At 39.2% G+C, this 144,179-nt stretch overlaps 2 protein-coding genes across 5 annotated transcripts; both read right to left on the reverse strand.

Moving 5' to 3' along the window:
- Positions 1–11,535: 11,535 nt before the first annotated feature.
- LOC130085133 (NACHT, LRR and PYD domains-containing protein 3-like) lies at positions 11,536–58,986 on the reverse strand. Of its 4 annotated transcripts, XM_056250738.1 has the most exons (9): positions 58,796–58,986; positions 50,250–50,366; positions 45,381–45,495; positions 39,584–41,436; positions 36,828–37,001; positions 35,531–35,704; positions 13,935–14,066; positions 12,183–12,226; positions 11,536–12,099 (listed from the first exon to the last, which is right to left on the reverse strand). In XM_056250738.1, exons 1-9 carry the CDS (start codon positions 58,945–58,947, stop codon positions 11,573–11,575), a joined length of 3,288 nt encoding a protein of 1,095 aa, XP_056106713.1. In that variant the 5' UTR covers positions 58,948–58,986; the 3' UTR covers positions 11,536–11,572. The 4 variants fall into 4 exon arrangements, with proteins under 4 accessions (XP_056106713.1, XP_056106687.1, XP_056106695.1 ...); XM_056250712.1 differs by lacking the exons at positions 35,531–35,704; positions 45,381–45,495; positions 50,250–50,366; positions 58,796–58,986 and adding an exon at positions 36,151–36,324 and having other exon boundaries at positions 39,584–41,393; XM_056250720.1 differs by lacking the exons at positions 36,828–37,001; positions 45,381–45,495; positions 50,250–50,366; positions 58,796–58,986 and having other exon boundaries at positions 39,584–41,400.
- A 47,857-nt stretch (positions 58,987–106,843) lies between these two features.
- LOC130087342 (piggyBac transposable element-derived protein 4-like) lies at positions 106,844–115,758 on the reverse strand. The gene is made up of 4 exons (XM_056253623.1): positions 115,686–115,758; positions 115,304–115,448; positions 107,363–108,827; positions 106,844–106,858 (listed from the first exon to the last, which is right to left on the reverse strand). Exons 1-4 carry the CDS (start codon positions 115,756–115,758, stop codon positions 106,844–106,846), a joined length of 1,698 nt encoding a protein of 565 aa, XP_056109598.1.
- Between the last annotated feature and the right edge of the window lie 28,421 nt (positions 115,759–144,179).

The following is a 144,179-nucleotide window of genomic DNA, read 5'->3' on the forward strand; positions in this document are numbered from 1 at the left end:
TATTGGTACAAAACCAGGGTTAAAGTGCTCTGTCTCTGCAGTAGGTGTGCTTACATTTATTTGTGTGACACTCATATGTCTTTGTACTTCGGTATGTAACTCAATGTCAGGTGACTGTGATGAATAGGAGGAATGACTTGATAAAGGGGGTCGGATGATGTGAGTTTTCTGGAGGTGATCTCGTCAGTAGGTCATCACTGCAGTAGAGGTCATCACTGCAGTAGTCAATAAATGTAATGAATTATTATAATTATTTATTATTATTTATGTCAGTGGTGTGGCAGGCTTTACACTTTGCACCTCTTCATCCCCTTCTTCCCTCAGGAATGATGTAATATGTTTCATCAGCTCCTGACGCCGATGCTGTCGTTTTTCATACTGCTTGAGTTTACTCTGAAGCGCAGCCATATCAGCAGCCTCATCTCTTTCCTTCTCGGAGATAGACTTCATTAATTCCCTCAGTGAACTCATACTTAAGTCTGTGGAGCTTGTGGCTGGATGCTGGTCATGATTGACTAATTATGCCCACTGCGGCTGCTGCTCCTCTCTGCTCTGCTGGCACCTCTGCTGTAGGTGGGGAGGAAAGAGCATGTCGGTGATGGCTGTAGTCAAGGAGATACTCCTCCAGATGCTTGGGTGTGTGACGATGCCGTGAGGGTCTGTCTGACGTCTCAGCATGAGGGAGAGGTTGATCGCTCTTCCGATGACATCACTGCAGTAGTCAATAGATCCGGCTGGAAGGACCATTTGTTGGGGATTGCCCCGCTGAAAACTGGTGGATTATATTATTGAACGCTGCAGAACTCTGGTCAGGGAGTCGGAGTCATCAGGTATAGTTTAGTCGTTTATTGAACAAGAGTGACCATATACACATACTAGTGTATTTGAGGTAGTTTCTCAAATAAATATTATAACAGAAATAAATACTCACTGTCTAAGCATATTCAACAACTTAAGAGATTGCAAACCCAAATATAAACATATCTGTAAAGTGTACTGATACATGAAATATAAATGTAAAAATATATTAGTAGTCTGCAATAACAAACTGCATAGTGCAATGAAACAGTCTTATTAAAGCTGCAGTAGGGAGTTTTGAGAAAACGTTGACTTAGCCTGAAAATTTGAACAAGCACAACTTACAGGTCCCGCCCCCTTGCTCTCTGCTGCGCTACAGCCCTCCCTCCACAGCTCGTCCTCCACAGCGGAGCCTGTCGTGAACGCGCAGGCTAGTAAACAGGGCCACCGATAACAGCGGATAAAAAGTTATATGGCACAATCACTAATAGGGACTTAACGTCAACAATATGCTTTACATTGACTATGGCCTGCCCATACTTTGACTACAAACTTGGTCCTCAAATCATTATGTATTTTCCAATAGCCTACATGTAACTTTATAACGTTGCACTCTTTCTAGTAGTTATAAATAGCTAGTAAGATAACGTTAATATAACGGTAACTAACGTTACAGCATGTAAGTAATTATTCTAGCGATATATAATGCTAGATAAGGTGTGCTAGTACATTATTTCAGCAACATGACAAGCCAGTGAATTAGCAGGTTTCAATTGTTGCTTAGCAGAGTGCGTGACATTTTATCTACATGTTATGCGGCTAGAGTTTTGACACCGAGTCAATGGGCTCTGTGTAATTCTTTCTTTTTCGCATGTTTATCGTCATCAGTCTTTTTCCTTTTACCTCTTTGTTTTATGAGCAGGTGTCACTCGAGAATTGGCAGTTTAGGTTGTTTCTCCGTCATAAGCACAGCTGCAGCACGCCGGCAATCTTGAGTTTGAACGACGGCTCACGCTCCGGCGCTCGCGCTGTGCAAGAGAGGGGTGTGATCAGCGCGTACACGAGCGTGATTGACAGTGCTAAGACACTCCTCTCGGCTCTGAATGGTTGTTTCTGACCGGGAGCGTGTATTTCTTGCAAATGGCAATAGGACCACTGGGAGGAGCCAGAGGAGCCTGATTTTTGCACAGATTATCTGTCTCATATTCTACTGTCAGGACATAATGACAGTTTTAGCAAATACATGTTTTCAAAAGTTACCTACAGGAGCTTTAATACAGGCAGTAATAATTTACAACCAGTGAAGGATATTATACCACGGAGAAATGCACTTAAAGGTAATAACTAAACATGAACAATAGGAGCCGCGATGCTAGCGGGCTAATCCGCTCGTTAAGCAGGATCAAAAATTACACTTAGAAAGATCGCTAAACATCAACTACATCACAAACATGGTCTAACTTAGCGCAGTTGGGATGCAGTGTAACAATCTGCGTTATTAACAATATACTTAGAAGGAAACCTTACTTTGTCACAAACTTTATCTTGCACATAAACACTGAACATGTGAATGTGTTCACGCGATATGATCGCTCAACTTAAGTAGCTTAGTGAATAGGCAATTACACTGAGTCCGTACGTACTGAGAACGCTGCGCTACGTTATTTGCGTGCAACGCAACTTAAAACGTCACACACAGTTAACTTAACACTTAAAGGGAGAGAATTCACAACATCTTTAAAACAAAATAATAATGACAAAATAAAATAAAAATGAAACAATTTCCCAGAAAAAGGGATAAAAAATACATTAAAGATAATTATAAAATGTGACTGGGTCACTAGAAAAATGTCCACTTTTGGCAAGATGTCTTAAAATGTATTTCTTTTTTAAACATTTCAACTTAGACCACATTATTAGATTACCCTTTGACTCTATGTATACACATAAATGACAGCTTAATGATTTTGAAAAATCTTATTTTGTGCATTTATTTAAAGACCGCATGCACCATTTCTTCTCACTGGTGTTACTTACTTATTTGGCAATATAAAGGTTTTCATAAAATATTATTTCTCAATTTATTCCGCACATGTAGTCAGAGTTACAGAAAAATAATGATAATGCAACAAATAACCCTACAAACGGAGCGTCCCCTTAGGTCCGTTTTGTAATGTTCGCTGACGGACGTTCTGAGGACGTTTGTCCATTTTGCAAACGTCCCTATTTTGCCTCTCATCTGCCATTTCCATAACAACACTTACACAATCCAGTTGACCATGGGTTGCCTTTTATCATCAGACATGACACCTTGCAACTCAGACAAATGAAAATTTAAATAAAATATAAAATATAAACGCATATTGGATTTAAAAGGGAATATTTTTATCTCTTAAAATCCCTTCAATTAAGTGTGATAATGGATTTTATGCAGAAACCGTATTTTTTTGTTTTACAGATTGACATAGTTTTAGTGCAAATAAACTATAGTCAAAATATTCTTTGAATGAATTGTAAAATTAAGTTAATGTTTTAATTGTTAATGTTAAAAGATAATAACTTTCATGTTACTTATAACTACTATCACTAACTAAAGATCTAATCAAATCACGAGTCTGTTTTTAGCAGTTATAATTAAACATCAAAAACATGATAATTGAATACAATTTATGATGTATCCCACATGCATGAAGAAAATAAGGTTGAATCTCAGGAGCTCTAAAAGAATGCATCGACTTCAACTAATGAATGCAGCCAAGGAAAATGTGAAGAATGGAAAAGCATCTTCACTCAAAAAAATGATATGTTGGCTTTACTTAACTTTTTTATGTAAACAGGTTCCACCGGTTCCACATAACTATGTTTCGTTAAACAAACATAATATGTTCATGTAACTTCAACATCATGGAATTTGGTCATTTTAAGCGACCCAATTAAATTCTGAGCTAATGAGTTAATTAAGTGAATAACTGAGTGATGATTGAGCATTATTGAAGACACCTGATGTTAACAAGCAGAATCACTGAATGAGAAAACCGGAATGTTTAAGTCACCATTATGGAGATAAGTGTGTGTTTTAGTTGGGCTCTTGACCATTAACTTATTAACTTTAGATTTTGTTTGGTTGCTGTACATGAGTTATAACAGCCGGATGAACAATAAACAAAGGTCATCTGATGGTGTTGGTTGTGATTTAACATAATCATTATTTCACAATCATTTGACCTGAGTCACTGAATTTATATTAAACCGAATTTCTGAGTTAAGTTAACCTTTCGAATAATAGCAGCATTGTCATTTTAGAGCATACTATTTTTAGACTTTTCAATGAAATTCAAATGATCAAATCAATAAATAAATAAAAAACTTCCTTAAAAAATGTTTTGAGTAGGCACACACAGACATCAAGAATCAGCCTGTGAATCTCAACAGTGGTGACGATTATAAAGCATGTTGCAGTGCATTCTGGGTGCCACCAATCAAAACTCATTCATGGCTCCCATCATGCATTGCTGCATGAATAAATAATGAGCTTATGATCTGTTTGTCACCATTGCTAAGATTCATATGCTGATTCTTGATGTCTGTGTATGCCTACTCAACATATTTTTTAAGGAGTTTTTTTTTAATATCTTGATTTGATCATTTGAATTTCATTGAAAAGGCTAAAAATAGTATGCTCTACAATGACAGTAAGGTAAACTTAACTCAGAAATTGGGTTCAATATAAGTTCAGTGATTGAGGTCAAATGATTCTGAAATAATGATTATGTTAAAACACAACCAACACCATCAGATCTCCTTAGTTCATTGTTCATCCGGCTGTTATAACTCATGTACAGCAACCAAACAAAATCTAAAGTTAATAAGTTAATGGTCAAGAGCCCAACTAAAACACAGACTTATCTCCATAATGGTGACTTAAACATTCCGGTTTTCTCCTTCAGAGATTCTGCTTGTTAACATCAGGTGTCTTCAATAATGCTCAATCATCACTCAATTATTCACTTAATTAACTCATTAGCTCAGAGTTTAATTGGGTCGCTTAAAATGACCAAATTCCATGATGTTGAAGTTACATGAACATATTATGTTTGTTTAACGAAACATAGTTATGTGGAACCGGTGGAACCTGTTTACATAAAAAAGTTAAGTAAAGCCAACATATCATTTTTTTGAGTGTTGCCAGTAGAACCGACGTCTCGTTAGAGAGTTCTGTGTTGCCCCTGGTGTCCAGCTTCATCATGCACTCCTTGAGCATTACATCTCAGAGAGCAGCAGGAACAATAAACTGAAAAGTATTCTTCCTTGTGATGACATCTTTGGAGACTTGCTATTCACTACCTGATACTCCTCCAAGAGAGCACCGGGCACTCTGTTAAGTCGGTGGAACACACTTGGTCGCACAAACGGTTCACGGTTGAGGGGGTCTGCGACTACATTCTCAATCAGGCCCAAGAATGTATTTGATGTTGAAATTATACGGAGCGAGCTTTGCGACCCAACTTTGCTCACAAGCATCCAACTTGGGTTTAGTAAGAATGTAGGTCAGTGGGTTGTTGTCTGTCCATACAGAGAACTGCTGACACTTGAGCCAGTGACTAAATTTGTCAAAGACTGCCCATTTGAGAGCAAATAACTCTAGCCTGTGTGTGGATATTTTAGTGTGGCATAATTAAGTAACCTGCTAGCAAAGGCTATGGGGCGAGCAACCTTTCCATCCGCCACTACCTGAGAGAGGACTGCAGCAAGCCCATTACTGGAAGCATCGACAGACAGCAAGAAAGGTTTACTCAAATCTGGGTTTGTCAAAGTGACTCTTCCGAATATGTTTCAGCGCACTAAAGGAATCTCGGCATTCCTGGGTCCAGTCAGAAGAGGTACGTTTTCTGCCTGCCATCACACGTTTCTGTCCTTTGGTGTGCCTCGGTTTCCTCATGCCTGATGTTAATGCAAAGAGGGGTCTACCAATGCGAGAACAACCTTCATATACTGCTGGTGGAAAACCACTATCCCCAAAAATGAGCTTATTTTTGTTTGTGATGGAATGTCAGTGCCATCTTCCATAAGATCCTGTTCTGTGATGTCAACAATAGCTCTGACCTTTTCAGGATCTGTAGCCACGGCTTCACTACTCACAATGTGGCCAAGAAACTTAACAAAAGGCCTGAATCTGAATCTCCTGTTTGGATATGTGCGTTTCCTGTTTGGATTATTGTCGTCATCTTCCCTGTTTGGATTTTCTTTGTGTTTATTTAATAAATTATTGCTGTGAAAAGATCATCTCCTCACTCATGGTAACCGTAACAAATAGCAGCAAAAGTGTTTTGAAATCAGAAATCTCTCAGATTTCATTAAAAATATCTTAATTTGTGTTTCAAAGTTGAACAAATGAAAGTCTTACGGGTTTGGAATGGCAAGAGGGTAAATAAATAATGACATTTTTGGGTGAACTAACCCTTTATTATTTGGGTTACTGGGTGTGAAAATGTTTGTAGTCATTAAAATACAATATATTTGTATTGGTGTATGACTGTATGTGGATGTGAAGGCAGTTCTTCCTCTTATAATGTGGATTTACACATAAATCATTGAATTTTCAGGGAGTGTGGGGTCTGTGTTAAGACTTGTGTTCATGATTTTATTCAAGAACAAATTATACAACTTTTATAAAGTACAATTTATTAAGTTTAAAACTGATAAAAACACAATATCCGATAACATCAATATCATTTAGGCCTAGCTGACAGATAACAAAAATTAAGAATCAAAACAAATGTAATCAAACAAATACATTTAAGTCAGGGTGGTTTTAACTAAAAAGCTATGCATCTGAAAGTCTATTTGCATAAATATCTAATGACCCCATTAAATTATAAACCTTTTTGTGAATTATATATAACTAAAATGAGATTATCTTCTGAAAAACACCCGGAGAAACATCTGGATTCCACATGTATAATGTATCAGTGTTCAGTGGCGGGGATGAAACTGAGCAGAGCCCGATCAGTGAAGACAACCGTACCAAAGATCATTTTCATTAGTTCTATTAAAAAAAGAAGTGTTCAAACACATTTACGCACATGAGTTTGTCTTTATTTCTCCAAGTGTGTCCAGGATGTTGGAAGAATCAGCTGTCAACACATGCTAGATAAAGAAACTCAAGGATTTTCCTCACAGTAGTATATGTAGTGAGAGGAGACAACAAATTCCCCTCTTTATCGAGACACAAGAAACATCTGGAGAAACATCCTCATGTTGCTCTGAAACAGAGAAATGTCTGATATTACAGATGTTGGTGAAAGGGTTTCTTCCCCTCACATTAGTTATCATGTTCTTTTCTCAGTCACATGGTTCCTAATTTTCCCGCTCTTGTAGTGTATATGTAACCCCTCCAGTCCAACTCGTCAAGCTCCGAGAGGGATTCGAACCGGCGTCTCTAGCATGGGAGTTGGGCGCACTAACAAGGAACGCTAAAAACCAAAGTCTCTAGCGTCAGTCGGTAGTGCACCTCTTGAGATCAGGGGAGTAAGGTTTACCTGCACAGCTCTCACTAACTGGACTCCGTTACATGAACTGTGATTTTTGGTATATTGGTGCAACTGTGTTACGGTATTTTTATTGCGCATATGCGCTGTGTGTTGTATCAGAGTCAGGCTGAGGAAGTAAAAAAAAAAAAAAAACAGGAAACATGGCGTACATTATAACTCTGTGTCGCTCTTTCTTTTCTTCCATAAAAACACTACAGTGGCGTCAAGAACTTGAATTCCACAGCGAAGGAAAGTGCAAGTGAGTTTGCAATACAGAAATAGTTTGCCAGTTATTGAAGCAACTAAAAATGTAAAGCTGATCTTGAGTAATGGAGGAGAGTAGTCGGTCTGAAACTCTGACATCTAGTGGTCATAGTTAGTACTTCATGGAGAAATCACAAGTACAGGAAAACAGGGAGAAAATAAACTGGAGTAAAAAACATAATTCAGATTTATATGGAGATGATAAATGGAAATGAAAGTGACCGCAAAACGGCAATGATTGGCAGAGTTTCTGAATTAAATTTTTATTTTATTTTTAAACTTAGAACGATTTGAAAGATGACTGGCAGCAATTGCAGCAGAAAAGAAAGCTGATATGTTCCTGAGTGTCTTGTGTCCCACAGAGTACGGGCTACTGAAGAATTTGAACCAACGCTTCAGATTTCACAGAAGACATCAGGAAGAAGGTAAAACATTAACAGACTATATTGTTGACTTGAAAAGACTTGCTAGCACATGCGAGTTTGGACAATTCCTCAATGATGCACTGAGGGATCAGTTTGTCTGTGGTATGTCAGGTGAAGCTTACCACAAGTGTCTCTTATCAAAGAAGAATTTGAATTTCAAACAAGCCTGTGCAATTGCTCTTGGCCTTGAACAGGCATACATGGATACAAAGGAGTTGACAGAACGTGTAGACCATTCCAGTGGTTTTCACAAGGTTGCCCAATTTTCACAGGAAAGACAGAAGGCAAACCACAGAAAGGGTCTTCTCATTCAGGTTTTCCTGCATTGAGTTATGGAAAGATTAAAGATTTCCAGGCTAGAATCCGAGTTCATCAAGACAGTAAACCATTATTCCATAAGCCCAAGTGCCCAAGATCTGAGCGCTGTCCATGCACTGATTGGTGCGTGTCCTGAGGATTACAATATAAAGCTGCAGAGAGAGCGCTGAGGAAGGGGAGAGACAAGCGCGGTGTTTGAGGTCGTTTTGCCCTCTAGTCCCAAACGAGTTAGTGCTCGTCATGCTCTTTGTTGTTGGGTTAACGTAGGGTGGAGGATACCTGTATCGTTTCTCCTTTTTAATGCATAGTCAGGGAGTGAGGGAAGGTGTGTTGTTTTCTTTTCTTTCTTTTATGTATAGGTAAGTTAAAGGTGCTCTAAGCGATGTCACACGTTTTTTAGGCCAAAACATTTTTTGTCACATACAGCAAACATCTCGTCACTAACCGCTGGCTGCCTGTCCCCTGAACACACTGTAAAGAAACGCGATCTCTGTAGACACCCCAGGCTCCACAGACAGCAACAAAAACAAACTGGGCTAACCCGCTCCACGAAACATGACAAACCGTTCCAGCCAATCACCGACAAGAAGGACTTGGGGGCGGGGTTTGGGGGGTTAGTGCGCGGATGAGGAGGAGGGAGGGTCTAGCTATAGCCTCCGTTTTGTTTGACAATACTTTAAACGTAAACAAGAAGTGACGTCACCCGACATAGAACCTTTAATGTTAATTTCCCCTTTAGTTAGAGGTATTTTTGTTTTCTTTTATTTGGGTTCACCTCATGAGGTAATGTTTTTGTTTGTATTTTGGTATATTTGTAATGTTTTATTTAATATCCCTGTTTAGTTTTGAAACTCTGCTTAATTGTGAAAATAAAAGGCAGGTACGGCAATTTTTGAAACCCTAATCTGTTTGCATCATATGCTGGCTTCTAATGGTGCAGCTGAAAGGGCTGTCCAAACCCTTAAGGCGGCATGGATTTGACCGCAGTCTCAGTCAATGTCTCCCAATCAGCAGCTAGCTTATTTCCTGTTCAAATACAGGAATACACCACACACTGTCACAGAACGCACACCAGCAGAGTTGTTCCTGAAATGGCAACCATGCACTCGTCTTTCATTGATTAAGCCTGATGTGTCGGATGTTGTATCCAAGCACCGGATTCAACAGCAGAAAGTGGATAAGAAATCAAAGTCACTCCAGACATTCAGTTTAGGGGAGAGGGTGTTGAAAGGAGACTTGAGACAGGCACTGTCTGAGTACTAGGCACTATTATGCAGTGTGCAGGACCTCTGACTTACTATGTGCAAGTAGGCCATCGACAAAGTGGATATCGATCACATGCTACCATCAAGGTTTTCATAAGAGCAGGCAGAAGGAATCAGTTATGACATCTTTGATTGCTTGCCAGTTGGTGGAATGCAGAGAGCTGGAACGTCTGACTCAGAAGGTCTGATCAAATTCAGGAAGTAAACAGAACGTTGCAATTTGTTGGTCACTTTAAAATAATGCATGTGTTTTAGGCTAGACCATATTAAGTTTGGTGTGGTATATTGGTGCAACTGTGTTTACATGTATTACAGTATTTTCATTGTGTGCATGCGCCAAGTTGTATCAGCGTCAACCCCATTTGTCTTAACTAGTGCTGGGCAACGATTAAAAAATTTAATCGTGATTAATCGCATGATTTTCTTGCGATTAATCGCATTGTTACGCGCAAAATTGAATAATGAATTCTAGTAGTGTATTGCGCACTTTTGATTTAAATGTACTGCTACAAAAGTGCAATAACATGTGGTTTGCAAAAACTTTAAACAAATAAGGTGCTTTTATACCAGCAGTATTCCCTTTACACAGTATCAATAAAATATTTCTTGTAAATCTCAACTTAAACATTAATGTAATCAAATCAAATATTTAAACAAAGCTATTTGCCACTGCCAGGGCATTACCTTTTATCTAGCTTGTTAAAACGAGTCCAGTTTTCTTTTCTTTTTTTTTTTCTGAACAGGTATCTTGTATCAGGGAGCAGCAGAAACAGTCTATGTAGTCAAAGGGTCATGATCACTACTACAGATATAAGTCGACCAACGTTACTTCTCTGATAGCAGCTTAGGTTTGGTCATGGCATGCCATGGTTTCCCACGTAAGATTACATTAAACAGAGGTAAAAGCCCAATTTATACTTCTGCATCGAACTCACGCCGTAGCTGTGTAGCGCGCGTACCCTGACGTGCATCTCTCCAAAAATGTAACGTCAATTCTACGCGTACCGCAAGCGCTGTGATTGCTAGAACCGCTCCCCGGGTTTCACACTCTCCCTCATGTGTAATTGCGCGTCAACGCGGACAACGACGCAGATATATAAATGAAAACCAACGCGTTGTCTATAGCGTAGAGGCTCCGGCGTAGGTCCGACACAGAATTATAAATCAGCCGAAAAGAGTGAGGTGAAGTGGTCGAGCACAGGTGCAGCGACAAGCGGGCGCGTTCCTGTGAAACTGTTGCAGTCATGCTCGCCTCACGCACGCGCCCGCGCGTTGCCGAAGTTGAATTGTCTAACTTTTTTGTACACGACGCGCAGCACAAATCATTGGAAGAGAGATCTGATCCTCGGCTCGCTGTTTGTGAGTTTCCAGAATCTAAATAGTTATCAGGACATCAACAGGAGGGAATTCACATGGCAGAGCATCCCCGCTAAACTAAACGCAGGCCTATCAGGTAAAGTTATGTATAATTTTAATTTAAGTTAAAAAGGCTACAGCTGCGTAGCGCACAGAAGCCGGTGCCATGGTTACTATCCATAGAGCGCCTGTCATTCACTCACGGAGCGCTGTCTCCCTTTCTGTTCACCTGAGAGAACCTGCCAAAGCCTCTCCACTGCTTGTTTGGGTGGGTTATTTGCTGGCTGACCAACATCCCACCCCTCCTGTGATCATGGTTTGACTGTAGGCCTATGTGTATTCAGAGCCAGTGAGCAACGGACTTTCAAAATAATAATAAAAAAAACCTCTGCGTTAACGCGCGATAAAAAAATTGTCAGCATTAATTAATAAATGCGTTAACGCGATAATAACGCGTTAACTTGCCCAGCACTAGTCTTAACCCATGATTTTGTGTGTGTGTCTGTGTGTGTGTGTGAGGGACAGTGTTGTTTAATGTGTCACAGAGACACTGAAGAGTTTGAAAAAGCTCCAAATCCAGCACAGAGGTATTCAGTGAATGCGTCTAAGTGTGGGTTTAATGTGACAGAAACACTGAAGAGTTGGAAAAAAGTCTAAATCCAGCATAGAGGGGTTCAGTGAATGTAGTGTGTAATGTGTGTAAGTGTATGAGTGTGTGTGTGTCAGAGACGCTGTAGAAGGACAAAGTGCCGGCCAACACGTCCAGATACACTCCTACTCTCTTACAGGATCCTGAACCAGCAGAAACAGCAGTGGAGTTACTATTGTGAAGGACAGAGAATCTGTCATCAGAGCATCTCAGACTCCAGGACATCTCATTCAGTCCAAACTGACAGTCAGCACTCCATCCTTTCCTCCTGATTCCTTTATATGACACGGATATATACATATTTCTACTCCATTCAGCCTCCCAGTAACAGCGTCCAGTCAGACTCTCTCCACACAGAACCTGATGATGATCAAATCTCTCTGGATGATCAGGATACGACTGCTGCTTATTCACAAACGTCACCTTTCTGTTCTCCTCAGACAGAACGAGATGAGTGTTTGCTGTGTTTGGATCCAGTGTGAGATCAACGGCGTCTGAACACAAGAACACACATTAGAAGAGAAACATTTACAACAACAAAACAACAAATACTAAAACTGTGTCTTTGAGGACTTACATTTGGGTAATCTTGAAATCATGATCTCTGCTCTGTGATTTCCACTAGAAAAAACAACACACACACACAGAGAGAGAGAGAGAGAGAGAGAGAGAGAGAGAGAGAGAGAGAGAGAGAGAGAGAGAGAGAGAGAGAGAGTCTGTTATGTATCCAGTTTCTCATATTGTGAACATTAACTTTATCTCTTTCTTTCTTTCTTACTTTTATTTATAGTTCTTTTGTATAGGGTTAATTTTGTATTACTGTGTCACTGACTTTGTCAGATAAAGGGTACTCAACAAAAGTCTTTTGTTCATCTTCGGAACACAAATTAAGATCTTTTAAATAAAGTCTGAGAGCTTTCTGTCCCTCCATTGACAGTCTATGCAACTACCACTTTCAATCCCCATAAAGGTAGTAAAGACATCATTAAAGTAATCCATGTAATTCCAGTTGTTTTACCCTCAATTTTATGAAGGGATGCGAGTGCTTTGCACAAAAAAAAAATGTTTAGAAAATATAAACGTGCGTTCACGCAACGTCTGCTCTCACGTCAACACAACACGCATGAGTCAGGGTGCTCTCGTGAACACTTTGGAGATTCATATTTTGTAAATAAAGTGGTAAATTATGTTTTGCGCAAATATGCACTTGCTTCGCTTGGGTTTATGTCACATGGATTACTTTCATGATGTTTTTACTAGCTTTCTCGGGCTTGAAAGTGATAAATTCAGCTTTGATCACACAAATAAATAACATTTTACAATATATTACAATAGAAAATGTTTATTTTAAAATATAATACAAATATAATTTGTAATATACTGTATATATTTACAATATGACTGTTTTTCTTGTATTTTTGATCAAATAAAGTCATCAGCCTCGGTTAGCAAAAGAGACTTTTAGAAAAAAACATTAAAAAAAAAAGTTTTTTAAACTTTTAGTCAGAAGTAGGACAAGTGATTTAAATAATGGATGGATGTTCTGCCATCTCTCTCTCAGTGAAATCATTCTAAAACACATCAGAAAATAAACTGTAACTACTTACCACACAAAGATGACTGATTTCTCTTTAGAAAGCTTGAACTGTTTTCTTTTAAATTAAATTATTAATATCAAAAACAAATATTCTCGGTTTATGTAATCCGTATGAAACCAACTAAAGGTACAGTTTCTCACGTCTCTGCTTACTATCCATAATGTGACCACACCCACGCGCTGCTCAGCATTCACAGGCTAATCGTTCACGTGTAAACGATAACCTGTTAACGAGTTGTACTGCTTGTCCATTTCATACATAAGTAGATAGACACTGTCTTGTTTATGTCACATCATATTCTCTTCTTGTACACTTGTAAATTTTAGCTCAGCTGTGATATGAAAACACTGTAAGTCATGTACATTACTTTACAATAAATTTCTGTTTGTTGTAAATTCCTGTTAATCTGAAAGCTCATCCAATCATCATAGAGAAGGTGAGCTCCCATACGGGACACAAAATATATAATTTAAAGCTCAATATCGAAAGAACATTCAGATTCAGGCCGTTGTTGTTATTTCTTTTTTTCAATGTAAATAACATTCATAATCCTCTCATAGACCCACAGTGAAGCACAACATTTTACTTTCATATAAAAAAAAAAAATTAAGTTGTCTCTAATAAATCTTTTTTTTCTGAGAACTAAAGAAGCATCTTTTGACAACCACAACTCCAATGACAAATTCTCTCTCACACACAGGAGACAGAATGATAGGTCCTGCTCAACATACTTGAGTTTGTCCAGAGTCCCGGGTCCTGAGTGATTGTAGATCAGGTCCAGCTCTCTCAGGTGTGAAGGGCTTGAACTCAGAGCTGATGCCAGAGCAGCACAACCTTCCTCTGTCACCATACAGCCAGATAACCTACAACAACAAGTGTTCATGTTATTATGCTTCCTTTTTAGAGATATAAAATATACAATACACCAAGGGTGCAAACCATACGGCCCATAGAATGCAAATGGCCCGCCTGATCATTCCAGTCATCTCAAAGTCCAAGTAACTGAAAACTAATAGAGTTGCAGAATTGCCATGTCAAGCCATGTAACCTTTTCAGATACACACCGGCTATGACTCATGATTAATCATGCCACTCATGTTAATGTTAATGTACATACTAACTTAAACCACTGTTGCAAGATACATATAGACATTTTCTCAGCAACAAGTTTGCTATTTTGTTTATTTGACAGCTTGAAAATGTATTCGCCACATATAAGGAAATAAGGTAATAGACATCACTCTGTTTCTATATCACAATAGTTTTTGATTTGTCATTATTTTCACATTGTGCATCTGCTATTGTCTTTAAAATACAAATTTCCTTAAAACAGAGAATGAAGTAGCCTACACTGTAAACATTTTTTATTGAAAAATATTGGGATGGTGATGGCGCAGTGGATAAGACACATGCCTTTGGTGTGAGACACCCGGGTTCGAATCCACTGTGAGACACCAATGTGTCCCTGAGCAAGACACTTAACCCCTAATTGCTCCAGAGGCGTGCGACCTCTGAAATATAGCAATTGTAAGTCGCTTTGGATAAAAGCGTCAGCTAAATGAATAAATGTAAATGTAATATCCCCCGATGCAAAAATATGCATTGTACTAATCATAGCTTAAGGTCTTCACTTTCACTTCACTTATTATACTGTTGGCTGAACAAGTCCTACTTCCAAAAAAAAAAAATGCGCCTGAGGAAAACAGTTGGTATGTGGACCACAGTGCCGTTATATTGCAGTTGGCGTCGGCCTCTTGCGGGGCTTATTTCCTTTTAATATCAAACATGTCAAGCTCGTGATTTTCTTATTAATCCATTCATTCTTTTTTAGCGCTTGTGTCAGTAACTTTAAGCAGTCCTGAAAGCTGTATAAATGTACATACCATGGAGACTTCCGGCATGCAATACTCATTTTTCTCTCATGTCCACCACAATTACTCTTGTATTGATTACTTTTTCTTAGACAATAAATTATTGTCTAAAGTGAGGGCCTGCCCTGTTCATATGGCAGCATTCTTATGATCCATTTTAACCCGTATGATCACGTCGACCTCTAATTCCTGACATCGTTGAAAGTGGCACATGCTCTGGCCACATTCAAGGTGTAGTCTGGAAAGATGGCTATTGGCTCACCTTTATATTGAAGTGAACCTTGTTCTCGGCCTCGGCTGAGAACTTCAGCGCAGTCCTGGTAATAGTGGAGTAAAAAAAACAATCACCCGGGGCTTTCCGTTATGCTTTTTAGGTATTAGGCCTGTGTGTGAACGGTCGATAAGGATGTCTTTCTCTAGGTTAAAAACTTCTAGCTTCTAACAGCAGCTTAGAGACAGCAACAGTTGAGCTCAAACCAGTCTCCTCTGGAATCCCCGCAATGCGTACTTTACATCTCCGCATCCTTCCTTCCAAATCGTCATTTTTTTACCTTCATGTTAGCCAGCTCTGTTTTAAGTTCTGCAACTGTCGACTGCAATGAAGTGATCACGTCCGACCATGTTGATAATCCTTCCTCCACATCACTGATAGCGGCCATCATGTTATCCATTTCAGAACGGATAGTCGCAATTTAGCAATTTCCGATTTGACTTATTTTATGTCTTCAGAAAGAACATTTTGAAGTTCCGCCCTGATAACGACTGAGATATCCTCTCTCAGAGAAGCTAGAATATCTGCTTTCAAATCCTCCGTGTCCGTCGCCTTAGCTGCGAAATGGGAGGCAAGTCGCCAGATGCAGTAGAGGCTTGCGTAGATGTGTTCGCAGGGCCGCTGTATTTATATTTACCCAGCTTAGACCCCATTTAATTGACCAACACCTCATTTCATTGTATGCTCACTAGTGTCCCAAGTATGTTTTTCTAACACAACTGCAAATTAGAACTGAATGGGTGAATGCACACAAACTCACAGGCTCGAAATGCCTGAGCCTGGAAAACACCCAGTTGCCTAACACAGATGTCAATCAATCAAGCATTATACAAAAAAAGAGAGATTTGATTTATTTTAGGATTTGAGATGTTAATGTTTGTAATTATATTAAAATCAATTAAACAAAATACTTTAATAAATATATTTGTAACTGGGGGGCCTATTCATCATAGTAGGCGGGCCTATGCCCGTCAGGCCCGTCCGTTGGCTGCGCCCATTTGTTACATATTAGAGGTCGACCGATAGTGGATTTTACTGATACCAATAACTAGGTTTGACCATACTGGCTGATAAACGATTAATCAACCAATATTTTTTAAAATGGATACTGGATAAAAAACAAACATAACATTGCAAGTAAAACAGTGCGCAACTGAAATGTGCTAAATTAATAAATATCTAAATATGAATATAATATAATAAAATGAGAAGTTATACAGAACTTTATTTAAACTTTAAAACATTATAGGTCAAATGTGTGCTTCTTTAGCTATAAACTACAAACATACGCAAATTTCGGTAGATGGTAACAATTGCAACATTAAACATTTGGGTAAGGTTTGCTTGTTTTTGTCACATTGTTTTAACCATTTGAGGTACTACTAATGTTAGTCCTCTCCACCACAATGGCAAACATACTGCTGTTCTTACTCTTCTAATGCAGCATCTAATCAACAAATTACTTTATAATGATATGGCAATATGTACTTCAGTGTTCTGTATTCATACCGTTTCGATGTCGGTGTTTTAAATGTGCGTAGTGTCAGCGCTCTCCGTGCAGCACGCAGTCTCACGTGTTAAAATAAACAATTCGAGTCGCCAGTGATAGTTTTTATTTTACCTTTAGAGGCCGCTCTCGCTCTGTATAATGACATCAGTCCCTTCTCAGAGCTCTCGTACTGTGCAATGATAGCGCACACTTCTCAGCCGCTCCAGCAACGGATGCAACCCGTGAAAACTATGGGTACCGCATTGTGGGGAATTGCAAATAATGCTTTTATGCTGATGAACTGAGTAGGGGTGTGATGAGACACTTATCTCATGAGAAAAACGATACATGAAATTGGGTTCACGAGAACGAGACGAGATTATTGAACAATATTTTATAGAAATCCTCAATGACACAATTCATGATTGGAAAAATAGTCTGCAGGTGCATTTTGAAATGTTTTAACTAATAATCTTGTAATGAATGTCATTTCAGTTCTAATATATGAGTATGAATTATCAAATGCATTGAAAGACAACAGTATACAAGCACTGTAAAAGGTTTTGCCACATACTCAACTGACTGGTTCCCTTTCAAGGGAACTCGAGCTGCGTTGAGACGCGGTGGTTGCATCGTGAAGCACGTGTAAAATCAGTCCAATGGAAAGACGGGACGTCATAGGTGACGTCATAGACCAGGAAACTATAAAGCACCCCTGAAATCAGACCGCGACAGCTTCTGTGCCATCAGGAAGCGCTCTCTGTATATCTGTCCTTGTCATATTTATTGTTGTCTGTCAAGCTCAATATATATATATATCCCGGGGAGTGGAGACTTCACTCCGAGGTGGTGGAGCTCCTTTGGGAGAAGTTTGGTCAAGCTCAAGTCGACCTTTTCGCATCATCAGATTCAACCCATTGTCCCATGTGGTTCTCCCTTACGCACCCAGCTCCTCTCGGACTGGATGCAATGGTGCAGGTGTGGCCGAGGCCGCACCTGTACGCTTTCTCCCCGATATCCATGCTTCCGGGGGTTCTGGAGAGGGTTCGCCCGGGAAGGGGCCCGTCTGCTACTAGTAGCCCCTTAATGGCCGACCCGAGTTTGGTTCTAGGACTTAGTGTCCCTTCTAGACGGCTCTCCCCTGGAGATTCCGGTCAGGAGGGACCTACTGTCCCAAGCAGGGGGCACGATATTTCACCCTCATCTGGAGTTGTGGAAACTGTGGGCCTGGCCTCTGAGGGGGCCCGGCTCATAGAATCCGGTCTCTCGACTGAGGTCATTGAGACTATTCTCCAATACAGAGCACCTTCCACAAGAAAACTATATGCATTGAAATGGAAATTATTCTCCACCTGGTGTGGTGAACGTCACCTAGATCCTGTTATCTGCCCTGTTGGTACAGTTCTTGATTTCTTGCAAGACCGTTTCTCTGCTGGATTATCCCCTTCTACCTTAAAGGTATAAGTGGCGGCTATATCGGCCTACCACACCCCTCTGAGGGGCACTTCTCTTGGGAGAGATTCTCTGATTATGCGTTTTCTCAGTGGTACATTGAGGTTGAGACCTGCAATGCACTCTAGAGCACCGGCTTGTGATTTGGCCATTGTACTTGAGGGTCTGGCTTTGGCTCCCTTCGAACCCATCGAAGAGGTTTCAGAAAAGTTCCCCACTTTAACCCTCTGGGGTCGGCAATCACGCCGGCGTGATCTGTTCGCTTTTTTTCTTATCAGTGCAAAAGAGACTCAAAATACTGTTGATTTTGATCGTACATATAAGTGTTATACATCAATCGATCCTATTAAGTGTCTATTTTTTTTGTGGATACTCACAATAAAAACAAAGTGTTGTGCTTTTCGCCATATAAAGAAAAACAAACATGATGCGAGTTCTGCATTCTCTCTGTCAGTGAAGTCCATTCTGAAACGCGTACGAAAAATGAACTGTAACTAAGTCAATACTTGTCACAGAGATACGAGACATGTGTCTTTTAAAAGCTTGTATTCTCTTCTTTTAAATGAAGTAATTTATTAAAAAAAGAAATATTTCCAGTTTATGTAATTCGTTTGAAACCAAGGAGAGGTACAGTTTTTTTCGCCCCCAGAGCTTTTCACATGGTAAATAGGTGATCTAACGTTATGCATCGCACATGCCCAGCGATCAATGGCATAAAAACACGAAGTTTCTCCATCAGATTCACTGATAGTTCATTGCGTTTTAAGGATGGCAATCTACTCCTTCAGATGATTCTGGACAGCGATGAAGAATTCACCTTTTCCTCAGAGGAAGATTGTGTTGTGTGACTGTTCAAGCCTCTGTCTTTAGATCAGTGTGTTTACTAATGTGCTTTTTGTCCTTTGTTGTGTGTCTTTGGATTATGTTGTGTTGTAAATAAATCCAAACAATCTAAAAGACATTCTTTCTTAAATCTCCTCATTCTTTGTGCAAGGCTCCTCATAATGATATGGCCTGATAGCACACCTAATAGGGCCATTAGGGGAGGTTCTTTGTCTTTCTCAGGTGTGAAATGCCATACATATTAATGAGAGATCATGCCTCCTCGCATAAAGCTTTCTCAAAAAAAAAACACGTCATACAAATTCTAATAGACTTTATTGACTTATCTGAATGAGTAGTCAGGATGATTCTCACATAGTTTTGGAGCAAATATTCTAGGCTATGTGATACAATTTTTAAAAGTCTTGTGAAGAAATAATCAATATGTGTTTTGTGGCCTTATTTGAGAAACTTTAATTTTTTTGTTTTTTTCAAAAACCATGCATACACAATATTCTCTCAAAAATACAAATATGTACATACATGTTGCTCACATATTATGGTAGCCCTGTGTGTGCTAAATAGAGTGTAATTACACATGTGCCATTAATATGTTTATAAGCAACTGAAAAAAGCACAAATGTCAGGGCATGTCTAAACATATCAAGGACCCCAAAAACACCTTAGACCCCAGAGGGTTAAAAACTTTATTTCTTCTCGCTATTTCGTCTATTAAGAGAATTGGAGATTTGCAAGCGCTGTCGGTTGCTCCTTCATGCCTGGAATTTGCACCTGGTATGGTGAAGGCATTTCTTTACCCGCACCTGGTATGGTGAAGGCATTTCTTTACCCTAGACGAGGTTACATTCCTAAGGTCCCAGCTAATGTTGCGGGCCCAATAGCATTGCAGGCCTTTTATCCTCCACTTTTTAATACCCCAGATCAGGAAGAACTTAATCTGTTATGTCCAGTTCGGGCATTGGATGCTTACGTTCATAGAGCTGCCCTGTGGCCGGCGTAAATCTGAGCAGTTATTTGTCTGCTTTGGGTCACTCAAGAAGGGTTGCCCTGCATCTAAACAGGTAATGAGCAAGTGGATAGTTGAGGCTCTCTCATTGGCTTATGAAGCGGCCGGACAGCCTTCACCTATGGCTGTGCGGTCCCATTCTACGAGGAGTATGGCTGCCTCTATGGCTTTAATTTCGGGTGTTTCCCTTCATGATGTTTGAAATGCGGCAGGCTGGTCCTCACCGCATGCATTTGTCAGGTTTTATGACCTAGACCTCTCCACTCCTGGGGCTAGGTATGGTCCTCACTGCAGAACACGAAATCGAGTTTTACATATACCTAAACCTACCCATCTCCGCCCCCTGATCCCTAACCCCACCCATAATCGTACCCAACTCCACCACCTGATCCCTAACCCCACCCCTAATCCTACCCATCTCCACCCCTTAGATCTGGATCCAACTCCGCCCCCTGGATCTCGTGTACTGCAATGAGGTGCTACTGAGGTTGCTTGCTTCTTAGTGTGCGCAAGGACTTCACACAGACGGGCATTTGTAACTATGGCGTAGTGGGTATGGGGTTCCCACCGCGTCTCAACGCAGCTTGAGTTCCCTTGAAAGGGAACGTCTCAGGTTACGTATGTAACCCTGGTTCCCTGAGAGGGAACGAGACGCTGCGTTCTCCTGCCATACTTCCTGCATGCCCTGATCGACTTGCTTCAGGCCTTTCAGAAGCTGTCGCGGTCTGATTTCAGGGGTGCTTTATAGTTTCCATTGGACTGATTTTACATGTGCTTCACGATGCAATCACGCAATCTCAACGCAGCGTCTCGTTCCCTCTCAGGGAACCAGGGTTACATATGTAACCTGAGACGATTTCTTTCCTGTATGATTTTACAGGTTTGATTTTTATAAGTTTGTTGGGTAAGTTAACTTGGATACCCCCAATATTATATATGTTAAATGAATGAAATGGACACTAAATTACGGAAGCCCTGAACCGCAACGTAAAAAAAAAAAAAAAAAATCTGTAAAAAAAAAAAACCCAAAAAAACCCTAGCATTTCGAGATTAAAGTCGAAATATTTAGAGATTAACCCTCTGGGGTCGGCGGTCTCGCCGGCGATACCAGCTCACTTTTTTCCTTATCAGTGCAAAAGAGACTCAAATTACTCTGTTGATTTTGATCTTACATATAAGTGTTACACATCATTCGATCCTGTTAAGTTTGTATTTTTTTTTGTGGAACCTTATAATAAAAACAAAGTGTTGTGCTTTTTGCCTAATAAAGAAAAATAAACATGATGCGCGTACTGCGTTCTCTCTGTCAGTGAAGTCCATTCTGAAACGCGTCCGAAAAATGAACTGTAACTGCAAATACTCAGTCAAACAGGTATACAGGCACACAGGCATGAAGCCTGAATTATCTTCTTTTAAATGAAGTAATTTATATAAAAACAAATTTTCTCATTTTATGTAATCTGTACGAAAAGAGAGAGATGATAGTCGTTCTCGTCTCAGCTCATTAAAGTTAATTTGACCACGCCCACGGAGCGCGCGCTCTATTCAAACACAAATGCTCTGAGGCGATCCACGCCCACATCAGCTGGATAACCCACCGCAAGAGACTCATATTTACGACGCTGGGAGGAATAATACTATCTTAATAATAATCCTGGGAAAAAATTACCTCAGAAGTGCAGGTAGTTTCATTTGGAGGAGCAACGGATCCAGCTGAGGAATAGGTACATTCTTTATTTTCAAGTGCTTTGTTCTAATCGCGATATTAAATAGTGTCTGTAAACAAAAAGACTATTTGAATATGAATCGCATTTTTGTGTGTGAATGAATGAACAGCTTTTACCAAACTATATTCCAATACTGAGATGAGTAAAAATCGACTGAAATATGTTGAAATAAAATATTTTTGTATAAGCAACGTATTAAACTGCAAATTAACATTTATATGTCCTAATCATAAAAACGATGTTACATATGAAAGACAAGATGTCGTTTTTACTGTAAAATACTGCCACATCAAATAAGCTTGTTTGCTAAAATGTTATTATAGTGTTTGTTCGATTGTAGGCTATATTCAAACTAATTAATCCACAACTGTGAAATATGTATGATAAAATGTATACTTTAGTATATACAAAGAAAGATTACATTTGAAATATAGTTACAATTTTAATTGTTGTTGTAATTGTAACCTTTTTATTAAAATAGCAAACATATATGTAGGCTACATATAAATAAATCTTAGGTAAATCTTAAAAGCTCAATATAAGCCTCCTCTTTAAATTATTTGTATTGTGTTTTATTAGTGACACATTTGGGATATATTCCCAAACTTTCTGTAAAAACAGTATGAGAATTAACTGCACAATTACTAGAAATGTTTACATTTGATATTATACAATTTGCAAGCACAATTTGAAAAATAAATAAATAATTGGAACTGTGAACCAATTTGTATTATATATGCCTATATATATATATATATATATATATTGTCATTGCATTCTTGTGGCTCAGTGACACCTGAATGAAAGGCTCATTAGTATGCAGCCCCATTATGCGCTCATTTTGCGGGCCCATTGTCTTCTCAGGTGTGAATCACAGCAGGTCACACCCCTGCGCATATTGCCTTTCCAAACAAACAGTGTCATTTTTAAATTTAAACCAATCTATTGTGTTATGTGAATGATAAGGCAGGATAATTTTCAGATTATTTTGAAGAAAAAACTCTAGGGACAACATCCATTAGTCAAAAGTCTTGTGGACACATATTTAGTATGTGTTTTGTGGCCTTATTTCAGAAACTTTAAGTTTTAGTTTTGTTCAATAACCACGCATAAACAATATTCTCTCAAAAATACAAACATGTACATACATGTTGATAACATATTATGGTAGCCCTGTTTGTGCTAAATAGAGTGTAATTACACCTTTGCCAGTAATTTGTTTATAAGCAACTGGAAAAAGCACAAATGTCAGAGTATGTCAAAACATCTCAAGGACCCCAAAAACACCTTGGACCCCAGAGGGTTAAAGTCGAAACCGCAACGAAAAAAAAAAAAAAAAAAAAAACTGTAAAAAACGGTGGTGGAGGAGAGATTCTCTGATATGATTGTAAAGCGCTTTGAGTGTAGGCCTAGTAGACATATGAAAGCGCTATATAAATGCCTCATTCATTCATAAAGCTGGATATCTCCATCCAGTCTTAAAAGTGTTTTCCGAGTTGGTTTTCCTACAGGCTAAAGTCTATTCCGGCGCAGTATATTTTATAACGTCCTATAATGGTAGCCTAATGCTGGTAGATTGCACCTGTTGAATTTCCTTTTGTTGAAACAAAACACACACACACACACACACACAGCGTGAAACACTCGCTATGCACCATTATGAATTATAAATGGCAATGTGAAACAATGGCAAGCACACACGCAACTTCTACGGAAGACTGTATTCTCGTAGGCTCCACTCGAAATGTTTCGACTTTAATCTCGAAATGTTTCGACTTTAATCTCGAAATGCTTTTTTTTTTTTTTTACACTGCGGTTTCGACTTTAATCTCGAAATGCTAGTTTTTTTTTTTTCAGATTTGTTTTTTTTACAGATTAAAAAATAAATAAAAAAATTTACGTTGCGGTTCAGGGCTTCCGTACTAAATAGACAAATGATTATTATAAAACATTGTACACTAAGCTACACTATTTTAATGTTGCTGTGACTCTGGAAGGGCAGGCTCGGCGGGGCGAGACTTTTGAAGGGCAGTCTCGGCGGGATGAGACACTGGAAGGGTGGTCTCGGCGGGACGAGACTCTGAACGGACTCTGAACTGAACAGACTCTGGTTCAGCAGGCATGACATGAACAGGCTCAGGCTGGTCAGGCATGACGATTCACATCGTTTCCTGATCGAGCCACGACGCTCTCCAGACACCGGATGACGGTCTCCCTCCAGTCCGGTGGTGTCTGGGAGGTCGATAGGCTGGTTAAATGTGACCCCGATCCGGAACAAGGTGCTCAGGCTCACATCATCGAGGGCGCTGGTGATGGCAAGGCTGCAAAAGTAAAAAAGTTTTGGCTCTCCTAAGCCAGGACAATCATTCTGACCCTATCGTCCAATTTTGGGCGGTCCGTTTTTCTGTCACGGTGGGGTGCAGGCAGAAGAAGTTCCGATGCAAAGCGTTTACTTACGACAATATAACTAAAAGGGGTACAGATGGGCAGAAGGTTCACACACACACGATACAAAGTCAAATGGACAAAGACTGACTGGACAGAAGGGAACTAAATACAAACACAGATGAACACTGATTAACAGAACACAGATGATGATGATGTGAATTAACTAAACCCAGGTGATACAGATGAACTGATAATGATGATGACATGTGACATGAAGACAGGCAGACAAGTCCAATGAAAACAAACTAAACAGAACACAACTGTGACACATGTAGGCCTATATACGGTGAAATTTGTGCAAAAGAGAATTAAACAGATATTTTAAATTATCTCATTCATAAACAACAGCAATAAATGTTAAAATTATCATTATCTTTTTGTTGTTAACCTGTTAAGCTTCAAGCCCACTTTTGAAAAATCCCCAGAAATGACATACCCAAACTGAAACAGATACAGTTCATGAATCCTTTGCACTAAAAGCACAAGTATGATCTCATTTGAAAGCTGACACCTGGTTGTTTATTGTAAATGTAGAATTAATTATTGTCATAATGAAAAAAACTATTTTAAATAGCTTCAAAGTTTTGTAAAGTTATTAGAAATGTATTTTTATGATACATCTTCATGAAAATAAAATTGAAGTTGGCCCTGGAGCAATCTAGAAATGCACTGCAGCTAAAGCCACATGTCTGACCATTTTATATTTAAAATCTGAAAATGATAAGTATAAAACTCTGTATTTAGTTAAATGTTTTTCAAGATCATGTCAAATTACTTTATTTTGATTAGACTCTATTAGCAAACAGATGTTTAGTCATCTTCTGAGTCATCTATTCAGTCTATTGTCTCTATTGTTTTGTGGTGCCCCATTCAGTGTCAGTCTCCCCTGCACACATTTACACCTCTCCAGACTGGTTATTATGGCTCTAAATATGCATTTCTTTTGTCTGCATTATAGCTACTAACGACTGGCTATTCACAGGCTATTCATAGGGTTTCAAACCCTAATTTCTTTTATCAAAGTTCTCACTAAATATTTGAAACTGGTATCAAATGCACTGAAACATTTTAGTAAGCATTCCTATTTAGAAAAAAATCATAAAACAATAACTGCTCGTGGCAGGTGCGCCGAGTAGCCCCAGAGTGCAATCTGGACGATGGGGCGGGGCGACACTTTTAGGTGGGGCGACACGTGTCGCTCCGCCCACACCCGATTTTATTGGTTTATAATACAGCAATCTTATTGGCATAGACGCTTGAGGCACGAGCATGCGCATTCCTTAATGTACGAGTTTATGAATTATCTATGACGCTGTTTGGGCGTAGGCTACTATATTAAGTGATAACCATTGCGATTTCAGTAACGATCAATTGGATAATGTTTTGATGAACTTACGAATCAAGTTAGATGAAGTTACTGTCAAAATGTATTCACAATTCACATCGTTTCAAAGCAGCTTTACAAAAAGTCATATTGTAAGCTTTAATATTGAGCAGTTTTATGGCTTGGCGATATCACAAAATATGTTGCTGATAAATAATACACTGTTTGAGATTTAGCCTAGCTATACTATATTAATTTACCCTGCAGATAAGTCAGTGCCACTTTTGGTGGGCAATGAGCATGACTGCATGAAATTACTGGCAGATCAAAGGAGAGATCATTTCTATGTGGGCTGATTTAGACAATATTTTTCCGCATGGCATGCAGAGCTCCTTAATTTTACATCATTCGTTTATGCTTCTTCGTTTTTCCATTAGGATCAGTGAATAAACACAAACTCGGGATTTTACACAAATTATAATAATTCCCTGTATTTCAGTAAAACAAAGGATAAATCCGAAAGTGTGTTTTATTTTATTTTAAAGCAAAACCACGGTGACAAATAAGACAGGCTACCAAATAGCAAGCCCTGGCCATTGGGTTATGTGCGTACAATGGGAATAAAATCCGCGCAGCGCTGCAATGTAAAAAAAAAAAAAAAAAAGAAGTTTTTTTTGTGTGTGTTTTTTTTTCTAAAACAGATGTTATGTTGATCTATAGCAAATATTATAATGTAGGCTATGTGCTCAAGAGCGTATTTAAGCAATTGGCCTACATGTTCATATCACTTCTCTGCTGGGTGTTTTATTTATTTTATTACAATCTATTATAATTGCACAGATTTATAGCAGTGTTTTTTTTATGGTTATGCAGCAAGCCTATATGTGAGTGTTAATATTTGTAACCATTTCTATCCAGTAGCCTATGAACATGAACACGCAATGCGATGGTGGATGAATAAACAATTGGATTTTTAATATACCTGATGTCACAGTCACAGATAGACAGTCGTAGCCTACATAACCGGTTGACACTTATTAGAAAACATGAATCTTTAAAAAATATAACATAGGGCTTTACAGAACCAATAGGCCCTCATATTGTATGAACAGGTAATCAACCAAGAAACGTGTTTGCCATTAAACATTTTATTTGCACTTTGTATCAAATAATGCAAGCATTGGACAATCTCGTTAAAAAATGACAACAAAAAACGGTCATGCTTTAGAATTTAAAATCAGCTGCTTACATTCTTACAGTCAATTATCATCATTTGCGAAAAATCCCGAGTTTGTGCTGATCCACCGATCCTGATAGAAATATGAAGAAGCGAATGACGCACTAATCTAATGTAAAACATCTCCCTGAAGTACAAGTAATAGGGCTGTGCTCAGAATATCGATACAACGATATATCGTCATGAACTCCTGGCGATACGCGTATCGATACAGCAGCTGCCGTATCGATACTTTTGTGCTTTTGAATGTAGCCAATTCAGGGCTCCAATTTCGGCGCGGGATTGCGCATAATTGGAATAATTCCCGCAGTTTATAATGTGGGAAATTCCCGGAAACATTGATTCACTTTAGCATGTAGGTTGTAGTATTAGTAAATTAATCCACACAGATTATAAAATCAAATCAGTCATTTTAAAACTTTCTGTGAGACGCAATTTCACAAACAGCGTGAGTTCAATGCAGTGCTGCGTCTCTCTCTCTCTCGTCTCGGGCAAGCGTCCAGCGCTGCAGCCGGTGAAACTACACGCTCACGGTTAGGAGTCGGGACATGACGGAATATTTACTTGCATAATCGGGCCATCGTGACTAAAGTTTACCATTTACATGTCTTTAAGTCTTACCAGTTTAAACATTCAAACGATTTTAAACTATTCAGTACTTGAGCGCTCTCTGAGAGTTGGTTTTCTCTGCGTGCATACATAGAGTAAAGCCGCCTCACATACAGCTCGCGAGATTATATCGCTTTAACAAACTAAAACACGCAAAATGATGTGAAAAACTTCGTTCTTGGTAAGTATCCTCTAAACACAGTTGGTTATGTCTTAAATAAGCATAAAGGTTTTTAACAGAAACGGCAATTCCCCGGTTGTATGATGAAGTTAAGCGAGATATTCTGCTGTCACTCTCTTTACCCTGAGCATGTCAATAAATTGTTGTTTCTGCATAAAAATTTGAAAATGTAATCATTTAAAATGATTTCAACGTAGAAGAAATGACTTTGTTTGGTGCACATTCCAACACTTAAGACCTGTTAAATACTAGGTGTTTAAAAGAGTTTGAGAAAACTAAGTTAAATTTAAGTTGTTACCGTTTTTGCTTTTATGGAATGTTTTAAGTTTTGTTTAGTCATTGAGCAGTGTAGACATGCTTCAGTGTCACTATAATTGTCATTTCAGTTATTGAGGCAGACTTTAAAAGCAGAAGGAAGAGCCATTCTAAGCTTTTTTATTCATTTAACTCATTGTTTTTCAGTTATCACAACTGTTATAACACTGGTTATTCAATAAGCAGATATTACTGTTACTAAACTCAGCTCAAAAGAAATTTAAATTCCAAATTGATCCATATCGTGATACATATCGTATCGTGGCTTTAGTATCGTGATACGTATCGTATCGTGACATTGTTGGTGATACACAGCCCTAACAAGTAACGTCACCAAGCGTTTGTTTTTAAACAATAACTTAATCTATACTGTGTCTTAACTAAGTATAATAAAGTATTAGCCAATAGATATTAACAAAAATGGGCGGAGCGACACGTGTCGCCCCGCCTAAAAGTGTCGCCCCGCCCCATCGTCCAGACTGCACTCTGGGGTACTACGGTGCGCCTGGGCTCGCTAGCATGTTAGCTTAGCACACCATCAATACACGACCATTTATGAGATTAAAACCATGTTTGTGCTCCAAACTTACTATATAACGCAAGTCTAGTGTTTTAAATATTCTTCTGTGATCTAACTTGGCTTCAGATAAAAAAAAAAATCCGACAGAAAATGTATTATTTAGTGTTCTGAACGATGATGAAATCTATATCGATTAGCATTACATTATAAATATAATCTATTATTATGAAATACCTGGCATGGCTTGAAGAACACAGGTAACTCAAATATCATTGCAATCATGTTTATGGTCTTCAAAACATCTTTATCTGCATGTTACAGCGATCTCTGTCAGCTACTTTCTGTATCTCTCAGTGACGTCCTGGAATGTCACATGACTATGGGTCTTCTTCATGATCCATATATGGACTTTTATTGGACATATAGCGCCCCCATGCTATTGGTATGAATGGAAAACACAGCACATCTCAGTAAGAAGCGATCATAATGATTACATCAACGCATTTGGGTATAAATTCAATAAATATTATTCCTGTCTATAGAAATATGATGTGAATCTATGAGAATATATCAATATTTCTCCACATCTGCACATTGTTGAGCTAAAAGCCCTCAGGGACGTTGTTTTGTGAATCGCTGTCATGACGACAGCACGTCATTTATGAATGGACCAGCTGACGCTCATAATTCATATTAAAGGTATCGACTCATTTTTTCCATTTCATAACTCCTGACACAAATTAAGACATAACTGTCACTATAAGTTTCTCAGAATACAATAGTGGTCAAATACTGAATCTTGAGTCTTATATCTTTTTAATGATGTATAGTTTGTCAAGGTATAACATTAAATCTGATAGTATATTTGAACTAAATAAAAATAAAAAACGCTTCAGTGCGCCGACGCTCTGGAGAAGGTTAAGAGGTTAAAGTTTAATACAAGTTTTATAAGTTTGTTTAGAGTGTGAGGTCATGTTTTATCTTTTATCTCAAGACCTTTCGAATTTATAGCTGGAACAAAACAAAATAAAATTGAACCCCTTTTTGAACCTATTTTAACCCTCTGGGGTCGGCAATCACACCGGCGTGATCTGCTTGTTTTTTTTTCTTATCAGTGCAAAACAAACTCAAAATACTTTGATTTTGAAGTGTTACACATCATTCAAAACTGTCAAATGTCTTCTTTTATTTGTGTACACTCATAATAAAAACAAAATGTTGTGTTTTTTGTAAAATAAAGAAAATAAACATGATGCGCTTTTTCCCGTCTCTCTCAATGTGAAGTTCATTCTGAAACGCGACAGAAAATGACCTGTAACTCAGCGAATGGTTGTCACTGTGACATGAAACATATGTCTTTACAAAGCTTGAAGTCTCCATTTTAAAATGGTGTAAATCATATCAAAAACAAATATTCTCTGTTTAAGTAATTCGTATGAAAGCAACGACATGTACAGTTTCTCCAGCCCGAGCTGATTTGCGCTAATGTGACCACGCCTACACGCGGGCAAGAGCTGTTCACATGCAAATGATCCACACGGAGGAACACAGAGCTGTTACCGCCCTTATCACCGCAAAACAAAGAATCAGCAACTTCAGTACTGCTCTGCTTTTCATCGAGTTGTTTGTGCTGTGCACCTTGGATTTACCTCAGAAGAATTAGAAGAACACGATTTGATTATGAGAACGATTTTTAAGGTAAGACACTAATAGTAGCATGTTATTGTTGCATAAACTTTACATTTTAGCTAATAGTTAAACTGGTGCCAGACTAAAATGTACGTTATAAAATGTGATTGGAGTAAAAACATGAAGCCTAATGCTAAATGTATATAGGCCGACATGTACGACACAAGAATGTTTTTATGTTCGATAATCAAAGCTGCAGTCCGTAGCTTTTTTTGGGTTAAAAATTATCCAAAATACATATTTGAGAAAATACATAACCAGCCAGTGTTCAAAACTATCTGCAAAACTATCTATTCTGCCTTAGCTCGATTCAAAGCGGTAAGCTTGTAATAATGTTTTTAATTTCAGTGGTACTGGTGGATTTCCGCGGGAGATTCGAGCATGTCTTTGCGTCATTACGTCACATCTGTACACATAAAGGAGTCTCGGCTAGTAGGCTATATTGCGTGTGAGGATGCTGGAGGTGGAGATTTATAGCCTTCTCTCACAGCACTTGATATAATTAAACTTATCAATTTGATGGCGGATCCAGAAAGGTTCAAACGACAATCACCAGTGACAACAGATTCACCCACTGTAAAATGCAAAAGACTTCGTTCGGACTTAGGAGTGGCTACAGAAAAAAAGAGACTGCAACCGGACCCATGCGAAAAAAAGGATACATACTGTATCGGAAGGACATTACATGTAGTCACGCAATGCTTGCTTACGTTGTTAACATTAACAATTTGAGAACAAAGTATAATTTGCAAGGTTTTGCGTGATATGATAACTTATAAGCGATTGTTAGATTTAATCAGCGCGATTTACTGCAAAGTCAGAACCAGAACAAAAGTGGATGTTTCTTACTTGTTCAGATGACATTTTCCGGTGAAAATTCTTATGTTGGTCATACTTCCAAAAAGAATAATCTGTGATTCTGAATGCCATTATCCACACTGGCGCGGTGACTGACAGCTGCACACTCTCCTCAAACATTGTGTTCATCCGCGCTGTGCCGTGTCGAGGGTGTTGAAGTACAACTCACGTAAAGTTGATAATTCCGCGAATGAGTGCAATTGCAGATTTCTAACAGAGATGGCGACAGAGGAAAAACGCCGGACTTCAGCTTTAAAGACAGCACGATATAACAGTAGGCTCGTATGAGTGTTTATTCATGGTGAATATTATAATGTTTAGACCTGTGTTTACTGTTTAATACTCTTTTTTGTGGATATCTGCTCACACGTAGATATGTATAATATGGTAAGAATAATGTTTCATAGTTTGGAGCGGCTCGATCGCTTCAGTAAATGTCCTCTGCACGTGCTGTGAGTTTGAGTCACTCGAGCTGTGGGTTTGAAAAGCAAAACGCACCAAACATTAGGCTTCATGTTTTTACTCCAATCTCATTTCATAACGTCGTAACGTATGGAAACGTTTAAAGTAACATATGATAATCCATATATTTCTCTCTAGTGTAGTGTTACTGAAGTGTTCCTTTTTAACGATTTATAGGCCACCTGCTATTGTCAGTCATCGTCTGCACCATTCCGTCTTCGTCATCTTCACTACACTTCCCAGCATCCTCTTGTCTCCACACCTGAATTCACTCCCTCAATCATCCACCTGTTCATCCTCATTATCATCTGTGTCACCTGTCCTCACCTTGTTAGTGGTCGTTTGTATCTGTATTTAGTTCTCTCTGTTCAGTCTGTCTTGGTCGGTTCTTGTTAATGTTACTTTGGGTTTAACGTGTGTGGGAACCTTCTGCCCGTCTGTATCCGTGCGAGTATTTGTTATATTGAAAGTAAAGTTTATTGAAATTGGATCTTTGACTTCAGCCTCTTCATCTGCCCACAACACACCCGTGACAGAAGAACCGACCACAAAAATGGACGACCAGATGGAGGCTTTCCTCTTTGACCAAAATGGGGCCTCGCTGGAGGAATTCACAGTGGTATATCTTCACCTACACCAGGACGTATACTGGGAGGAAGATTTCCTAAAACAGCGGTTCTGGAGAGGTTTGGATGATCCCTTAGCCCAGATACTGCTGCTCGATGACCTACATCTGCCGTTCTCGGAGTTTCTGGATAGGGCGCTTTGGGTCTGTGGTTCATCCCTCACGGTAACATCAGTCCAGCCAGAGACCGTCCAGCCAGAGACCGTCCAGCCAGAGACTGTCCGTTCTGAGCTGCCTTCACCGCTGGTGCACGCCTACCCGCCAGAGACTAAGCACACCGCACGTGAGTCCACTCAAGAGGACACTGCATTGATGGTGATGTCTGCAGAGATTCTGTGTGTGTGGGCTACACACGCATCAGTTCTGGCCCATGCATCCAGGCCAGAGCTTCCTTCGCCACTGGTCCCGTCCAGCCCAGAGCTTCCTTCGCCGCTGGTCCCGTCCAGCCCAGAGCTTCCTTCGCCGCTGGTCCCGTCCAGCCCAGAGCTTCCTTCGCCGCTGGTCCCGTCCAGCCCAGAGCTTCCTTCGCCGCTGGTCCCGTCCAGCCCAGAGCTTCCTTCGCCGCTGGTCCCGTCCAGCCCAGAGCTTCCTTCGCCGCTGGTCCCGTCCAGCCCAGAGCTTCCTTCGCCGCTGGTTCCGCCCAGCTCAAAGCCCTCTTCACCGCTGGTTCCGCCCAGCTCAAAGCCCTCTTCACCGCTGGTTCCGCCCAGCTCAAAGCCCTCTTCGCCACTGGTCCCGTCCAGCAAAGAGCCCTCACCGCTTGCCCAGCCAGAGACTGTTCACGTCCCGTCTGCCCAGCCTGGGTCTGCTCACGTCCCGTCTGCCCAGCCTGTCCCTCATCCAGTCACTCTCCCCAATATTTTTTTTGGGGGAGGGCCATAGGTCTCCATCGCCATGGCCGCCCGAAGGGTCTCCATCGCCATGGCCGCCCGAAGGGTCCTCACCACCATGGCCACCCGAAGGGTCCTCACCACCATGGCCACCCGAAGGGTCCTCACCACCATGGCCACCTGAAGGGTCCTCACCACCATGGCCACCTGAAGGGTCCTCACCACCATGGCCACCTGAAGGGTCCTCACCACCATGGCCACCTGAAGGGTCCTCACCACCCTGGACGCCCGAGGGTTCGTCTGCTCCGCCCTGGCCACGCCCACGTCCTGCTCCGCCATGGCCGCCTGGTCCATCCTGGAGTCTATCCTCCTGCACCCGGTCCGCCTTCCCGTTACGGACTCCAGGATGCCCACCCTCCCACCCCTGTTCTAAGGCGTGAGGTCACGCCTACCGGGAGGGGGGAGTAATGTCACAGTCATCATCTGCACCATTCTGTCATCGTCATCTTCACTACACTTCCCAGCATCCTCTTGTCTCCACACCTGAATTCACTCCCTCAATCATCCACCTGTTCATCGTCATTATCATCTGTGTCACCTGTCCTCACTTCGTTAGTGGTCGTTTGTATCTGTATTTAGTTCTCTCTGTTCAGTCTGTCTTGGTCGGTTCTTGTTTATGTTACTTTGTGTTTAACGTGTGTTGGAACCTTCTGCCCGTCTGTATCCGTGCGAGTATTTGTTATATTGAAAGTAAAGTTTATTGAAATTGGATCTTTGACTTCAGCCTCTTCATCTGCCCACAACACACCCGTGACAGCTATAGGCTATTGTTATTATTTTATGCAGCACTGCACGTAGCCTATATGCCTACAAGGCACAACAAACCTGGTGTTCATTATTTATATTTATTTATATATATATATATATATATATATAAATGTGTGTGTGTGCATTTTGTAAATTTTAAAAAGCAATTTTAACCAGAAAAATCTAAAATGTATTCCCAAAATCGTGCAGCCCTATAGTTTTTTCTTGATATCAGCATGTTCACAGGTGTTTTTTTTTCTAAAAAATATTTTTAAAGGGACAAGATGCCACTGATGTCCTGCTGATGTCCTGCTGACTTAAACATTCACATGAGTCTCTGTACATGAACATGGTAAAGTGAAAAATCAAACACCTTGGAGATGACAGGTATGTAGCCTACTATGTTTTAGGAATGGCACAAAGGTGTGTGACTGACCAAGTCTCTGTCTTTAGATCAGTGTGTTTACTAATGTGCTTTTTTGTCATTTGTTGTGTATCTTTGGATTATGTTGTGTTGTAAATAAATCCAAACAATCTAAAAGCCATTCTTTTTTAAGTCTCTCCTCATTCTTTGTGCAAGGCTCCTCATAATGATAGCACCTTATAGCGCCATTAGGGGAGGGTCTTTGTCTTTCTCAGGTGTGAAACTTTCAATATTAATGGGTGGTTAACGCCTTCCCGCATAAAGCTTACACAAAACATGTCTTACAAATTTTAAATCATTGTCTTATCTGAAAGAGTAGTCAGGATGATTTTCACATAGTTTTGAAGCAAATATTCTATGTGATACAATTTTCAAAAGTCTTGTGAAGAAACAATTAGTATGGGTTTCATGACCTTATTTCAGTGACAATGTTTTTTTTTTAGTTTTTCACAAACCACGCATAAACGTCATTATCTTAAAACTACAAACTTTTACATACATGCTGCCGACATATTACTGTAGCAGAGTTTGTGCTGAATACAATGTAATCAGACTTATAGCATGAAAATGTCACAAGTATCAGAAAAAAGCACAAATGTCAGAGCATGTCAGAACACCTCAGACCCCAGAGGGTTAATGTACAGTGGAGTTCATGTGTTTACCGTGCAAAATTGGTGAAACAAAGATTTAGATCTGCCCTAAATAGGCTATTTATAAACAGATATTTGCCTGTATTCCACAAGACAAAATAATATCTTGATTTTACTGATCCTGTTCAAAAGTGCATACTCATAGGTCTTTACATAGTTGTTTTTTCTCTCCCTGAGCATCAGTGACTGTTTGCTGCCTTTTGTGAGCTGTCCATGAGTCTGTGGCTATGTTTAGTGTTTATTGACATTGATATGTGATCATCGTGATCTGATTTAGAAGATCAGATCATCAACCAATCAGAACCTGTTTACATTTGTCAACATCAAGAAGCTTCTGTATCTAGATAACTCTTCGGATCTCTTTTCTCTGTGCAATAATAAAATTGAGCCTGGGAACATTTTTGCAGATTCAAACCAAACCTTCATGTGAAATGGTAGGGATTCTTTAAAAAAAAAACATCTTCAATCCCGGGGCTTAGTGTTTCAGGTATTTTTCTGGTAACAAGCAGGTCAGAACTCATTGCAATCACAAATGTGTTTAGACGTTTCTATTCAGTGTTCTGATATACAATTCATCTCTATGAAACAGACATTTCTTAAAATTATTATTTAACATGTAAGTATTACATGCAACATTTATATTGTCCATGTATATTTTATACAGAACAGTAAAATACCCCTCTAAATACCTCAGTATGTTGAGTTGACAGTTTGGAGTCTGGAGCGCATCAAACAGCAGTTTCAATCCTGAATCCTGCAGTTTATTGTTACTCAGATCCAGATCTCTGAGGAGGGAGTTTGATGATTGCAGAGCTGAAGCCACAATTTCACAGCACTGATCAGTGAGATTACAGCCAGCCAATCTAAATACAGTGAAAATAAATAATTAATTACATACACTCTATATAGATAAAAACTGATATTTGATAGCACTGTGTGTTATGTCTCATGTTTCTGATAAGGTGTCTGCATAGACCATGAATGTAAATATTTACATCACAAGTTATCTGAAAGTAACGATGACAACATAAGAGTAACTGAAGATAAATAATTCCTCAATGGCCACATTATCATCAAGGTTTTTTTTTCATACTATTTTCTTGCAATAGCTCTTGGCTATAAAATATTTATGAATCCGAGTAAGCAATTACAGATGGAAGAAAACTTGGACTATTCACTGTACATACAAAAACACATGAAAGAATCTTCTAGCTGTATTTATAACACTGGAATATATATGGTACATTTATTTATAGAGAATATCACACATTATTATTTATTTATTTTTAAATCAATGTGTAAGTCAAACCTCAGTATGTTGAGTTGATGGTTTGGACTCTTCAGTCCAACACAGAGCAGCTTCAGTCCTAAATCACATAGGTCATTGTTACTCAAGTCCAGCTCTCTCAGCGGGCAGTTTGATGATTGTAGAGCTGAAGCCGCAATTTCACAGTGCTTATAGGTGAGATTACAGCGAGCCAATCTAATACGGGAAAAATAAATAATTACAGACTTTATAGACAGACATTGATGTTAGAGAGCACGGTGTGCATTGTCTCATGTTTCTGATAAGGTGTCTGCATAGAACATGAATCTAAATATTTACATCAACAATTATTTGAAAGTAATGCTGATAACATCTTATATAGAGAAACTGAAGATAAATAATTCATCAAGGGCCACGTTATCATCATGTATTTTTCATACTTTTTTCTTGCAATAGCTCTTGACTATAAAATATTTATTAATCCGATACAGCAATTACAGGTGGAAGACAACTTGCACTGTATGTACTGTACATACAAAAACACATGAACAAATCTTCTATATTCTCTGGAATATATTAATTAGAGTACATTACTCTAATTGATACATTAAGTACATTACTCTAATTGATAAATAATAGAGTACATTAATTAAAAGAGTACATCACACATTGTTGTTGTTTAAAAAAAAAAAAAAATTCAACCAACTTGTATGTCAAACCTCAGTATGTTGAGTTGACAGTTTGGACTCTTTAGTCCAACAAAGAGCAGCTTCAGTCCTGAATCATGTAGGTCATTATTACTCAAGTCCAGCTCTCTCAGAGGGGAGTTGGATGATTGTAAAGCTGAAGCCACAATTTCACAGTGCTGATCAGTGAGTATGCAGTCTGCCAATCTGAAAACAGAGAGGAATTTGGTTAAAAGGCATGTTAGTTAAAGATTGCAAGACTAAAGACTTCCTGTCTAGCCGACCTTTTATAAAACAAAATTATGTTGAAATGGCTGTGTCCTTGTAAGCACAGTTTAAATTAATTTAAAAAAAAAATATATTTAATGAACGTAAAGAGTTGGGAGAACATTGGATGTGTGTCAGATCTGCATCATGTAGATCAGGGGCCTCATTTATAAACGTTGCGTACGCACAAAAGAAGGCGTACGCTGCTCTCTACGCAATAATTGGTTTTTATAAAAAGCAAACTTGACGGTAAAATGTGCGGTCCTTCACGCAAGCTCTGACCCAGGCGTACGCACAAAAACGTGTGAAATGAGAAATGGCGACACCGTCGGCAGATGGAAGAAACACGTGAAAGTGTGTGAAACTGTAGACCGTTGTGTAAAATAAATGGCAATACTGCCTCTCATAAATAACACGAAGACTTCACAAAGCAAGTCTTACAATTAACAGCCTACACGAACACCCGTTTGATCGATCTGCAACAGAAATGCAAATTAACACATATTTGCAAAAAGAAAAGTAAAATATGTTCTGCAATAATATTGGCATGTTATACAATTCATTCTCATAAATAAGATGGTAAACAGAACGAAATAATGTACAAAACTGATATTCTCGCCAATGTGTCCGTCAGGCGGAGCAGATATACAGTAGATGCAATTAGATAGTCAGATAGATAGATAATTAGGGAGATAGATAATTAGGGAGATAGATAATTAGGGAGATAGATAGATAGATAGATAGATAGATAGATAGATAGATAGATAGATAGATAGATAGATAGATAGATAGATAGATAGATAGATAGATAGATAGATAGATAGATAGATGTATTATTTGTCCACTGGGGAAAGCTGTTTTCATAGTAAAAATGTCTTCATCAGCTACGGAATCATGGTATTCATGCATATGCCTTTAGTTTGTTTTATTTTTGATAAAATGACGTATGACGTAGACCTATGTCTCAATCATTCAGAAAGCTGCAAGAAATTACATTTGCGCTGAACTATTTCCCATTTCCAAGTAGATTACAACCGACATCTGTAGCTTGTCATTTCTTTTTTATTTCGGCCACAGTCCAAGGTTGTGAGGCTACAGCTTTTACGGCGTCTGCAACCTTTTGCCACTCAAGTGCCTTTTTGGCATTAGTAATGCCCACACTGTGCCCGCCAAACAACATTTTTCTCCTCTTTTCCACCTCGCCAACGGTAACTTCTTCACATTGAGTGAAGTTAAGTTTTTTTGATTTCCTCTCTATGTTTGCCATGATTTCGCAATCGATGAATATTAACTTGTGGGCGTTTCACGGACTATTTATGGGCAACTATGGGTGTGACATGAAGCCGCAAAAGCTGCGCTACATTTAGAGTTGATTGTGATTTATTAAGGGAAAAATGCGTAGGATGTGCGTGCGCACGGTTTTATAAATCTGAATATTTCTGTGCGTACGCACGTCCTATGTTTCATCCGTACGCCACTTCTGACGCAAATCCTACGCAAAGTTTTATAAATGAGGCCCCAGGTCTTTAAATGACAACAGTCTAATATACCTGCTGCAGTCTGTGCCCTTAATGTTAATTAAAGAACAAAATAAAAATTACTCACTGCTCTTGACGGAATACTATTTTTTTTAGCTTTAATAATAAGGAGTACTCATTATTTAATTTATACAGTGAATTACAGTGTTATTTTACATTTGATCATTCAATATGTAGGGCAGGACTTGTTTTTTTTCATCAGAAATTGACTGGATTAGACCGTTATCCTTTACTTATTGCTGTGATTCTTTCACAAAAGTGACTTTCACAGTTGCTGGAGGGGAAAGACTGAAACTCATCTGGCAATTTGACAAACTCATTGTCTCACTGCTGCACTGGTGTTCAGGCCATCAGAGAAGAGAAGTCACTTCGAAGGGGAAGGGGTGTTAATATTTTTGATTAAAGATTACAAAGGCACATAAATAAAAAATAAATAAAATGATGGGCTACTTGCATGGCTACTTTAAACCATAAAAACAAAATCAATAAACAATGTTAAAGAAAAAATGGCAATAGACAATAATGTAGGCATTCTGAACAAAAATCAGCATCTCTGCTTCATCGAATCGATTCCTTGTTTCATTTTATCGGCAAGGCATATCAGCAAAAATTTTAATGTTGGGCCTTTATCAGCATAAATGATGTGCTGACACGATTGTGCATCCCTAGTTTTTAACAAATTGTTGTTGTTTTTTTAAAAACATTTTTTAAAAATGCATTACATTATTGACATTAACAACTGTCCTAGAATTGGGCTAGTTTTACTGGTAGCTTCACTGGTTAGGTTTACAAAGCCTACAAATATTTTATATAACTAATAGTATTCATTTGGTAGAGAAGAAATACAATACTTAACGGCAATAATGTATACTAATTTGGTAGAGAATGAATACAATACCTAACTTCAATAATTTATATTTCATGCGTGTGAACACAAACGTGACATGTCAAATGTAACTACTGTATGTTCATATTTTCACTTACAGAGCTTTTCTGCAGTTCCTCACAGCAGGTAACAGTCTACATCGACCCTCTTTTGATTTGAATTTGTACTTTTTAAGGTCAAGCTCATCCAGCACCTCCTCTGACATCAGCATCATGTTTGCCAAAGTAGAACATTGTGCAAGAGAAAGATTTTTGCTTTTCGTTGTAGACTTTAAAAACCTCTGCATTTCTTTAACAACAGAATGATCCTTCATCTCAATCAAGCAGTGTGACAGATTCATCAATCTTTCAGGACTGATATTGTTTTTTTGACCTTGTTTGAGGCTGTTGATTATCTTCTCTCTGCTCTCTAGGTTGTTCACTGTGTATATCAGCACATCCTGTAAGAGCCTCTGATTGGACTCCAGTGAGATGCCATGAAGAAATCGAAGGAAAAGATCCAGGTCTCCATTTTTACTGTTCAAGGCTTTTTTCATTGCTCCCTTCAGAAACACATCCAGAGGAACATTCCCACACTGATTTCTGAACTTTCCTGTGAGGAACTCTTTCATAACTTCACTCTTCTTGTGTAAATAGCATAAAAACGCATACAGTGCTGCAAAAAACTCCTGAAAGCTCAAATGTACAAAGCTGTAAACCTTCCTGTGACAAATCACAGATTCCTCTCTGAAGATCTCAGTGCAAATCCCAGAATACACTGAGGCATCAGTGACGTCTATGCCACTCTCAATCAGGTCCTCCTCATAGAACATCACATTGCCCTTCATCAACTGATTGAAAGCCAGTTCAGCAAGTTTCACAATCACTTCTCTGTTGGACTGCAGGAGTTTCTCTGGATCTCTCTCTTCATACTTCTGGTTCCTCATATGAGTTTGGATGAGGAGGAAGTGTATGTACATTTCAGTCAGAGTTTGAGGGATTTCTACTCCAAGATTTTGTTTCATTATGTTTTGAAGCACTGCGGCTGAGATCCAGCAGAAAACTGGTATGTGGCACATGATGTGGAGGCTTTTTGCTTTTCTGATGTGTGAGATGATTCTGCTGGCTTTACGCTTGTCACGGATTCTCTTCCTGAAATATTCCTCCTTCTGAGGGTCATTGAATCCCTGAATTTCTGTCACACGGTTGATGTATTTGGAGGGGATCTGATTGGCTGCTGCTGGTCTGGTGGTGATCCAGATGAGAGCTGAGGGAAGCAGATTTCCTTTGATGAGGTTTGACATCAACACACCCACTGATGAAGACTCGGTCACATCAGAAACTTTCTCGCTGTCTGAAAACATCAGTGTAATTCTGCTTTCATCCAGACCATCAAAGATGAACAAAACTGTACATTCATCATAAACCTTTGTGTCCAGATCTTGAAGTTCAGGATGAAATTCCAGCAGAAGTCTGTGAAGACTGTACTGATGATCTTTAATCAAGTTCAGCTCTCTAAATCGAAGCACAAACATGAAATCTACATCCTGATTGGCTTTTCCCTCGGCCCAGTCCAGAATGAACTTCTGCACAGAAACGGTTTTTCCAATTCCAGCGATGCCATTAGTAAGAACTGTTTTTATTTTGTCTTTCTTCTCTCTTCTCTTCTCCTCATAGCCTGGTTCAGGTGAAGGACCAAAGATGTCACTGCAGTTGATTGGAGTGTCTTGGAGTGTCTTGAAACCTTTCTCCATCTGTAGCACCTCATGTTCTTCATTCACCCCTTCACTCTCTCCCTCTATGATGTACAGCTGTGTGTAAATCCTGTTCAGGAGGGTCTGATTCTCTTGTAGTTTGATTCCTTCAAATACGCTCTCATGTCTGTTCTTCATGCTGGTTTTGTGCTGGTCTTTGACTCTCTGAAGATCATCATGCATCTGAAGATCATCATGCATTGGTTGGTGGGAATCGAGCTGCAGGGCTGTGTCATGATGACTGATGTATTTCTGACAGGAGGAGGATGTGCTGGTTTGACAGGACACATATCTGATCTTGTCAGATCTCTCACCACTGAAAAGACATTAAGATGACCAGAGAGATAGATTAGAAAATAGGATAGATTTTTATAAAATTAGAGAAAATATTTTAAATGCCTTATTGTAAAACATCTTATTTCGTTCTTATTTGAAAACATACAACATGTAGAAAGAGGTGTTAATTTAAGAGGATAACTTTTTTGCCTAATGTATGGTAACACTTTTTTCTTGATGGTACCCTTTAGACATTCTGTTGACTGTAAGTAACAAGTGTCTTCTGATACTTGCAAGAGGTTTTTACAATTATTTGCGGATAAGGTATTAATTATTAGACCACACTTTAGACCTCCTTCTGCAGACCCTTCTGTCCTGGTTACTTGCTCGGCTGTTTTTATGCACGTTTTTATGCCATCTCTCTCAGTGTGAAGTCCATTCTGAAATGCGACAGAAAATTAACTAACTCAGCGAATACTTGCCAGACAGACATAACCTTAGAAAGCTTAAAGTGTTTATTTTTAAATGATGTAGTTCACATCAAAAACAAATATTCTGTTTAAGTAATCCCAATGAAACCAACAAGGGGTACGTACAGTTTCTCAAGTGTCTGCTCATCTCTAATGTGACCCCACCCACACACGCACAAGCGATTCACATGCTAATTGTCCACTTGAAGGAATGCAAACCTGTAAACACCCCCATCGCCTCAAAACAAAGCATCAAACTTCATCAGTCCTCTGCTTTTCAAAGAGTTTGGGAGACACGCTGTGAGTTTACTTTGGATTTACCTCAGAAGTAGAAGAACACATTAGTTAGCATGTTATTGTTGCATAAACTGCAATCATTGCCCTTTGCTTTGTTTAATAATAACTTATACAGCTATGTTTGGATTATTAGACAATGTTGACAATTAATAATAATTGAACATGAATAACTCTCACGCAGAAACTCCAAAAATGCCCCTCCGCAGAAGTAGATAACGCAAATCATTCCAGGAAATCCCTATCGGGCATCATCGCTGTAGCTGAATAAATACAAGATTGAAACGGTTTGATTAAACATGACTAATAAACGCACAACTGCCTTATTCTGTGTAAGAAGCCACATCATCTCACAGAAGGATTCTCAACTGTAATTATGAAGTGAGTTTTTGGAGTAAAAGCATGTTATTAAATGTTGTCTTTTGTTGGACAAGAGGTTCATAAATGCTTCTCATGTTTGGAAAGATGTTTGACGCGTGTTGCTTTTTCAAACGTTCGTTATAAGTGACTCGCAGTGCTTTCAGATGGAGCAGCGTTTACAGAGCCGAATATTAATGACAAGCTGAGTGTAATGACTGAGACAAATCAGACACAAATATTTGGTATATGTACCAAACAATCTTTAAAACTCAATCTGAGATCTGTGGTCTCATCCCCCACTGAGGGCAAGAAGGTCTTAGTTACCATGACCACGATCAGATAAGTTGGTTTTATTGCTGTTAAAAATGTGGTCACATGTTCAAAACAAAGACGATAGGGAAGACAGAAACAGCCTTATAATACAGACTTTGCTGCATTAATTATACAACGAACTGATCTATAAATTAACATGAAGAACATTTTGCGATTGATTTACTGACTTTTGTAATGTCTTTTAATACTATTATTTTGTTTTACAATAGAATCAATGGTCACCTATACCATGTTTGGTCTCTATAAATTGTTACTTTGCAGATCGAAATGATTGTGTACATGATATGTATTACAAGAATCTTTCTTCATCAGAAACAAATCCAGCTGCACATGCAAATGAGTATGCTTAAAACAAAGATTCATAAATCAACCACAAAGGAATTGTCCCACTTGAAATCTTCACCGTTCTCATTGGTCAAGCAAACCTGGAGAGGTCGGGCTTTATTAGAGACCAATTCACAGTGACTCTCTCTCGTTTCCTGCTTCTCGACTGCTGGTTAATGTCTCTAGCTTTCACTCTCCCAACAGAGTCAGACTGTAGTTTCTTCAATCTAACTCAGAGGAAAACTGTAACTTTACCATTACTGAATGGGCAACCATCAACTCTTCCGACTTCCTTACTCCATGGTTACCTTTGTGGCCTCTCCGGCCCAGGGCCAGCAGGCCTTGACTCACAACCAGCCATGTGCTCATGGAGAGAGAAAACCTTCATCCAGAACAGAGTCGAGCTATCCATGCAAGTTCATCTTCATCCAATGAAGAAGAAAATGATTGCAACTTCAATGTCTGACACTCAAAGGAAACATCAACATTTTTCCAAGATCTTCAAGAAATGTGTCTGCTGCAAATGCCATGCAAGTATACATTTAATGAGGTACTCTGAAAATGATAAGCTGGTGGGTCTTTTCATAGTTAAATTAATCTTTTCCATAGTTCCATTTCCTGCTTCCGGTTCCATTCTATCAATAACCATTTTACCTATGCATGCATGTATGCATGTTTGTTTAGTTTAGCTATGTTTGTGATTTAGTTAATAAAACTTGTGCACAATATACACTCACCTAAAGGATTATTAGGCACACCTGTTCAATTTCTCATTAATGCAATTATCTAAACAACCAATCACATGGCAGTTGCTTCAATGCAATTGGGGGTGTGGTCCTGGTCAAGACAATCTCCTTAACTCCAAACTGAATGTCAGAATGGGAAAGAAAGGTGATTTAAGCAATTTTGAGCGTGGCATGTTTGTTGGTGCCAGACGGGCCGGTCTGAGTATTTCACAATCTGCTCAGATACTGGGATTTTCACGCACAACCATTTCTAGGGTTTACAAAGAATGTTGTGAAAAGGAAAAAACATCCAGTATGCGGCAGTCCTGTGGGCGAAAATGCCTTGTTGATGCTAGAGGTCAGAGGAGAATGGGCCGAATGATTCAAGCTGATAGAAGAGCAACTTTGACTGAAATAACCACTCGTTACAACCGAGGTATGCAGCAAAGCATTTGTGAAGCCACAACACTCACAACCTTGAGGCGGATGGGCTACAACAGCAGAAGACCCCACCGGGTACCACTCATCTCCACTACAAATAGGAAAAAGAGGCTACAATTTGCAAGAGCTCACCAAAATTGGACAGTTGAAGACTGGAAAAATGTTGCCTGGTCTGATGAGTCATGATTTCTGTTGAGACATCCAGATGGTAGAGTCAGAATTTGGCATAAACAGAATGAGAACATGGATCCATCATGCCTTGTTACCACTGTGCAGGCTGGTGGTGGTGGTGTAATGGTGTGGGGGATGTTTTCTTGGCACACTTTAGGCCCCTTAGTGCCAATTGGGCATCGTTTAAATGCCACAGCCTACCTGAGCATTGTTTCTGACCATGTCCATCCCTTTATGGCCACCATGTACCCATCCTCTGATGGCTACTTCCAGCAGGATAACGCACCATGTCACAAAGCTCGAATCATTTCAAATTGGTTTCTTGAAAATGACAATGAGTTCACTGTACTAAAATGGCCCCCACAGTCACCAGATCTCAACCCAATAGAGCATCTTTGGGATGTGGTGGAACGGGAGTGCATCCAGTGCCCTGGATGTGCATCCCACAAATCTCCATCAACTGCAAGATACTATCCTATCAATATGGGCCAACATTTCTAAAGAATGCTTTCAGCACCTAGTTGAATCAATGCCACGTAGAATTAAGGCAGTTCTGAAGGCGAAAGGGGGTCAAACACAGTATTGAATTAATTTAAAGACAGACACCATATGATCAGTAAACCACTGTTTTTTGTAATATTTCTGTACATTCTTGTTTTTTGTGTTAAATGTCCCACCCTACATGATTACACTCAGAGAGGGTCAAAGGGCACTTCTCAATTTCTGAATTCAGGGGTCTGAAATACAGGGTTGCACATGATACTCACACAGGGTCAGAGGTCACAGCAGGTCCATCACTAAGATCAGGCGGCAGACCAATGGAGTTGTTACTCTTCATAGACACACAGCTAGATATCGAAGATGCTGCTCTCTTTCTCTTCTTGCTGATGATACGGAGAAAAAGAAAATTATATATTTCATATTGCTTCTTTAAAGTTTATCTGTCTTCTACATTAAATTAACACCTGTAAACAACAACAACTACAGAGCCCCTAAACAAAGGTGCGTGGTGGTGGAAAAAATTTGGGATGGGAGAAAAATATTTTTCACATTTTTTGCGTTCCCTCGAGACACTTTTGCGTTGACAGCCACTGTGTATAAATGATTATATTTCAACAACAAATTGGGAGTAAAAACTATTTTATAGGGGTGTAACGCAGAACAATCAACACTCCCGTTTTTCCCGGTATTCTCCCGTATTTTACCTTGCTATCCCCGCTATCATCCTGTTTAAATATTTTCCTGTATTTTTAATCTTTCTATAAAAAAATTAAATAAAAATATCCCACTGGGCGAAAACCGGTTAAGAAGAAATCCCGCCCTGCAGCTAATTTCATTGGTTACGGTTACAAAGACGGGTAGGTTTAGGGATCAGTGTTTGGTGTAGGCAATCAGTACTCTGATTCACATGAGCAATACAATCTTTAGAATCAGCTGCAGGGCGGGATTTCCGCTGAAGTAGTTTGGAGGGAAAAAAATCACGAGAAGAAGAACAGCAGCATCCCGAGGAATGGACGAACATGAGAGAGATGGCATTGTAGTACCTGCAAAAAAGCCCAAAACGTTGTGAAAGTATCTTAACAAATGGGAGAGGAGGGAGGCTTACCTGTACTTCACAAAGAGCAACATCGGGAAACGTCATGCTTTTTGTAAAATTTGCTGCTCGGATTTTAGTGTATCACATGGAGAGAAAAGTGATGTGAGCCAACATGAAAAATCTGCAAAGTACATGTGCGCCCAAGAGGCGCAAAATCATGCCCAGCCAATGACTGCAACTGAAACTACAAACATTTCTGAGGCTGATCAAGTGACCAAAGCTGAGGTGAAAATGTCAATGCTTTGCGCTAAAAATAATGTGGCCTTAAGTTTTTGCAATGATTTAAACCGTAGTGTAGCAGACATGTTCCCTGACTCTGCCATCGCTCGGAAGTACTCGGTGGGGAAAACGAAAGCCACTCAACTCATCAGAGGTAAGATATAGACTTCAAAAATATGTTGCTTCAAAATGAATAGGACAATCTAATCGAATCCTTGATAATGATGGATTTCATGGACTGAAGGCCTAAAGTAACTGGACACTTTTGCTTAACACGTGCCATGGCAGTGGAACTTGATGAGGACGTAGCAAGGTTATGTAAATCTCAGCCTTTTTCATTGTTGTGCGATAAATCAAACAACAGAAAAACCGACAAAAAAATTGGCATCCTTGCAAGAATTATGATGAGTCCAATCTGGAGGTGACAACAAAGTTCCTTGAAATGCCCATTTGCAATATGGGTAATGCAGAAAACCTATATGTAAAGCTGTCCGAACTGCAATGTGTTTACCTAGTTTGCATTTAATTAAAACAACTAGAATATTTTTTTTATTTCAGTTTCATGTGATCACAGTTTACTAGGGCTGTAACGATACGCGATATAAAATCGAAATCGCGATACTCAGGTCCACGATCCTGTATCGCGATGTGAGAATGCAGAATCGCGATCACACCCCTTCCAACTCCCAGAGTTATCCTTCCTGCCCAGAACCAGGGCTTGAATTTCGGCGCGGGATTGCGGGTATTGCGCATAATTCTAATCATTCCCGCAGGTCTCCCATTTATAATGCGGGAAATTCCCGCAATTGTAATCCACACAGATAATAAAATCAAATCATTCTTTTAACAACTATCTTCCAGACGCAATTTCACAAACAGCGTGAGTGTTCAAGCGGTGCCGCGCGTCTTCTATCTCTTCTCATAATGTTTTGTGCAAGGCAGGCATCAAGCGCTGCGGCGATAATACTAGTGCTGCCGCGATTAGTCGACTTAATCGACCATGCAAATTAGTCGACGCCAATTTTTTTAGTCGACGTGTCGTTTTACTATTGACCGCATAGCCTATTTATTTTTGGTCTCCCATCTCAAACGGCTCACTGTAATTCACCTCCACACACCAGTCTGTGCGATGTGCGCGCCCTTCTGGTTAATCTGCCATCCTCTTCCTTCCCCCTCCCCCGCCTTCACTGCTTTGATAAGAAAAATTGCGGAGGCAGGTGACGGTGCTTTCACACTGGGCTCGTTTGCTGCGGTCCGAGCCCGCGCGCGATTGTTCCCGGCGCCCCCGCAGCATTGGTCTGGTTTCACACTCAACTTAATTCTACCGAACCCTGGTATGTTTGCGTGCATCTTACGCAATCTCAAACGTACACGGTGCATGATAGAAAACAGAACGCGGGTCAATATATATATATTTTAATTAATTCTGTGCTATTATGCGCAGCTGAGTGAACAACACAGGTGCGTGTGTCGTATAAGGTGGCCTTCTGCTGCTTGCAAATGGGCTTTTTTGAGGAGACACTTTTCCAAATGTGTTGCCCTGATTCCACGAGCTAAGCGCGAATACACTGCAGACTCGCTCTCGCTCGTATCCAAGGTAAATCATCAACACTATCATCCCTTACAAGTGTTTTATTTAACTAAATACATAATCAGCTAAAACGCGCACCCGAGTCCGTGTTGCTTTCACATTCACGCGAACCGCGGCACGGGCCCGGCATGCACGCAAGTGTAAACGAGAGCTGCATATCTGCGTGCCTGCCTGCTTTCAGCGCGATTTATTATAAGGCAGAGCTAAGCGTAGTAGGCTAGTCCAGACTCTTTCAATTCAATTCCAATTTATTTGTATAGCGCTTTTCACAATACATATTGTTTCAAAGCAGCTTTACCTAAAATGCATGAGTGCATCTACTTTAGCCTACAATTCACAGTGATGTTTTCAGTTATGCATTTCAGAAATGTACATATGTACAGTAAGCTAATGTATTAATTTAAGGCAGAACAAAGAGCTAATTTAAGTAATGAATACATGCATGTTTGTTAATAGAGGATTAGATTAGGACTCTGACTGGTATGGAAATGCAGATACTTATGCTTAGATTGTTAATACATAATGTTTTTCAACAGGTGACATTTTATATTTTGGCCCTTCAGTTCAAAATAAAATGGACACAACGAAATGACAAACAATGTTTTTTTTTTTAATTAGTCGTTTAGATTAGTCGACTAATCGAAAAATTAGTCGAAAGATTAGTCGTTAGAAAATTAGTCGTTAGTGGCAGCACTAGATAATACACACTCGCGTTTTGGAGTCGGGACCAGACTGTAAGGTCGGGACATGACGGAATATTCACTTGCACAATCGGGCCAGCAGTGCATCGTGACTGAAGTCTTTTTAAGTCTTACCAGTTTAAACATTCAAGCGATTTTAAACTAATCAGTGCTCGCGCGCTCTCTGAGATTATTTTCTATGCGCACATTCATAGAAAATCCGCCTCAAAAACAGCTGGCTGGCTAGTAACTATTTTTCGCGGATTATATTGCTTTAACACGCAAAATTGTCAATTTCGGTCTTTGTGAGTAGGCTATACTCTAAATATAGTCGGTTTTGTCTTTAATAAGCATAAAACGCATGCCAGTATAATGAACACAGGATCTGTGCACTAGCTCTTAAAGTGACGGCAGTCATATGTGTCTGTCATTAATTTTGTTGTCAAAACAACAAAAGATGGCTTTAAGTTAAAGGAATCAGGATTAACAGCCTATGTATTTAATTTATTCAGGACTAAAATACTACCCAGTGTTATTTTCCATTTGATTACTTTATTCAGTATCTGTATATGAATACTATAGTGTTAGACCTATTCAAAAACTTTTCTCTTTAATTGTCTTTATTTGTATCTTTATTCTATTGTATTTATTTGTGCTACTTTTTTCAATTTAATTAAACAATTTAAATCAAGCTTCCTTGTGATGTGTAAATTCTTAACCACAATAGGCTATTACCCCATTGTAAAAATGCAATGAGCGCAAACATTTAGGCAAGACAAATGTAATAATTTTGTTTGGAAAAAATGCCCCCCTTTCTCCCCCTCAAACCCCCCCCCCCCCCCCCCCCTCGTTCTCGATTCGTGAATCAAATCGATTCGCTGTCTATCCAAAGATGTACAGCCCTATAATTTTATAATTAGATTTAGAAATTAATGCAAAAACACATTGGGGGAAACATTTAAATAATCCTATGAATGTATTTAAATAATGCTGAATCGAATTTAATTAATCAAAGCGCATCAAATTTTTATGTGAATCGTCTCGAATCGAATCATTCTTGAATCAAAAACCTATGAATCATGAATCAAATCGATTCACTGTCTATTCACAGCTCTATCATTTTATAACTAGATTTAGAAGTTACTGTAAAAACTGCCTTATAAAATCTGCAGTTTACATACAATGTGTTATTTAAGTGTTGTTTTTTATATCTAAAAATAAATAGCAACTGAATTTAGGCTAATAGTTTGGGCTCTGTTGTTAACCTTTGATATTATAGTAATGTGCAAGTAAGGGATCCCTATATAGTTTACAGCATTAGCAGATATGTTTATTTTATCCTTAAGAAACTTTTAGTTGTAGTTGAATTAATTTAAAGACAGACACCATTTGATCAGTAAACCACTGGGTGTTTTTGTAGTTTTTCTGTGCATTCTTGTTTTTTTGTGTTAAATGTCCCACCCTACATGATTACACTCAGACAGGGTCAAAGGGAACTTCTCAATTTCTGAATTCAGGGGACTGAAATACAGAGTTGCACATGATACTCACACAGGGTCAGAGGTCACAGCAGGTCCATCACTGAGATCAGGCGGCAGGCCAATGGAGTTGTTACTCTTCATAGACACACAGCTAGATATCGAAGATGCTGCTCTCTTTCTCTTCTTGCTGATGATACGGAGAAAAAGAAAATAATATTTCATATTGCTTCTTTAAAGTTTATCTGTCTTCTACATTAAATTAACACCTGTAAACAACAGCAACTACAGAGCCCCTAAACAATGGTGCATGGTGGTGGAACAAATTTGGGATGGGAGAAAAAAAATTTTCAAATCTTTTGCGTTCCCTCGAGAACCTTTTGCGTTGACAGCCACTGTGTATAAATGATTAAATTTCAACAACGAATTAGGAGAAAAATATTTTAAAGGGGTGTAACGCAGAACTGTCCACCCTCGCGTTTTTCCCGGGATTGTCCCGTATTTTACCTTGCTATCTGGCTATCATCCCGTTTTAATATTTTCCCGTATTTTTAATCTTTCTATAAAAAAATCACACGAAGAAGAACAGCAGCATCCAAAGGGTGGACGAACAAGAGAGAGATGGCATTGGAGTACCTGCAAAAAAGCTGAAAACAAATGGGAGAGGAGGGAGGCTGGGGTCTAAGGTGTTTTTGGGGTCCTTGAGATGTTTTGACATGCCCTGACATTGTGCCTTTTTTCAGTTGCTTATAAACATATTAATGGCACATTAATTACACTCTATTTAGCACAAACAGGGCTACCATTATATGTAAGCAACATGTAGGCTATGTACATGTTTGTATTTTTGAGAGAATATTGTTTATGCATGGTTATTGAAAAAAACTATAAAACTAAAAATGAAAGTTTCTGAAATAAGGCCACAAAACACATACTAAATATGAGTCCAAAATACTTTTGACTAATGGATGTTGTCGCCTAGAGTTTTTGCTTCAAAATGATCTGAAAATCATCCTGCCTAATCATTCACATAAAACAATAGATTGTTTTAAATTGTGAAAAACATTGGGGCCGAAAAACAGAACGGCCCAACCCTTGTCATGAATAATTAGGTGGTTCACACCTGAGAAGACAAAGACCCGCATAATGAGCCTTTCACTCAGGTGAGAAATGCAAGGACAATATATATATATATATATACACACATATATATATATATATATATATATATATATATATATATATATATACACACACACATACATAGCAACATTATATATATATATATATATATATAAGTATTATTTTTTAAAGTAGGCCAATACATTTTAGCATACATATTTCAAAGTTAAGGATTCATTATTTTTATATAGCTTTGCATTGGAACAAACACTATTGGAACAGTTTATTAGTTTATTTTTGACATAACATACAATATATTTAACATATGAGCAGAAACTGTATAACAGTTTAGTCTAACAAAAGCTTATTTGATGTCTATTTTAGAGTAAAAACTGTATAATCTATCCAAAACTAGTCAACAAAATGTTGTCATTACAGACACTATTCTATATCGCGATTAGAACAAAAATTTTAGTAGGCTATACTGCCCTACAAAGCCAAAAGGCAGTAACTGACCAGAGTGTCAAACTGAGAAAAATGACTTTAAAGTTTTTTGTTTTGTCCACACAAATGTATTATAGGTAGAGCAATGAAAATCTGGTGACTTGTTGCCCAGATGAAGAAATGTGTGTATATAAAAAATCTTGTGCTCAAAGTTGACCTTTGACCCTTATTTGTCAGATACTGTACTCTGCCTTTGTATTATTTACTAAAAAATAAGGAGTCGTGCAAAGGCAAAAGGCAGTAACTGACATATAATCAATATTTGCTTACCACCATTTAGAAGATAATTAACTGATCACCTTCATTAAAGTCTAATGATCATGGCATTTGTTTTAGATGACACACAAATACTTAGACATGTCGTTGTTGCTATCCAGTGCTGGGAGTGCATTCAGTTGGAGTCAATGCATAAACTAAAAAACTTCAATTTTGTGTGCAGCAAAACCAACAGATAGGTGACACAAGAGTGTACAGTGTGAATAAATACAACAACTATCTCTGATAATTAAAAACAATCATTTATTTGAAAGAGAACGCAAATATATAAATTTATTAATGGATGGTTTGAAATTCATGTATAGAGATAAAAACAACGGTGGGCAACAACCTGCAAACAACGGTGGGCAACAACCTGCATAACTACCTCCTCCATAAACATCACTCCTCCACAAGAAGTGAGAGCCAGAAAGACCTTCTGTTGGGGGGCATAAGAGGACAAAGTTTTTTTAAAATGTCTTCTTTCTTTGTCTCCTCAATGCCCCGGTCATGTGGCCTCAGGGGAGAGGGCATCTTGAGATCAAACTTGGCCAGGAGGAAGTCCAGTTCAGTGAAGTCACAGTCTCTGTGGCTGTGCTTAAAGAAGAGGCTCCTGGACCCATGCCGTAGCTGAATTTCAGCCATCTGGCTCAACTTCGGTGTCTTCTTCAACACCTTAAATTACATTACATCTTTTAATCATATGAAATTAAACAAACATTTTTGGTTAAACAACATGCTGCACAATGAGCTTTACTGTTAAAATTAAAACATTGAATAAAAATTAAGTTTTAATCTTAATTTATTTGTATTAGTGTTATTATTATTACATTGAGACGTTTCTAAATTCTACTGTACAACAGTAATATATTTCTGTCAAGTTAAACCGAACTTTTATTTTGACGGGTTGCCGTGAAGACCTTTGAGTTTCTGTTTATGACATGACGAAAGTTTTTCTCAAATGAAGCGGTTAAATGCTCACAACACTTGATAAAACAACCACTCAACACATTTGACAGCTCGTTTTTTATGTGTGTAGAAGTGTAGAAGTAAGTGATTTAGTGACAATTATGGACAGTAACTGAAACGCGGCAAATTTTTATGGACAGTAAAACAAAGGCAGATCATCGTAACTGCAAGGTGGCACCGTAACATCTCTTTTATGAATGGCTTAACAAAGGCAGAGTACGTAACTGGACTTTTGCGTCGAAGATCAAAGCCAAAGAATGGTAACTGCAGTTACCGCTTTCTGCCATGGTTGCTTGTATGGTTTTGGGAGTTACTGTGAACACAACCCTCTATTTTTTCGAAAAAACAGTCAAATTGAGTATAGATATTTATCCACATGATAAAGGAGGTCTTTAATATCCCAAAAATGACATTAACTCATTTTTGACCAAAAATGCAGTTACTGCCTTTTGGCTTTGTAGGGCAGTATAGCAATATAGTTTGGATGTGTTCATGTAAAAATAATGTTTACTAATGTAGGAGCGAGAGTGAATGAACGCACAGATGCAATGTACATCTGTAGTAAACAACATCGCGCGCGTGTCTGTGCCATTCAGTCTGTGCGCGTCTGACTCTGTACATGTTTTTAAAGTACAACTTAAGACATATCTGTTTGCCATGCCTTTTTCGTCTTAAATGTTTTTATTTTTTTTATTACTATTGTAGTATGTTTCTCTTTCTATTTTTCTGTGAGAATGTAAAGCACATTGGTCAACTTGTGTTGTTTGAATAGTGCTATATAAATAAAGGTGACATTGACATTCATTCATTCACACACAGACACGCAATTCATATTTAAACAGTCTTTCTGCAGTTTACAGACACTATTCAATAACGCGATTAGAACAAAGCATTTAACCCTCTGGGGACCAAGAACGCACCCGTGCGCTTTGCTCGTTTTTTTCCACATGGCAGAAAAATAGACTTAAAGTACCACCATCATTTCTGGTCATATAGAGTTAAGAAATATGAGAAAATAAACTGTTAAATGTCTTCTTTTTTATGTGCCCACATACAATCGAAATAAAATATTGTGCTTTTGTAAAATACAGAAAATAAACAGGGTGTGCGTTCTGCCTCCCCTTCTCTGTGAACTTTTTTTCTGGAGCACGTCTCTTAAACTTAAACAAAAGTCAGCTAATACTATTCACCCAGGCCTGAAATGTATATCTTTATAATCATTTAAGTTTGTACTTTTAAATGATCTGATTCAAAACGAAAACAAATTTTCTCTGTTTAAGTAATTTGTATAAAACTAACAAGATTTCCAGTTTCTTAAACGCTTGCTCATTATTTTTAATTTGACCACGCCCATGCCCGCAAAAGAGACTGATATGCAAATCTCCATGAAGCGCGCTCATTACCTCAAAAACAAAGCACCAAACTTCATCAGTCATTTGCTTTTCGTCGAGTTCGGACACGTAGTGAGCTTACATTGGATTTAGTTACATCAGAAGAAGAACGCGATTTGAAGACAAGAAAGATGTAAGGTAAGAAATGTTTTATGAATTATATTAGTTAGAGTTATTGTTGCATACACTTGACATTCCAGTTGAACTGTTGCTAGACTAAAATTTATGAAATCGACAGAAACATGTTGAAATATGAACTATAGCCTAGACAGGCAGGAAAAGTATTTGTCATGTACAACACGAGGATGTTTTTATGTTTAATAAAACACAGCTTTATGTTAGGCTAATATCAGTGTTTACTCTAATGTGGTGAATATTATAATGTTTAGAAACATGTTTACTGTTAAATGTCATGTGTCCGTGTCATCCCGCATTACTTACAAAATTCTTCTGCTTACCTTTAAGTCACTCAATGGTCTTGCTCCAGCCTATCTCTCTGACTTACTTTCTCCTTATAATCCCCCTCGAACTCTCCGATCTTCTGGCTGTGATCTCCTATGTGAGCGGAGATTTCGTCTATCGTCTATGGGTGGCAGGTCTTTCTCTGTTATAGCCCCTAAGTTATGGAACTCTCTTCCGTTGGCTCTCAGGACAACAACCACGTTGCACGAATTTAAGCATAAACTCAAAACACATTTGTTTAACCAGTATTTCAGTCATGAAAATGTTAATTTGACATAACAGTCACAATGTTAACTGTCTGTAATTAATAATTAATGTTTGTTGTCTTTGTTTTTATGTTTGTATTGCAAATGTAATGCGACTTGCAACTGCAATCGCTCATTACTTGGACTGGGCAAATGTCCATTGTCCGTTTATGTGTAAACTGCTTATCTACTGTCATTGTGAAGCGTCCTTGAGCTTGGGAAAGGCGCTATATAAATTAAACTTTTTATTATTATTATTATTATTAAATACTGTGTTTGTAACGAATGGAAACATTTGAAGTAAACGTATCCATATATTTTTTTTCTAGTGTACTGAAGTTTTCCTTTTTAACGATTTATAGGCCGCATGCTAGGCTATTGTTATTATTATTAACTAACTGAAATAAAACCATGTCTATATGGTGAACATTTAATATTTGCGATACATTATTCATTCACAAAGAATTCAGGGACATTATTCATGTCCCTAAAGGTTGGAGTTTTCCTCATTTTTTAAATTAAGGCATTAAGATTTTTTATTCCTCTTTTTAGTTAACTTTAGCATGGGTGTGTTCACTTATTCTAAGCAGTGTGTGTGTGTGTGTGTGTGTGTGTATATATATATAATTAAAAAGCAATTTTAACGAGAAAAATCTACAATGCATTAGAGCCCGACCGATATGGATTTTTGGGGGCCGATACCGATACCGATATTAGGGAGTAAAAAAAGCCCGATACCGATATATCGGCCGATATTATTTATGTGTATAATACAGTAGCAATATTATTTATGTGTATTATAGTACAGTATACCAGTCAAAAGTTTGGACACTTTCCTATTGGTGTGTACAAACTTTTGATGGGTACTTTACACAGTAGCTATAAACAGAATAAATATATTTTATAAACATGTTTTGCAATGATCACTCAAATGTGGTAATCAAACACTTGTGTGACACAGATATGTAATGGAGGCAGGGGGAATGATAGAATGACAATTATACAGCTGAGCTGTAACCAAACTAGTTTGCATTGCATGTTATATTATATTATATTCTAAATACTGTTGCATAATCTTCACTAACGACTTTGTCTTTTAATTTAGTCATAACTTGTATCAATAAATATATCAAAAGTGTCACTGACAAAACCTTATTATCTTCTATTTTTACTCTTAATTCCTCTAATCTCTACCAGTGGAGGAAGAACTCAGATCTTTTTACTAAAGTAAAATTAATAATATCATAATGAAAACGTTTTTAATTACATATGTACAGTACTTTTATACTATTTTAAATAATTAGTAAGCAAAATGTAGGCTACTAAACGTGAAACTAGGCTACTCTTAATGCAAAATGGGCCTATATAAAGTGTTATAATTATATACATTTTTGGAATATTGCTTGATGTTGTAACGTAGCGTTATCAGGCAGAATGAGCTTTAACACGGTGTCTACACCGGACACGGCCGTTATTGCTCGCGTCGCAACAGCTGTTTACCCTTTGTTTACCCTAGACAAAGCATAATCAGTTTACTGTCGGAGATCGCTCGCGCCACGCATTTTAATCAATGTTTCATCAACCAATTGCCTTAATAAATAAGAAGTATAGGCCTAAATATAGCAGACAATATAATCAGGACTTCTCAGCTGCGCGCTTGCAATAGTCACAAGCTCACACAATACGTGACAGAGGCTTGTAGCAGAGAAATCAATTCTGTGAATTACACTGCGCAAATCACAAGTAGGCTACTACCCACCGGATGAAGAAGAGTTGCCTCTCAGTCTCCACAGGGTACATAAAATATTCATTTTATTTTATTTTATTTTTCGTGTTAGCATTTATGAGGAAAAAACAACGTTACAGACGCGACAGTTCAGCACTACGGACGTGAGCGCTCTGAAAGCGGCACTAATGCTTTGAAACTTTCACATAGACATCAAACAGAAAGCACAAAACCTTTCGTTTCAAAGTGAATTTCGTTTTGTATTAATTGTATCTTAATTTTAATCAATGTTTCATCAACCATTTGCCTGGATTTAATTTATAAGAAGTAAATATAGCAGACGATAGATAATCTCGACACGGAGGCGCCTGCGGGTGAACTGGAGCTCATCTCATGAACCGAAACTCAGCGTATAGACCTGAGAATTGAAATATATCTATATTGAAATGTCTACTTTTAAGCAGAACAATTTAAAACGAAAGACAGACAGACTCTTGTAATCGTATGAAATGTGCATTTCTCTCTGGCACGCACGCCTTCACTGAAGATCGCGAGTCAGCATCGTCAACTTCATCTTTGGCTGACACTGACTGAAAGCACTTGTTTATTAATAAACAAATAAAATGTCTCCTTGCTATATTTGTTGTATTCATAATCATTACTTTTGCCAGTTCTTGTGACAGCTTTTAGGTGCTTTATTGGCAGCGCCACCCTTACATGAATCACCGCACCCGCATTTTTTTAAATATTCATTTATCGGCCATTATAAATGCCGATACCGATAGTTAGGAAAATGCCTAAAATAGGGCCATAATATCGGCCCGCCGATATATCGGTCGGGCTCTACAATGCATGCCCAAAGTCGTGCAGCCATATAGTTTCTCTTGATATCAGCATGTTCACAGGTGTTTATTTTATTTTTTACAGGGATGAGATGCCACTGATGAGTCCTGCTGACTTCAACATTCACAGGAGACTGCACATGAACATGGTAAAATGAAAATCAAACACCTTGAAAATGACAGGTATGTAGCCTACTATGTTTCAGGAATGGGACAATGTTGTGTGACTGTTCAAGCCTCTGTCTTTAGATCAGTGTGTTTACTAATGTGTTTTTTTTGTCCTTTGTTGTGTATCTTTGGATTATGTTGTGTTGTAAATAAATCCAAACAATCTAAAAGCCATTCTTTTTTAAATATCCTCATTCTTTGTGCAAGGCTCCTCATACTGATATGGCCTGATAGCACCTAATAGTGCCATTATGGGAGGGTCTTTGTCTTTCTCAGGTGTGAAATGCCATACATATTAATGAGAGATCACGCCTCCTCGCATAAAGCTTTCTCACACTAAACAGAGGGTTAAGAATAAATAACTTACTACATCAGCTGAATCCATTGCTCCTCGAAATGAAACTACCAGCACTTCTGAGGTAACTTTTACAGGATTATTACGATAGTATTATTCCTCACAGCGCAGCAAGACGAGGTAAATTACAAGATTCTTATTAAACTGGATGTTTTATCCAGCTGATGTGGGCGTTGGCATTTAGAGATTGTTATTCGTATGGTCTGATGCGCGTGAGTGTGGGCTGTGATTGGATGATGACCGGTGTTGTGACCATTCTCAAGTGTCGTGTTGCTGTTGTATCAGTTAGTGGTTAGATCAGCGTAGCAGTCTATTTAATCGGGACAAGCGAGGTGCCGTACGGGACAAATAAATTAGTCCCAAAATACGGGACGTCCCGGCTAATTTAGTTGGCAACAGTTGGCAACCCTACAGTCCATAACTCTTTCTCGGTGCTGGTGGAGACCAGCCGGCTACGCTATTACCTTATTCCAAACCGGCCTTTGCGTTGCCCTCTAAAATGGTCGCCGTTACCCACAATGCACAGTTCAATAACGTCTACGCCCGAGCTCTATTCAATAATTTCACTTCCACTACTCACACAGGGTCAGAGGTCACAGCAGGTCCATCACTGAGATCAGGCGGCAGACCAATGGAGTTGTTACTCTTCATAGAAACACAGCTGAACTCTGGAGATGCTGCTCTCTGAGTGTGAACAGAAGCCTTCTCCTCTTTCTCCTCACACACACTCATTTTACAGGCCGTCTTCTGCTTCTATTCCTGCTACATGAGAGGTTTGATTCAGGGCTGTATGTTGAGACAGAGAACATGCATTATACAGTTAAAAATGACTGTGTGGGTTTTACTAGATTGTTTAATTGGATATCGTTTAATTGGCCTTTTTTTAAACCATATTATCGTGAACAAGTCATGGCTGAAGGGGTTGCAGGCACTTTATTAAACCATATTATCGTGAAAATAATCCGCTTTGCGTCGTGCCTAATAACGCCCTTCAGCCGTGACTTATTCACGATACAGCAGACACAGCCTCTCGTACCTTTTTGGTTGCATAAAATGAGTTGAGGTGTATATATGATCAGGGCCGGCGCCACGGGGGACACAGGACTCTCCCGCCCCCTCAGATCAACATGAATGTAAACGGGATTTTACTGAAAAAATCTGCCATTTAAAAATCACATTTTGACAATTACATTTTCACGTTTTCTTATTTTTGTGAAAATTAAGCTAAATTAATAATATTTTAGTTAACCCTTTCACACGTTAGTTAAAAAAAACTCTTGCTGACCTGTCTGTTTTTCAAGGCGACCTTTATTACAGTTTTTCTCGATTGCTTAAACACATTTCTTGAAACTATGCCTCGTATTCTCAAAACAGTAAACACAAACCCATAACGTCTCACCCAATTCCCCAAACATCCTATTTTCAGGTCAAAATGAAGCTCTACACTCAAAACCATTCACTCTTGCTAAAAAACCAAACGTTGCCCTCAGACAGGACACACAAGCCCTCAAAAATACACACACTACAACATAGTCTTACACACTGGTGCTATAAATTCAAAACAACATTTCCAAAACTGGTAAGTCATGTTGCTTGCTTTTTTACTCTCTCCTACTCTTATGTAAGATGTGTGTGAGCATCATATGACAGTAAAAGAGCACACACAAACCTTATTCAAATATGGAATTGTATTGGAATGGTAAAGAGTGTTGGTACATGCCTCCACTCAAGGATACAATATGATGAACAAGTCTAAGAATGTTCCACATATGGTTGAAATACCATCATTGGCCTAGAAAGATAACATTCTGGGAGTCAAGACTATAAAGGAGAAAGGATGCCCTCCCTTCACTGTCACACTCTGCAGCCGCTCTGTGTGACTGTACGACTGCTGGCCTTTTCTTGCAAGAACATAAACCTCATCAAAGACAATTGGAAATGTTTGTCTCTTATTCAGTGATAGAAATGTGTTTGCCACCACACCTCCCTGAAGGTTCTGATGATGGAGGCGACGGTGAAGCGACTCAAATTTGGCTGTACTCGTTGCCCAGCCTCCCTTATATAGTCATACCATGGACAAGGACATGGCCAACTAAAGTGGCTTGAATTTCATCCGAGACTGCTTGTCTTCTTGCCCTTGCCCTTCCTCCTCCTCCTCCTCCTTCTTCTTCTCCTCCTCCTCCTCTTCCTCTCCCTCCTCCTCCTCCTCATCCTCCTCCTCATCCTCCTCGACCTATTGCTTAATTTCCTGTGGATCCATTGTTCCAAAACTCAGTAAACTAATTTTTATCTTTTATAAAAGATTGTATAAGCTTTTATCTATTGAAGGATCTGACTGATGTGTGTTCAATTTTGACTCTTAGTGTTTTCACCTGGGTAATTGTGTGCTAACTGAGCTGAAGCTGTGCTGACTTGAGTGAACAATTTTGAATGCTAGTGCTTTCTAAATGACCATGTGGTGTAGGCAATGAGAAATGAAGGGATTTGTGTGTAGAGTTTTGCTGTGACAGTTCAACAAATCTGACTAATGTGTCAAAACAGGGGAATAGTGTTCATAGTTCAGTGAAATGGGTGTGCTTTTTGATAAATGGCATTATGGTTTTGAAATTTTAGTTCAAAAGCCTGGTTATAGTGTTTAAGCAATCGAGAAAAACTGTAAGAACCTGTCACTTTAATGTTTCCATGGTGATGCGTCATTGCTTGTCACGTGACAGAGCGCAACCACAACACAGCGCTGAATGAATGATGATCTGCTTTTATGTAATTTTTCCTTTTTTATTCAAAATATTCACAAATGTATTATCTATAGCATGAACCTATAGTGGTGTTGCAAACTATAGCAGAAACTTGCTGGTGGAATTTGGACAATTTTAATATTGAAGTCACAAGTCACAAGACATACTAGACCACCTATTTGGTTAAAGATACTATGTGGGATATGGTTCCAGAGGGAGTTACCATTGATCAAACATCTTTTAAGCCAATTTACTTTAAAAGCTCTATTAACATCTTCAAAGAAAAGTACCTCCAGTCCCCCTTCCGCTTTCTTATAGAGCTCGGGATCGTTGCGTCACGTCGCAATGCATTGTGGGAATCACGGTACGGAAGTAGATGTATTGTAGTAGGCAGTAGGCAGGAATTCAAATTATAACGTTGGTCATTTGGTATTATCCTTTTTAATCTTGATTTTCTTAAAGGAAAATGGTTCAGTATTGCTCTGTTGTGAACTGTTGTAATCGATCTCACGATTGAAAGGGCAAACGCCTCTCAAATTGTGTTACTTTTCACCATTTTCTAACGTGGAAAAAAACACAAGGAGACTTGGTGTCTGAAATCACAAAGAGGCGTCGGATGGCTTGGGTCGCTGCTGTACGGAGGAAAACCATTACCTTTGATCAGGGCTCCAGACTAACTTTTCCACTGGTTGCACTGCTGCTACCAACTTTCTCAGTTGGTCGCACCAGCATATGATTTGGTCGCACCTTTTTTTTTTTTTTTTTTTTTGCTACATGCCATGGGTTTAATCAATGCATGCTGATGAATAGTGGTTCTCTTACGAGAGGTTCTCTCGTATTGCGTAAGCTAGCTTACGCTGCGGGAAAGATTCATCTTTGCTGAGATATTGAAGCCAAAAAATTATTTCGTAATTTGTATCCATTGACAACGCAGTTCCTCTGCGGCAGACCTAGAGCAGGCTAGCTAGCAGCTCATTGGTTCGCTCAGAGAAAACTGCTTAAGCCTATGGGAGAGCGGGGCTGAACCCGCTTCCAATGAGAGGCGCCCGCGCACTCATTGCGTCATGGCCCGCCAGAATGGGCGTGGGTATGGTGTATATAACAGTCTCTCCCAGGCTTATATGTTGATTCATTTCATCTTCAGCGAGCTACACGCTTCTGCTGTCCTGAGAAAAGCCGCCGTCGTGGAAAAAGGCACCTTCTAGCGAGCATCTGGGAGTCTGAGGAAGCCGGCCGTCTTCGCCACCTTCAGCCGTCCTGCAAGCTAGCGCCATCCGACGGATTCATATCCTTTACCAAAAAGCTTCTTGTATTGTGTGTGTGTGTATCTAAAAGAGCAGCGAGCGTCTTTTTTAAGATGCCTCGCACACCTGCGGCTCATGCCGCGTCCCTCTCAGCGCCAGAGCCCGCCTTCTTCTGCGCTCTCTGCCTGGGACTGGGACACGCAGAGCTTTCTCTCGCCAACGGCGGATGTTTCCTCTGCGATTGGGCTTCTGTTGTTGACCCTGCGGGCTCGACTCGAAGCGTTACGCCGCCTCCCCCTCTCACCGCCTACGAGCGCTGAATGGGGGACGAGCCGCTTAGAGCTGTGCCAACCGCGGCTAGCTTTCTTTACTTTACAAGAGAGCTAGCCCGGCCCCATGCATACGCGTCACCGGCAAGTGGGTTTATAGTGCGTTAAGTTCCGTCGAGGCCGAACTAGTCGCTGCTATCACACCCTCTTATCTGCTCGCGCTATTAAGCCTGTGTCTTCCCCCTAGCTCAGTGGTGGAACACAAAGCTTTTCGCGCCAGAGACCCGTGTTCGATTCCGGCTCTCGCAGATAATTTTTTATGCAGCTCTGAGCTCTCGGCTAGCTTTCTTACGTTACAGAAAGCGGCCGCGCTCTCCCGCCTGCATATAACGCCGCTACATAAAGCGTTTATAGTGTATCAGTTCCGCTGAGGCCGAACCTGTTTCTGCTATCACGCCGTCTTATCTGCTCGCGCTGTTATATTTGTGTCTTTACCCCTGGCTCAGTGGTGGAACACAAAGCTTTTCGCGCCAGAGATCCGTGTTCGATTCCGGCTCTCGCAGATAATCTTTATGCAGCTCTGAGCTCGCGCCCAGCTCTCTCACGTGACAGAAAGCGGCCGCGCTCTCCCGCGCTCATGAGAAACGTTCTCATTTCCGAGCATAAAGCTGGACAAATGGGTTATAGTGTGTTAGTTCCGCTGAGGCCGAACCTGTTACTGCTATCACGCCCTCTTATCTGCTCGCGCTACTGTGCTTGTGTCATTACCCCTGTGGCTCAGTGGTGTATCACAAAGCTTTTCGCGCCAGAGACCCGCGTTCGATTCCGGCTCTCGCAGATAATTTTTATGCCGTCACAAGTCCAGCCTCTGCAGGCTAAAAATAGTCTCGTGCCCGCTTGCAGCGCTCACGTTTCTAACACGCACTTGCACGCGACGCGCGTCACAAGTGCAGCGATTTCAGGCTATATATATATCCCGCTGCAGGCCGCTCACGTGACCAGCCTCAGCTGAGAAAAGGACGGCTATTTCTCACCATGGCTGAACCGCCATCAAGGTTTCGCCCTCTGTCAGTCCCCGTTCACACGGCTACTGCAGCAGTGTACACCGCCATCAACAAGCCGGTCTCTTTTCCCGCTTGCATATGCACAAACGCCGTTTTCACCGCGTCCCAGAGAAATCCAAAAAAAAAAAAAAAAAAAAGTGCATAAAAGCCTCTTGTGTAGAAAATGTGCCCACAACACTGTGTTCACTCATACACAAAACACTGCATGTGCACAAACACCGTTTTCACGGCGACCCAGAGATATCTCAAAAAGAGCATAAAAACCTATTGTGTAGAAAATGTGCCCACAACACTGTGTTCACTCATACACAAAGCACTGCATGTGCACAAACACCGTTTTCACGACGTCCCAGAGATAGCTCAAAAAGAGCATAAAAGCCTCACGTGTAGAAAATGTGCCCACAACACTGTGTTCACTCATACACAAAAGCTTTTCAGTTCCCGTGTGTCTCACAGAGCCCACTCTCATAAAGCGGTTCCAACCCGCTCGAGTTTCAGAGTGCATAAGCGCGCCCACGAGCCCGTGTGCGCGTCCCACCTCTGCTCTCTCTGTTACACGGCCCTTAAACTCCTCTCTGAGTGTAAGCCCCGCTGTCATAAACACTATGAGCGCGCCCGCGCGGCCCGCTGTGTGCAGCAACGGGGACCATGTAGCCATTCACCCCTTAGCGTTACGCTTCAAGCGTGGGAAGCTATTCCGGGAATTTCCCAGTGGGTGCTAAACACAATAAGGCTAGGCTATCGCTTACAGTTCCACCGCCGCCCTCCAGGTTTCCGAGCGCGGCTAGAAACTATTGTGAACCCAGAAGCAGTGACTCTGCTCCGTTCAGAGATAGCAAAACTATTGTGCAAAAGGGCTATAGAGAGAGTTCCCTTTATCTATGAGCGAGTCGGGGTTTTACGGCCGTTATTTTCTGGTTCCAAAGAAAGACGGCGGCCTCAGACCAATCTTAGACCTCAGATTTCTGAACAGAGTTCTCATGAAGAGACCGTTCAAAATGCTCACTATCAGAAAACTCCTCGCGCATGTGCGCCAGGGGGACTGGTTCATTTCACTAGATCTGAAAGATGCCTACTTTCAGATTCAGATAAATCCCCTTCACAGGCCATTCGTACGTTTCGCCTTCGAAGGCCGGGTTTATCAATACACCGTCCTCCCGTTCGGCCTATCCCAAGCACCCCGCACGTTTACGAGGTGCATGGATGCGGCGCTCGCCCCCCTGCGGAGTCAGGGGCTGCGAATACTGAACTATTTGGACGACTGGCTGATTTTGGCACAATCACAGAGGGAGCTACTGTCTCATCGTACAGTTCTCCTCGACCATCTGAAAAGTTTGGGCCTCTCTGTCAACTGGACAAAGAGCGCACTTCAACCCAGTCAGACTATCTCCTTCTTGGGTATAGAGCTAGACTCGGTCTCAATGACGGCTCGTCTGTCTACACAGCGCGCGCGCCGTGTGCAGCGTCTCGCCGCATCTTTTCAGATGAACAGACTCACACCTCTGAAAACTTTTCAGAAGGCGCTGGGTTACATGGCCTCAGCCTCCGCAGTGCTCCAGCTGGGGTTACTGCGCATGCGCCCGCTTCAGTTCTGGTTGAAGAGCCGTGTGTCTCACCGCGCGTGGACCACGGGCCGCCAGCTGATAAAGGTAACGCAGACCTGTATCACAGCTCTGCAGCCATGGACCATGACAGAATGGTTTCAGCGGGGCGTTTCCTTGGGGACCTTTTTCTCGCCGAAAAGTCATTTTTGCCAGACGCATCCAACATGGGTTGGGGTGCGGTCTGCGAGGGCTCACCGGCCTTCGGCCCCTGGTCAGCTCAGGAGAGTCTCCTCCACTTAAACTGTTTGGAAATGCTTGCGGTCGAGAACGCGCTCACGCGCTTTCTGCCGCGCATTCACGGTCACCATGTGCTGATCCGTTCGGACAACATGGCTGTGGTCTCCTATCTCAACCGTCAGGGCGGTGTCAGATCCAGGAATCTCTTCCTACTGACAGAACGCATTTTAGTTTGGTCTCAGAGCCGCCTGCTCTCGCTCAGAGCGACGCATGTGCCGGGCCATCTGAACGACGGTCCAGACATACTGTCCAGGAACCTCATCTCCTCAGGAGAATGGTCCCTGAACACACAAACGGTCCAAATACTGTGGCGGCTATTCGGCAGAGCAGAGGTGGACCTCTTTGCGTCAGAAGAGAACCCTCACTGCCCAATATTTTTCTCAAGGAGCGAGGACGCGCTAGCCCAGGAATGGCCTCGCCGCCCGCTCTATGCATTCCCTCCGATCGCTCTGCTACCACAGGTAATTCAGAGGATCAGGGACACACGCCACCCGGTGCTCCTCATAGCCCCGCGTTGGGAGAGTCAGAATTGGGTTCCGGAGCTCACTCAGCTGTCACAGACAGCCCCGTGGCCCATCCCAGTCAGAGCAGATCTCCTCTCTCAAGCTCGCGGCACGATCTGGCACCCCCATCCACGGCGCTGGGCGCTACATGCATGGGTGATCAACGACTATTCGTCGATTTGCCAGAAGGAGTAAGAAACACTATCATACAGGCTAGAGCACCTTCCACGAGAAGGCTCTATGCGTCTAAATGGTCTGTGTTCTCAAAATGGTGCACCGACAAACATCTGGACCCACGGTCATGCGAGGTGCCGTCTTTGCTTGTTTTCCTTCAAGAGATGCTGGACAAGGGCAGGTCCCCCTCCACTCTCAAGGTTTACGTGGCAGCCGTCGCGGCGTTCTCTGAACCCCGACGCGCTCAGTCCCTGGGCAAAGACGAGTTAGTCATCCGCTTCCTCAGGGGAGCTAAGAGGATGAACCCTCCGCGCCCCCCTTCGGTTCCTATCTGGGATCTTTCTATAGTTCTCGAAGCTATGAAAGCACCCCCGTTCGAACCGCTCGAGTCTGTGGACCTAAAATACCTCTCGCTCAAAACCGTTTTTCTGACGGCTCTGTCCTCAGTAAAACGCGTGGGGGATCTTCACGCGCTCTCATCCAGCGCCGCGTGTCTCGAGTTTGGACCGAATGATTCTGTTGTCATTCTCAAACCTAGACATGGCTATGTCCCGAAGGCGATTGGTACCCCGTTCAGGGCTCAGATTATTTCCCCATCGGCTCTGCCTTCATCCGATAGTGAGCGCGACGCCAATCTCCTCTGCCCGGTGCGGGCTCTGAGATTGTACACTACGCGCGCTGCCGCGTTCAGACGCGCTGAGCAGCTTTTCGTGTCGTTTGGGGGGCGCACCAAAGGTCTGGCCGCCTCTAAACAGACACTGTCTAGATGGATAGTAGACGCTATCGCCTCTGCTTACGCATCTAAATGCCTGCCCTGCCCTCTGGGCATCAGGGCGCACTCCACTAGAGGCATGGCCTCATCGTGGGCATGGTCCTGTGGAATTTCCATTCATGACATTTGTGTGGCCGCGGGATGGGCCTCCCCGTCCATTTTTGTCAGATTTTACAACTTGGAAGTTCCCGCCTTGCAGGCAAAATTACTAGCTGTCTAACGACCAGCTCTCTAAGAAGCTGCATTACTGGGAGTCCCTCACACAACCGGTTCGCCCCTTGTGCTCTCCTTAAATGCTTATACACTTCATGTGCCCGCTCTGCCGGCCTCATACATGCTTATGTATACACTTCATGTGCCCGCTCTGCCGGCCTCATAATACATTCACTCCACGTTAAAAATCCCCCGGTATCACCCTGGGATTCATGAGTGGATTCATAGCGCGCACGGCGTTGACCAGGTGTTCCCGCAGCGTAAGCTAGCTTACGCAATACGAGAGAACCTCTCGTAAGAGAACGAATCGGTTACCTAACGTAACCTCGGTTCTCTCTAGAAGAGGGAACGAGTATTGCGTTCCCGGCCGTGCTTGCGCTACTAGCGTTTCGCTTCACGCTGAAATAAATCAACATATAAGCCTGGGAGAGACTGTTATATACACCATAGCCACGCCCATTCTGGCGGGCCATGACGCAATGAGCGCGCGGGCGCCTCTCATTGGAAGCGGGTTCAGCCCCGCTCTCCCATAGGCTTAAGCAGTTCTCTCTGAGCGAACCAATGAGCTGCTAGCTAGCCTGCTCTAGGTCTGCCGCAGAGGAACTGCGTTGTCAATGGATACAAATTATGAAATAATTTTTTGGCTTCAATATCTCAGCAAAGATGAATCTTTCCCGCAGCGTAAGCTAGCTTACGCAATACTCGTTCCCTCTTCTAGAGAGAACCGAGGTTACGTTAGGTAACCGATTCGTTTTAATGGACCAAGGCTAGCAAAGGCTTTCTGGGTTGCAGCAGAAATACCTGTAATATATTAATTATCATTGACAAATTTCAGGATTTTCATGGATTTTGGACAGTAATTTTAATCTGTAATTTTAAGCATTTTACATTTCAATTATATACAATCTATCTATTTACATTTGAATCATATTCGATCTATCTATCTATCTATCTATCTATCTATCTATCTATCTATTATCATCTTTCTATCTTTTAAAAATCATTAAACATTCAAATGTATGCATTACATTTTAAAAGATTAGAGTATTATAATAAACTGATACAGAAATCTCACACTCCTTACCTTCTGCATTTTATAATAATTTATTTCCTTTTCCTCTGTCGAGCGATCATGAGAGTAATCGCTCGACAGAGGAAAATATAACCGCTGAAAAGACGTAGGAGGAAGGGGCTCTGTGTTTCGTGAGACCATTTTTTATCATTTTTATATGCCTTAATTCGTGAATTCGTTATTGGCGCGTTTCACCATTAGTGTGCAATGCGCGTGACGTCTACGTTCGTCAAAAAAATAAACTGCACGTGTCTTGCGGAAGAACATTGTAGACGGAACTTCTCTCCGTTAATGTCTATGGCGAGTCACGCAGGCACTGGGCAACTCCGCAGCCGAGACGACCCCGGGATAAAATAGTCCGAATATAAACACTTATTATAGGCGTACCGTAGTGATTCAGAATAAGTCAAAAACACGGTTTGGAAAATGGATTCATGATGTAGCCTACTCGTTCATTTTGAACATAAGTTACGGACTGCAGAAGCTGATACAAAGGCGTTCTGTTGCAAGCGTCCACTCGCACAAATGCGACCACATAACATTTTAACTCGCACATTCTCAAAAAATGGTCGCATATGCGACCAATTTGGTCGCAGTCTGGAACCCTGCCTTTGATAATATTTCCAAGGACATGCTTGTTTGCTCACGGCACTTTCACAAAGGTACGGTATTATTATCACAGCAGTGGTCTCTTTGCTTTGCTTTGTAATCAACTCCGTTAGCATCGCGACTAATCGCGATTAGCCGTTAGGCTAACTGATAACTGATATTTTTATGCCTCCAGTGACTTAAAGTTTTTAAACTGATCGGAGGTGTAAGCGCTCACTCCACAGACCAGGTAGGAGAAAATATCAGGGAAACTTAGGCATGGTAAACTTTCATAACTATTGCACAATTCTCTATGTTCATAGGGATCGATTCCGCCTATAACCTAGGCTACATTTTTTGTAAGTAACGTTGTTTGTCTGTATACGGTATAGCCAACATTTTTTTGTCACGGTCCATAACTCTTGGTGGAGACCGGCTGGCTACGCTATTAACTTATTCCAAACCGGCTTTTGGGCAATTCCATGCAAAGGTCATCTTTACCATGAAAAAATAAAGTTTTAACCAAAAGAACAAAACCCTTTTTAAGTTGTCCATTTAGGTCTGTAATATATTGTATTAATGTGCTTTAACAAAAAAATTAAGAAAATTGCCTCGTTTATCCACCAGATATGAGGTGAGCAACAATGCTTAAATTACATTTCCAACCAGCCATATTTCATTTCATACGAACAATTTGAACAAACAATAACACACACATTTATGCCAAAATGTCAGTTTTGTCGAGTATCCTCACAAGAACAGTCTTAAATGAGTTAAATAAAATCTTAAATGGAAGTAAATAGTAGTGAGAGAATGAGATGCGTGAGATCCTGTCAACAGCGGCAATCTTAAAGTGACAGGAGCCATTAATTCTCTCTGTCAGTAAAGTTAACCTAAAGAACAGAGGGAACAGAGAAAATTACTCGCTGCTCTTGACTAAAGAACGCTTGTAGCTTTGATAGGTTTTGGGGGATGGTCTTCAGAATCATTTCAGACAGTCTTCTTAATGTGAAAAAACAGCCATTATGCGTCAACAAAAGTGCCATGATGGTTTGATTGTTGATTTTCCAAACAGATTCTATGTAGCCTATTTCAGACGCGTCATATCCATAACAAGGTTTTTGTCACATCCATAACGTTGGTTTTTCCTCATAATACACTTCATAAAAATATATATATTTTAAACATTGATATTTTTATGTTCAGCTAAGACCCCTTCATCATGTGGATAGCAATATTTATACATTGGATTTAAAAGTTCACAGACTTTAAAGGAAATCGAACAGTATACCAAAAACTCTGTCATTTCCCGTTACATCCATAACGCATGCATATTTTCCTTTTTTGGGGGTGCTTAAATATATTTTAGAAAAGCATATTTTGCCTGTCAATTCCCCAGATTGGATGCTCTGAGAATATGCATTTCCAATTTAAATATTGTAAGAAGTTTTTTTTTTTCTGAGACATTTCACCTGTCATTATGAGTTCAAATGTCACATCCATAACGCTGGAATTACCCTTTTGCGTTACCGCTAAAATGGCCGCCGTTACCCACAATGCACCGTTCCATAACGTCTACGCCCGAGCTCTATTAGTAAGAACCCTTTTCTTAAGTCTTTAAGATTTGTTTCTCCAAACAAAAGAGCAAAACAAATTATTGATATCTTTACAATAAGAGTCTTTAACATACAAAGATAAGGAGGGCTAGACAAAACGAGATAAGCCTTCTGCTTTAGATAATAGGACACAACCATAAACTGAAAGATCGAGTTGTAACCAACAGTTTAATAATTATTACACAACATTCAAGTTCATGCTAATGTACAATGTTTGAGCGACTTATATTGCATTTCAAGGTACACATTTTAAAGTCTTATCAGTTCTTGCTTTCCCTGGGAATCAAAACCATGACTTTGGCGTTGCAAGCACAACACTAATGTTTGAGCTACAGGAATGCTTGATACAGTGGTTTAATCACATGGTTGATCAAATGATTATATGCTTCTAAGAAGATGCAGTAGTAAATACAGAATTGTTCTGAAAGAAACAAAGAAATTCTTTTTTATTTTATAAATCTTTTGAAAATGTTACAAGTTCATGAGATAATTAACTTCAAATGACCCTATGCATTGCTGCTTTATATCCAGGTAAAATGATACGGACGCGTCAGAGCTGGTTGTTCAAAAAAGAGATCTAAATATCATAACAGATTAAAATAAGCTGATAAGTGTTTTAATATAAAATTAATAGATCCATTATATAATTAGGCTATATAGATGCAGACCGATAAATGCAACTTGTTGAAAAAATTTAAATGACTTTGCAATTTATGTTTCTTTTAGGTAGCCTAGCTACTTTAATTTAATCTACATCTATTGTTATTTTGTGATTAGAACTCATGACAACACACGTGCGCTGACAAGTCTGTTCATCCAATGAAACCGAATGACCCTTGTTAGGCGTGGTTTCTGAGCTTGACACTAAAGTATAAAACTTCTTTGAAAATGCGTCAAATACGAAGAAATATCATACACTGCAAAAACAAAGCGCTTTATTCGCATACCGTGTATAACTGGTGAAATATTCGTTATTAATCGGTGATCCGTAAAATAGGGCATGAATCTGTCGCTGTTATCTGCTGGAAATCCAGGTAAAACTATCTGCGTGCACGCGCGCGTCCCCAGTTAACATGATCCCCAGTTGATCCGTAACACCGGCTCTGTTTATGATTTACTAAAGGCTTTTAAGGTCCTGAAGGTCCTAGGTCCGAAATTCTCGTCAAAAGGTTTGCAAAAATAAATAGCTATACCTCACATTGTGTCAATCACATTTACATACTGCCTCCAAAACTTTAGTCTGTCATAAAAAAAAATCGATGGGGTTCAATTTTCGGCGTTTTTCGCATCTGTAGAATTTGTGTGTAAATTGTTTTCATCGTGTACATTTGTGTGTAATTTGTCGAATTCACGAAAATGTTCGTATTTTCAAAATGTTAGTTGGTACGACAGAAATTTTAACTGGTCACATAAACGTGTTGCCTATTCACTCTGAATAAATCATTGGCTAGCTAATTTTCATTTTTGAGTGAACTTATCCCTTTAAGCACTTGAACATTATATGCACTTTTCTCCAAATAATTTCAGAAGCAGCCTAGGCTGAGCTCAACCATGATCGATGCTAAATAGACCAGGGTTTAAAATAAAATAGGCGAATAGAGTAAAGGAAAAACTGGAGGTTTAACGTGAGCCATTTAATGAGTGGCAGACAGTTTTCACCTGAAGTATCGAGTATACTGACATCAACATGTCCTTAGAGTTTGACAGTCTATTACGCAAATGATCAGTATTATTATTACAGCTATGAAACGTTAAAACGAACATACCGTAACATGTGAAGCTATTTTCTGATTCTGAATACTCCGCTGCTTTGGATATGTGAATACAAAGACTGCTTTCGGTTTTACTTGAGACTTTGTTCCCGCTAAAAACACAGCGCGCCTCAGACAGACTGAACGTGATGACGATGGACTCCTGGCTACGTGCTTTACGCACTGCATACTGCACACAGGGAGGGTCTAGTGACACTTAAAATGAAATCAATAAATCACTTTGTTAGCAATCATTTTGTATATAAATGAATAAATAATATAAATAAATAGGCTTTGTAAATAGTTCACTTTTTTAAATCGAAGGATATAGCCTACTATTTGGTAAATGGGCCACCAAATTTGGAACACAAGTTCTGATGTGTATACAATATCCTGTAAGTCAATAGTTCATGGTTCTGACAGAAGAGCATGAGTTGTCAAAACGTGCTTTAAGGTTTTTTTGTGTGTGTGTGCAGTGTATTTGTTTCTTATTGTTGATTGCTATTACTTGTGTATTTTGAGCATTAAAAAACTATGTTGTTTGTGATGTATTGCAATAAAACGTGGATTTATCATAAAACTACATTTGACGTGTTTTTATTATTATTAGCCTATTTGTAACAACTTTCGGTTATGAATATCTTTTAAAAAAAAGGGGACAGTATGGTTTTGGACACAATCATCTGTGTTTCAGATGAAGAAAATAACTAGGGATTTCTGGAGATAGTCTTTCAGATAATTAAATGCTTTAGATTCACAATTATGAGGATATTTTATATTATTGCTATATATTATTACAAAATCCAGGTAAAAATACTACAGAAATGATCAAACACTGGCCTTAACATGACCTATGATGACCCATGCTGGGGAAAAAAGTATTTTTGTCTTGATTGTAAATTATCCATCTACACAAATATACTGTACATCTTTGTAGACCACATAAGCATCTGGAGTAAAACAGCCAACTCTCTCCATATGTGCTTTATTTAATCAGATAAAAATGGGCCTATATAGACCTACACATTAATAAAAATAAAACAAATATATATATAATTGTTAGTCAGTTGCTTGTTTTGAGTAGTCGCTAGAGTTAGGCATTGTTAGGCTATGTTATTTGTTTTATGTTCGTACACAAAATGGTTATTTCATATAAAGGCCTATCAATCTGAAATGAGGTGAAATTTGAGATGTGAAAATGAGATGTCCTTTTAACAAACGTATAATTACCTGGTCGGACATTTATGAATAACATTTGAATCATTTAATGATGAATGTGTTTATTTGTTTATTTATATTTTCTTTACAAGAGAGGAAACTACTCTGTTCATCCTTTCATAAAGGTTGTGTGATGTAGGCCACTATAGGCATTGTGTTTTAGGCTTTCACTTTTGTTGGTGTCACAGGATTGTATTGGGTTTATGACTCTGGGTGATAGCAAGTTTGGAATGGCCAAAGTGCTACAGGTTTTGAGACCGAGGGTGTGCAGAGGATTTTGGGTGATTGGATGATACAAAATGAAGGCCACAAAACGAAACCTGATTTCCAAGGATCCTCCAGACCTCTTTCACTCCCCTATTATCCCATCCTGTGTGTGCTGTTTTGTGACAGTTAAAAAGGGTAAAATGGCATCTGAAAGTTGCAGTTCAGTTTTAAGATGTAGATTTCTGCCCAATTGTTTCCAACCGTCATTTCATTTCTAGCGAGAATAGTATTCTTGTGACTATATGCTTGGTTTTGGGTGAATGTTGTTTTGCTGAAGTGCTCTTGTTTGCGTTCTCCACTAGATGGAGCCACCTTACTTCAATTTCAGTCAGCGGTTCAACCCAAAACCATCGATGAGAGAGAGTGTTGCAGATGTCAACACGTGTGAGGTTTGGGCTGTGCTTCTGTTTCGATGGGTTATTTTGCACGCCTCATGAAAATATACGAGTCCTAATCAAATCCTGAATCTACAATGTCAATTTTACTGTGGTGTGTGGATGAAAGCATCTCTCAGGTAAGGCCCTGATATTCATCCTGTGGTGACTGCATATCCTCTCTTTACACTCTGTGAATGATCTGCAAAGACAAAGTAATAAGTTATGAAAATGAATTCTTATGGTATCTGTAAGTTCTCTTGTGCTCAAATTGGTTGTTCTACGTGTCTCTCATCTTCATATGAGAGCAATGAGAGCTGCAGACTGATTTACATAGTGTCATTTCCATAAACTCATCAGCTAAGTATGCTTGTGCTGTTGGATGAACATGTAGGTATGACAGAAAGCTATTTGTAGTGTGAAGTTATAACATGTCAAACAGTGCTGGTGAATTGCCACCAAAACATGGTATTAGTATGTTTTTTGGAAATAGTATCATCATCATTCTACTCAATTCAGACAATATCAGGATTTTTTAAAAACCCAAACAGCAAAAAAAAACAAAAAAAAAAACGAATTGGTTAATTATGAATATTGATTAATTCCATTAATAACTTTGTGGAAAATTAAAATAACATTGTAAACATATGTTGTAAAAGGCAAAGTTGGATACAAATATATTTTACAAATCATTTAAATAAAATATAATTAGATTATTTTTTTGTTGTAATCATTATATTTACAATAATATATCAAATTAAATCAAATAAATGACTAAAATATATTTTAAAATGCATTTAAATAAATACATTTTAAAATGTATATTAGTCTACCAAGATACTTTCCTGGCCATTTTTTCTATATATCATAAATGTACTTTATAGACATGCATAACGGTGTTGTAGTCCAAGATCATTTTTCAAGAGCATTTGGATTTCGGCCCGGACTTGGACTCGAATGAGCCGTTCTCGACTTGTCATAGAAAATATGGAGTCGAAAACGAGACAAATTCGAGTCCTTGTCCAGTCTCGAGTACTACGACACTGGTGCATAAAGAAAAAAGGGAAACTTTGCATTGTAATGCACATTATACTTACGAGTGTTATCAGTTGCCATTGGATTACCAGGATATCACTGGCTAGTGAAATAAGGCACTGTTGCATTGGCAGTGGGATATATGAGATGACATCTAACAGGAATGAAGTAAAGAGAAGGTAATTGGGGACGACTGCCCCTGACACGCAGGGTGACCCTGGTCTCCAGCCAAACCTCCTGAAGCCATTGCTATTGATTTGTGGCTGTTTAATGAGTGTTGTGCTGAGAGGCGACTGATGCCGGATCATGCACTTGTCCCTGGTGTGCTAGTCTGTATATCTCCGATCTGTCTTGAGAATGTAGTTCAGGTCGTCAAATGCTTGTAAACAGCATCTCTGCACTGTAGCCCTGTTACACTTTTACCACCAAAATAGTGCGGCTACTGTTGCTCGGCCAGAATATATAAACCTCTCTGAAAGTGAGGCACTGCATTGGGTATATATGTATATGTACCGTATTTTCCGCACTATAAGGCGCACTTAAAAGCCTTTAATTTTCTCAAAAAACGACAGTGCGCCTTATAATCCGGAGCGCCTTATATATGGATGGTGAACACACGTTCACCAAGACAGGGAGACAGCGCCGGCCGACTTACGCCACTATCTGCCAATGGATCGTGGATGCCTGGGCTGATATATCAGTCTCAACTGTGATCCGAGCTTTCACGAAGGCAGGAATAATCTCTTTATTCAGCCAGCTCACATAAGTTACCCGTATTTACTTCCTGTTTTCGCCGAATTCCACAGTAGTTGATTGTCGAGTGCGCGCCGCGCGCGATCAAACCTCCGTGTGTTCAACATCTGATTCGGATGAACTATCCATTTGAGCTGATATTCTCAGAACACCACACAGCACCGGCATCGGCTGACAGTCTGAGTCTCCACTGTTGCTTAGTTACCAATGATCGTGCGCGCACTCGACAATCGGCTACCGTGGACTTCGACCGAAAACAGGAAGAAAATACGGGTATGTGAGCTGGCTGAATAAACATCATTTTTATTCATCTTTCACATTTACTGGAGTCAGATTCACCGTGTTCACTCACATGGCTGTGCACTTGTAATGACACATTAAGGTTGTTAAGAGGCTAAAAGCAGGTTTAAAACTTTTCCCGTTTAAGTCAACAGGGTGCAAATTTTAAAAAGAGGATAAGACGGTGTAGGCAACACCGGTTTTTGTCGTTGTTATCTGTACTGACAGCACTCCAAATGTACAAAAAATGAGCTCAATGTTAAAATTGACCGGAGTTTTCCTTTAACGTGTGAACAACGTTAGCATGGGAGTGAACGGAGTTGTCAGAACGCTTAATAAAGTTTGACTTTATCTGACTGTTTTGTTGACATTCCCTTTAGCACATCTAGTGGATGCATAACGCAAACCCAGTCAAACGTTTGACGGCAGTATCTTATGCGCCTTATAATCCGGTGCGCCCTATATATGAAAAATGTTCTAAAATAGGTCATTCATTGAAGGTGCGCCTTATAATCCGGTGCGCCGTATAGTGCGGAAAATACGGTATGTGTATTTGCACATGTAGCGTGGTTTGCTTAGCAACATGCTAACTTAATTTTGGGATCAACTGTGATAAGTCAGCCTGATAACTCATGTTTCAGGTCAGAGGTCACTCTTCCGCCGGAACTGGACTTGTGTACGGCCGTTACTGGAAATCAGTGATTGTAGTTTATAAAGTTATACATGTTTTTCTTACAAAGATGCATCGCTTCACTTCTGAAGGCCTTTATTAACCCCCTGGAGTCGTATGGATTACTTTAATTATGGATGGATGCTCTTTATTGAGCTTCAAAAGCTCAGGCTCTATTCACTCCCATTATAAATCTGGGAAGAGCCAGGGTATTTTTTTAATATAACTCAGATTGTGTTTGGCTGAAAGATGAAAGCCATACACCTAGGATGGCTTGAGGGTGAGTAAATAATAGGATAATTTCAGTTTTTGGGTGAACTAACCCTTTAAAGTATGTTAGTTTACCATAAATGTTTGTCAGTACATCCATCAGTACGCTTTAACCATATTTCAAAGACGTAATTATAAAACTAGATGTATATATGAACTTAAGTCCCAATTAAGTGAGTCAAGAAGAACTCTTAAGTTCAACTAATTTCATTTTAAACTAAAATACCTTTTCATTCAATTGTAATTAAGTGTTCATTCAGTTAATTTTAAAGTATATTATTTCCGTAATAAGTTTAAAGTATGCTAAAGTGTACTTCTTTCTGACACTGTGGTTGTTTGCTTTATATGTTGGTCAGGCGTTCTCTTTCTGTTTAAGTGGGCGGTTCTTGGCCAGAACAAGCTGCAATGTTGACCTTTTGCTGTTTAAATCTGGCTACACGAGAGCCGGTTTTGGAACAGAGCTGCAGTGTCGTCCGTTGCTCCGTGTTTAAGGCTGTAAAAGCATTATTATTTGAACCTCAATTTAATCCAGAGACTTAGGGTCCCTTGTGTTTGTCTTTGGCTTTTCTAAACCCACTCTTGTTTTCCTGAATTTGTCGGATCGATGTTGCTGTTGTTCCACTGAGGATTTCCGAGCTGACTGCTTTCATTCGCTGACATTTCCCTCAGTGCTCCCTTTTTAACGGAGGGTGAGGCCCTTCTAAAATGTTAAAAGTGCCGCCATCAATCTTCCCACCTCAGACAAGTGTCAGGCCAGTAGTCAGCCTTGCACTCTTCTCCTGTTTGTTGGCCACAATCCACACGGTTTAATTGAAAGTTCTTCCCATACCTTGACACTCGGATAACAAAGAGGGCATAAGTTTTACCCTAACTGCTATCCAGACACATTTTAATTATCCCTGTTTGAATTGTAATCACGGTCTGTGCCATTCAAAGAGCTAGCAGCAGTTTCCTGAAGACCTCCATTACTGCCAGGATGAAGATCATAGACCTGCGCAACAGTAGAAGTGAAGAATGGTGATTCCATGAAACAGATCCCGTTATAAATCATAGAGGCATGCTTGTAATGATCTTAATTTTAATAGTCAAAGGGTGTAAAAATGCTAAAATGTTGTAAAAATTTGTTAACAGCAAGTCCCTTTATATGGTAAAGACCAGTAATAAATCTTAATAGCGAGAATTGAACCCTAAAATAGTCTTGCTGTTACCTATTGTATTGTATTACATTGACTATGCATGTTTTTATTTTTGCATTCAGCTCTTGATAACTCAATATAAAGATTCAATGGTTAAACTTTATTTTGATAAGACATTCTACTGATTAAAAGTAACTTTGCAACTATATGTCAACTAACTCTCAGTAGATTATTAGTAGACTGTCTGCTTAATATCTGCTAACACTTTATTTTGATGCTCCCCAACAGACATTCTACTGACTATAAGTAACTTTTACTGTTGTTTACGTCAACTTATTCTACTAACCGTAACCTAACAGTCTACTAATACTCTGAGATAGTTGACATGTCTTTGCAAATTAATCAAAGTTATAGTTGCAAAGTTACTTATAGTTAGTAGAATGTTTCAAGTAGACTATTGAAATGAAGTACAGCTGATTGAAATTGCAAACTCAAATAAATGATGCTTGAATTTCAACTGATTAAAAAAGTACCGGTATATTTAACCGGTTAATCAGCCACCCGTAGGTATTAGCATCTATTTCCCCTTAGCTCAAGCTACAGCTGCAAACCACATCTTGAGATTACAGAGATGATTAACGGTGAGGAGGAGGTAAAGGATTGAGTTGGAGCTGCTGCTGTGAGCGGTCCTCTGGGGATCATTGTCCCCCTGGAACACAAACCCTTTGGAGTCTCTGAATGTGATGAAACAGACGCCGGTCTCTAGAGAGTTTCTAGCTCCCGCTGTCGTAGCCTGAGGCGATGTCTGTGCCCAGAGCACTCCCAGTGCGAATCCCTATTCTTCCCAATCCGCATGTGATCCTGAGTGACTTGGGCTTCTCTCTCATTCTAAGTCTTTGCTGGAAAGTAGGGCGCTTCCTCAGATCAGAATAAATCTCAACAGTAATTGAATACATTTATGAAAATAAAATTGTAAACAGGATTTTCTTTTCTGCATCCCTACATTGTACAAACATAGTGATGTCCCAAGCCGATCTCTAGGATCGGTATCGGGGCAGATAAATGCAAATCAAGTTTTGAATGCTGTTTATACGTCTATGTTTTGTTTGTAATATGCTTAAGTCAAACCTTGTGCACATTCATAAGTTGACACCATTGCTGAGTATTTTCTTCTTAAAACTGCAGTGAATCAAAAACTGTCTCAAAAGAGAGAGAGAACTCAGAACAGTTTTCAAGTAAACCAACTAAGGTTGTTGTTAATGTGGACACTTGACTTGACTGTTTTGAAGAGCTGAAAGGATGTTTTCTCTGCACGGACTGGGACATTTTTTATCAGGATGCAAACATGGTTACTAAATCAATTACTACGTACATTTCATCTGTGTGGATTTAATTATACTTCAGAGAGTCGTTTAGAGGTACCCGAACAGCAAACCGTATATAACAGGGAATTAAAGACTGCATTAAAAGGAATAAAATGTCTTTTAGGCTTGGGGACATTGTGGAACTTAGGTCAGCACAAAAGGATATTAACCAGAAACTGAGGACATCACGGATACAATATAAAGAACGGGCTGAACAACATTTGTCAAAATCGGATACAAAAGAGCTGTGGAACTCAATCCGGGGAACGCCTGACATGACTCCGCAAATGGAAGCTAATGTTTGCCTGCAATGAATCTGGGCCCGTATTCATAAAGATTCTAATAATCCTCTCAGAAAACTCTTAATTTAGCTTAAAAACTTTTACGTAGGAGTTTTAACTTAAGAGCGTTTCGGGACTGATCTGAGAGCAACTCTGAGTAAGGAAAAGACACAAACTTTCATCTTAGTGAGGAGGCGGGGCTGACCCCGTTGCTATGTATGACACAATCTTTTGAAGACTGTGATTGGTTGGTTGTCCAAGAAGGAAAAAAAGAGTGATTTTAAGTATAGGGTCTATTCTAAGCCTTCCCTTTGAAATTACATGCGTAATTTTTCCTATTTTACCATTCACACACACACACACACACACACACATTATATATGTGTATATAAATATATATTTTTTTATTTACCATGCTGTTAATTTCCTATAAGGTATTTGATTGGCTTAGAATGATAAAAATTGTTCCACTCTTTCCAATTACACTGATTGCTGGAATGTCTATTTAAGTGGTGGTTTGAATGTTGGTTTTAATTAAAACAAACAAGGAATCAAAACCATGAAGGACGAGAAAGCCCGACTGGACAGAGGAACAGTGTTTACTGTTAGCCCAGTTAGTGGATGAACACAAGGCCATCCTTAAAGGAACATTCGGGCCGGGTGTCAATCTATAGTGTCTTATTAACTCACTGTCATCCATTGTCCTCAACACATTTCTTCTCTCTTTTCGTCTTTCTGCCATTTTCTCCTCTGCTAAAGAAACTCTTAAGCCTCTTAAAAGTCCTCGTCCGTACTCCTAACAATTTTGACCTTAAGACATCTTTTAAGGGTTAAGTTGCTTTCTGAATTACTTTTTTCTTTACTAGGATTTTTTCTTTAATTTTAAGAGTAAACGCCCACATTTCTAAGACTTTTCTTAGAATTTTTTCACTAGGAGCTACTCTTTGCATTAAGATTCTTTATGAATACGGGCCCTGATAGAGCAAATGAAATAAACAATTTTTTTATGAGATTTGAGACTGACAGCATTTTTGTTCATTTTCAAAATAATTTCATGGCCCCCAGAATATTTTGTTATATGAATATCTGAGTATGCAATATATCAAAAGAAAGAACAGACCCTCTGCTTTTAAACAAAAAACCTTGTTTGGTTCTAGCTTGATGCATTCTTTTTTATTTTTTTTTTATCAACACTTGAATGTGGATAAGTTTCATAAAAAAGCAACAATTTGAGCAATAAGCTGAGAAAATTGTGTTTTTGTAAAAGATCTGGTAGGATTCAGGACGATGATCAAACCACAGATGGAGTAGATCGAGTCCATCGACACACCAAAACTTCACAGTCCTATAGCTCATCCTGGATTGACATTTCATTCAGTAACATTAGGCAATTTTGATTTATTTGGTGTTTAATGTTGATGATTGCGTTATTTTACATATGCATCTTCTACTTACATACTGTATGATATTGCTTGTCTCTGCATCTTCGCCTGTGTTTTGATCAGGAGATTCTGTACTCTTTCAGAAGACGTGTAATAGCGCCCCCTACCGAATAACAGTGAAAGCACAGAAAACCGGAAATTTCGTTCAATGGCGGGGAAGCATTGTCTCAAAAATAATGGAAATGTTTACAGTGGCGAGGAAAGAGTTAATCAATTTTAATAAAAAAATAAATAAAACTTTACATTCCAACTAAGCAATGGGACCAGATGGTATAAGAGCCAATTCAATATGCTTTCAATTTGTATTATTATTGTTCTAAACTTATTTCTGTTTTATCTACTACAGTGCTATATTATTTAAGAATTTACTTGAAGTTTTCTTGTACTGCATTTACTCAAAGTTGTCCGTGCATAATTTGCTTGAAGTTAGCTTTAAAGCAACACTAAATAACCTTTCCTCTTCGGTCGCCCTACAGGTTGGAAGCGGAATTGTCCATTACCGCTGTCGTAAATAATTTAACCTACCGCAGCCTACTGTCGCACGCACGCTTGCTTTTTGGCTTTGGAATGAACCATGTCCACAGACAAGAGTATTTTGCATGATTTTATAAAAGTAGTATGTATTGCGACATCAGAAACGAACAAAAACAAACTAAGCTATTGTAACGCTTGCCGTAAATCAAGTCAAATTTGTAGTTTTCTTATGTCTCATTCGAACTACAGAAACGCTACCCGATCTGGCAAACTTGCATAGTGCTGTTATAGCAGATATAGGGCTGCAAAGCGAATGCAGAAGTGCCTTTCACCCTGTTATGACTTGATGAACCACTGGCACTGAAACGATTTTGGAAACATTATTTTAAGGTAAAAAAAGTTCTTTAGTGTTGCTTTAAAGCCACTCCTCCTTATATATTCACACATCATGTATATGCTGTTTTAGCTTAAGGGATACACGAGAGGAAGGAGGAGAAGGAAAAACAGTTATCTTTCTGTCTGGCTGTCAAAAAATGTCTAAATCGGAATCTAAAGAAGATATTGTGTGGATTTAAGACAATTTTGAAAGGAATTGGAGCCATACTTGAGCGCTGTTTGGAGGTATTGGCTGAACGAATTTCAAGGATTGTCCATGTTTTTTGCATTTTTGTGTTCGTGAAAATTAATGTGAAACACTTTAACAGACTGGCCGTATATTTTTTGACGCATAAAAAAACACTTCAACTCCTCCTAATAGAAGCAAGAAAAAGGTGGCTTTGATCCTTGTTTCTTTAGGTATGTCATACTTTCTTTTAAAAACATTTGATAAGGAGCTCGCATGAGCCTGGCATCGCCTTTTCCAGCTCTCCAGTTAGAGACCAAACTATACCCAAGTATAAGTATTTATATAAAAAAAAAAGCCGCCAACACACATTAACAGTGTACATGCTGCTTTTGCACCAAATTCTGGTTTGTAACTTGTCACAACATTAGTAAACCATAGTAGACAGTATATCTTTAATTAGGACTAGGGATGCACCGAAATGAAAATTCTTGGCTACATTGCTCACTGCTGCCAAGACACGTTGTATAGATGCACTTGACGTTCTCCAGAACCAAACACAAATATGCACTGGAGCGTTTGCCAAATCTGTTTGCCAATTATTACAGTATCAACTGAGAGTGCGCTTACTTGCGTTTGTTCAGCAGAACAGTGTCTGCAAAGTCTTTCTCTGACCCTTTAAAATACTTCCACACTGCCGACATGTTTGCTGCATTTATAAAGCTTTTGCGCCTTATAAAGCAGATGCTGGTTGCTGTTTGATCGCGTCAAAAACGTCATTGTTCGGTCAAATTTATTTTCACTTAATCGCTTTGTTTGCTATTTTCGGCTGAATAATTTCAGTTGCTAAACATTCGGTGCATCCCTAATTAGGACAAATGGTTTCAAACGAGTCCAAAACACAACATAAGAAACTCCATAGATCACGAAGTGACGGCATGCTGCTTGGCTAAAGCTATAGGACTTCCGGCATCCGATCGTGTCGCGATTATAACGCAGTGTTTTCCAACGTCATTTGAAGGTTCAACCAATGGAAACTGGATCTCGGGTGTGGTGTGTAGGCATAGTGGCAAGGGACGATGTGTAGAGGCCAATCGGACACTCTTTTACAGCTGGAGCGTGCTTGGATTGGTTTGATCGCTCAGATTGACAGGTCTAGATTTACCATGCGACAAAGAATAGGAGCGCACAGCTGAAACAGCGCTGCAAGATCATCCCTCATCAACCAGGATCTTATTACTTGTTTATTCTCTGTACTTTTATACCTAATCCATTGCATGGCTTGAAGACACTTAGAATATGTACCAATGGATTGCTCGCTTAATTTTCCCATGTGTGTCTGCTGCACGTGTTTTGTACATGAGCCACAAATATACACTCTCTAATGATGACCTTGCTTTATCGACCACTTGCAGATTAATGCTAAGAAAACTGATCTGGGATCATCATAGACTCCAGATCAGTGGGGGATCGGAGCTCTGTTGTAGTTCATTAAACAGGTTACTTCTTATAATAGGTACTTGGGGGGGCCACATCAATAGTGAACTTCACTGGCATACACGTGTCCAGTGATTGCCCAAGAGTTCACCACTACACGTTTTGAGAATATTACGATTATTCAGACTGAGTAGCAATATTATGATGACAGATTGAGTCTGACTCTGTTTTACAATATGGAATCATCATGTGTTTTGGGAGCCTAATAGTAAAATTGAAAGCTCAAATACGTTCCCTGGTGAGAGGGGCAGGGAATATCATGGGAATGCAGACACTCAGTACCTTACAAGATATGTTGAGATGATATATGATATGATCTGATATGAACTGTCCATGACCAGGCCAAGATTTTAGTGGACTCTTCGCATGTGCTGTATTGTATGTCATGCAGCTAAGGGTGTTGTGTGTTACTGTTATCTAAGTAATTTATGGATTCAAATGGAATTGTTTTATAGGGATTTTTTTTTTTTTTTTTATAGGGAAGAGAGTTTGTTGGTGTGATGGTTTGTTAATGTTTGTATAATGTAGGTTTTTGTGGGTTAATGTTGCAGGAGTTCTCCCATTCAAGACAAATTTATCCTATGGGAGACAATACTTTGACCTTAACCACTAGGAAAATACAAGTATTGGATTGGGACTTGGTATCGGCAGATACTTAATATTCAGCGACTTTGATCGGGGACACCAAAAACTTGTTCGGGACATCACTAGTACAAATGGTTTGGAAGATGGATGGATTAATAGATCTTTGCTCCTTTGAAAAAAATGCGGTGTGACCAACAACTTTCTTTGAGAGTAACTTCATGAGTACATGTATATCAATTTAACAGCAGGGGTGTTTCCTCCAAAGAGCCAAGCATGACAGTGCCTCATCTAAAATCTGGACAATCCATTTAATTAGATGGATAGTTTATCTCATTTGATTATTTACTTTTCATTCATAACTGAATGGACACAAACCAAATATCAGAATATTCACATCAACTGTCAAGAACGAAGAATGAACAATCAAGAATGAAAGTCTCCTGTTATTCATTTACATCTCAAACATACTTAGAAATCAAGGACACATTGCAACATGATTCTCATTGTACAAGCGCCGGACTAACTGTTCTGTTTTGGCCAAATTAGTTGGTATCCATTATCCTGGGCTTGTGTGACATTGTAAGGGTATATGATTTTCCTGCAACCTTCAAATATTGGTTGCTATGGTTACATACTGTACAGACAAGTGTGAATAAATCACTGTCAAAGGTGAAAAAAAGACACTAGCTGCAAAAGTTGCAATGGATGCGAAACGGTTTGATTCAAGGATTGTGGACACCCACATGGTTGGAATGTCATGGGCCAATTAAAGAGTGTTTGTCTAAATGGGCCCAAGCATTAGCCCCTAAGAGAAGGATAAGACCATGGATCTGCGCTCGTTAAGCTGTGCAGATCTTCTAATCCTGTTATGCACTTGTTATGTGTTAGACAATCCTGTCTAACTGCATGGGTAAGTATACTGTACTTGCACCACAGAAAATGGCTTTGTTGTCCTTAAATGAACTTTTGCATTGGTGTAGGTCACTTGTGAAATGAAGACACACTTACATAAACACATAGGCCTACATGATCAGATGTATCTGATCACGACGTGATCTACACCGTTTATATGTGGGAGGGATTGTGGGGTCCCATGGGGCCGGTGCCTATGATGTACCGGATGGAGAAAATGAAAACTCGATCAGTCTACTGACCTGAAACAACCTTAACAACACTTTTCTGATGACCTTTAGTACCTGCTAGACGTTAGCATTCCCATTCATTGCCATGGCAATTGCCCGTCTGGTGCAAACCACCCCAGAAGTGTGCCACCTGGATGCTGTCATCTTTGCTGTCATCAGTACTGGAAAGACTTTTTCCCTAAACCTTTTTCTTTTCTTTTTTTTTCATTTAGGCCTGTTTGTTGCTTGCACACACACACACACACACACACACACACACACACACACACACACACACACACACACACACACACACACACACACACACAAAAATCATCAAAATAGATGGTTACTTTTAAATGACCATCAACAGAGAAAGATGCTTTTTTCCCTTTCTGCAAACCAGACAAAACCCTGAACCCTGTCAATTTTTTCAGTTGCAGTATTTCCAGTGACTGTATATGTGTAAAGACAGCACCTTGGCAGCATCTGAAACACATACTTCCCTATGATAGACAAAAAAGTGTGTCATTTAAGAAATGGAATATGTAAGGAATAATTGAATAATCAGGATATTATTAGAAAAACAATGCACACCTGAGGTGGCAATGAGGCCATGATGTAAAGCATAATTCAACAGTAAATTATTCTGCTTATACTACTATTACCACACCTCAAGACATTGTTCAGATGTTTTATTTTAAGACATTTGTCAGGTTCCTGTCTTTAAAACACTCTTGTGTTGTAGGACTTTCTATTTCAATAGATAATACAAAGGTAATATAGTGTGAAAACATGGAAACTGTTTGTCATTTTATACTTTTTTTTGGTATATTTGTTTGCTTTGTCAGTGTATTTTGGGTCTTGGTTATTTTGCTGTTGTATGCTGTTAAGGACCTTTGGAATAACTGAAATAATTGAACTGTAATGTTTTCTGAAGAAATAATTGCATACCGTAGATTGCGTATGTTCATCAATCAGAATCAAGCATTCAACAGCACTGTAGTACAAACATGTATATTTGATGAACAAAAAGAAAACTAAGATGGCTGCCGAATGAACTGACTTGCCTTAAAGGAATCATTGACCCAAAAATCTATCAGTATCTACTTACTCTCATATCATTCCAGAATCTGTATGTTGTTATTTTTTCAGATGAACACAAAGGGTGACTTTCTGAGGCATTGTTCTAACAGTTGTTCTAACTAAGTTTTAGTTATCTTTGCTTAATGTCCATCAATTTGTTGAACTTAATTGTAAAAATCTAGTAATCTGTACTATTCACATACTATGACATTGTTACTCAGAAAACCCAAGTTAGGATTACTTGATGGGTTTGAGTACCTTTGTAAAGCAAAAAAAAAACTCGCGCAGCGTTGATGATGCTTTGGGAACGCCCCTGCATGATTGCGTCTGAAGCACTTGTGTCAACTAGTCCAATGGCGAGAGTAAGCGTCACGGGCAGATGACATCACGACCAGGAAAGGATAAAAGCACATCTGTTGTGACTCAGCAAGGGTTCTGTGTATCACACTGTCTGTCTTATTTATTGTTTTCTGTCACTATATCAGTCACAAGCATAGATATTTAGATATTAACAAACAAACTTTAGATCGTGTGATCCTCCCTGCCCTCGTTTCTTTACGTGTGGGGATATACACGATTTATGTGTGGTTTGTTTGGAACGGGCGCTGACTATGAGCATTGGGAGTTACTTTCGCTTTGCACACTCCGTTCCCGCCTGTCACTCTTTGAGCGTTTCTAAAGCGTCATCGACGCAGCGTCTCGTTCCCTTCTCAGGGAACTAGGGTTACAGTCGTAACCTGAGACGTTTTTGAGGCGGGGCAATTCTTTCCACTCACTTTCTGCAGTTATCTTTCTCCTTAGTTGCCTTCGCTCATTTTCCAAGGTCATCTTGAATGTTGAATTGTCAATACAACTGAAAATATTGAGAGAACATCACATAAGTTTAATGAAATTTAAATTGATGTTGCTTTCCTAAAATTGTGTTGTCGTCATTATGGTGATCAGTGTTCACTTTGGTTGAGCATTTGGAACTTCAATTATATTATATATAACTCTCTTTATATTGATGCAGGCAGTAATGCAACAATAAATCAGTTATTTGTGGTTTTGAGAGTAAGAGAAGTAATAAATAGGTTGCTTTTACAAGATGACCAAACTTTTCAATAACTAATCTGCATTTCATGTTGAATTAGTCTATTCAAAATTGCATCGCTAATACCTAAGTCATAAACACCATATACTATTGTGAAACATTAAACATTTAAGGGGTTGATTCCCCTCTAATTGTGCCAATATCATGCAATCAACCCTGTTTGAGTGACACACAGACATCAACATTCAGCAGACAAAACGCAGCAATGGTAATGGTTTAATTAATAATACAAAACAATTTTATTTGTTGTCCTTATTGTGCCAATACTGACACAAGACAGCAAATCAAATTGTTAAATTAAGCCAAAAAACAGTAAAATAAAGCAATTGACCGTTCGCAAGCCCCTCCCCAAAAACGGCCGTTGTCCAATCACACATCATAGCAACCGTTACTATGTGAGCAGGTCCGTCAAACATTGACTCCAAGCAAGATGGTGAAGCGGTGCCCCCACGGCGTTTGTAAATCGGACACTAGATACCCCGAGAGATTGTCTGGAGGAGTTCTGTTCTTTCCATTCCCAAAGCCGAAAACACATCGTGAGCGGTGCCTACAATGGATAAAACAGTGTGGACGGCCCCACTCCCAGTTAAATGTGTCGAACATGGTTAACTCGCGTCCAGCATGCGTGAGACTGAGACACTGAGATTAGTCAAAGAAACATGGAGAAAGCAGATCAAGAGGATCCACAAAGGAATTACGTTTTCTAAAGGGTTGTTGTTAACATGATATTTTCGGGGGGAAATGAGCAGCAGTCAACTAGTTAGCTGTGCAGCACCCGTAGCTACAGTTTAGACTAGAGGAGTGCACGTTCGCAACGGGGAACGCATGAAGCTTACTTGACAACATCAGTTCATATAACGTTATCAATATCGTAATGAATAGAAATAACCTTAAATAATGTATGGTTATCTGCATCTTTCCGTCTCTTATGTATAGTTACTTTTTAAACACGAAAATCGCATTCAGCATGACACGCAAGCGGTTGTTAAAGCGAATGTATAATCCTGTATCTGAGGCAAAATTACTAAATATGCAGCGCGAGTTATATATTTCTAACTCCAAACAATTAGCCACTGAACCAGCTTATAAAATCTTCTTCCAGGCTGTGCTGGTTGTATTTGAGTTAACGTTACAGGTCATGGGGTTTCTCAGATTTCGCTTGAGACCGGTATAAGCATTCGCCTCGATAGTAGTCGTGTCTCCTTCCTTGCGTATTTTTATGTTTTGAATATATCCCTCCACTGCATACTGTAACCCCTTGTGCCTCGATCTGGAGGATTTTGCAGAGGTATTGCTCCAAAAAAGGTCACTGACACGCACGGTTATACCTCTTTATGTGTGGCGCTGGTCGTGTTTGACCATTTGTTTGACGGGCGTAGTAACAATAACTAGGGGGCGTGGCTTTTGCGAATTTTTCTCAATTTATTTATGCCAGAATGCACTCTGAGAGTACGCTGTTACTCATAAATATTAAGTCCGATAAACTCAGAAGCCAAGTTATGAAAACTTGAATATATTGATAAACTGTACCAGATTTCTCTGAGGCAACAAGTTTGCAAGATGTTTTCAAGTAAATTTAACAAATTGAAATGTACAATGTATAAAGGGGGAGCTGGTGGTTTCCAGTGACATGAGCAGCAGCGACTTTTGGCAAGTGCAACAAAGTTTACCTTCAACATCAGCTATAATCAACTTGGTTTTTATTTCAAGTTATTATGGTAGTAGGTATAAGAGTTATATAGTGCATCAGTCATATGAACATGGGCCACTTTTATATGGTTGTTTTATGTTTTTAGAGCCTTTTTTAGTAGTTATAGTTAGGGCTGTCAGTTAAACGCGTTATTAACGGCGTACATTTTTTTATCGCGCGATTAACGTTTTTTTTTGGCCTAGCAAACTTTGTAGTTTTTTTCACATGCTTTTGCAACAGGATGCGGCATGCGCGAGGACGTTTTGTTGCTTCGTCGACCAAAGCGCAAGCGGATCTAGCTAGACTGGAAACAAAACAACAGGCACGACGCACACACTTGTTTGGGCTTGCGAGCCGGCCAAATAGTAGGTTAACGTTACGCTTTGAGTGGATGATGAGCGCGAGACGCCGAAATGGATGCCAATAAGATTCTGAATGGAAAGTTTACTTCTAAAAAGTTGCCAAATGGTTCCATTGACAAGACCAAAGTGATCTGTGTGTTTTGTCGTTGTGAACTGAGCTATCATCATCGCAGCACATCTAGGGCTGGGTCCCGAGTTCGGTACTTTTTAGGTACCGACCGGATTGCCTCGATACTACCGAGTATCGAAACATGTCTTGTTTTTCGGTACCAAATTTCGGTACCTAAGTGGTTAATCTCGTCAACGTCAGTGAAACAATAAGCATTCAGTATGATTGGCTGTGGCGGAAAAAACACTAGTTTACGCGGCTGCCCAGAGACGCGGCTCGTCGCACGTGAGGCTGTAGTGTGTGTGTGTGTGTGTGTGTTAGAAGCGCACAGAATACACTTGAGAGTAATGGTGTGTTCACACCGAACGCGAATAGAGCGTCAAATACGTGTATATCGCGTCTAGTCAGACGCTTAAATCTTCCGCTCGAGTTCAAATTTTTCAACTTGCGCGGAAGACGTTCGCGGCAAACGCATCATTCGCAAACCGGCGCGAATGATGCGTCTATTCACGTCTTTGCATTGACTTTGTATGTAATCTACTCGCACAAATAATTAAATTCGCTTTCGGTGTGAACAAACCATTAGTAAACACTTGTTCATTAATAAATAATTAAAATATCTCCTTGCTATTGTTTCCACATCCATAATCATTAGGCTACTTTTGCCAGTGCTTTGCGGCAAGCTTCACGTGCTGAGCGCGAGGCATATACAGTATCCCGCCCCCCAGTAGCCTATATTTAATTTAATTCACATTTATTTGTATAGCATTTTTCACAATAGATATCGTTTCAAAGCAGCTTTACAGAAAATGCATGTGTCTAAATTACAATTTAGAGTGATCTGTTATCAGAGGTGACAGTGTAATGCATTTCAATTAATTTTCATTCAGTTTCATTGTTAAACAATGCATTAAGGCAGAAACAATGAGCTCATTGAAGTAAAGAATACATGTTGTTAAATGATGAAATGATGAAACTTTAGCATTAGTGCTTTTTTACAAACTCAAAATATGAGTGTAAAAAAGTAAACAAACTGAAAAAGAAAAAAAATTAGGTAATGTTATATTGTTAAAACTGGTTACACAAAATTGGTATCGAAAAAAGTATCGTTCAGGAACCGGTATCGAAGTCAAGGTATCGGTATCGGTATCGAACATTTTGTTACGATACCCAGCCCTAAGCACATCCAATCTGAAATACCACTTGATGGCCAAGCACACACACACACACACACACACAGCTGATCCGAATTCTCCGCCCCCTCGTCAATATCAGGACCTCGTCAGTATTTCTTTCACCCTTTTATTGATGGACAGTGTTACATTGTGTGAGAGATTATTTGCTCCAAGTGAGAATGTTAGTGTGAAATTGAATGCAGTATATGCCAATGTTGTTTTCAATAAAAAAACATTTGCACAAAGCAAGCCGCTTGATCCACTTTTCTATGTTGATAAGAGCATTAACCCCTCTGGGGTTCCTCATTTTAGACTCACACTCAGGACCTTCGGGTCAAAAATGACCCGGAGGGCGGCATTAAGATACATTTTATTTGAGTAAAATCAATGAAATATATTTTTGTTCAATAATATTTTTTCTTTTCTTTTTTGGTGTTTTGAAATAATTTTATAATTTATAATTAATATTTATGCAATAATTAAGACCCATTTTTTCCCATTGAATATAATAGAAAATGTATATATATATATATATAATTAAAAAAAAATTTTTATTAAAGCTGTATTTCATTTTAGAGTCAAGTCTAGACCTCATGAAAGCAATTTTTGAAATGAGATCGGAGCCATCTGGTGGACACACTGAGCATTTTTATCACGCAATAGCACATTTTTACCACTAGTGGATTTACAGCTCTCTGTAGAAACCTATGGTAGAAACACTCTAGTGATTTTTTCACATATTGTTAAATTTTTTCAAGTTTTTGATTTGAATATATAATAACAGATTCTCAAAGACTATATTTGTCATTTTTTTTAATTTTTTAAAAAAAAAATTTTTTTGGTTGGTTTAAATGGTAATTTTAAGTGGCAGTTTTACTTTATAATACAGTCAAACCTGAACATTGCATTATAAAGAGAACAAATGGAAAAATTTTTGTCACCCATTGTTTTAAGAGATTCACCCCTTCACTGTTGTGTGCTTTTTTTCTGCATCCTGGCTGTTTTGTAGATTATATGCACAAGAAAACTCTGTATTTTCACATTTTTGCCAATTTCCCATTCATTTCCTATGGGGGTCATTTTTGACCCGAAGACCCTGAGTGTGACTATTATTTTTACGACCACTTAGACTTTTAAAATCCTTTCCCCAATTTTTTGGGGTGTTCATATAACAAGTACCAAAAAAGTCACCAAGTTTTGGACCATTCCGATGAAGCTACGATTTTTAACATTTTTTTATTTAAACGCTTCGGGTCATTTTTGACCCGAAGAACCCCAGAGGGTTAAAATGAGAAAAAATAATGGGACAAAAAGAAATCAAGAGACATTTAGAATAGATAAAAATGTGCGATTAATCGCGAGTTAACTATGACATTAATGCGATTAATCGTGATTAAATATTTTAATCGTTTGACAGCACTAGTTTTAGTCTTTGTGAAGTGCAGTTATGAACAAGTTATGAGTGTCCTCTTGACATTTTGGGGCGGCAGTGGCTCAGTGGTTCATGTCGGTTGTCTACAAACTGGAAGGTTGGTGGTTAAATCCCCGGTTCCACCTGACCAAGTGTCAAGGTGTAGGGATGTGACGGTGAGGATTTTTTCACACCGGTTAATCGACGTGTTACAACACCGGTATCACCGTGGGGGCTTTTAAATCGCTAATTTAAAGGCACATGTATAAAGGCATGCATGCATAATGGTGGTCGTGCGGAGCAACACTGTTTTGTTATTGTGCGCTGAATTGCCGCTCATTTGAAAACTAAACAATTTTTTTTTACATCGCTTATAAAAAGCTGGTGCAGCAGTGTGCACTTCACTTTCACTTATATACATTAGCGTCGGTGGATTTGAACTTGTCTTTAACTGAGGCAATCTCTCACGACACATTAGAGCCACAAAACGGTAGGCCTATTGTTTAATTTTCTTTGACTGACCAAATTTGAAAGTTGAGACTTTGTTTCATATTAAATATTACCTGCTCAGTCCTGTCTGTCAGCACGTTGTCAGTGTCATATGGCTACGTGAGTTGCACGTATAAAATTAAGTTAACGAACAACCTCGATCCATCAGGAAACGCCATAGGTCGCTGAATTTCACTGCGCTTCATGTAGAGTTTTTTCTTTTGCGTGAAGAAGCCGTTCGCCGGAGATGTGTTAAAGATAGCAGTGCATTCATGATTATTAGGCTGCCGGTGTAATAATCCTCCTGGCTCCGGGTCTGAGTGAGTCATTTACTCTCTTACCTTTGTTCTTTGATTAACTTTAATGACACTTTAAGACCAGCTGCTGACAGAGACGCGATCGACACGCGTCCCATTTTCTCAGAAATCTCTACGTTAATTTAAGACTTTATTTAAATCATTTAAGACTGCTCTTATGAGGACACTCGACAAAACTGACATTTTGGCATAATTTGTGTGTGTTATGGTTTGTTCAAGCCCGAGAGAGAACTCGATTGCGCGTGTGTGTGTAGGCAGGACAGCGCGGTCTCTTTAGTCTTGTCGCGCTTAATATCATTCACATTAATAAGAGCGTGATCATGCAACGGTAGTCAACGGGTGACAGAAAAAAACGGATACTGCGTAATTGCGTTAAATATTAAAATATATGCCTATATATTTTTTTTTTTCGGTGTCGCGGTGGACAAGTGATTAAACCGGTGTTGCGCCTGAACACCATGTAACACCGGTAATACCGACTACCGTAGCAAGCCTATCAAGCTGTCCATGAGCAAGACACCTAACCCCAGCTGCTCCCGACGAGCTGGATGGCGCCTTGCATGACTGACACGCCGTCGGTGTATGAATGAGTGAGTGAATAGGTGAATGTGAGGCAATATGTAAAGCGCTTTGGTGGCCATTGGGTCTGTGAAAGCACTATAAATGCAGTCCATTTACCATATTGAGCTGTGGTGCTCATATGGGTGACACCAGGTCAAATCTGGTTTTGTTATGTGTCCTGATCCTATTTTCCTCCTCTCTTCCAAACAGTTTCTATACTTTGGCTATCTATCGAATGATGCAAAAGCCCAAAAATAACTCTCAAACTAAGATTTGAAGGCGATCAAATGTTACAGCTTCACTTTAACTGTCACTAGAGTCACTCCAATCATTTGTCCACTTCACAGCCATATTAGCAGCAACAAGCACTTGGAGAGCAAGGGATGAGTAATTTACATTAACTACTCTTCCTCTTTTTATGACCATTCAATTAAATTCTCATTTTATTCCACACCCTTGAAACGTGGGAAGTTTCAGAGGAAAGAGGCAGATTTCATTCTTTCTATCATCGTCAGTACGACAGTAGCTCACTCTGAAAGGAGTTCATTAACCAAATGGCTGTAACTCTCTCTGCCTTGTTGTCATTCGGAATATAGCCCTTTTATTTGACCCTATTTACAGCCAGCCAGCTAAATGTGTTCAGGATTTGGGGGATGATGGCAGAGCAAATGCATAGTCTTGACATCTGATGTCAGTGATTTATACTTGCAGAGGAGGGTTACTGATTCAATATCCCATTTAAAGGCATATTAAACTCAGATGTGGGAGGCACAGAATTGACCTTGAGAATAGAAATACCGCTATGGAATCCATTGCTGTAAATACCATCAATAAACAAAAAATGATCAGCTGTACTTTATTAAATAGCCTCCATTAGAACTGGTGGGTCACGACCTACAATTGCAGGAGAAAACACTTCCAATATCTCTTACTGACATAATGTAAAACACTGTCTGTACAAATAAACTCAACAGTATTTTGGGCACAAATTTAACTTTAACTAACTGTAAACAGTCAAACTAGGCATATGCCAATATGTGCATGTTGACAGACACTTCCTTGTCCTCGAAAACCATGAACTAAACTACTCAAGGTTAAAATCAAATAATTGCAGTGAAATTTAATCCATGTTTATAATTGTGTAGTTGTTTTAGTGAATTATGCCGAAATTCTATATTCGTCCAGTGTCATAAAAAAATAATATAAAAAAGAAGCATATTGTTGGGTCTATGCAAGGCCAACAACAATTTTGGTACTGTATTGGGTTGCCACTGGATGCCCAATGTAAAAATCTGTGCCTTGAAGCAAAACCAGTTGCGTCAACCATATCATTTGCATACAGAACACAGCATTCAGAATTGGTATTCAGCAAATATCAGTGGTCTTTATTCAACTTGTGAGAGGAATTTAAAGCACTCTAAGTCTTATTCACACAAAACCAATGATGGTAATACTAAGGGCGAAATTGGGCTGGGAAAATGGCATTTTGACACCTTTGATTCAAAGAAGGAAATACCACCTGCAGTTCGTTTATCAATCACTCCTTTCTATATGCAAATGCTCCAGTCACTGAAGAACTAAGATCACCTCCAAACATTGGTACATCACTGTCATCAAAATCCTAAATGAATAAATCACCCCAAAATTATGATGATCTCATTGTTTAGTCACTGGCTGCCATGCAATTGAGGCTGAAGTTATCCATATGACTCATATTTTATATTTTAAAAAGTCATGCAATAGCTTAGTATCAGGAACAGACTGAAATGTAAGTATTTTTAAAATCAAATCTTGACTTTTACCTTAACCCACCTTAACACATTCATGAGAGAAGTAGCAATGTCTGATTCATGAACACATTGTTCTTTTGAGTCAAATCTGTTAACAAATCTGAGCCGGTTAACAAAAATGATTCAAATTGATTTGGAATATAGTCATTTGGACCACTTTTATGATGGTCCCTTATGTATTCTTTTTAAAGCTTGAAAGACATATAAATAGTCATATTGTGTTCTACAGAAGAAAGCCATACAGGTTTGGAAACTACATGAAATTAGTAAATAACCCAATTAAATTTTTTTAGGTGACCTATCATTTTAATTGAACCCCCAGATGTACTGTATTTATTGTTTTCAACCAGTAAATGTAATCAGTTTAATGCATGTTGGATAAGCTTCTGCCACCTGGTTGCACTGTTTCACTGTACAGTATATACATGTAAATGGGAGGCTGTTCACCACACTCACTTACACACAGCTTACTTCTTACCATCATTTTGGAATACAACTGGATAAAATGAAATCCAACTTTTGTCTCATTGAATATCATGTTTCACCCTGAATTATGCATTATGTATACAAAGTAAAATGGGTTTTGAATACCTGTTAATGTTGATTTTAAATCACATGTAAACAGACTTGAGCTGACAATTGTATTTCTTCATGTTAGGCTATGTCCTACACCATTTTTTGGATCTTGATTTGAACAAAAAGTCAAAAAAGCATTGCTTTTTGGTCGTCAATTTTCAGAAGCAGAACTGTTTATTTAGGTCGTGTTCACATAAGTTGTGACAGTAAAGACTTGTTCTACAGTAAAGTTACATCATGAATCATACCTCTCTCAGTCTATTACAATTATTTTTGCATGGTGCTCCTGTTCTTATTGCGGTGAGCTTCACACGGATTTGCTGGCAAATGAGACATTGCAATCTGAGAGGGAAAATGGGGAAAAAAAGTCAGATTTATGCCTGGTACATGATTTTTGGGCTGTCCCAGACGGAAAAATTACTAATCGTTACGATTTCTGTGGTCATAGCTCCTAATCGGTGGTCGTACGTCGTACAGTGAGAGAGGTTAAAAGCTGGCCGTTGTCATGGTCATGCAAGCAAAGATAGCTATAATTTTCTGACAGTGTGACAGAAATTTCAAACAGAAATGTATCTACTGAGTAACCAATAAAAAAGCAACATGAACTAGCGTATTGATCAGTCAAAGGGCGCTAAAACTTAAAACTACTTACCTCAAGCTCCACTTACACATTACAACTTACACACACCATATTGGCAGGGCAAGTTGCCCTCTTTTGTCTAGCCATGACCGTGTCCATATTCTCCTCTTTCACTTCCTCATCTTTTTTCAGTGCACATAAAAGCAACAATTGCCAAAGTGCAATTCGTCTTGCTTTATTTGTTTACTACTAGTGAATGCTATTGACATTTTATTATTCTATACTAACTTGCGTCGTAGCCTACGATTCAATAGGTGTCTTCATCGTACAGTCTACATACCCAAGTTTAAGAGATCCATGTCGTAGTCTGTTTTGTAATGATTTTATAGGATTGCTGAAATTGCGAATTCTGTAGCAGGTGTTGGTCTTTCACCTTTATTTCTTACTTAATTGATTAGTGAGAGAGTATGTGCAGAGGGGAGCAAGATTTCAGCAAATGCGGTTGGTAGGTTTGATACCCTAGATCAAAAACGAGTCGTTTCGAGTTGGACAGTGGGACGCCCTTTAGTGGAGCCATGAAAGTATTTTAGTCCTCATTCTCTCTCAGGAACCCACCCAAGAGTATGAATTCTAGCTGTGTCTTAACTTATACAGGCCAATCTTAGGACCTCACTCCAATCTCACATAGTGTCAGTCACATCAGTAGCTGCTGGAATCAGATCAAACACAGGTGAATCTAAATTTCAGATTGCATTTGCAGTTTGCTTTGCAGATCAAAGGCCAGTGACTGTGGCTCAGTGGTTCAAGAATGTTTTCAAGAAGGATCAGAGGCTGTAGGTGTTGCCAAGGCGGGATTTTCCTTACTTAACCTGATTAGTCTGGGGAACGTTTTCCAAAGCCGAGCAGAGAGGAAAACCAAATTATCTGAAGTAAAAACCCCTTTGTTACTCTGAAAATGTCTACTTACTGTGCAGAAATGCACAGTCTTGAAATAATAATCCATTATTACAGCATGGTGCTATCGCTTGCTCACTTCCCCAGGGTTGTAACATGATCACAAGGCTGCGAGGAACTTTTCTAAATAGTTACTCTGATAGGAAATGAAGCAAGAGATTAAAAAGCTTCCAGCCTCCACTAGATTCAGAACGTATTGTCTGTGCAGAACAATAAAAATTCATTATTTGTGCTGCCTAAGGCGTAGGTGAAAAATGTCCCAAATTTCATTGTAATATTTCCAAAAGGGATACAGTACACCTCAAATGTAATTTTTCCGTAACTACTTTTGGAGAGCTGCGAGTGCTGTGTGCTTGTAACCGTTAGAGCTCTTTGTCCAATATGCAAGCAAGTCATGTGTCTCTTCTTCATAGTTACACAGTACTAAGCAAAGCATTTAGGTTTCTTTTAGTTCTGATTGAGGTTTTATGAGGAGACACAGGTTACTTTACCTATATGGTATATTAAAGTTCACAGTATTGCCTTTTGGGTTTTGCAATTCTCCCAGAAAACTAAAATAACTAAGGCCTGTGTATTATGCTCTTATTTATAATGTACATGATGTACAAGGCAAGCCGTTTTAGTCAAATGAACATCCAAGACACGAGTCTCGTTCCTGTCATTTGTTCATAATTAACCATGACGGATTGGCTCATCTAGCTATCACATCTACAAAGAGAGGAAGAAGAGGATAAACAGGGATGAAAGCAAATCACTCATAGCCTGATTAGTCCAGTGTTCCATGAGTGATTCATCATCTATCAGTGAAAACTAGTTAAATTCAACAACATTCTGAATAATCTGTCAAAATGGAAGTGGTGGGTTACTCTGGCATGTTCAATCTGGGATTTTAAGTTGGTGTGGCCAATTAGTTGCCCTATTATTATTATTATTATTATTATTTTATTGGCCAGTGCTGATACTGAAGGTCTGGCAGATATCCGATCGGTTGACCAGCGGTCAGAGGTGTGATGAATGGATGACATCACAGCACTCTCAGCATGTTGGCTCAGATTCGAAGGTAGTGAAACAGAGCCAAAGGCTACTACAGGACTGATCACTGGCAGCCGGACATCAACTGGAGCCAGATTTTACTCTGGGGATCATTCACATGTAGTCCACTACTTACACCACTACACGCTTATAGAACTCCACAGATTCCCATGGATTCTGAATGTCCATTATTCACAAAGATGTACTGTACATACAGTGTCCCCTGCCCCTTGTGTGTTCATTTATAAAATATTTTGGCTAATTTGACAATGTGAATAAAGTCCATCTGGGTCCCTGTTCCTTTTCCATTCTTTGCCATTTGAGATTAGTGTCAAAAAGTTCACCACTGCATAATCAGACATTTTATACAAATAAGTAGGGGTGTACCCTATATATATCATGTCACAATATATCGCAATAGAAAAATGCACTGTGTGAGTTTTCAGAGTTTTAGTGTCAATACTACATTAAACTACTATAATGTTGAATATAATGCAATGGGGGATATTTGTGGGTCCTGATAATGCCAAATGTCTTATGTTACCAGTAAAAAGTGGCCTACATTATTTTAAATATATCTAGTCAGTGACAGAGTGCAAGCATATTTGTCAAAAATAATTCTGTATTTTCAGCTTCAGAATCATGAATATTTTTTATTCTGGTGTCACTATTGTCCTGTGCATTGAGTTTCCAGCACCAAGTCCAAGCCGAATAATTTACACCCACAATGTACTATCTAATTTAACATTTTAATCAACAGTACATTTTTTGTTAACCTGTTATCATATGTCTTGGAGTATCGCAATATTATCGAATCGTGACATGAGGGTTTTGTTACACTCTCACAAATAAGTACATGTAACCATATTTTGTATCATTATCCAACTCTCTAGGCAAAGTTTGTTTGAAGAATTATTTGAGGGTAGACCAATTCCTCCCAGTCATGAACTTTTGTTCTTTTTAAACAGTGTCAGAATGGTTCAATAAAACTTTTAAAGGCGTTTCAAATAACACTGAGCTCAGATTCATCAAATCACTCTGATTTATGGATTCGGCCCTGCGATAAATGAGTCTGACTTTAGGTCAGATGAACTGAGCCCTTAAACTCATGTCTCTTAATAAGGGTCATCTCAGATGGGCTGGAGACCATGTCTTGATCAATTGCTTTAATGTTACGTTGGTATCAAAAGTAACTGTGGCAAGAGCTCTTTTCTTTCCACTGTGTTCTGTTCCTCCTGATTATTTTCTATTTTCTTTGATTTCTACTGTTTTATGAAAAGGACAACAGATACTGCATATTTGTAGTTTGCTTTCCCCAGATTTAATAAATGATGTCTCATGAATAATTCACTGAAATGCACTAATAATCTTGTTTTTCTCATCAATCCTTTTCAAATCCTTGCTCATTTCTCTTTCCCAGTTTTATTTCCACATGGGTGATTAAAAAACATAATTTTCTTATTTTTTTCCACTTCTAATCCTTATTATAAATATTTACTAATATAGGAAAATACAATATCTGTCAAAATGACAGAAAGCACTTTGAAATATCCATCAGTGTTCCAGTTAATTAACTTTTTAGATTAACATTTATATACACTTGCATTTAGTTTAGACTTGCATTTAGTCCGTAAAGTTGCAGTGGAAATCTCATCTGAGCTTTTGAGGTTATTCATGGTCTGCTGAAAGTTTTTTTTTAAATAATTTTACACTTTCAAGTTTCCTTTTGATGTTTGATGGTTGAGGAGTGAGTAGAATAATATTACCTCATTGTAACCTGTTTTTGCAAATGCTTGTGTCATTCATTTCATAACGGATCCGTAGAAACGATTTAATATGCTGTATTATTCATGTCAGGCCAGTAGTTGGCGATGTCACTTTGTAAAGAAACATTACACGCCTATTGACTGAACACGTAATAAGCATGCGCATGACATCACCGTTTTCACAAATACACGTTTTTGTAGTTTACACAGAGACGATAATGGTATCGATTTCAAAAACTTGCACTTTGAAACCTGTTTTCAAATGGTGTTTTCAAGCCCCCTAAATGCGAATGAACGACCAAAACGCATACAAATATTTCCGTTTTTTAGTTGAAAATGGTTTCATGTAAACACCCCCTCTATTCAGTCATGATGCATTTCCCCAAAAATTTGAATAATTATTGTCTTTTAAATCTATCACTTTTCAACGGTTTACTCATTCCCAGTGATTAACTCAAGCTTGTACCTTGTGCCCTTGTATGTGTACAGTCAGACTTAAGCATGCCCTGCTCTCAATCAAACATTTGCCACTGTTTGAGCGGCCTTGTGTTGCTATCTACAAACCATCACCTGTTCCCTCAGTCCAACTCGTACCAACTCGAGCTACTCAAGAATAGTCAAGCACATTACTCCGGGTCTGGAGTAACACATTGGTAGAGGGGGAAACGGGGGGCGGCAGGAAGATGGGGATCATGTAGACTGTGATTGATCCCGTGGCAATGTTTTTCCGTGACCCATGTGCTTTAGCTGTAATGCTGTAATGGATTTAGGAGGTGAGGCTGAGGACAGCAAAAGACGGATTTCTGCCAAGCAGAAGGCAAATTCAGGACACTCATTATGGGATAATGATTTCAACCAAAGATTTTACACACACATCACATATTTTTAGAACAGATTTTAATCCTTTAGCTTAAAAGTAACTACTCTTACAACTGTAACGACTAGGGATGTGCACGAATATTCGAATTTTCGAATATTCGATCTGTAATTATTATTCGAAAAATAAAATACTATTCGAATTTTATCGAATTTATGAAGCCGTAGCCTAAATGCTTTGCTGGCCATAAATGCAGTGAATCCCTGATAAATCCCAAGCACTAACTCGCAGTTATAACTAAATCCTCTGGGTAGCGCTGTGGTGCGTGTTTAACAAGTTGTTTGTATTTGATCACAGAATGTCGTCGTCTGCCTCGCGAAGTTTGGAATTAGACTACTAGTTGAAAATTATGTTACTAAATGATCTTACAGAAGGGAATTACTTTTGATCAAATGAATTAATTAATCTGAGTTATAATATTATCAACACAATGAGAAATCACATGAAAGCCAAACAGCAGGCGACTGAGGAAAGACAGCTGTCCATCACTACGACTGCAGGTAAGCGCAGCTGTAGCGCGCGTGATCCGAGAGATGATAACTTATCTAATAGCAAAATTTTTTTTTAGACATATACTTCCCTTAAAGGAGCTGTATGTAAGAAATGTATTTCAATTAATCATAAAATGGCCCTGAAATGTCACTAGACATTAAGAAATCATGTTTATTTCAAATACTTATATCACTGACAACAGTAGTCTGGCCAGGATATTGTCATTTAAAAAGTGCAGTTGCAGCCCTCAACTGATGTTGATGTTGTCATGTTGTGTTTTGGTCTGATGCTCCACCCTCCACCTATCTACCAATCACGAAGTCAGTAGTGTTGCGACATCCGGGTTGCCAGCTCTGCTCAATTACCACAGCTGCAGCTCATCACGTTCCTGCTGGATCCTGCAGCCGATCTGGCAACCTCGAGTCAGGGAGGAGGGGGGGGGGATACACCAGTCTACAGTAATTTGAAAGTGATTGCAGTACTAGTTTTGGCCACAATCTTACATACAGCTCCTTTAAGTTTCATTGAGAGAGACAGGTTTAAGAACAGAAAACGCAAAGTGCTGTTAGAAACTTATAACACCGTGACCGTTTGTGTCTCTGAATCGTCTGTCAGTGCAGCGCGTTTTCTCACTCGAGCATAAATTGCTGGCGGCGCCCCTGCATGTGGACATTATTGTTTTTCTCAACATAAACGTGAAACAATATACACGATAATCATGCTGACTCGAGTGTGTGTGTACGTTCTGAGCGATATCTGGCGCAGTCTGCTACTCTGCTTTATTAGGCGTTTTTTTTCCGCTCGCGCTGCTTGAGCTTATCCTTTTGTTATTTATATTTTGTTTACACATAGGCCAACTGTTTAATGTTTTCAACTAAAAGAAAACTTTAACATATATTGTAAGCTTGTTGTGTATTGGCTAATCGTAAGCTTGTTAAGAAATGGTGACAAAAACTTTTTGAAAAATGTACTTAAAAAATAACGTCTTTTTCGTTAAATGTCATTTAAATAGGCTAAACGAATATTCGAATATTCGATTTCTATGAGCCCGAATATTCGAATGTATTATTTTTGAAAAATGCCCATCCCTAGGAACGACAAAAGTAACTGTTTCCTGATACTAAAGGAAAATCATCTTGACCATATGCTACAGCCTTTTTATGCGAGCTGATAATTATCTGAACATGTATTTGTGTCGGCGGGAACTCACGGTCTTCCAGGCCAAGTGCATGCAACCACTGGCTCCTAATTTCCAAGTCTAGTGGAAAGTTATGCAGTCCAGCAGTGCTGTTGCAACCAGCAACACTACACCTACGTATCATCCTGACCACTGTACTAAATACAGGTAAAGCTAATGCTAAACATCTACGCTATTCTAACTGATGCAATACTATGCTACTAACTAACTATGCTTCTAACAATACTAACAACACTAACAAGTTAACTATGCTAATTATCTACCTAGGCTACACGAAATAATCTAAATAACTATATAAATGCTATGCTAACTAAATGCTAATATACGCTATCCTGATCGTTTTCAATACTTGTAATTCCAACTACTGACTCGCAACAGTAGTTTTGATGTAACCATGCTTTTAAGGCTGCCTATGGCGTGGTGAGCTTGCAGCAAGAGTACAACAGAGTACCTTCACAGAGTACTCTACGTCACAGAGTACCCCTACTTCAGGAGCTTTCCGTTTAACCTGAAAAGGGCAGCACCATACATTTGCACCATACACCATACATTTTACACCATATATTTGAAAATTAAAACACTTTATACCCAAATGTCAAAAAATGTACTCATTATCAATGAACAGCATTTATGAAGCTCCATTCTTACAGATCATTAACTAAAAAAAGTGGTTGTAGTGTTTAGTTACCCTTTAAACATAACAGTATTATGCAATCATTTAAGACATTTCCCCTTATTTGGAACCTTTTTGGCATAAAAAATGTAGAAAAACAGAGAAGGAACTTGTAATTTCCTCCAACCCTAATACATCACAATACAATGCATAATTCAAAATATGGGGAAATCAATACAGAGAAGTATGTCATTATCTTTGGACAAGGCTTTGGACCCTATATTTTACAGCTTAGAGTGTTGAGATCTTTAGTTTTTAGATGTTGTTGAGAACTCTTCTGAAAAGGAGCAAGAGCGATTACTGGGTGTTTCTCAGGAAAAACAAAACTCTAAGGAGTAGGAGCTTTCAGGAAATGTCTTCATTTATTTATTATTCGATCTTATTGCTGTCTAGTAGAAGCAACTGAGAAATTAAAACAAACTCATTTGTGATTTTCTCTCAGATGGGTTTTTGAATAAAAACCCACCTGACAAATGAATTCATGAATACTTTCTTTTCTTTTCTTTTCTTTTGATGTGTTGTGTTTCTGATTCATATATATGATAAGCAGCAGTGGCTGTGTGTGTACTGGTGTGTGTTTCACAGTGATCAATCTGTGTGCTTGTGTTTAACTACAGAGAAGGCCGTATGTTGGTGATTAGCTGTGAGTATGCGTGACAGATGCTCTGTGAATACTACTCTCATCCCTGCAGACATGGAAACAGCCTTCTCTCTTTCCCTCATCTACATAGAGCACTACACCTTGACACTTCAGTTTGCCCCAGTCTAAACGCGCTTGTTGACTCTCAAAATCAGACGAACAGCAGGAACTCAGAGCTAATTCTGATTCCAACAGATGCTTTTTCTCAAAGCTTTGTTTTATTGTTAGATTGTTTTCCAATGTGCTCTCTAGCGCAAAGTTCCAAACTTTTTTGTGACATTGCACAACATTGCAGTTTGGTTGCATTTAGGTTACAGTACAGCCACCCACCAATTCAAAGACCAAAATGCAATTATTGTACCAGGATTACAAAAAAAAGAAAAGAAAAAGATTTATACCAAAGTGCGACAAATCAAAACTGTGGTCGCAAGTTCCATCATTAGTTCTGTCGTTAGCCCTAAAACATTAATATTTAAAATAAAACCTTAAAATAAGCCTCTTAACCGTCTGGCACTATTTTTGATGTTTCCCAAATGTCTGCCCAAGTTCATCTTTAAAAGTATAGTGTTCTCCAATTGCTTCAAAGAAATGGTAAGATAATGAGAGCAGGATAGATTTCAAATATGAAACCGAGATCAATATGAACATTGCTGTTCTGAATTCAAATGACCTCATAAGATTCATACACTTACCAGACACTTTATTTGACCCCTTTTTGCCTTCGTAACTGCCTTTAATTCTTCATGGCAAGATGCTGGAAACATTCCTCAGATATTTTAGTTGATATCGACATGATGGCATCACACTGTTGATGCCGATTTGTCGACTGCACATCCACACATGTTGGCATTCACTTGCTTCACTGAGCGCTTGCACAGATACACACGGGAGCATTTGAAAGCTGCCGTCTATCAGAGGATCCCTAATATATCCACCGATAGACGGATCCGCTGAAAGAAGTCTGCTTTAAAATGCTCCGGGGTGTATCTAAGCGCCCGGTGAAGACAACATGTTTTTAAAGCGTCGTAGCCAATAACAGACGTATATGTTGAGCGTGTGAACGCAATGGCCAATCAGAGACATACATGTTGAGTGTGTGAACACAATGGCCAATCAGAGACATACATGTTGAGTGTGTGAACACAATGGCCAATCAGAGACATATATGTTGAGCGCTTGAACGCAATGGCCAATCAGAGACGTATATGTTGAGCGCGTGAATGCAATGGCCTATCAGAGACATATATGTTGAGCGCTTGAACGCAATGGCCAATCAGAGACATGTTGAGTGTGTCAACACAATGGCCAATCAGAGGTGTTTAAGAATTCGTTCAACGAAGCTCAAAATACTAGAGGGAAATGTTGGTATCGTCACATTTTTTTAAAATTTCAGTACCGATTTGGTACCGAAGTCGGTACTTTTGACAACACTTGTGTGAACTTCAGCAGATCATCTTGACCATGTCTACATGCCTAAATGCATTGACTTAATGCCATGTGATTATGTGATTAGATATTTGCATTAACGTGCAGTTGAACAGATGTAACCTTCCTAATAAAGTGTATAAAACTGAATAGACAGCTCATTCTTTGAACTCTAATCATTTTTTCTCTCCTTATCTGTAGGTAACCTATACTCATTTTCAATTTTTATAGGTCAGATTTTTTTGGGGGGTAAAATTACCAACATTTTGCCATTTCTGTCTTCATGTCATACTCGGTGTGTGCACTGCTAAAATGAATTTAACGTAAACAAATCATTCGCTATACATTGTCATGTATCCTGATTGTCATTTTTATTCATCGTTTTGAACTGAAATGTATTTATTTGCAGGGTTTCTGAATTGGACATGGTTAAACATTCATTCATTTATTGTGGTTTCTGTGGTGCTTTTAAAACATAAAACAACTTTTCTCCAGTACTAAACTGACTAGAGGGACCATCTTGTGTTACTGGTCAACCTGAGATCGTAGTCTGTACTTTTGTACCATTTGTGTGATGCATTGCAGTTGGGCAATTCTGACAGATTATGCAACATCTCTTCAGTACGTGGGTGTCCTTTATCAGAGACACAGCTCTTTCAAACTGCCTGTAGCTTTAACCCTCTGGGGTCTGAGGTATTTTTGGGGCCATTGGGATGTTCTGGCATGCCCTTACATTTGTGCTTTTTTCAGTTATTTATAAACATGTTAATGGCAAAGGTGTAAATTCACTCTATATAGCACAAACGGGGTTACCATAATATCTGAGCAACATGTATGTACAAGTTTGTATTTTTAAGAGAATAATGTTTATGCGTGGTTATTGAAAAAAATAAAAATGAAAGCTGCTGAAATAAGACCACAAAACAAATACTAAATATGTGTCCACAAGACTTTTGACTAATGGATGTTGTCGCTTCGAGTTCTGGCTTCAAAATGATGTGAAAATCATCCCTCCTAATCGTTCACATAAAACAAAACATTAATTTATACTTTGTATGACAGTTTTTTTGTCAGAAGAGGTTTATGCGTGGGAGTGGTAATGGCCTATCAATATTAATGAGATTCAGACCAGGGGTGTGACAGACACTCCCCCAATGGCCCATTAGGGTGAGGAAGCCTGAACAAAGAATGAGAGGAGATTCAAAGGTTTTGTTTTTCAATCTGTTTTATTGTAATTCCTCTGTGTGGAGAAACTAAATGTTCTAAATTTGCTCTAAGCAAATCAAATGTGAGTAAAATAAATAAATAATCAGTCTGCTATAAACAAAGCAATTGTGAGCGATAAACAAACAAAAGTAAAGGCAGGTATCTCACAGTAAATGCTTATGCCCCGTTGATGCGGGCTCTAAGCAAATCAAATGTGAGTAAAATAAATAATCAGTCGGCTATAAACAAAGCAATTGTGAGCGATAAATAAACAATCAGAATGATTTCTGAAGGCTGATGGTTAGTGAAAGTTAGTTAGCAGCAGAGCACACAGTCACACATCGTTATGCCACTCTTGAAAACAGTTCCTGTTCAACTGAAGACATAAGTGAACATTGCATGCCTGGCATTTCCATGGTGTCAATTGCCTTTTACCACGCACTGTTGTGCAATGCACACAATTGCGGCGACCAACTGTGGCAACATCCCTGCCTTCTGATGTCAGCTCAGCTCCTGGAACCGGTACATGGTCACTATTGGTCCGTTTTGGTGCCGTTGTCTGTGACACACCACAGAGCTCTGTGATAAGTTGCTCCATAAACTCTTTATGGGACAAGTTACCATGTAGCTCTTTGTGCACAATGAAAGAGTTGGTGGAAGCAATGTCCAAGAAGTGTAGAAAAATCTTTCTGTACCACTTCATTGTTTTGTGTTGTGCAGTGTAGTACTGTAACAGCTGATCAGACAGGTCAACACCACCCATGTGTTTGTTGTATTCAGTCACAGGTGTAGGACATGGAAATGTCTTTGTCCTCCATGTATCTTGTGTCTTCACTCTCCTCTGTGCAGTGTCTCCCGTATAAGCAGGATGGATGGTAGAACAGACAGATACCTCTCGTGTGTCCATCCACTTCACAAATACAAGAGGTCCATCCCGAATCCACCTGATGGATCCCCTGGCAGATTTTTTAGAGAGTGAATTAGCTGCATTCCGAGGGCAGTCCTTCCTGTTGTCCCTGTAAGTCCCACATGCACCAAACCTCATTGCAAACAAGTCTTTTAGGAGCTTTGGACTTGTATAAAAATTGTCCATGTACACATGGTACCCAGAACCCAAAAATGTGTGGTCTAAAAGAGATGTTACAGCATCATATGACAGTCCATGGCCTGTGGGGAAATTGTTCTTTCCTGTGTACACAGAAAAGTCCACAGTGAATCCATTCGATGAGTCTGCAAGAACAAACAGCTTGAAACCCCACCTGGTTGGCTTGGCTTTCATGTACTGCGTCATACCGGTGTGTGCTTTGCATGCCACCATTCTTTCATCCACAGCTAAGTTTCTTTTAGGATGATAGATGGCTTTACAAGCATGACGGATAGTGTCCATGAGAGGTTTGACCCTGAAAAGACGGTCATGTTCAGGTGTGCCCCTCTTTCTGTCATTCTCCTTATCTGCATCTGGGTGACTCATGTGTACATTCCATGAAATGGTGCGGTATCTGTCCCTAGACATTACTGTAGCAGGAAAGGGTACGGAGAAAACACTGCTTTGCCGCCAGTAGTCTCTGATGGAACTGACCTTCACCATGGCCATGTAAAACAGCAGCCCAATGTAGCGGTACATCTCACTGATGCTGACATCCGTCCATTTGTATTTGCAGCCCTTTGCAGCTGCCTTGGCAGCCTGAGCATTGGTGTTGTGGCACAGAGTTGACACAGCACTTTCTGAAAAAAATTGTTTGAATAGACTCATGGGCGAATGCGAGTCTACAGAGCTCAGTTGCGGTCCAGTTTCCCGTGCAGGAAGGAATCGCAGTGTCTGTGGAGCCATGTCAACATCGGTCTCTGTTTTCCATGACAGAGTGGTCTGCCTGTTGCTTGCCTGCTTGTTTGCCTTGGCTCTCTTTGGGACAGGTGCTTGGACATGTTCATTGTCACATCTGTTAAAAAAAAGAAAAAAAAAGTGAGAATGCTGATAACACAATCAATGAAACTGTATCATCTGTATGTATTTGATCATTTCTGCCAAAAATGGCATTCGACAATCAAGGAGCAAACGTCGAATATCGTTATAAATTTTTATTTTATTTTTATTAATCAACTGTTTTCTGTGTGTCAGTGTCTGCAAAGATGTCATGATTACATTGTAAATCTGTAAAATATTACATCTATGCACTTACTCAGTTTGATTCTCAATCGCACTGAGAACTGAACGACGCCTGCGTTCCCCTCTGCGAGCTGCTGGAGAAGGAGAGCGTGCTGTAGGCCTACACACATTCCTAAAAAAAAAAAAAACCTGTTAGCATACACATTATCCACTATACATAGACATTATCCGCACGCATTTAGTGGTCTACACGCAATAAACGGATCGTTCGCGAACGACACATTTCAAACATTTACACCTGTAGGCTATTCACATCTGTGCATAAGGCAGTAAGCGTGATACGTAGTGTCATAGGCTAACCAAAACTGAACATAATATAAATATATTGCATAGACAATAGGCCTATCACATATTTTACCGGAAATATATTTGCACTAAATCACATTATATAACCTAAGCCTAGAAACGCACTTTTATGAGATCGTGTTGCCTAAGCAGATATTCGCAAACAAGATACATTATGCATAAGGCAGTATTTTAGCATGATAATCAGTGTCATAGGCTAATCAAAACCGAGTGAAATATATTTAATATACAAATATGTTTAGAGTGTATAATATCACATTTTAAAAGTTTAGCTACACTTGAGCATACACGAATGTTAGGGCTGTCATAAGCTAGCCAAAACTAGGCAAAATATCGTCTGAAAATTCATGAGTTCTATATGATCAGAAAAGGAATTATATAACACTAAACAACTTACTCCGAACTTGTATCCTCGGCGGGATCAATTCGTTCTTCAAAATGCAGCCGTTCGTCATCCGAGTTGCAATCTTCCTCTGAGGAAAAGGTGAATTCTTCCTCGCTGTCCAGAATCATCTGAAGGGCTTCATCACCGGAGTAGCGTGCCATCCTCAAAACGCGATGATCTATCAGTGAATCTCATAAAGAAACTTCGGGTTTTTATGGCATTGATCGGGGGGCGTGTCCGCGTGTGCGACGCATAGATCACCTATTTACCATGTGAACAGCGCCGGGGGTGTGCCGGCCTCAGCTCATTAAAAATAATGAGGGGGGAGAGAAAAAAACTGTACCTCTCCTTGGTTTCACGGATTACATAAACTGAGAATATTTGTTTTTTATATAAATTACTTCATTTAAAAGAAGAGAATTCAAGCTTCATAAAGAAAAATCTCTCGTGCCTGTGTGACAAGTATTCGCGGAGTTCCAGTTAATCTTAGGACGCGTTTCAGAATGGACTTCACAGACAGAGGGAACGCAGAACTCGCATCATGTTTGTTTTTCTTTATTTGGCGAAAAGCACAACACTTTGTTTTTATTGTGTGTATCCACAAAAAAAATACAAACTTAACAGGATCTAATGATGTACAACACTTATTTGTAAGATTAAAATCAACCGAGTATTTTGAGTCTCTTTTGCACTGATAAGAAAAAAAGCGAGACAATCGCGCCGGCGCGATAGCCGACCCCAGGGGGTTAAACCCTGCTGTGAATTATTGAATTATGCTAAATTTGGCTATCTTTGACACCAGATCCTTACCCCCAGTGATGAATAAGTAGCAGTAACCTGGCTTTATCATTCTGCCATCTGATCCTTCTGATGGAAATGTCAGTGAGAGGCCAAGACACTATCATCCAAAAGCTCCTGAGTGCGTAAATCTGCATGACTCCCTCTTTCTCGTTTTCTGTCTGGTTAGTGAGCAGCCAGTCAAGTATGCCTGTCTCCAGATGAATAATCTTCCCTTCCTGGCAGTCTAGCTAGGCCACAAAAGCTGACAAATGATCCACTGACACCTATAGCCCACTGGCATATCGCTCACTCTGCCAAGACTGAGAGAGATTGAGATTAGTGCTTGACAATAAACAAAAGATCTCTAATTAGACTAAATTAGAATACATGTTTGTAAGACGTTTGACTTAAGACTTATCTAGATAATTTTCATTAAATTAGCACAAATAAGGATATATGTGGTTTGTTATTTATGAAAAGTGTGTAAAGGCCGAATGAAAAGTATTACTCAGTAGGTACCTTTACGCAAGCCTCCAACCCATTTGTGTATATTCACTTGCACAATAGCCTGTCATTTTGCTTTTCAGCCAGTGAGTCACACACATTGTGAAGCATGCTGTTATCACATTGGTCATCTTTCCTCAAGCACAGGGGTCTCATTGTGTTGGTTGCTTGGTTATGGTAGAACAGTCTGATTGAAAATCTCAGCACACCTCCAATCCTTAAGATCAAATCAGTGAGCAGAATGTCTTTTTTCTGGTGTCACATAGAGAAGCTCCCAACTCACCGCTTCTTTTCTTTATCCTAGTCTGCAGTGTGGCTTGCGGTTATATGGCTGGTCTGTTATTAAAAAAGCTGTCCGTGCCTGTTAGTTATGTTTCCAGGTGAATATCATAAACGCCATTAAGCAACTCATAAATGTTATTCAAATTGTATCAGCTTTGATCACAATCTGTTGAAGCATGACAGAAAAAAATGAATTCAGGAATTATAATATATCACATACTAAAATAATAAGTATACTAAAATAAAGCAATTTATACTATATAGTTCCCTGTGGGTTCGGGAGTAGAATAGGCCCAACGCTTCCCAGCGTGTCGTAAGACAAGACATCCAGACGATCGACATGACAAAGCCCCAGTGGAGAGCACCACAATCAGATTGATTACATCTTAGTCAAAAAGTGCTTTTAATCCAGCATCAACATTGGCAAGATACGCAGTTGTCCAAGGGCTGATACTGGAAGTGACGATTAGTGTCTGTATATCTTTTAGGGATGGGCATTTTTGTCAATTTCTTATTTCGATCATTGATAGGTCTCAAAAAACGAGTACTCGATTACTCGGGGGGCGGGGCTTTTTCGGGGGAGGTGGTAGGGTGTGTCCATCATGGAGACAATGATATCAATTGAATATTTTAGAAATATTTTGGATTGCATTAGCACTTTCTGATAGAACAAAATGTTATTTTTACAGTATATTGGCTAAAATTACACTTAAGTCAGAGTAAAACTGACTTAAATTACTGAAAAACACATGATTGATGAATTCTGAATACAATTTAAAGGATATCACAGCGGTATGTCGTTCGTCGAAACTGCGCGTCTCTAACACTGCACTATGTATTTCCCATTCCGCAATGTAATGGCAAGTTAGTGTTATATAGGATAGCGAGGTCCATGCGTCCGTAGTGATAGCCATCCTCGCTGTCTTTGACAGTCTGTCTTTCAGTGAAGAAGCAGTCTTTTCATATAGAGCTTCTATTCTTCTCGTGACTGCGCGATGGGACGTTATAGTGGGGCTCAACATAATTCATCAAATCTTTAAACCCTTCTCCTTCGACGAAACGAATGGGCAGCAAATCTTTCGCTATCATTTCGGTGATTAGCTGTGTCATCTTTTCACCTCTGGCTGCGGTGCATTTCTGTCTGACGGTAAAAGATGCGATGCTCTTCTGAGTTGCGTCATTGGTGGTATCGGAAGACATTTTATGTACAAATACTAAGTGATAACGCATTGTACTTGTGGTAGATTTGTGTGACAGCTTGGCGCAGCACATTTTGCACTGAACTGTTTTTTCGTCTATTTTGTCAAAGTGAAGCCAGACATCACTACGTGACTTTGAAGCCATTTTCTCTGTTTTTCATTTTGGACTTTGGACCGCGCTCTGGCAACGCTAACCAATCAGAGCTCAATATCCCACCCAAAATCCTGCTATAACCAATCAGAAAAAAACACTTTTTTAAACTTTTTTTAAACTCAGATCATCGTTTCTATGATCGATCGTCGCTGTCACATTCGAGTACTCGAGTGATCTAGTACTGTGCCCATCCCTAATATCTTTTCGCCTACACTCTGAAAAAAACACACAAGGGCAAAAAGCACCAGACTGAAGTTCAATATGGATGAATTGGAGGACATTTACACCACTGCTCATTATGGATGCTGAAGAAGTGGACATAGACACCTTCAGTTCAGCAGTGACCGAAGCAGCCGCTGTATTTTTGGCAAAAAAATGCACAAAAAAGAAACCTGCGTAACTTTTGACAAGCATAGAGATCCGAAGAAAAAGGCGTATCAGACTGTGGGCGAATTAACGAATGAAAACATCCCAGAATTAACAAATGAAAACAACCCAGCATCTCCACAATTCAGACAAGTAATTGCTTGACAGAAGAGCAAGAAATCCGGGACTGGTTTACTATCGCATTCCTAATGGAGACCCATTAGTACAGATATGTCCAAAGAGGACATCCATTCCTATTTTCTGAGAAGTCTTCAAAGTAGCAGTATGAAGTAAAAGTCAGCGGGAGTGGACGGGGAGAAGCCATGATTGATACCCTCACCATCATCTGTAACAAGATCTAGCAAAATGGCAAAGTCCTTCTGAATAAGTTGAAATCTCAACCTGAAAGAGTTGCAGAGGAACAGGTCGGATTTAAGGGTTCAGGATGCAGTACCACAAAACAGATGTTCAACCTAAGAAGAGGTACTTGCAACTAGGGCTTGGTATCGAGTTAGATACTCTTCAGGGAATTGCCTCGATACCAGAGAGTAACAAAACATCTCTTGAAAAGAGTATCGTTCAGGAACCGCTTTTGGTATCGACATCAAACATTTTTGAACAATACCCAGCCCTACTTGCAACATAAGCAATATATTTACTAAGTGTTTGTGTCCTTCAAGAAATCATTTGACACACACAAGTCTGACACTCAGCTTTAACCTTGTCAGAGTGCAGTTCTCCACAATTGAGCCATTAGTATTTGGTTCAAGCTTACAAAAAGTGTACGTCAATGATGTGTATACTCTTTTTCATTCTCTTCACCATGATGGATTCCCTGAAAGTCCATGAGGGTACCGTCAGCATAGGTGACAACAATCACCAACCTCCGTTCTGCAGATGAGATGACGTTGATGGACTAACTGGAGAAGAAACAGAAAAAACAAAAGTAGTACTCCTAGGTTTGCTCAAACAACTGCTGCAATGACACACCTCAAGCCCATCTGGAAAGAGAGAAACATTCGTCTGGGATCAAAAGTGAGATTACAGCACTCAGTGGTCATCTCAATATTTCTCTATGCTTGCGAATAACACTGGTGGTATCACTATAATTCTGTGCAGTGGAAGCATATGTGGGAGGTGTTCCTTTCATTACCAACACTCCTGGAGTTTCTCTGGAAAAGGTCAAACTCCTCGTCCTCAAATAGGCACCTGGGGAGTGTGATTTTTAGCTTGTGCCCTACAAAATTAGATTTTTCTCTGAGTTTTATTAATATTAAAGCAGAGAGGTTAGAAACCAAGCTAAATCATGACACTGCTGCAGTGAAAATGTCAGATAAATGCTTGTATGCCCTGGTAAGAAAACTGCTTAATTTTATTTGACTGAATCTCATGACTTTAACAACATGACATTCACGAATTGGAATAGATCCCATTTGTCAGGATAAACACAATTGTCTTGCCAGATAAAATCAGCTTCCTGTATTCCCATGAATTGTTTGAAATGCTCAGATGAAAGCCAAACCTGGTCTAAATCATTTGAACTAATCTAAGAAAATTCCATGATGGAAACTAAATTTTCTTGTTTTCATGTACCAGGGTTGGGATGACTCTTTGACTGGTTTCTCTGCTAGACCCCAATATCAACTTTTCCTCTGATTGAAAGCTAAAATAAAAAAAATAAAAAGTGAAAACGTTTTTCAGTGACATTTCAGTCTGTTCCTCACACCAAGTTATTATATTGTTTGAGAACTCTTGTTAGCACACATGTCTCCTACAAAGTTTAGAAAGTTTTAAAAAAAGATTGATTTTAACTGTTATTTTCACGGACTGAATTTTTCATCATTCTTCTTGGCACCTAACCACGCACACTTGGAACTCACCTAGCCCCAATCACCAGCACTATATGGAGCACACACACTCTCCCTCAGTCATGATCTGACCTCGTTTGATGCTACATACTACCTGCTTAATGTCCTTGACTACCTTGCTAGCTACTGCTGTTACCTCTTTCAAGTCGACCTCCAGTCATCCAAGCCATCTTCCAGTCGTTAAGTAATCCAAGTTTTCTTCCAGTCTTCCCTCATCTCAGTCTTGTTCCCACGTGTGTTTGTGCTCCAAAAGATCTGCAAGACAAGATGTAAAGTTAACAATACAAGTCTATCTCATCTGCTAAAGATCTCCAATATCAGCATCTACCTGTTTATGCATTGAGTTCCACCCATATCTACAAATAAACGTACCCGTTTGAGTTTTACCTTAGTTCTGGTCATTACATCCATGCTTGAGCGTGATAGAAGGTCAAGCGCAACAAGGTGGATTTTCCAGTCACTTCCCCGAAGATCTTCTCTCCCTTTCCAAAGTTGTCCGTCCCCTGGAATACTACGTGGATGAGTTCCTCGAGCTCTGCCACCTGGTGTCCTGGAGAAACGGGACTTTAAAGACCTGTTTTTAGAGTGGGCTTGAAGACCACCTGTTCTGACTACTGCCAGCGAAACAGCTTCTGTTCTGTGGGTGAAAATGCCTTGTTGATGCCAGAGGTCAGAGGACAATGACCAGACTGGTTCGAGCTGGTAGAAAGGCATCAGTAACCCAGTTAACCACTCGTTACAGCCAAGATATGCAGAAGAGCATCTCTGAACGCACAACATGTCGAACCTTGAAGCAGATGAGCTACAGCAGCAGAGGACCATACGGTTTTTGGCATGAAAGCATGGTTCCATCCTGCCATTGTTCAAGTGGTTAAGGGTCCTGCTGGTTTAATGGTGTGAAGGATATTTTCTTAGCACACTTTGGGCCCCTTAGCAACTGAGCATCTTTTAAACACCACAGTCTACCTGAGTATTAATTGTTCATGACCATGTTAATCCCTTTATGACCACAGTGTATCATCTTCTGATGGATACTTCCAGCAGGATAACGCACTATGTCACAAAGCTCAAATCATCTCATGGATTCTTGAACATAACAATGAGTTCACTATATTCAAATTGGCCTCCACAGTCACCAGATCTCAATCCAATAGAGCAACTTTGGGATGTGGAGGAATGGGAGATTTTCATCATGGATGTGCAGCCCTACAAATATGCAGCAACTGTGTGATGCTATCATGTCAATATGGGCCAAAAGCTATGAGGAATGTTTCCAGGATATTGTTGAATCTGTGCGACCAAAGAATTAAAGGCAAGGGGGGTCCGACTCCGTACTGGCTAGGTGTACCTTCAGTGGCTGGTAAGTGTATAAACAATTAGCAACTGGCAATATACATGATTAAAGGTCAATGGGTTTATATTATTATCATATCCTTCATATTAACAAATTACTTCAGCAGACTATGAGTAACCACAAAAGCTCAGATGAGTCTTACCACACCAATGTCACTAAACCATATTAAATATATAATAACATATGTAAGTCTTTATTAGGTAACATATACAGTATGTATGTTTGTGTTAAGCAAAGGTTTCATTGACTGGAAAATGTACTACAATACAATATTTTAAAATATTTTATTGCTGTGCCCTATTAAACATTTATTATAGGAAATAGAAGTGAAAAGGTTCAAAGTGCCATTTACAAAAGGAAAACCGAGAAAGAGACACAAGTGAGGATTTGGAGGAGAAATAAAGAGATTTTTGTGTGCATTCCAGTGAATTATTCATGGCATATTGTTTATTAAATCAGTAGAGCAGACCACAAGAGCACAGTTATCTGTTGCATTTTCCATATTGTTACAGCAGAATACAACGAAAATAATGAGGAACAGAACACAACAGACTGAAAAGAGCTCTTGTCACAGTTATTCCTGTGATTCCAATGTCACATTAAGCATGGTTAAATGATGGCAAAATTCAACCTCATTTTCCATATAAGGTCATGAGAGCAAGTTTGAGGCTATTCTATAAACCAAAGATTGTTTATATAGTATCTCTCAAAGAGATAACTGAATCAGGACAGCATTTATTCCTGAAACCATATTAAAAGCTGGTTGTGCTTCTCTCAGGAGAGTTTCTGATGTCTGACTGTTTATAGAGGTACTTGGCATTTTCAGCTCTGTGCTTATTGAAGCTGGGAAGAATAATTATATTTACTGCTTCAAAAACAGCTTTAATACATCACTTCTTTGTGTACTCTTAGAGACAGGAAAGGACTTTTGGATCCTCAATTTTTATGCAAGCTAACAGCTGTGCTAGCAAGCCAGCTGAGCAAAGGTCGCTAGTGCATGGAAAGGGAAATACTTGTTTTTTTTTCTGTTTGGTGAGCTGAGTCTTTCCATCCATTTGGGTATAAATGTATTTGGAAGCTTTGATTAATAAAGGATTAAGGGATGACGGATTAGAATAGTTCGGGTGAGGATATGCCAACTGAAAATATATTGTTCACACAGTCTCCATACCATCAGCATGAAAACCTCAGATCAGCTGACCATTTCTATTTAAAAGAACAGGATTAGGAAATCCATCTGTACTCAAGTCATAGTTAGTTAATTTCACTGAAAGCAAGGCTGTGAGAAATAGACGTACTGTCCTAGGGTCACGTTTGTCTACTAAAGTTAAGTAAACTCTATCCTGGTTTTAGGTCATTATATACATAATTTGTTTAGACACTTGCGAAACTATGAAATAAGTTCACAGTACTAATATACTCAGATTACCAACACAGTAAATTGCATTTGGTTAATTTAAGAAATTCGGCAGACTAAATGAGTTTACTCAGGTTTTATTTTAGGGTTGCACTTTATTTTTCAGTGTGTGTACTTGCAGTATACTTACCTAAGAAAGTGCTGGTAATATACGTTAACTACATGGGTTAAGGTTAGGTTTAGGGGTAGGTTCAGTTATTACCCAGTTATTGTAATGGCTATATTATTATAGTATTATTACAGGAACATACAAGTCGTTTTTTTTTTTTTATATTAGTGGGTTGAATTATTATTATTTATTTTTTTTGCATTATAATTGTACTGCGTGAGTTCTAGCCATGAGAAGCCTGCAGCTCCTATCAGACTTGAATCTTGCATTGGTGCTCACAAACATAATTTAGTGCAATCTCATTAGTCATGGAACTAGACCAGACAAATTGAACTTTATGCTAAACAGCATGTGGTCATGTCAGTAATTTTGTTGCACGCTCTAAGAAAAGTTAGTAAAAATAGGGCCCAATATGCAGTGATTTTTCACAGGTGTTTCCCTAAATTTTCACATTACATATTGTAGTGCATTGTGTTGTAGGGCTGCAACTAACGACTATTTTAATAGTCGACTAGTCACCGACTATTGAAACGATTAGTCGACTAATCGAATAATTATTAAATTTTTCTAAAATTTAGCATGAGATTGCTTTAATTCTGTGGAAAATGATAGTAAACACAAGAAAGAAGGGGGTACTTCAATGAAAAATGCATATTTTATTGAACTTTGCTGCTGATAGGCCGATTCATACTAAAAGTAAATAAAAATGCCCTGTCTAAAACCAATTAGGCACAGTGCTCGGTCAGTATAGACATAAATACATAAATAAACTCTATCATTTTTATAAAGGACAGGCACATTTGTTTTATAAGAAAAAATAAATTAAAATCAAGTAAACATTTTCTTCCTGTTAACCAGGGGCAGGCACATTAGCAGCAATAAAACAGTAATTTAAAATACTTTAGTCAGGCACAGTCGGGCATAACGTTAAATCCTTTTTTTTTTACCGAAAATACGCTTATAAAATGTACAATGTACATCCAAAACAAAACGTATTGGCTTCCATGTTATTTAAATCTTACCGAGGCGAGTCAAACTCCGATTCAACTGTCCGACGTGCTTTCTCTTTAAATGTTCGTGCATCACCGAGGTGCTGCCGTGATACGCAAGGACTGCTTTGCAAACCATGCAGGTAATCTTTTTATTCGCCGTATCCAGGCTAAAATGCGCCCAAACTTTAGATGTTTTGGTACGCGCAGCTGCTGCGTTGGACGCCGCCATTTCTGTATGTTATCATCGCTCAGCAGAGAAGCTAATGCGCACGTGCGACTCTCGGCAGAGATTGTAACATTAATGAAGAGAGATGCCTCGGTCGGAAAAAACATGTCTGGCGACAACTTCGACAATGAAATTCATTGTCGACTATTTCTATTATCGATTTTTGTCGAAAACGTCGACGAATCGTTGCAGCCCTATTGTGTTGTGTTTTAGGGTAGTTTATTTTTTTTTTTTTTTTACAAATGTGCCTTAAACCTTGTTCAGTTTTTCCAGACTTCCAAAATGTACATTTAAAGTCAATATGAGTTTTTCTCTTAGAACTTCTCACAAAACCAAATCATTTAAGCTGCTGTCTACACCAATTTATCGCTCCATATGTCAACAATTGACTCATTTGTGTCTATCCAAAAGCATTGTACACTTCAGCGTATTTACTTTTTGCACACAATCATTTAATTTTACCAATGAAGTTAAATTCCAATAAAGTTGGAATTTATGCATATACATATAGCGATGTCAAAAATACTGAAACTTTAGTACCAAGTTGATGCATAGATAAACAGACAGACAGACATAAGTTTGTAACAGTTAAAGGTACAATATGTAAGAATTTTGTAATAAAATATCCATAAATCACTTGCACAGTGTGATATATTTCCTGCAGTTGTGTACTTACAATATCCCAAAAGTCTCCAAAGATTTTTTTATTTCAGAGAAATTCCAATTTTAAAAAAGTGGCCATCCCGGAAAAAAAAATGTCGCCTGTCAATGACGCAATATCCGCGCTATCCTCGGTTTCCGTTCATACTGCCATAGCCATGACGTAACCATGGCGACAGACGTGGACAACTGCGAAGTGCGTAACGTTTCGCGGCACACAGTTCTTGTTTCTTTCAAACATAGATCATGGCAAGCAGACGTTGGGACAAACAAGGAGAACTGAAATGAGGATCAATATCAGCGTGGCGTTTTTGAGATGCCGAGAGCTCCACGCCCGCGACTGACTTGGACTTGACAGAGCTTCACGAGTCAGGACTTTACAGCTTTATTAGACAGGTGAGCAAATGTACATAAAACAAATCAATGTTATATAACGTTAGCTCAACATGATGAAATGTTAGAATATGGTCAGTATGTTGATCTAGCTTACTGCTAGTTTCGTATAACAAACGAACTAACACGTAGTATAACATTATAACTTTCAACACACATTTAAATGCTGTTTAGTGTGTTAGTGTAACGTTAGACCAAGTGAAGCAGCGCTGCGTTACCTCACAAGTTTAATTTGTCTAATAAACTGACCTGTGTGAGTAATCCAGCACTTGCGGGTAGTTCGGTAGAATTAAATGTTCTTATTCCTTTATATCCGCGGGACTCGCGTGTGATATCTGTCTCTTTAGCAATCGCGACCTGCTTCATACTCATCCCAAGAAGTCATATAACTGACGTCTTGGGACGTCTTTTGACCATACGTCAATATCCGCCTTTTTAGGGTACCCTTAAACGTCGGTTTATGACGATCCTGGGACGTCATACAACTGACGCTTTACCTTTAACGTCAGTTAGGTGACGGGGTAGGTTTAGGGGTAGGTTTAGGTCTGGGGTAGAGTTAGGATCCGATAACGTCATCTAACCGACGTTTAAGGGTACCCTAAAAAGGCGGATATTGACGTATGGTCAAAAGACGTCCCAAGACGTCAGTTATATGACGTCTTGGGATGAGACTGCGCTGTTCATACCACTGTAATATTAAAAAATTATGAATGTTTGCACTCATCCATAAACATTATTAGATCCATCAGCTTGACAGCAAGTCCCATCATTCAGCTCATCACTGCGTCATCAACCTACGCCTTTGTTATTGTTGGAAACTGCGCCCTCTTGTGGTGAAAAAAACCTACATATTGTGCCTTTAAATGGTAAATGGACTGCATTTATATAGCGCTTTCACAGACCCAATGGCCACCAAAGTGCTTTACATATTGCCTCACATTCACCCATTCACTCACTCATTCATACACCGACGGCGGTGTCAGCCATGCAAGGCGCCATCCAGCTCGTTGGGAGCAGCTGGGGTTAGGTGTCTTGCTCATGGACACCTCGACACTTGGTCAGGTGGAACCGTGGATTGAACCACCAACCTTCCGGTTTGTAGACAACCTACATGAACCACTGAGCCACTGCCGCCCAGTAAATGTTACTTATGGTGTTATTCTACTACCCACCATTAGGGGACACCATTGTTCCTTTATGCTTAGTTAAATACAGGTAGGGAGTAGAAGAAGAGAGGGCTAATGCACCAAAAAGCTGGTTGCATAGATATTCATAATAAAGGCTAGATGTCTTACGGCGGAGTCTCTATCGTCATCACCGTCGGCCATCTTGCCACAGGCAAGCTTTCTGGCGGGCTCTATGGTACCTATGTAAGATGAGTGATCAGCACGAACACAAATACTCTTATCTCTGTGAAATCTTGATGGATTTACAAACGGTTTGGTTTCTTACAAACGTTATTAACGTGGCTATAATTCTGGATGATTATTTATTTTTACACTTATTATTCATAAGTATGCAGTGTCATAGGGGTGGGCGGTATGACCAAAATTCTATTTCGCGGTATGACTAATTTTATTTCGCGGTAACGATATATTTCACGATATAGTTATTTATATATGTAGTTATTCTCGAAAAATCGACAAAAAGGGCTTTGTATAATAAATAAACCCAAATACTTTAGAAATGAAAAGTACTTCACATTGTTTTCTGTTTCTCTTATTTGGTAAATTATTTCTTTGGTAAACTATTTAGATAGCTAAATATAAACAAAACACACTCATCAACTTTTAGATGAACTGCCCCCAACTGATTGATATTAAATACAACTCATAGGTGCAATTAAACTTTAAATAAAGTGTTTCTGAATAATTTTTCAATCTCATGTTATGCTTTACTTCATCAATCAGTTTATAATATCTGAATATTTTATATTGAACTATTCTATTCATGATAAATTAGTTATTTCCTTTTAATTTTGTAGGATAGTAATACTAGTTATGTTTAAATGTGTTCCCCGGTACATTTTTGCCATGTCTGCTTAGGCTACACTGCGTTTTTAAGGGGCTTGTTTTGCTCTTTTTGTGATATCTGGCAACCCGTCACCCTGCGCTTTAATCAATAGAAGTTCAGAAGTGACTAGAAGGAGAGCAGCAGTTTGAAAACCGAACAGCAGCTACTGTTAGTGTTGACAAAGTAGCCTAGTTTAAATTATACACACCTTGTAACTGCGTCATTATTTGACCATAGCCCGGTGAAAACCGCGCTCCCTCAGTGCGTGCAGCACAGCGCGCAGCGTCAGTAAATCAGCATCAGTAAAATGCGATCGGTTAATTTGAGTGTCAAGTTGTAATCACGTATCGAATCAAAGGAAGATTTTATCAGCTGGTTCGGTGGCCAATTGTTTGGAGTTAGAAATATATAACTCGCGCTGCACATTTAGTAATTTTGCCTCAGATAGGCTACAGGATTATACATTCACTTTAACAAGCAGGTTGTTCATTACCACGGGCGGCAAACTGTTTGCGTGTTTAAAAACTATACATAAGAGACGGAAAGATAACTATACATTATTTAAGGTTATTTCTATTCGTTACGATATTGATATATGAACTGTTGTTGTCCAGCTTTCCCCGTTGCGAGCGTGCACTCCTCTATCTGTAGCCTGGATGCTGCACTGCTCTAGTTAACTGCTGCGCCTTTCCCCCCGAAAATATCACGTTAACAACAACAACAACCCTTTAGAAAATGTAATTCCTTTGTGGATCCTCTTGATCTGCTTTCTCCGTGTTTCTTTTTACAATTCGCTGTTTCAGTCTCTCGCACGTTGCACGCGAGTTAACCACGCCCACTTATTTGCATGTCGCGGTCAGTGTTGGGGTAGTTACTCAAAAAAGGTAATTAGTTACTAGTTACTAGTTACTTCTGTAAATTGTAATGAGATTACTTTACTAGTTACTGCGTTTGAAAAGTAACTTCACTACTTATTACTTTACTTTCCCGTTTCTTAATTTATGGACAAATATCATAGCCCTATCATCACTTTGCCTGTCTACATAGTGTTTATTGTATAAATATATACAAAATGGCATGTAAAACCATATGAAAGAACAATATCCCTGTCTGCACAAGGAAATATATCTCACTGTAAAATCCACAAACAACAGGATAAAGGAGGCTATGGTGCGGTCATTTTAAAATGGGGTCAACACACAACACAGGCTTTGGGAAACATGAGAATAAACTCTTCTCCTGAGAACAAAACAAGCTTTTTATTCGACTCATGGCAATAAAAATAAAAAATGAAGTGGTCAATGAAAAATAATAAAATAAAGGTCACTTTTACATTTTTGATCTTAATTTAAAATGCATTTTTCTTGGCGATTCAATAGTCGGCAGGGGAAGCATTCCTCTACAATGAACCCTGCAACAAGCCTGTTCATTTTGTTTTGTGTTACCTGCTGTGCTCCAAGACTTGAGAAGAGTTTTTGTAACAGCGTGCGCGGCGCCGAATCCGAGGATGAACGACTTCAAGAAGCCGAATCTGCCCGAGCATGTAGCCTACGTCTCACCGTGACCGCATCGGCACACAGTTTGCGTGTCTAAATCAGTTGCTTATGTTTACAAAATGAGCCTACAATAGCATAATAAGCATTTTTAATAGAAAGATCCATGTTTTATCAAATGTCCACGAAACTTAATGAAATGTTTAGTGAAATTAGAAACCATTTAAGAGATCGTTGATTTAGTTCTATAGTCTACATACATGTTTTTATATCCACATTTTGTTCTAATGTCACAAGTAATAATCTCAGGGTTTACTGGATTTTACGTACACGATTCTTTTTGTAGTGTTATTGGTGGTGATGTAGCCTACTAAAATAAACATCGTCACGTGTGGACCTTTCTTCTTCTCACCGTTGATTCCTGATGGTTAAGAGGACAATTACTCGAGTCGCCCCGTCGTTTCACAGAATAGTACAATGGCGAGCGCGTCGAGTATAAACGCCTCGTCCGTTTGGGGAGGTGCGCGTGCAGTCAGCGGAGACTCGCGCTGCAGAGACCCCCTGTCTCCGTCTCCGTCTCCATTTCCCTCTCTCCTTCGCACCGGCAGCTATGTCACTCAAATCGATCTCTATGGCAACGGTGCGCACGCACCACTAGACAGAACTTTACACACAAGCAAACACGGCTTGGGTAACGCAGGAAAGCGCGTTCCTATAGTATAGTAAAGTAGTGTAGTTACCGATATTTTTAGTGTAATGCGTTACTTTACTTCGTTACCCAAAAAAGTAATATCGTTACTGTAATCCGTTACTTTGTAACTCGTTACCCCCAACACTGGTCGCGGTATACACGGAATAAAAAAATCTGTTACGGTTGACATTTTCTACCGCGGTAACGATATATACCGTCATACCGCCCAGCCCTACAGTGTCATAACTACATCTCTGACGTTTATAACAAACCAAACCGTTTGAAATTCGGTAGAAAATTGAGCAAGTTATGGTTATTTAAAAAGTACATGCACCATTAAAACACAATGTTACGAGTGAGCGAGCTGCCTGTGACAAGATGGCCGCCAGGTGCAGACGTCGACCTCCATTTGGCCAGCAGCGCGGACGAGACATCTAGCCTTTATTATGGATATATATGGCTGGTTGCCAACCGCCATAGAAAGAGAAGAAGAAGAAGAAGGGAGAGCTGTTTAGTAAGAGGAAAGCATGGCTTCCCTTACCTTTACTGATGTCTGATTGGGAAACTTACAGTTTTATGCTCAATCAAAGGTTCTTTTTTATATATATATTCAATGGTGGGTGTGCTGTATAAATTGTATTCCATTGTTGGTGAGGTTTATAATAATGTTTAATATTTTGTTTGTAGAAGGACTCCTTTTACCTACCCTTTTTTTTGTACCAATGATGCTTTTTCCACCTACATGGTACATGTTGGGAATAGAAAGGAGTACTCTACCTGCATAATATCTCATTGGCCTTGGGTCATCGAAACGGGATATTAATCAAGAGGATAAGAACGGTTTTCCTACTTGTGTCTGGAATTGCTGTGTGGATTATTGAATCTGGTCTGGCCTATTACCAAGGATTCAATAACTATGTACATCTACATCGTCTAGAAGGGTTCTTCTTTCACCTATGGACTGTGGCATACAAGTATTACCACATTCGTTGCATCCAACATTACACACTCATATCATCATGACTATTCATTTTGTATTTATATATATATATATTTGTTTGTTGAGGCCTTTGTATTATTCGATTATGGTATGTTAATTTGTTTTGGGTTTATTATTGTGCATTTCTATTCTATTTCTATTCTGTTCGACTATTGTTCTTTTCTCATAATATATCTCTACGAAGAAAAGCAGTTTTCTGTTCTATTGTTTTTTTTTTGACATCAACCAGTTTATTGATTGTGATAAGTGGTATGCAGATCCCTCCCCAAAAGACTTTCAGATTTATAGTAAACTTTACTCACGAGTTTGTTAGAAGTTGATGCATGGATAGACAGACACAAGTTGATGCATAAGATAGATAGATAGATAGACAGCTGTGATTTTACTACGCATGTTCATAACCAGCTGTAATGAAAATATTGGTGTGCACCTATTATGAAAATGACTGTTACCTCCAGAAACATCGGCACAGGTTCATCTATAAGATGTGATAGTGGCGTCATCAGACTAGCATTAGACTAAATCTGGGCCAGGTTCTTTGTTTAGTCCGTTTTTGGTTTTGTTGTTGCACACATCTGCTGTTATTTTTTCCCCCTCCACCAGTAATCCATACCTTTTTCTTAGCACTAAAGCCAGATGTGGTTCCTGGGCTAGTCATTGCTTATACTGAGCACAGCAGTAATTCAGAAATGTATAACATAGTATGTGTCAGGAAAACCGCTGTGAAACAAGCTAACAATTTAATTACACGCTCATTGCTAGTGCATTAATGATAAAATGTTGTGTTTAGCAGTATTTTGCCATTTCAGAGAGCAATATGCACCTTTAGGAAGCCTTAGTTGATGTGTGTTTTTTTGTTTGTTTGTTTTTTAAATCAAGTTTGTTTCCAATAGCATAATACTCTTACTATTACTGCAATGTCTAATATATTACCTGTACACTGTGTTTGTTTTTATACTCATGGAAAACTTGCACTTTCCTGCATGGAATACTGTATCCCACAATGCAATGACCTCCGATTTCCAATGTGATGAATGAACTGGTATGGTAATTACAGATATTAACATTTTTATTTCTGGTAAGATAATTGGATGCCACTCACATGCAACGATGATGTCATGTAACAGCATACTATTGTTTGAATTATCTTTGCATAATAGAATTGTATACAATGCCTACTGTGCAGTATCAAATAAGTGTTAAGTAATTAATTCTAAATATAGTCTGAACAACTTCATTTCCCTCCCTGTGTGAGCCACATCCTCAATCCTCTGGATGTGGGCTTTTCTATAAGTTATACAAGCTCAAGGTCACAGGAAGCATGTGACTAAGTAAACTCTGGATTAAAAACCTGCAACCATGGCGACATGAGGATATGGTCTGGCATGACACTTGCCTTTGACATTTAGGGATTATTCAATACAAATGACGCAGTCGTACAGTGATGTTTGTTAGATATCATTTACCTTTGGATTTACTTGGGGGAAAATCCCATTACACTACATAACCATCAATGATGGATAGTTTTAAATATCGAATCCTAACAAGGCTTATGTAACCATCCATCCATTCATGTAGATGGAGAGTGAATCTTGGTGTGATGCGATTATGAAATCCGGTATATCAACAAAGTCTGAAAAGCTTTTCAGTTGCTATTTAATTAATTCATAAAGAATTGGTGAATTGAATTGCATTGAACTGGAAACAAAATATCAATTCAAGTGGCATCTAAAAGCAAATGCTGCTAGAAGTTTACAAAAAAATAAAAAAAAACAGTTTCTGAACAGAACAAGTTGTGCTTCCCTGGAAACAAGAACATTAACATACTAAGTGTCACAAGTCTACAAGTAGTGCAGAATCTGAATTATTTAACATTTTTAAAAATCCTAAAACTTTTTTTATTTCCAGATTTTCAATGTGGAATCAGACTTCAGACTTTTGAGTTCACTAGGTGTCTCATGATGCTCTTAAAATGATTGTGGGGTATATTAATGAGTTTTAAATGACATATTGTGAAACCCAGAGTTTAGGGATCATTGTTCAGGAACAGCTTTGAAATTGAAGACTAAAGAACATTACAGACATTAAATAGAATAAATGCATAAATTAGGGGGTACAACCAATTATCCAAATGTTTTGATCTCTCATTGAGCACTCTTGATCTAGCATCAACATTGGACCCCCTAGCACTGGGGGAAACATCGTCCTTTAAACTCTGTGAGAACAAGGAGAGTTCTGGGAGAAGCGCATAGACAAACAATCTCTTTGAAGGAGCTAGAGGTAAAATGCATACCAGCCAAAAATATCAAGGATCCTACACAGGGCTGTTTAGGACAGGCACAAAAGAAGCCAAGAACCATGTGAAACGGTAACAGCTGCACAAAAAAAATAAAGAAAAATAAATGCTTTAATGTACCAACTTAAAATAGTCTAATTTGTTACAGACAAAATTATATATTTTGCCCTCAAATTGTATGAATGGTTCGGTTCAAACATTACATTTTGATTTAATAATCAAAACATTTATTTTCCCAAACACAATTTTATTTTGTTTACTTAAAGGTGCTCTATGTAACTTTTCTACTAAAATGAATCCTTTTTTTATTGCCTAATGAATCCACTTGTCGAGTTTTGCTATTACCTCTGAAGGCCAGTATTCCTATTTCTATGTGAAGTCTCCGGGTCGGATTTACCGCGAAATCCAACGGATGTGACGTGCATGCGCGCTCCCGAGCCTCTCTCCTTATATACAGTCTATTGTAGACGGTCAGGGAGTTACGTCCGGTTAAAGGCGCACATTTTTCGGCTTATATCTCAGTCAATCTTTGATCAATATTCCCAAGACTCTAATCGTTCGTAGTGCTGGACGGGGCCTTTCGAACGAGCCCTCCCCCGAGGTCCAACTCGCCTGGCTCCCCGAGTTATAGCCGTTCGAAATCGGGGGTCCCAGCGAACGGCGATCCGGTAAGGGGCATCCCCGAGGCCCGCCACTCTAGCGTTCGGGCAAGGGTTCCCCTGGGACCTCCTCCCCCGAATTTGAGCTCTCTGGGTCTTTGCGTTCCAGAGATACTAACGATTTTCTTCAAAGATCGTGACGTCACCGGCGTCCGCAATTTTGCAGCGCGCCCGATGGTTTTCTGCTAATATCTCCGCGAAAACACCACTAAAAACTATGGAACTTATATGGTTCTTTTCAGCTCGACTAGATGGTCCCAACGAGCTCGGTGCTCGCCGAATCCGTCTTGTATTCGCCGAGATATTTGCGTAATAGACGGTATTGTCTATGAGTTCGAGCACGAGCGCTCTTGTAAAATTTGGTTGCAATCTGAAACATCACCACTAGAGGCCGCTAAAAGTTACATAGAGCACCTTTAATGTTACTTAATGTAGATCAATATACTATAAATCACCAACACCACCAATGACAGAACAGATAAAACAATAGCCCCCACAAAAATTATGCATGTGTTCAAAACTCTCCTGTCAAGCAAAAATACAAAAGCAAAACAGGTTTAAACCAGAAACTATGATTTTCGAAAACTGCACTAGAAATAAATGACACATGTCACTTATCTGTGGCAAAATGTGAACTTTTTTCATTATTCCCTTCTACCTGTCTGCGGTGTTGCTCCTAAAACCTGCTTCTGAAATGGCTTCTAACATTGAAAATATATCGATAAAAAAACGTTTTAATGTTCTAATGCAATGAAATAATTTTATATAAAAAAGTGCACACGGCTCTCAGACTCCCAGTGAAGTATAGCGTCTGAATAAGACTTTAGAGCCTCTAATTCTTTGTTAAAATCTATGGTAGGCTGTCGTGACTTAGAACAGCTATTATACTGGTACGTGAAAGTGCTGTAAACATATAGCCTCGCATGGCTTATCGCTGTATTCTGTTTAAAGATTGAGTATTGAATGATGAATAATCAAAAAAATCCTGTGTAGAGCCTTTAAAAAACTGAAAACCCTTTTCTCATTCATTTCATTTTATGTGGTCCACATTCAGGCACTGCCGTCAGTTCTTAGCTTAGCTTGGTCTTGGACTCGTGTCTCAGGCAGGGATTTAGGCAACTCCACTGAAACTGTCCCAGGCTCACTGTGGATAATACAGGAGGTGCTCAGTGTTTGAAGTGACAGCCAGGATTATTCAGTGCCCAAAGCAAAGGCCACGGGAGAGATTTGGGTAAATCCAAGTATCCGTCTACCACTGCAGTTTGCTCTTCATAAATGCTGGCAGAGATAGAGCCAAAAGCAGACTAAGTGGAAAACATTCTCTCAGCTAGATCTCATCTATTTGTTTTGTTAGAACCATTGCAGCGATATTCCCCCATGGTCAAAATGGAGCAAAATGTGTTGTTTTTAAAACCACAGGGGTGATAGAGCAAGGGGGTGATTTTTCTTTCATGTGTTTACAAGGTACTAGGCTGAGCATTTTTGAGGATGAAATAATCACTGAATTAGACAAAGTTTTCAAAGTTTTGCATGCTGGGCACATAACACTATATTGCCAAAAGTACTGGGACACCCCTCCAAATAATTGAATTCAGGTTTTCCAATCACTTCCACGGCCACATTTGTATAAAATCAAGCACCTAGGCATGCAGACTGCTTCTACAAACCTTTGTGGAAGAATGGGTCGCTCTTAGGAGCTCAGTGAATTCAAGAGTGATAGATTGATAGGTCCATTCGTGAAATTTCCTCACTACTAAATATCCCAAGGTCAACTGTTAGTGGTATTATAATAAAGTGGTAGCAATCAGGCCAGCTGACAGTCTTGCCTGGGCCCGGGACAAGAAAGATCTTAGATGGGCCCCCCCTCTACCTACTGCAGTTCTTGTTAAAACACACTAGACATGCAAAATCTGTGCATTTTGGGCACTTTTTGTGTGAAATCATATTTATTTTTTGTCCATCAAAAGTGTGCTTTCACTTTTAATTAAGCATGAGCAGCGCAGCAAAAATAGACTCGGATCTGGCCCAATTATCTGTTCACCGATGATGACAGTGATGCATTTCAGCCGGCTTTTTATTTCTCATCTCCATAAATATATCTTGTAGTAAAGCTAATGCAAGGGCTAGAAATCAATGAATTCTTTGCTAATACTTCCTCGTCATCATGGAGAGCGCAGTTCGCACCGCTTTCTCCTTTCCACAAGCGCGTGCTCTCCCGTGGCGTCTGTCGTTGCTATGCAACAATGAACTTAGGCACGCCTGTAAAAACGAGCGCGCCGCGTCGCTATTATGAGCTAATATCCAAAATATTTCCATGTGGCTCTTTCCTCCTTTCTTATCAACAAGTAGATTTACAGCCATGATTTACATGTCTCAGCGCTTTTATGAAGAGGACGCAACTGCACGCGCTTCTGGCATGCACGCGCATCAAATACCCAGACTGATCTCATGAAATGGCGTATGTATGACACGCCAATTCGTATTTCGATTTTTGGCGTGCTATCAACACGCATAATCGCTTTTCAGCGTGTTTATCAACGCCTTTGACTTAACGTTATATTACTGTATTATGCATATATAAATATATGACCTACCCCAACCCCGTCCCTAAACCTACCCGTCACTGGGGTTAATACCATTTATGAGTCTTCTCCTACCATCCTAGGAAAAGAAATATCGCTCCACAGATGTAGATATAGATTTTGCTTCGTTTCGCTCGGACATTTAACGGCGTAGACATACACGCGGAATCACTCGGACATTTAATGGCGTAGACATACACGCAAAAGATTTCGGCGTGGACATACACGCGGATATTTCAAAATGCGTATAGATAACACGCCACTTGAATTGAAAGTGGCGTGTATGTTTACGCAAAGTCATGATGTCATGTTGAAATACCGGGTTTGAGAAAACCTGGTACCGTGGCGTGACGTTTAAAAAAAATTAGTAAGTACCGAAGTACCGGGTCTTTGACAACACTCATAAACGTTGGCTGCGCTGTTTCTTACCTTGCTCTACGTTGACTTTACTAACGTTAGTTCCAGCTGACTTGTGCTGACCGGACATTTTGAGCGTAACGTTAGCCTACTGAACTTCAAATCAAATATTTTGATCAGTGGCCAAACCATTTTTGTTTTGGGGGTGGGAGGGGGGGGGGGTTCTTGACCACTATTTCAAGGACAATTAGGAAGAAAACAAATAAAAAGCTTTTATGGAACTCAAATATTGGATATTTTTTCCACAAATATGCCTATTTTATTTATTTTTTAACAATTATTCCATAATTTAATGAGGGCCCAGTTCTGCCCCCCCCCCCCCCCCCCCCCCCCCTACCCTGGGCCCGGGACAACAGACCCGTTTGTCCCTCCCTGTCGGCGGGCCTGGTAGCAATTGGGAACAACAGTAACTCAGCCACGAAGTGGTAGGCCACGTAAAATCACAGAGCGGGGTCAGCGCATGCTGAGGCGTACAGTGCGCAGAAGTTGCCAACTTTCTGCAGTCAATATCTACAGACCTCCAAACTTCGTGTGGCCTTCAGATTAGCTCTAGAACAGTGCACAGACAGCTTGATGTAATGGGTTTCCATGGCCAAGCAGCTGCATTCAAGCCTTACATCACCAAGTGCAATGCAAAGCGTTGGATGCAGTGGTGTAAACTGTAAAGCACCCCGCCTCTGGACTCTAGAGCAGTGGGGACGTGTTCTCGTCTCGGAGTGATGAGTCACCCTTCTCTGTCTAGCAAACCGATGGACGAGTCTGGGTTTGGCGGTTGCCAGGAGAATGGTACTTGCCTTGACTGCATTGTGCCAAGTGTAAAGTTTGGTGGAGGGGGGATTATGGTGTGGGGTTGTTTTTCAGGGGTTGGGCTTGGCCCCTTACCTCCAGTGAAAGGAACTCTTAATGCTTCAGCATGCCAAGACGGGATGGCCCCTTCCTGTTCAAACATGACTGCGCACCAGTGCACAAACCAAGGTCCATAAAGACATGGATGAGTGAGTTTGGTGTGGAGGAACTTGACTGACCTGCACAGAGTCCTTACCTCAACCCGATTGAACACCTTTGGGATGAATTAGAGTGGACTGCGAGCCAACACAAATGTGCTTCTACAAGAATGGTCAAAAAATCCCATAAACACACTCCTAAACCTTGTGGAAAGCCTTCCCAGAAGAGTTGAAGCTGTTATAACTGGGTGTGCCAACTCCATATTAAACCCTACGGATTAAGAATGGGATGTCATTAAATTTCATGTGCGTGTAAAGGCAGATGTCTTAACACTTTTGGCAATATAGTGTACATAGAGCACATCAAATATGGGAAACGTAAGCTGAACCGTACTTGCTTGACAAGCGAGAACATACTGTACCTCATCGTTTTTTGCGGAAACTCAAATGCGAGATGCGCGAAAATGAACCTCAATGGTTGTCGCGCGTCAAGAAAGCATGCTTGAGCACTCGTGACCAAATTTGAATGCTGTAAAGACTATTCGCTAATCAGTGTTTATACGTGAATAAAAGCCTAAATTAAGTATGTTCATCATATAAAATGATCGTGTCTTTTCAGAAGACTTGGATTAAACTGCCTGATTCATTTTATTTGTTTGGCCAAACTATCCCTTTAATCCCATTTTCTTAAAATGACTGTACTATGTTGTCAAAGAGTGACATGGAGATATCGGTCCAAACAGCTTTATTTGTGTTAATTTAATGTGCCAAATTAAAGTGCTTCAATATCGCCCTCATTATGTCCTGACATTATCCAGCTCAGCACTACCAGCAACACCCTGTGTGAACTTCAATCCACACGTTATCACTTAAGTAGCAGTGACATAATTCATCTTTCATATGCCTGTGCTGGTATGTCTTTATCTGCTGTAATTAAACTCCATAATTAATCACCCATTTGACTCAAACAAACAGCATTAATCAGAAACAATACCCTTTGAAGCGTGTGTGGCCGCTGCATTTTAATTTGAGCATTTTTCATGCTAGTCATCATTCCGCATGCCTTTTCATCTCTACGCTCTTTTTATCTTCAGTCTACTGAAGTCAGGCCAATGACACCTCAGTGACTGATGAAAAATACACATATCAGTGTACATCATTTTTCTTCCTAATTGTTGAATTGTGTCCAAATTAGAGTTTTATTGCTTTTAATCTTAGTAACAAGGCCTATTGCATGTGTAATTGTTCATGTAAAGCTTTGTTCACACTGAACCCAAATTAACCAATTCAAATTTGTTTTTCTCCAATCTTCCCAAATGCCAAAATATCCAATTTAACCGCTCGGACTAAAGTGCATTTCATTGCACAATCTTTTAATTTGTTTCCGGATCAAGTTAGTAAAAATGGAATTTACATCACAGGTGTTTTGCTGTTCAGAATACAAACTAATCTAATTTGGGGGGAGGGAATTCTAAATTGGCTGGATGAATAGGATAAGTCAGGCATTTAATGTCAAGACTTCAGTCATTTTTCCCTGTTAACTGACCCCTGGGTCACACTGAGCCGTGTCGTTCACACTTCATTAAGGCAGTTAAGTGCATGCCCATTACATCAGTGACACGCGTACAGAGCGATCATACTCGACATCTAAAGTGGCTTTTCTGCAGACGAGTCAATTTGCGCTTAAATGGATCACTGCCTGCAATCGCTCAGTGAAAATCAGGAGATGAATGGCTTGAACTGAGGATAGGTTGGTAGGGCTACCCTTGTGGGGGGAAAAAAATGTGCTTAATTGGATTGAATGTGCACTTGTAGTTTACTTCAAATATTAAAAGTATATTTTTCAAAAACCTGTACTTTCAGATTATATATTATAATTAAATAAAAGTCCACTTAAAGAGAGCACACTTTAAAAACAGTTTAACACACGTACTGTAAGCACACTTTAAAAAGAAGTGCACTTTGTGATGTAAAAATTTAAGATTTCAATAATCATTTGTCATGCTTTAAAGAAGTACACTTATTTAGATGTTGAATAACATACTAAAGCACATGTTAAATACTAGATTATAATTTTAAATGTATTGTGTTATTTGATATTACACTTGAACTAAATGATTAAATTACAGTTTCATCATTACACATGTGTTATTACAAGTATATTTTAGTTTACCATATATGCTTGTCAGTACATTCCGCAGTAACTTTAACAATATTTCAAAGACAAAATTCAAGCTTTTAATGTTGTTTATATGTCTATGTGGTGTTTTTAATATGTTTTAAGACAAACCATGTGTAAATTTGCGGTAACGCTTCCTTTTACAGTACAGCACTTACGTGTACTTACCTTATATTAGTACTTTCTAGGTAAGTACACTGTAAGTACATGGGTTAGGGGTAGGTTCAGGGTTAGTACCTAGTTATTACCCAGTAATTATAATTACTATAATAAGTACATAGTAAGTACATGGGTAACAGGACTGTAAAAGGAAGCGTTACCAAATTTGCAAGTCAACACCATTGTTGAGTATTTTCTCCTTAAAACTGCAGTGAACCAAAGACAGTCTCAAAAACACGGTTTGAAAACGCTGGTGTTTCTGACGTCACAAACTACCTTGTAACCAATCAGATCAACGTGTGATCGTCAACCAGTGGATCTCTGAGCTGGTGTGAGTGAGTGGAGGCGGGGCTCATATACATATTCATAGAACTGTGTATACTAAATGAAGAAAGGGTGTGGAGTTACATTCATGCTATTTTAAGGCATGAAGATTTTTTTTATTATTAAAAAAACATTTAAATGTGTGATTTTGGTGATCAAAGATTAGATTCAAGGGATACAATTATTGACTACAGGGGGATTTTTAATATAAATGTGAACTGTATTACATTTTAATATAATTGTGAATAACATGTAATTAAGTGTTCGAAAACATTTACATTCAGTTCACACTTGAGAAGGCTATAGTCTTTTAAAGTATATTTTTTACATAACTAGGTCTCTTTTTAAAAGTATTCTTAAGTGCACTTTTTTCACAAGGGTATCCTTAACAGCTTTCCCTAACAAAGGTGTCTAGTGTGCGTTTTCATTCTTGAAAGTGAACATTGACATGTGGTGGAACGTCATTAGGCGTCAAATCTACATTTCATCTCATAATGTTGACTAATATGGACAAATCATCTGTAAGCTCAACTCTACACTCCATCAGAGGTTAAGTGCAAATATAATCTGTTGAAATAAAAATCGTATACTTTATTTAAATCCACTGGTATAAAGCTGATTATGGACGGGTTATTTTTAACCATCATTTTAAATAATTTTTAGTATTGCTATACATTACAAGCAGCTGCAGATGCCAGAGACCGACCGACCAAATAAATAAATGCATTAATTCATCTAACAGTAACAGTGAGAACATATCCATAACTAAACACAAATATGATATTTGTAAATAAAATTATTTTATTTCAGACAGACTAGGATTTGTTATAATGGCGGCAGTTTTGTTTTGACGCATCGCTCTGCTCACATCACATAAATAGTGTTAATACATTTGCTCTTCTGCCATATTCTGCTGAAATGTTCCTTGATGGATATTAGAGCGAGAAGGATGATGGTATTAAGTTATAGGGATAATATCCAGTCAACCAGTCATTATAGCGAAATAGTCAAGACCCTCGCATGAAGCTGAATTAATGCCACACAATGATCAATAATAAATGAACAATATTGATTTGAATTGTACTATTATGCTACTATGTAGAAAATAGTATGTAGAGAGACATGAAATGAACACATCTAGGAAATTGGTTGGCTGAGACAAAGATTATACAATTATTATGCAGTTATACAGTTTAGCATATTTATACACTAAAAATGTTGACCACAAAATCACATTCCAGTATTTGGTTGATGGGTTGCTACACATACGGTATATGATTACAGACTTTCACAGACTGTAGTTTAGTGTTTATAAAACATGCATTGGATTATTGCATCTGGAATGTTGTCTTTAAATATTCTTCATCTATTCAGATGTTGCCCAGCCGCTGACAATAACTCATGGACTTTGCAATAGCAGGCTACTATACTGAGTCCATGGGATGTGAAGGATGGAAAAATACACAGAGAAAGTAGATTGAAAGAAGGAAGGTGTGTGTGTGTGAGTATGTGTGTGTCTCATTAGTCTTGACTCGTCCAGGAGAAGCGCCTCCCTCCTTGTTGATGCAGTCTTGCCCTGCAGTGAACATTGTGATGTTCCTTTTTGGTATATGGAGGGGTATAGAGAATGTGACAGTGTGTCAGTGTTAATGCATTCTTCCTTTCCAGCAACACATTAATGAGGTCTATATGTGTGACACTTTTCAGCTGTTTTAACAATGTGGCAGTGCTTCAGGTCTGGTTCTGGAAAGCCCCACTGTCAATAGACTTTTGCCTGTAAGTTTCCCCCCTCTTTCTATGTAGGTCATGCTATTATGAGACTGGTGTGTTCAAGTATGTGAGTTATGAAAATCTTACAGAAATATTCCTTTCTTGTGCATTCGAGTTCTCCTGAGTTCATATTTACGAGTTAGACTGATACAAATTTGGTGTTGGATTCACTTAAAATATAAAAATACGCTTTTTAAGTAAATTCAACTGGAAGTAATTTTATGTAAATTAACAAGAAAATATTTGTTATATATACAAAAAAAAAATTAGTTCACTTAACATTATTTACTAAGGTATACATGTTTTTTTTTTTTAGTAAAGAATGTTGAGTGAACTCATATTTATGTATGAAGCTGTGATTATGTCAGGTGTGCTTGAATAACTTTGGTTGTTACTGATGTTTTTGATTTTCGATATTTTTAATCAAATTTCTGAAGGTGCTGTATGTAATTAATAGTGCATACTTTGGTATTTTGTACATGCTGGAAGAAGAAAAAAATCAGTTATTTGAACAAATTTACTATTAATGCAGAAGCAGCATCCATTGCGTCCAAAATGTTTTCTCACTCTTATGCACCAACTTGGAAACGCAAAGTTTATGAACTGAGAGATTTAAATAATTTTCAGTGATAACCAACAGCAAGCCAAAGATGCTGTTGATAGAGATTTATTGACTCTCATTTAACCCTGAATATTCTTTTTAACAGAACAATTTTCTAATTAGTTTTTAAAACTTGGGATCAGCATACATAAATGAGATTGGGTTGTATCACTCAGGAGATTAAGCGGTCTGTGGGTTAATGAAACAGGTTTCACCTCTTAGAGTCCAGTGAGTCAGTATTGATTACTGACTAATTACCAGCACAGGAAAGAGCCGTCCGCCAAAGAAAGCCATGGGTGAAAAGGACTTAACGGGAAATTGCATCTGTGTGTCTAAATGACTCAATTATGGGCTCTGTGCCCACAATGTTATGAACTATAGCTATCATCTTGCCATAGTTCTCATTGAATAAAAAGAACTGTGCTGTAATTTTAGCACTTAAGAGGCATCAGCACTGACAACTGTTTCAATTGACAAGGTCCCTACACAGTGTTCACAGTTCACTACCCTACTCACTAAAGTGGGTGGGATTATAGACTGATCGTTTTAGTTACTCCGCCTCTACTGCGGTGACGTAATCACAAACGCGACAAAAACAAACACACAACACAGGAGCAATGGAGCATATTGATGGAATGGTGTTCTTGATTCTCGGCATGTGGATGTTTTTCACTGCGAGACGAAGAAGTTTGTTCGTTCGGGTTTGGTGTCTCGTGTGGCAAATCCAATGACGCTGGTAGTGACGATTCTCTCTGACCAATCAGTGACTTGCAATGTTTATACATCACATTTTAGTATAATTTTACTCATTCGTGTATCCTCTGTACAAGGTTTAAAACATTTAAATAGACATATCAAATAGTAGAACATCTGTATGATGTTGTATTTTAGTTGATATCACTCTTGTCAAAGCCCTGATTTCTGAGAGGCAATGCGGCTATTTGTTTTGCACTCATTTCATTCATAGAGTTTACACTCATTCACCTCACACACTCATCATTGCGTAGTGATTTTAGAATAAAAATGCTGGAACTTCAACTCCTTTTCACTGGTGGATAAATTTCCCTCTTCACTTCTTGAGAAGTAATTTTTTCAATGTACCCTTATTCCCCATGCCGTTTGCAGTGTCCTTCGAACTGTGTAGTCCACTTCGCAGGGCACTTACGGTTGAATGGATCCCACTAAGTGATTTGTAGCAACAAAGTGACCAGAACTCATTAATTTTCAACGAGAGCTGATCATTTTACATAAAGATTGCAGCTGTAGGAATGGAAGTCCTGTCTTGAAGCTCAATGGCCACTTTAGAATTCACATTGTCTTGACCATTCAGAAAAATATCAAAAATATTTGTTTTTTACTGTGTTTGAGGTAAAGGTGCTAAATTCATAATTCCTTTGATAGTATTGCTTTTTTAAATGCTTATATTATTGCTTACATTAAAAGTAGTCTTGATAAATACTTTTGGAGATATCGGTGCTTCAGCATCCAAGTAGACAGCAGCCATATTTGAATGACTATTTAAAACCTCAAGAATCCAGAAGGATAGTGAGGCCCGGGGGCTCGCTTTCCTGCCTCAATGGCTAAGTAAAAAAAAACATACTTCTTCTACACCCCTCATGTCTCTTCACAGTGCCAGACTAGAGTCAAGCCCAACAGGGTCTGCAACTTCTTTCCCTGTTGATTCTGCCAAGCCCATTCCCTTGGCTGTGTTTTCACTTTATAGCAGGTAAAGAGAGTGGGAATCACATTCATCCATTCATGTGCGTCACTAATTAGATGACGAGGCATTTGGCTATTTACATCTTATCAAGCTGCGTTTGGTGGAGATGGTATGTGACTTGAGGCATCTATTGAGACACTAGGGACTCAAAGGTTGTCGCCGCAGTTGCAGCCCATAGTTGGCATATCATTGTCCTAGTTAAATCCATTCCTTTACTTGATTCCTCTTGTGTAGAGATTGCAACACTTCAGAGAGCCAGCGATCGTCAGAAGACAAAGGTCGGACAGATCCATTCTTGTCAGATCCAGCGCTTGAAGGCCACCCCCTGAGGGTTTATATTGGAGGCCTCAGCTTGATATATTAATTAGTAGATGATTAATAGGGAACTATGTGCCATTCCAAGCTATGATAGCATCTGTGTTCATCAGGGAGCCATACTTCTTGACCTTTTTCTTTTCAAGTCTCCTCCATTGGGTATCCTGCCACTACTGAAATATCCATAATTGTTATAGACTGGCCGCTGTCTATGACCAGATCAGGCTTAAAAAATGAGGTAGGTGTGAGTATGATTGGCTCAATCGAAATCCTTGAGGTGCAGCGCTTACTCTCCGCACCACCCTATTGTGTTGGGCACACCTGGCGTCATGTTACCTCACATATCTGAAAAATGTGATTGAGGGTCGACACCAGACCTGACTGGGTCGGGTGACAGATGCCCCTTGCACTACATGCCTTCATAGTTAGCACTAGAGGTCTTCTCGGGTCCTAAACTGTACCCGACCCGAATCGACCCGAATCACTACTTACCCGAACCCGACGTGCATAAATAATTTTTTTTTAAAGAAAAACCCGACCCGAGACAGACCCGATAAAATTAGACCCGAGTCCGACCCGACCTGACGCCATTTCGTTTAGAACCCGACTGGACCCGATTCCCGAACGTAAACGGCATTTACATTGTGTGCTAAAATGTCAATCACACATCATAACCCATTACGTCCTAGAACATTTGGCATAATGTTATTTACCGGACCATACGATGATTAGAACCACCATTCGTTTTCCCTCACCTTTTTCGCAATGTCTGTTATCCCCTCCATGCTTTTCTGACAGTGTCGCGTATTTTTAAAATTGATTGACAGGCCTGGCTTATCGACAATTCAAATACTTGCATTTAGTCAAACATCCATCCACATGATGGCGCACTAGTTCTTCTTGGCAAAGGGAGGGGTTGGTTTATGTGGAGCGAGCAACTGAGTAAATAAATGCGGAGGCAACCGTGCTTATGCTTATAGCCCATTTGAACGTAGAAGCGCGGATTCGCTCTCTCACTTAGAAAAAGTGAGAGAACGGTGTCATAGTGTTGTTTTAAAAACTGCAATTTTGTTAAATGCCCAACATAGTTTAAAAGAATTCGGGTCTTCTCGGGTCCATTTGGAAAAGGCATATTTATTTTAAATTACCCGAGACCCGAGGCCACTAATACCGAACCCGACCCGTGTCCGAGACACTCGTCGGAGTTTTGTACCCGAACCCGCTCGGGTCTCGGGTCGGACCTCGGGTTTTCGGATCCAAGTGGACCCGTGAAGACCTCTAGTTAGCACTCCATCCATTAGCTGGATACCACACTGGAGGAGGCGTGGGAACACCATGCTTGAATTCTCCAGCCAATGATGGATTGACTTGTCCAGGTTCTGAACCACCAGATCACGGGCGTCCAGCGAGTGTTCCAACTGAGCCGCCCACTTGGTCATCAGAAGTCCCCAGGGGGATGATGCACATTGGTGGTGGTTGAGAAGATTCCCTCCTTCTATGTAAATCACTTTAAGTACCCAGAAAAGCTCTATATACATGTAATGAATTGTTGTTATTATTATTATTATTAGGTACTGTACACAGTGGAAAACTCCCCAAAAGTGAGCCCTACCTTGCCTTACCATAGAGTGGAAAAGCGCTATAAAACTGGGGATACCCAATCCCCCATCCTGAGTCTGTGCATGGTGATACCCCTTCAGCGTGTCTTTCAGCAACCTCAGCCACTTCCAAATTTGGGATCGCACCATTATATCTATCTGCTACAAGGTACCCAAGACCAGCTTGTGTGTTTTAAGAACTAAGAATGTTTTAAGGATCTTGATGCCCAGTGCATTATAGGTGTTGATAATTGTCTAGCTCTTTTACAAAAGGGCAGACAACAGACCTTTTTCTCAGTTTTCTGGTAGCACCGATTAAAAAAAAAAATCACTTCTGATAACTATTTAATGACCTTTGTCAAAAGGAATGCTCAATGAAATCTCTTCTATGGAGCTGTAGTTCCGTCATGCAGCAGAAACACTGTTCAAAAGCTCAATGTGCGCCTGCTGCTGCAATTATCCTGCAGCCATGATTACGCACTGCAGATGCACCAGTCATCAGTGCTTCAGTGAAGTACTGTATTGCAGAGGGAATGTATGTCTTCCTCAGCACTGTCTTTAAGAGGTTCCCTGATGGACTTTACATCCTGTGCTTTTTTCTACAAGACAAAACCACTTCCACTTGCTTTGATATCGACCACCCCTGTAATCAAATGAGACCTTTTCCTCCATCAGACCCCTACAAGATGGAGACATCCGTTACAGTGCTGTTCCCACTCAAGCCATAGGTCAGACATGTCATTGGGTTTCATTAGTTCTGACCGTATCAATGATCAAAGATGGATGGAATAAACTCCTGTTGCCTAATCTTCCTCTTTTGAAATTCACAGATAAACATCCACAAAGACGTAAAGCCTGATGGTTTAAAGCATTCCAGGAAATGAAGGTTTATCGATGATGCTATGAATTTGGCGACGTTGTTACTGTTTGGCTCATGTAGATGATGGAGATTACGTCAAAGGTTTGAGAAGCATAAATCTAGCCTGCGGCTCACATCAGTGAATGATCACTTTAGATTTTTTTTTATGCATATTAAAAAGAGCCTGTAAGCCTCTTGGCATTTGCCTGTCGTCTGTGGATTATAGTACAAACTGTTAGCCGTTAGCAGATGGATTATCTTTAAATATGACAAATGAGAGAATATTCATGTTTGCATGTTGACACTGACTCCAGGACCATATTGCTTTTTCCTAGAGATTTAGTTTTCCATGCATGACATTACATTGTATAAACAATTCTATGCTGACTAAAGAGATAATGAATACTTGTAGTTCCAAGTGCTGGCTTGCCTGAAGCTAAATAGCTTATTTGAAACGGCATGAATAATGGATTTAAAATTACATTAGACTACCTTTCCCAAAAAACTTAGAGAGTTATGTTTTAGGTATACGCAAAACAATTTTTTTTTTTTTTTTTTTTATAATCGCCTGCTCGCTATAATTGGGTGTATCACCAATAACTGGATGAAGTGTAACGGAATGTAACAAAACAAGAGCCACAAGTTGAACTATTTTTAACATGGCAAGCTGTTTTAAAAAGTCTGTGTTTGTTTACATAGACTGGCATTTACAATAGTATACAATACAAAATAGTTCAGAATAAATTCAAAAACAGTTAATCAAAAACTGAGCTAAATATCTGAAACCTTTTGTTCTACCAGAAAGACTCGGAAGGCAAGATGTTATCACAATGACATGTATTAATTAATAGACCAGAAAATGAAAACAGAAATATTGAATGATAAAGTTATTTGGCGCAGGCCCCGTCCGTTGCTCGTATTCAGAGGGTAGCAGACTCTGCATTTCCTGCCCGGAGATGGAGGCAGGGGCACAGCCGACCCCCCGGGGAGGTAAGGACAGGGACCATCCTGGTGGTGGTGGGGGAGGATGGAGGTGAATGTGTGCGTCATCATCTGTGAACTCAAACATGTGTAACTAACAATCTTTTAAACTCTAAGTATTAGATAGTGATTGGATAACCAGAAGTAATGAGTGCATTGAGTCTTCCTAGCAGAACTTTAGGCTAAAGCTTGCATTTCTGGAAAAAAAAAATTGGGTACTCATAAAAAAATGGAGTTCTATTGAAGTCTGACAGTAATTGTCTTGAAATTTATTGCTGAAGGTGGTAAATTTGTTACACAAGCGCTGCTTTTATTGCTTTTGCGGCAGTGCTTTAAAAGGAGATGAAACAACTTCTCTCAGAGAGTTTGCCATGTTGACTGTCCAAAAAACACACCAAAGCACAATACACTGTCAGTGTCTGTAAAAATACTAGGCCAAAAGAAGACTTGTTAGTGGATGAACTAAATTAGCGTAAGTGTGGAAATTGTTTAAATGGAGATTACAAGTCCAAAATTGGCCATAGGTGAAGAAACACCCACACTGTTAACAATTTATTATAATTTTACAGAAAATTCCTGGCAACTAATTGCAGTAAATTTACAGCAAGTAATATACAGGATTTTTACTGTTTACTGTTACAATAAAGTACTGTATTTATACAGCAGTGCTACTGTGATTATAGTTGCATTATTACAGTAAAATGCTGTAATTTATTACAATTGACTGTATATTTACTAAGTTGCCAGGAATTCCCTGTAATTTCACAGGACAGAATTACAATTTAATATTGTAATTCAATATACTGTTATCCTGTTATTTGTGAATATTACAATAAAATGCTGTAATTTTCCGTATTAGCCAATTAAAAACACAACAATGGTAAAAATTTACCATTGCACAATTTTTGCCACCATTATGGTGAACAGTGTTGCCTTTAGTTGGGCAATTTGACTCTAGACTTCTTATGTGAATTTATGGTCTTTGTAACAGTGATTACCAAAATACATAATTTGTTGCAAAGAAAGTCAGAAACAAAAGTGGTCTGGTGATAGGCAGATAGTTTACAACATAATAAAGTACAAAAAACAACCAAAAGTGGTTATTTGTTATTAATAGGGTTTTTTTCAACAACATACATTTTTTTTATATAGATCAGACATCAAGCTGATATTTTTTTCTAAAATTGGGAATGTAATCTTTGGACACACACAGACATCAAGAATCTACATATGAATATCAACAATGGTGACATGCTTTATGCCGCAATGCATTCTGGGAGGCTACATAGTTTAAAACTCCCAGCATGCATTGTAGCATGAAGCATGTCACCATTGTGTGATGTCTACAACATCTACTAAAATTTCAAAAAATTAATACAAAAATTCAGAATGTCTGCCCTGTGTCAAGTAAGGTCAAAGTTATTTATTAATAACAAATTACAACTTTTGGTCAGGGTCCAGGATAAGATTAGTGAATCATTCTACTTTTTGATAATGAAAACTATAACACCTGAACCCCTTTGGTTTTG

This window comes from Rhinichthys klamathensis, unplaced genomic scaffold (genome assembly GCF_029890125.1).
Source record: "Rhinichthys klamathensis goyatoka isolate OS25496 unplaced genomic scaffold, OSU_Roscu_1.1 h1tg000004l_1, whole genome shotgun sequence".
Lineage (NCBI taxonomy): Eukaryota > Metazoa > Chordata > Actinopteri > Cypriniformes > Leuciscidae > Rhinichthys > Rhinichthys klamathensis.

Excerpts from the sequence above, each read along its gene's own strand:
- LOC130085133 (XM_056250738.1), bottom strand. The coding sequence starts at position 58,947 with ATGAGTGTGTGTGAGGAGAAAGAGGAGAAGGCTTCTGTTCACACTCAG. Across the intron at positions 45,496-50,249 it reads GCTGTGACCTCTGACCCTGT|CAAGAAGAGAAAGAGAGCAG; the intron begins GTGAGTATCATG and ends CCGTATCATCAG. Across the intron at positions 37,002-39,583 it reads AGGAACTGCAGAAAAGCTCT|ATTGGCAGACTGCATACTCA; the intron begins GTAAGTGAAAAT and ends CTCTGTTTTCAG.
- LOC130087342 (XM_056253623.1), bottom strand. The coding sequence starts at position 115,758 with ATGGCAGGATGGAACCATGCTTTCATGCCAAAAACCGTATGGTCCTCT. Across the intron at positions 115,449-115,685 it reads TGTAGCTCATCTGCTTCAAG|GACACCAGGTGGCAGAGCTC; the intron begins GTTCGACATGTT and ends CCGTTTCTCCAG. Across the intron at positions 108,828-115,303 it reads TATCACGCTCAAGCATGGAT|ATGTGACAATGAACATGTCC; the intron begins GTAATGACCAGA and ends TTTTTTTAACAG.